Source organism: Mustela nivalis (genome assembly GCF_964662115.1).
Source record: "Mustela nivalis genome assembly, chromosome: 11".
Lineage (NCBI taxonomy): Eukaryota > Metazoa > Chordata > Mammalia > Carnivora > Mustelidae > Mustela > Mustela nivalis.
This window is the reverse complement of record NC_139030.1, coordinates 82,262,818-82,406,996: the sequence shown is the minus strand read 5'-3', so window position 1 is coordinate 82,406,996 and position 144,179 is coordinate 82,262,818. Positions and strand designations below refer to the sequence as shown.

At 41.7% G+C, this 144,179-nt stretch overlaps 1 protein-coding gene across 3 annotated transcripts; it reads left to right on the top strand.

The window, feature by feature from the left end:
- The first annotated feature begins 48,099 nt into the window (after positions 1–48,099).
- Positions 48,100–117,068, top strand: ACSL3 (acyl-CoA synthetase long chain family member 3). Of its 3 annotated transcripts, none has more exons than XM_082690413.1 (16): positions 48,306–48,582; positions 71,432–71,460; positions 85,893–86,309; positions 95,110–95,287; positions 96,566–96,675; positions 97,531–97,669; positions 99,578–99,728; positions 101,623–101,746; positions 102,198–102,269; positions 103,784–103,923; positions 105,941–106,113; positions 107,720–107,794; positions 108,990–109,181; positions 110,591–110,705; positions 112,352–112,509; positions 115,536–117,068. In XM_082690413.1, exons 3-16 carry the CDS (start codon positions 85,932–85,934, stop codon positions 115,691–115,693), a joined length of 2,163 nt encoding a protein of 720 aa, XP_082546539.1. In that variant the 5' UTR covers positions 48,306–48,582; positions 71,432–71,460; positions 85,893–85,931; the 3' UTR covers positions 115,694–117,068. The 3 variants fall into 3 exon arrangements, with proteins under 3 accessions (XP_082546540.1, XP_082546539.1, XP_082546538.1); XM_082690412.1 differs by having other exon boundaries at positions 71,432–71,489; XM_082690414.1 differs by lacking the exon at positions 71,432–71,460 and having other exon boundaries at positions 48,100–48,582.
- The last annotated feature ends 27,111 nt before the right edge of the window (positions 117,069–144,179 follow it).

Genomic DNA, 144,179 nt, shown 5'->3' with positions numbered 1-144,179 from the left:
GCAGAGGCTTTAACCCGCTGAGCCGCCCAGGCGCCCCACTTGATCTTTGATATGCACCAAGTGTTGTATTTTCCTTTCTGGGCTTTGTGTAATATGAAAATTCCAGGCACTCCTTGGCCTTGTAATGACAAACTACCTGGATTACCTCGATAATGACACTAGAGAGACTTCCTTTCACGGCGCCCAAGTTTTCAGTCTAAGAAGGAGGTCCCGACCACTTTCTCCCGTCTGCACCATAAACGACCGTGAAAACATCAGCTTTGCCATTTAGGAAAATTGCCTAGGGACAAGAAGGTGTGGTGTTCCACTGCCAAAACACCCACGGTGAGGCATGAGTTACACCATCAGATGTGAGAACTGCTCTGGGGAAGGATATCTTTGCCGCACTGGCACTGCCATCCTTGACACATAGACATGAAGAAACATCAGGGAAAGGCAGTGTAGATACTGAACCAGATAGCTCAGAAGTGGCTCCAGGCTGCCCAAGAGCAGATGTTCATTCTTTTGTCATTCAATAAATATTTACTGAGTGCAGCCTCTATGCTTGATGCTCTCCGGGGTGTGAGAGCAGTGGGGGTAATCGGCTTGGGTGCTGGCCGAGGATCCCACAGGCCCTGGGCTCCTTGCTGTGCTTGTCGTCCTGGACCCACGGGCAGGGGCATAAGGAGCTGAGCTGGAAATCGAGAGCCTTGCTCCTGCAGTGTTGGGTAATCAGGCTCTGGGGAGCCTCTGGAAACTCCGCAGGGGAATCTCAGCTTTGAAATCTGCTTTTAATGTGTCAAAGGCCTTGGTTTTTTCTGGTTGGGAAAATTTTAACAAAAACGTATTAAAATAAGAACCCGACTGATAAGCAGTTCCTTTACCTAATGGGAAGCTGAGGACCCAGGCTTCAGAGATCATTTTCAAGAATGCTTCATCTCGTTAGAATGGATTCCTGTGACTGCTGCTAAGTTTTCTGAAAGCTCAGCAAGGAACTGCAGATGGCTCAAGTTAATGCTACCTTGAATGTATAAGACAGTCATCATCGTTCCCCTGAGCTCCTTTCTCCCCCAAAACAGTCTTGCCCAAAGCTTATCTTCTTGGGCTCCAGGAGGCAAACGCTCCCACTGAAGTCTTTCTTCCTTTTGAACTTAGTGCCATCTGCCTTCTGCCTTCTGCAAAGAATTGTCCAAATACTGCTTTTAAAAGGAATTATTTGAAAGTTCTAAAAGCTAGCAATTTTTGGCCTTGTTAAAATACACACACACGGTGCCTGGGTGGCTCAGTGGGTTAAGCCTCTGCCTTTGGCTCAGGTCATGATCTCAAGGTCCGGGATCAAGCCCTGCATTGGGCTCTCTGCTCAGTGGAGAGCCTGCTTCCCTCTCTCTCTCTGCCTGCCTCTCTGCCTACTTGTGATCTCTCTGTCAAGTAAATAAATAAAACCCTAAGGAAAAAAAAAAAAAAACCACACACACACAGACACAGAACTCTAAACTCTAGTGGTTTGGTGACTAACTCTCTGCCTATTTATCTCTGCCATTTATTTGCTTTAAAAATAATCGTAATTCTTAAAGACAAGTAGGCTTAGGTTAGAAACAGGATGATTGATGACTTAATTTAATTCTAGTGACTAAAACACTGGAAACTTTTTCTGAGTGGCACTTGGACAGAAATGCAATTCCTCCTTTTCTTTTCTATTATTCCAATTTTCTAAACAATATGCAAAAAATGGGGTGGATTGATATTCTATTGGGTCCCCTGAAAATCCCAACCTGTCTACTGCCCAGCCAGTTCTTTAGAGTTGCTCCCCTAGGAGGTGACTCAACATGGTGTCGGGGGATTTAGTGTTCCATCTGCTTCATCTGTACTGAGTCACCAGGAGCTTTGGGATCCCCAGCAAGCCTGGGGGTGTAGGTTGGGCCAGGGTGTAGCCCATTGGACCAAAGTGCTCCGTCACTTCATGTAACTGCTCCTTTCAGAACTGACCTACCACTTGGTTGAAGAACATGGCAGCAGGAAGGCACTTGATTCCATAGTGGGAATCTCTCAGAGGGGCGCCACTGTGTCCAGTCCCAATCCCTATCCAAGAGCCTCTGATGTGCTGAGGGATTTGGATGTTGGGCAGCACGGGTCCATGTCCTCACAGAGCCTGCTGGCCTTCATTCTAGAGTCAAGGGCTTGCAAAAGCCTTTCATATTCAAATGTAGACAAGCAATGTAAAGGAAACCCTGTTACTGTGTTCTGGAAATAAAAGCTCTGCATACCCTTCTGAAGTTATTGGCAAATTGTTGTCCGTGGAAAAGTGTTTTTCTACCACACAGTTCAGGCTTTCCCTTTTCTAAACTCAGATAATCATACTGCTGTACATCCAGTGATCTAAGAATTAATTTATTAAGATGTGACTTCATTTTATTGCCTGACATGAGAATGTAATTTTGGAAATCATATCATTATATCAAATGATTGCATTCTTTTTATTTTTTTAAAGATTTTATTTATTTATTTGACAGAGAGAGATCACAAGCAGGCAGTGAGGCAGTCAGAGAGAGAGGAGGAAGCAGGCTCCCCGGTGAGCAGAGAGCCCGATGCCGGACTCGATCCCAAGACCCTGAGATCATGACCTGAGCCGAAGGCAGTGGCTTAACCCACTGAGCCACCCAGGCGCCCAGATGATTGCATTCTTAATAGGGAGGACATTTTTTTTCAGGTCTTACAGGTTATTACCTGTGTGCCATTTTGTGATTACTTTCTTGAGGTGGTTGTCATGTTAATAAAGAGAAACTAGTTATTTTCATTATTCAAGAAAGGCTTAAGAAATTTATTTAAGAGGCACCTGGATGCCTCAGTCAGTGAAGCATCTACCTTAGGCTCACTTCATGATCCCAGGGTCCTGGGATCGAGCCCTGCATTGAGCTCCCTGCTCAGCAGGGTGTCTGCTTCTCCCTCTCCCTCTGCTGCTCCCCCCTGGCTTCTGCTCTCTCTCTCCCTCACTCTCTTTCCCTCTCAAATAAGTAAATAAAAAAAAAAAGAAGTTTATTTAAGGGGAAATAACAAATATTTTCTTAAATGTTGTATCTTTAACAGTATAACGAGCTGGTTAGAAAGGATCTAACCTAGAAATTTGGACTTGTACTGTTTTCTTAGATCCGCTGAGAGTTGTGTGTGTATCTGTGTGTCTGTGTGTATTGCGTGGGGGGGTGGGGAGAATTATGAGAGAGGTGCACAGAGGAGGTTAAGTACAATTCAGTGCTCAGGCAGTCAACTCCAGTAGGATGAAATAAAGTCTCCTTAGACTTATCTGCATGATTCTGACCCTTAACTCATGCAGCTGGCTGATCTTGCCTGACATGCCTTTTATCTTTCTGAAAGAAGGTAAATCACATAGACAAACAATCGTTGTACCCTTGCTATGCGAAAGCCATGTACTAAGTAAGCTCTTGACAAAGAAATATGAGGCGTAGCCTTTGCCCTCTTAAAGCTTTTGATCCAACTGGAGTGAAGTTAAACACCATTAAAGACTGTAATGATGATAAGGCCCCGATCAGTTAGGGGGATGGGAGTGAGGTTTATCCAAAGATAACCTCAAACCTGTCCCCTCCAGAACTCCTCCTAGGGCTTCCTAAATGCCCTCAAATGAATGGTAATAAAATAGCTAGTCAGTTTCAATGCCTTTTCTTACCAGCGCAAGCTCTTGCCATAAGTACTGCTTGGGGTGTAGAAGCCCAAGCGAGGATTCCCTCACCTGAATCCTTACCCTCGACTGCAAGGTTGGACACATGGGGCCAATTCAGGGTCTGTATCCCAACCAGCTGCAGGAAAAGGACTTGGACCCGAGAGTCCACAGGGATGGCTTACTTCAAAGTCAAGGGACAGGAAGAGTTTTGCTCACCACTCTAGCTCCAAGGCCAGGCAAGAACAGGTGCTCAACAGCTGACTGGGTGAGTGAATAATGGAAGAGTACATCATGAACTGATAGAGTCTTTCGTGCTCTTCATCAAGGACAGCATGGCATTCTTGTTTCTTAGGCCAAACATAAATGATTAGACATATATTCTTGCTGCACTTAAATCACAGCCACTAGAAAATTCACTTCAATTTTAGTAAACATCTTCCCCTTAAGCCATAAAAAAGTCTTCCTTTTAAAAATAGATTTTTCTAGAACCTTAGGAGGTTAATGTACTTAATGCAGATTAACCAAGGAGACAGAACAAAGATTAGGTTTGGATAAACATTATTTTCTTTTACCTAAGAAAACAATTAAGTATTTCCAATGGAGTGTTTGTAATCTAGAATACAAAGTACTAAGATTTTAAATGCAACTAGGGAAATGTAAACTACTAAGAAATTTTGCGGTGTTATGCAAATGTTAAGATACAAGTCCTGGGAAATACTTTCGTAAATTTTTCATTTAATTATTTTTATTCTGAGAACTGCCCAACTGTCAGTTATCTTTGCTGTGTATCAGAATGCAATCAATTGATTTCTTGAAACTGCTCTTTAGAAATAATGACAAGAAATCAGTCATCAGCGTGCCATGCCTCACTATTTATTTCACTCATGCATGACTACCATTTTTACGGAAAGACCTAGAAAGAGAAATTCAGTTTTGCATTAATACTCATCAGCCTACTTTTTCTTACATTTCCGGTCTGTTTTCTAAAATAAAATATGATTTCTTAAGACTATAGAAAGAATTATCCTAACTATAAAAATGCAGATAAGTGGAATAAAAGTTAAATTATTCTATCCCCAAAGGCAATCACTGGTAAGACTTTGATATGTGCTTTCCTTCTAGTCTTTTTTCCAAGCATAACAAAAATCATGCTTTTTAAAAATAACATAGTGCTTTTTTCTTTTTTTAAGATTTTCTGTATTTGTGAAAGAGAGCACAAGCAGGGGGAAGGAGAAGCAGGTTCCCTGCTGAGCAAAGAGCTGGTTGTAGGACTTGATCCCAGGACAGTGGGATCATGACCTGAGGCAAAGGGAGTCGCTTAACTGACTGACAGAGCCACCAGGGCGTCCCAACATAATATCTTTTTCATTTGAAAATTTTCTGGGTCAATTTTGTCTGGAATAGATGCATCACCCTAAATTATTCTGCAATACTCAGATTATGGGCAATATTTTGACCTTTGAGATGAAGGTAGGCAGGAAAATGTTTTAGACACAGTAACATGAAAAAATATAAGAGCAAAATTAATGTTGATTTTCCTTAATCTAAGAGTGGTGGATTTTTCTCAGACCCTGTAGTATAGTTTGGATAAAGCAGAATGAATAAATTAAAAATGACAATAGGGTCTTTGTCCTAGAGCTTCTTTTCTTTCCCGCAATAACATTAGGGTACAAGTGAGTTTTGATACGAAGGTTGATTTTATATATTTAGTTTTCTGGCACTTACAATGGGTTTTTTAAAAATATAAAAGATGTTATTGGGGTGCCTGGGTGAGTCAGTCTGTGCAGCCTGTGACTCGATCTCAGGGTCATGAGTTTGACCATGTTGGGTGTGGAGAATTTTTTCCTATTTAAGAAAAAATTTTAAAAAGGAAAAAAATAGGTTATTACTATTAAAATTCTTTTGAATTTGTTTTTATTGTATCCCAACCTTGTGGATTAGACAATTTACTGAGTGGCTGAAGAGGAATGACAAGTTTTGGCATTCCAAGTTAGTGTCTTTGAAGACAGAGAGTCCTAGAGAGACACACCAAAATATAACTCATGGGTCATCGTCCACGTTAACTGTGGAGATGCCCTCCGCAGCTAGTGGTCTGACGCCATCCATGCCTCTCACCAGCTAGGAGCTGTGACAGCATGCAGTGCCGGCTTCTCATCGTCCCTGTGATGGAGATGGATTAGAATCCGTTGAAAGAGCCAAGATTGTATTAATATTTCGAAATCTGTGAAATATAACTCTTCGGGAAGTGCGGAAGGAAGCAGAACTCAGAGCTGTTGTTGCCTTAAAGCACTATCAGCGGGTGGATCTGTTCCCTGTGTCATGCCCTTGTCTGCCTTCCAGGTCACAGCAGCAGACATGTGGGTGACAGTGTGCGGGGGCTGAGGATCCTCGCGGGGCTCTTCTGAGGGATTCCGTGCACACAGCCCAGGTGTCACAATGGAGGCTGAATGCCACCTTCGTTGGAGCTCGGGGACAGGTGCTCCTTGCAAATAGCTCATCAATTCATTCACACCCAGCACATCTCCTGTGTTTTTGGTTGTGACATTTACTGCCATTTTGATAAATCCAAGTGCCAAGTGATTTCCTAACAGAATAAACAAGGGCACAATCAGGGCAGTTTGCTACAACAAGCTGTTTTGGAAGAATAATGTGTTATATATCTGCATAATTTAAAATATGGCCCCGGGGCGGAGTGTGTGGGGGGGAAGGTTTCCAGGTGGCTCAGTCATTAAGCATCTGCCTTCAGCTCAGGTCAGGATCCCAGGATTCTGGGATGGAGCCTCTCATCAGATGCCCTGCTCAGCGGGAAGCCTGCTTCTCCCACTCCCTCGGCTGCTCTGCTGCTTGTGTTCCCTCTCTCGCTGTGTCTCTCTCTGTCAAATAAATAAATACAATCTTTAAAATATAAAAATAAAAAAATAAAATAAAATACACTCCCAGGGGTGCCTGGGAGTCAGTCAGTTAAGCATTTGCCTTCAGCTCAGGTCATAACCCCGAGTCCCAGGATGGAACCAGGTGTTGGGCTCCCGGCTCAGTGAAGAGTCTGCTTCTCCTTCCCTCTCTGCCCCTCATCTCACTGGAGTCTGCTTCTTCCTCTGCTCCTTACTCCACCTGTGAGTTCTCTCAAAATAAATAAAAATAAAAAATAAATAAATGAATTAAAATCAAATATGGTCCCAAGATTAAAATGTAGTGGTGAATTGGGGCTCCTGGCTGGCTCAGTCGACGATCTCATGGTCCTGAGTTCAAGCCCCATGTTGGGTATAGAGCTTACATTAAAAATAATAATAATAATAATAAAAAATAGTAGTCAGTCACTTGGGTTGCTCAGTTGGTTGAGCGATGACTGCCTTCAGCTCAGGTCATGATCCTGGAGTCCCGGGATTGAGTCCTGCACTGGCCTCCCTGCTCAGCAGGCGGTTTCCTTCTCCCTCTGACCTTCCCCCTCTCATGCTCACTCTTTTATTCTCTCTCTCTCAAATAAAAAAAAAAAAAAAATAGCAGTGAATGTGCATGTCGGCTAAACAAATGACATCAAGTTAATATCCTCAGCCAAGAAATTCAGTGACAAATATATGGGCACTTGACTCTTCTAAACCTTCAGCACAGCCCCTCCCCTTTAGTGAGAGCTTTTTATCAATTTTGTGTAAACCTTTCATCATTTCTTTATGTACAGAAGAAAAGGAGACATTTTTATTTTCCCACTTTCCTTCTCAAAGTAATATATAATAATAAATAATAATAATATATATAATAAGTTCAAAATATATGATATATTGAATAATAATAATGTATAATAATACAGCACTTTGGTCTTTTATTCCATCCACATGGAACCCTCAGTATAAGGAGAATATCCTTGTTCTTTGTTAAAAACAGCTTTATCGAGATGGAATTCACATACCACACAATTCACCCATTTGAAGTGTACAATTCAATGGCTCTTAGTATAGTCACAATGTTGTGCATCCATCACTACAACCAATTTTTTTTATTTTTTATTTTTTATTTATTTATTTGACAGAAAGAGAGATCACAAGTAGGCAGAGAGGCAGGCAGAGAGAGAGAGGAGGAAGCAGGCTCCCCGGTGAGCAGAGAGCCCGATGCGGGACTCGATCCCAGGACCCTGAGATCATGACCTGAGCCGAAGGCAGCGGCTTAACCCACTGAGCCACCCAGGCGCCCCACTACAACCAATTTTTATAACATTTTTATTACTCCCCACAAAGAGATCTTACACTCCTTAGCTGATACTCACCAAACTTCCCACGCATCCCCTTACCAAAGGCAACCATTCACCTATTTTCTGTCTCTCTCTCTTCTGGGCATTTCCTACAAATGGAATCATAGAATACGTGGTTCTTTGTGACTGGCTTCTTCCTTGTAACATGAGGTTTTCAAGGTTCATCCATGTTGTACCATTGTTCTTTTTGTTTTTTTTTTAAAGATTTTATTTATTTATTTGACAGATAGAGATCACAAGTAGGCAGAGAGGCAGGTAGAGAGAGGGAGGAAGCAGGCTCCCTGCTGAGCAGAGAGCCCGATGCGGGGCTCGATCCCAGGACCCCGAGACCATGACCTGAGCTGAAAGCAGAGGCTTTAACCCACTGAGCCACCCAGGCGGCCCATACCATTGTTCTTTTTTAGAGCTGCATAGTATTCTCTTGTGCAGACATACCATTATTTGTGACATCATTCCCCTACCAGAAGCATGGGTTCTCCCAGTCTTTGCTTTTTCAAGCAATGCTACAGCCAGTAGCCTCAAATATATGTCACTTCCTAAGTCTGCTGGCACTTACGTATGACACGTTCTCAGAAGTGGGAATTCTGGAGCGGATAGTAAATCCAACTGTAATTTTGTTAAATATTGCTAACTTACTCTACCACACTCCCACCAGCAATGTCTGAGAAGCTAATCCCTCATCGCCTTACCAGCAGAGCAGGCTGTCAAACTTGTGAGTTTTTGCCAGTTTGGTGGGTTTAAAAAAAAAAAAGTTCATCTCTGTACGGTTTTTATTCACATCGTTCTTACCATGGTTAAGACTGATATCCATATATGTTGACAGCTCTTATGATTTCCTCATTAAACTGGATTCTTTTGGCTTCATCAGAGGGATGACTAGAGTGGCTTCCTACAAAGGTTTGCTTTTCACATATTTTGTATTTTGCCACAAGGATCTGGTCATTTTAGTACTCATGGTTATCATAAAGATACATATATTTTAAGCCTAAGTAATTATCTTTAAAATAGACATATCAAGAAGACTGTAATTTATTTCCAAATTAGTTTGCTTTTTTTTTTTAGATTAACTGAATAAGAAATTATCTTTCACTAGCGATGGTTATTTTGGTGAGCAACATGACTGTCCTTATCGTGAAACTGGAAGTCACATGAAATAAAGACAAAACATCTATTTATAACCAATTGAATTACTTCATTCTATGTTAGATGCCCATCACCAGCCCCATTTGGAATTTCTCTGAAAAAAATAGAGTCTAGTATTTCCTGAGGGGAAGAAAAGCTGTTTCTTTGAATAGTCTCCCCTTTTCGTTAGACATTTTACCAATTGAATTTTTCCATTTAGAACTAAGGTTTCTTTAAAGGGCAAGAAAAGGTATACATGTTTTCATTCGTTTAACATGTAATATACCGGAGTTCTGAGACCTGTGTACAAGTTTATGTATTTTTTTCCTTTAAAATTTAAATTCAATTTAATTAACATATAGTATATTATTAGCTTCAGGGGTAGAATTTAGTGATTCATCAGTTGCATGTGACACCCAGTGCTCATTACTTCAAGTGCCCTCCTTAATGCCCGTCACCCAGTTACCCCATCCCCCCACCCCCCTCCCCATCCCCCACTCCTCCAGCAACCCTCTGTTTGTGTCCTAGAGTTAAGAGTCAGGGCTCCTGGGTGGCTCAGTTGGTTCAGCATCTGCCTTTGGCTCTGGTCATGATCCCAGAGTCCGGGGACTGAGACCGGCATCAGGCTCCCTGCTCAGTGGGGAACCGGCTTCTCCCTCTGCCTGCCGCTCCCCCTGCTTGTGCTCTCTTTCTCACTCACTTTGGCTCTCAAAGAAATAAAATCTTTTTAAAAAAGTCTTTTATGATTTGCCTTCCTCCCTGTTTTTGTCTTATTTGATTTTTCCTTCCCTTTCCTTATGTTCACCTGTTTTGTTTCTTAAATTCCGCATATGAGTGAGATCATCTGGTATTTGTCTTTCCCTGACTTATTTTGCTTAGCAGGACACCCTCTAGTTCCATCCACATCATCGGCAGTGGGCCATTGATCTCTTAAAGACCACTGTCGGCTTGAGGTCTAACCAGCATATCCGCCTGAGGGACGTCTGTGCGGGTGACCCTAGATCTCCTGAGAGGAGCAGTGATGAAAGTAGGATTGACGGCCAGGCCCTCAGGGCTCTGACATGAACCGCTCTCAAAGCAAAAGCAGGAGCAAGCCTGCCTGAACTTGTAAGTGGGCCGGCCTGGTGCTTCCGGAAGACCAGGCATGAGACAGGAGCACCTCAGTTGTCAGGTGTCAGAGCTTGGAACCATGATGAATTGCTAGCAGGGGCCAGGAATCCTCTTGACGGTGCTAATGGTGGAATGGTAGCTCCCCAGCATCCTTGGCAGGAAGAAGTATAAACTGAAGGTCTGACCCTCTTGTGGAAGGCTGAAGAGGAAGCTGGAATTCTCTGAGAGGCCACAGCATTTATTATCAGGCCATGACCGCAGTAGCCACAATAATAATACAGCTGTTTCTACTTATTCATGGTGCTTCTACAAAGTCACTGTAAACTTTGTGTTAGCAAATCCTGAACCACTACACTCAGGTGTGATATGTGGTTATATTCCTATGAGCTTCTGGTAAGATTTCTTTCAACCAATCAGTATGCGACTGGTTTTACGCATGAGCTCACAGTCCAGAGCTCCATGCCTGATTGAACCACATCTAACACAGGGGTCCTCTCCGTGTTAGGGACCCTCAGGAGCTCTTCAGCACCACACTCGGTGGCCATTTAAGCAAAATCAATAACAAAAGCCCAAAACTTCAAACGAGGTGGCACTAAATGGACCACGGAAAGAACACTTGTTTCCAGTCTGAGAGCTGAAACAAGAAAGCAGAGTGTCCCCTGGTCTGAGCTCAGCTGACAACGTGTGCAAAGAGTGACTCTGAATTTTTGGCTGCCTGTCCACGAGTAGGTCAAACACGGCAAATATTGACTGGGGGGGTTAGAGTAAATTTTAGCAAGTAGGGAACCTGTGAATACTGAGGAGTAAGTGTAATTGTCATCACTGATGAAAAAAAGATGTCCTCTCTCCACGTGAGGAACACAACCCACCACAGAAGCAAGGAGAGTGGCCCGAGGGACATTGTGGGGCTTTGTGGGGCCAACCTACACTCTCTGGCCAGATTCTGTGGCCCCACTAGCCAGGTCATGGGATTTCATTGGGCCTCAGTTTCCTTATCAGCGAAATAGACATAATTCCTGACCTAAGTACATTTGAGAGAATGTTCTGAAGTTAAACTGTAGGAAGCCTTTAAAGAAGTCAGAATAAACCAGAAAGAAAACAAGCCCAAGGGCCTCCAGTGGTTATTTCTGTGTGAGAATAGTAAAGGCAATTTTTTATTTCCTTCTTTGTACCTCTTCGAATTATTTCACGCTGCTTTCTATCCAGCATGGGTGTTGCTAATCCCAACACAGCTTGAAAAGGGAAAAGCGCCCATGAGAGTGACGTTAATTCACAGGAAACTGTTCCGAAGAAGGACTGTGACACATAAGAAGGTGTTTGTTTTCCATGAAATAAATTGATACACGCACTGGGTTCCTAAACCGAATTCCTACCTGCTCGGCCATGCACGGAAAAACAAGTCCCACCTGTTTTGGGTGGTTCATCTCTTTGTCAGAGCCTTTGAGTCAGACCCGCTTTTATAACATTTCAGAAAGGCTCCTACACCAAGCCGACCACTGGCTTGCCTGCTTCCTGGGGCTGCCAGCACCGCCCTTGACTTCATCTGGACCGAAAGAAAAACAAAGAGGGCGGAAGGCTGAGGTCCTCTCCCTGGCCTCACCACTGGGGAGAAAGGGAACGCAGCAGGGCCGTATACAGTGGGAGTCTGCAGCTAGGGGTACCCATGACTTAGCAATACAGTTTGTAAAACATCTTTCTTTCGGTTCCAGGAACTAACTCAAGTCACTGTTTCGGAAGCTCGTGTTCCTCTTGGCACTGTTGAACAAAGAACAGGTTTGTCTCACTCAGAAGTTCACTGCCTCCCATAAACAGTCTTCTACACCCTTCTCCCTGTCCTTTCCACCAGACCCAGGATGCTCTGCATTTTCTGGTCCAAATGGTCCGCGTTTCAATCACTGCCATGTTTTGTGATAGAGGTCATTGGCTCTCCTAAAAATGATCCTGAAATAGATTAGAGAACAAAGCCTAAGCCCTTCAGCTCCTGCCCCTGCCCAGAGTTTACATAAAACACAAACCTGCTTGATACATTTTATCTATTCCTGGACAATTAGGTGTCCTCCAAAATTCAGCACAAGCATCCCTGTTTGCAGATTTAAAGGCATTTTAGAGATGCCAGTGTGGAAACCGAAAACAAAAAACAAACAAAACACCTTGCAGAAATAAAAATGATTGCAATGGTTACTATCTAAAAAGAAGAAATATAATTGGTGTCTACCGAAATGAACATTGTTTTAACATTAATTCTGTTTACATAACTAATGCACGGTGTTAGGCGGATTTAGAACATTAACTAAGTATGTCGCCTACAAAAATCCGTACAGATTTCACATAAAAGTCTGCAGTTTCACAATAAACCTTCAAAAGGGCACTTGAAAGGAACCCAGAAATGCTATAGCCTCTTCGGTGAAAGAGTAGAGAGCAGCAGGAGTTTGAGGTAATTAACATGCTGGATGGAAACTTTTTGTACCTCTACAAGTTACTTAAAACAATCTGAATGAGATGTGCTTTTGTTTAAGCCATTCACAGTTTTGCATCAGGATTGATTACAAAGACGTCACTTCCTATAATTTGTTTTATATAAAAAGAAATCCATGATTATACTGCTCTTTGAGAATCACTAGAAAGTATTACAGGAGGGAGGCGGTTAATCCTAATGCGAAAGAAGGAAAGTTGGTTGTGACATTTGTAAGAATATTCTTGGAGGCGGGGCGCCTGGGTGGCTCAGTGGGTTAAAGCCTCTGCCTTCAGCTCAGGTCATGATCCCAGGGTCCTGGGATCGAGCCCCGCATAGGACTCTCTGCTCAGCAGGGAGCCTGCTTCCTCCTGTCTCTCTCTGTCTCTCTGCCTACTTGTGATCTCTGTCTGTCAAATAAAAAAAAAAAAAAAAAAAAAAGAATATTCTTGGAGGGAAACAGTCTGGAACATGACAAAATTGAGGATGATGGCCCTGGAGGAAACCGGTCTCTCTTTCTCTCTTTTTTTAAGATTTTATTTCCTTATTTGACAGAGATCACAGAGAGGCAGGCAGAGAGAGAAGGGGAAACAGGCTCCCCACTGAGCAGAAAGCCTGATGAGGGGCTCGATCCCAGGACCCCAAGGTCAGGACCTGAGCCAAAGGCAGAGGCTTAACCCACTGAGCCACCCAGGCACCCCTGTAACCAGTCTCTTTTGACCTCTCTATTATTTCACATAAAAAGTCCTATTTGAATATATTTCATATAACCTAGGTACAATGCAGACATCTGAGAAGAGTCTTGATTACTGAATTCTTAGACTGTTGGAATTCTATGAACAAGGGAAATCAAGAGAGAGATAAACAAGTGAAAATTAAGTAAATCCTGGGCCATCAGACAGTTTTGGTCTCAAGGAACATTCAAATAAATACACAGGCAAAGTATCTTTGTTGACAGGGATAAAACACGCCTTTCTTTCAAAGCATGGGATGTAAGTGGATGTCAAGAAGAGGTAAAGGGAGGTAGAATCTTGGGTTGGCCAAGCTCAGAGGGACCCCTGACATCAACCCACCAGCCTTGTCATCTTAAAGTTGGAGACACTGAAGCCCCCAAGAACTTACATGTCTTGCCCAGCTGAGCCTTTTTTTGCCCATGCCTCAGTTCTCTTGAAATAAAACACACTAAAGAACCCAGCATTTCATAGGCTGCCTCTTGACTAGAAGGTAGAACAGAAGGAAGGGAAAAAGGGTGAAGGGGAGATCCTGGTTCAAGGAGGAAGCCATTCTTCTTGTGGCTCAGCTCAAAGCCCCCTAAGTACATTTTTCTTCAATTACAGGCTGCCTCTTCCTCTGCCTTCTTACTCCTTGTTATATCATGTGCTGATATCATTAGTTACAGAGGTTCTGTTACCAACTAAAAATGAAATGAACATGAGGATAGAATGTAAGAAAATGAGGATGCCTGGGTGCCTCAGGTGGATAAGCGCCTGCCCTTGGCTCTGGTGGTGATCCCAGCGTCCTGGGATTGAGTTCTGCACTAGGCTCCCTGATCCGTGGGGAGCCTGCTTCTGCCTCTGCCCCTCCCTCTCCCCCTGCTCATGCTCTCTCTGACAAATAAATAAAATCTTAGAAAAAAAAAAAAAAAAGAAAGAAAAGGTGGATAGAAAGTATTAAAAAAAAAAGAAGGTAGTAAAATGTTACAGACAGCACATGATTATCCATATTGAAAAAGCATACATTGGCTGTTTAAATTTTAATTTTAATGAACCCATTGTCTTAACAAAAAAAAAAGATCTTTATGAGGGTCCATAAATGCTAACCTAATCAAATATGCTCCATGACCTGAATGTCCCTAGTATTATCTGGCAGGAGGATGAATGCCTACAAGCCTGAAAGAATGATTTAGGAGTCTTGGATTTAGTCTCTAATTTGTTGCATGACCCTGGGCAAGTCACTACAATTGTGTTGTAGCTTCTCAGTCCATAAAAAGGATAGTAAAATTACCCACCAAGGTAACCTCAAAGAAGTGTTGATGCCGATGATTGATGTTGATGCTGAAGATGGCGTACACACCTGAGATTAAAGGCCGGGCATAAAAATGTGAAGTCGTTGCTGTTGTAATCACTGGTACTGTTCCTGCCCCACAAGCAGTGTTAGCCCCTTAGCTGCCACTCAACACCAGCTCCCTCCAGAGCGCCCCCCAAGTTGCAGGATGGCTTTCACACGTGCTCCCGGCCACAGCTTGTCTCAGACTTTTCATTCATCCATTGGTTCATTCCCCTAGGCACTCATTTATTTTTAAAGATTTTTAATTTATTTATCTGACAGACTGAGAGAGAAAGAGAGCACTCAAGCAGGGGGAGTAGCAGAAGGCGAGGGAGAAGCAGACTCCCCGCTAAGCAGAGAGCTTGACCCAATGTGGGGCTCGATCCCAGGACTCTGGGATCATGACCTGAGCCAGCTTAACTGAACCCTGCAGGTGCCCCTAGATACTCATTTGTTTATCTAACAAGCACTTTCTGAGTCCCTGGGATGCTGTATGTAGATACAGTTTTGAATAACACAACCCTCCTTATAGGTCTTATATTTTAATGACAACTGAATTTCATCTCATACCTCGTCTCTTCCTTCTCCTGGACCCTATTTGCTTGTCTCCTGTTGCAGACAGGGACCTTGAGGTGACAAAGCTCCCGTACAAACAGTGCGTACAATCCTTAATCATGACAGATTCGACCTCCTAAATGACTTTCTGTGTTAGGCACTAGGTTAAATGCTTGTTTTTCATATCTCATTTAGTCATAAGCAACAAGGCAGGTACGATTACTAACACTTCTTGGCAGATGAAGAAACTGAGGCATAGGAGGTTTAAATCAGCTTGATGAAGTTCTGAGACTAGTATGTGATTGTACTGGTATTTTGGGGTTTAAAACCAGAATTACCCGACAGTGTGTTGCCTCTTTATCTCGAGGAAGTTTTACTGAACTACCTGTTTTGTATTTAACTTACAGCCCCTCTCTACCCCACCCCTTCCTCCCTGACTCTGTAAGATGGATTGTCACCATGGAGACTGCACCAGACCAAGATGTGAGCAAGAGGCTTGGTGCTTTCCCAGGAAGCATTCTTCTCCTTCTCTCCTGGGTTGAGGACTTTGCTCCTGGGTTAAGCCTCTTTTTTTTTAAGATTTTATTTATTTATTTGACAGAGAGAGAGAGAGAGAGAGCACAAGAAGGGGGAGCAGCAGGCAGAGGAAGATGGAGAAGCAGGCTCCTTGCTGAGCAGGGAGCCCGATACAAGGCTGGATCCCAGGACGCCGGGATCATGACCTGATCTGAAGGCAGATGCTTAATGGACTGAGCCCCCCAAGTGCCCCTGGGTTAAGCCTCTTAGGCGTGGCTCCCTCTTCCCTTAGTAGAGACTTTCTCAGGGGGAGGCCCCCCCACCCTTTATTCACATGGACCTCTGGTGGGCAGTTCTAGTCCCGGATACCACTGCCCTGTCCTGAATTAGGACAATATGCTGGCAATTCCAAGAATTAGGCAATACATAGGAATTTGAAGGATCCAGGTTTTTATTAATTCTAATAAGGATATCAGCAAAACACCTTCATGATTGCTGAGGTGAAAAAACCCTAGATCACATAGCATGCTTCTCTTCTCTGGTTGTAACCAATGGATGCATGAATGCAATTGCTGGGCTAGAGAAATGATGCCGTGCGCCTTGCCATAGCTAGTTGCCAAAGTAGCAGTTCGCTTGTGTTAAGGCTGCACCAATTTATACGACCTCCTCTTTCTAGTAGCACTAGAATAGGAGGGTTATGGAGAGCTGCATATTGAGTGGGAGAAGAAAACCTGTGTTAAGGGGCAGGCTTCCTGTTCAGGCTAGCTCACTGTCCCAACGCAGAGGACTGAGATCCAGGGACGAGCTTCCTGGTATCATAAATGAATGTTGCTATGGTATACGGTCTTCGCAGATTCATAAAAAGCCACGGATAACTCAAAATCTAAAAGGCATAAAGAGTGAAACCAGGGCACCTGGGTGGCTCCGTCGGTTAACCTGCCTTCAGCTTAGGTCGTGATCCCAGGGTCCTGGAATCGAGTCCTATATCGGGCTTCTTGCTCAGGCCGGAGTCTGCTTCTCCCCCTGACCATCTCCCCTGCTTGTGTGTTCTCTCACTCTCAAATCAATAATTAAAATCTTAAAAAAAAAAACAAACAAGCAACCCTCAAGGCTTTTAGAAAATAGAGTAAAATGGAAAATAGGTGTTTTATGAAACCTTTGTACATCTGTGGATATATGCACTGGGTTGCACACATCTTTTTCTGTGGGTTATGGTTCAAACGTTTGCAAGTCACCACTGATATCTTTGGTAAAGCCCCAGAATAGGAAAGAAGTTTGTATTATAAAATCATTCTCTTGTTTCCAAAATGACCCTGGGCACACTTTGGCGGCTGCTGATCTTTTTTTCTTTTCTCCCTTTTTTTTCCCCTCCTTCTTTTAACAAGTATTAACAAGTTTTAACAAGTATCAATCGCTAATGTTCTATAGTGCGTTAACAGACTTATGCCTTCTTTCCTAAGAAGATGGTTTCCTTTGGAAATCTCATTCTTATTTTCTTCTATTGTTTTATATTTTAAAAGAAAACTACAAGTTTTAACTGAAAGAGGTAAGTGATATAAATGAAGGGAGGGAATGTACCATACCCTTGAAGGCCAACACCAATTAGCTTTGCAAGTTTATTGCAGACTAGATTTTCATTCCCTCATACATATTCCCTTTTTAGTTTTTTGTATTCAGACCTTTTGCCAATACTTAACTATTATGTTTAAAATTTCCAAGATATCCTCTCCAATCTTTCTGAGGATGTTAATTTTTATAACAGAATTTTATAACAGAACTTCTTGAGGTATTTATTCTATTTTTATTCAATTTGGTATCTTTTTATGGAAGTGTTTCTTCCTAAAAACTTGATGATACTTGGTTTCTGTTGATCTTGTACTGAAATTTTCTGGCCACCTACCAGTCATATCTCATGTTCTGGGGAGCCATGAGAGTGGATTGGAGAAACCATATTGGAGATTCCACTTCACCCCCGCATTCATCACCCTCGGTGTTTGTGGCTCCTCACATCCATTGCCTCTGAGCAAGGAGCTCTTCTGGGATTGCTTCCAACATTAAACTTTGTTTCCTTTGTTCATTAATCCATAGTGCTGACCCTTAGGGCCATTTGTCGGTGATTCTTCAACTTTTGTGGTTTATTGAGGATACTCTTGTTTTCCAACGTTTTGTTATAATTTATTGCTGATATTGATCAGGCTTAAAGTTTGCTTCAAAACACAAAGTATGACACCAAGGATGTCTCCTGATCCAGTCTTTTAACTGTGCTTTTTTTTTTTTTTAAGGTTTTACTTATTTGACAGAGAGATATCACAAGTAGGCAGAGAGGCAGGCAGAGAGAGAGAGAGGAAGGGGAACAGACTCCCCACTGAGAAGAGAGCCGGTGCCGGTTCCGATGCCAGGCTCAGTCCCAGGACCCTGAGATCATGACCTGAGCTGAAGGCAGAGGCTTAACCCATTGAGCCACCCAGGTGCCCCTTAACTGTGCTTTTGGTGTTTGATATTATTTCTCATATCTTGAATCATTACACTTGCCTAAGATGGATAAATGGTATTTCCATTATCAGTCTTCTTATTTTAGCAAAGCAATATAGTTTTTATTTTATTTTATTTTTTTTAAATAAACATATAATGTATTTTTATCCCCAAGGGTACAGGTCTGTGAATTGCCAGGTTTACACACTTCACAGCACTCACCATAGCACATACCCTCCCCAAGTCTATAATCCCACCCCCCTCTCCCAACCTCCCCCCACCCTCAGTTTGTTTTGTGAGATTAAGCGTCACTTATGGTTTGTCTCCCTCCCAATCCCATCTTGTTTCATTGATTCTTCTCCTACCCACTTAACCCCCCATGTTGCATCTCTACTTCCTCATATCAGGGAGATCATATGATAGTTGTCTTTCTCTGATGACTTATTTCGCTCAATAAAGGTTTTTTGGGTACTCTCCTTTAAGCAAAGCAGTTTAAGTTTTTTGCTTAGAAAAAGTAAGAGGAAGGAGTCCCAAGCATATAGAATGATGTTCTTTTTATGGAATTACTTGCATTATTAATATAGGCTGGATCACAGTTAACACTTTATATATATAATTAATGCTTAATATACACGCGCGTGTGTGTGTGTGTGAATCCCTTTGTTCTTCGTTAGGTAATTTCTATTTCACCACGTAAAGTACTGAATTTCAAATTTAGCACATTGGTTTTATCTATGTGATCAATTTTCATGTCCTTTTATTTTCTACAGGATTATCATGGCAGACATTTTTAACCACATCTTCACCAGATTTGCCTTCTATACCTCAGTAGAAACAAACAAGAAAAACAGCTGTATAAACAGGGTCAAAAGCCGTAAAAGCCGGTCTTCTGAAAGTTCCCGTTCCTTGAAGTGGGACTTGCCGCCTTCATCTATCTCTGCCGTCTCTGGCAACTTTGCTTAATTGTGCAATTTACAATCTATAGATCTCACAAGTTCAAGTGCGGAAGAGCCTTTTAGCCAGGTTACCCTGGGAAAGACCAAATCTCTGATACAATGAACACTGACCTAGAACCTGACAAAACCTGTGTGGGTAGAAGACCTTTCCCCTTAGGATCGGATCAACACTTGCACACGTCCCACAACTAAACAGAAAATGCTCTCCATGGCAAAGCCCATCAGAAACCAGTTTCCAGAGGCTTGATTTCAAGAAGTCGGAGACGACAAGGAGACCAGAGAAACCATCAAGAAATCACCACAGTAAAAGAAAAAAAAAACAAACAAAAAACAAACAAACAAACAAAAAGAAATCACCACAGTGACTACATAGAGATCATTAGAGGGATTTGGGGACATTTGCCTTCATTTGGTCTGGCATGGGAGAGAAATGGGTCCTGCTTTTCTCTGCAGCCTTACGTAACAGTCACTTTTTCGGGATGAATGGAGCTCATGGTGGTTCTTACCTCATTCTCTTCTAGCTAAAATTATGACTCATTTTAGATATGTAATTGCCTTACTCTTTCATTTTTCAGTGGAGCTAAAGGGAGGGAAAAGTAGGGAGGGCAGGTCCTTAAGGGAAGCCCGAAAGATTGGATGGAAGATACTAATGCTGGCAAAGAAATATAGGCTTCTGCCTGCTTGGGTTTCTGGACTTAATTCTTGGCTTGGAATCTTGCCTCCTTTCTCTCTTGGCTTGAAAGTCACCTTCTCCAAGCGGACTGCCCTGCACGCACCCCACCCAGGCTAACCTGCACGCACCCCACCCAGGCTAAACCTCTCCGAAATTTTCGCTCCTTATCTTTTCTTTTTTTTTTAAAGATTTTATTTATTTATTTGTCAGAGAGAGAGCGCTAGCGAGCGCGAGCACAGGCAGACAGAGTGGAAGGCAGAGTCAGAGGGAGAAGCAGGCTCCCTGCGGAGCAAGGAGCCCGATGTGGGACTTGATCCCAGGACGCTGGGATCATGACCTGAGCCGAAGGCAGCTGCTTAACCAACTGAGCCACCCAGGTGTCCCAACCTTATCTTTTTTTATACATTCACGTGTATATACTAGACCTTAAGGTCACAAAGGCAGTCTTTGTTTTGCTAATGAACCATACTGCAGTGAGATTAGAGTGCCTCTTTTGACAAAGGAGAGAATGACTTGTTGCCCTGTCATCTAAACTGACATTTTGGTGAGATGCTTGGACCTGCAGCTGACTCATGCGGGAAAGTGAAGCATCCAGCAGAATATTCTTTTCATCCTGTCTTCCTTGAGTTTCCATTTTCACTTGCCTACTCCTCTCCCCAGCTTCAGCCTCAAAGCACTGAATATGACCTTTGGTATTTTGCTGAAGGACTTCCGTCTTTCTATTATCTGTCTAAATATCTCCCTAACCCAACATTGGTTTTCTTTGTAAAATACAATAAGAACTCAGTTATAAACCCCCTTGGGTAAATTGGTTACACTTTGCCTGAATTGGAAATGAAATATTAATGACAAGTGAGTTCAGACACATACTGGTATTCCCACAGGAAGTCATCTCCTGGGAGATCAAACTTGTGACTGAATCATTTCAAGAAAAGTAATGTTTTGACTACAAAAAGTAATTGAGAAAGAGAAAAGTTGTAACTTTGCTTTATAACAAAAAAGCCCAATTATCATTCAAAATGAATTTGTTACCCTGATAATCTAATGTTATCAACTGAAGCATCTTTTCACCAAAGTTTAAATTGAGGGGAGGAGTGTCTGGGTGATGAAGGAGCAGGAGGCTGGCTGAGGACAAAGCAAAAGCGCCTGGCATTTCAGGTGACTCAGTTGTTAGGCATCTGCCTTTGGCTCCGGTCAGGATCCCGGGGTCCTGGGATGAATTCCCGCATCATTGCATCAGGCTCCCTCCTGGGCAGAGAGTCTGCTTCTCTCTCTCCCACTCCCCCTGCTTGTGTTCCCTCTCTTTCTGTCTCTCTCTCTCTGTCAAATAAATAACCTCTTTAAAAAAAAAAAATGAGGGGAAATAAAAATTGTGTAATGCAGTTTTACTTGAAGAATTAACTAAACGTACAAATTTAACAAGAGAGCATTTAGGGGTACTTGCCTGGTTCAGTCCGTGGAATGCATGACTCTTGAATCTACGGATTGTGAGCTTGAGCCCCACGTTGGTATAGAGATTGCATAAAAATAAAATCTAAAAAAGAAAAAGCATTTAACATTTTTAAAAATTTACTCCAAATACTGGAAAATATTAACAATGTAACAACTTACAGAATAATAGATATAGGAGACCAGAGGGAAAATTGATTAAAACTATTAAATAAACTGATTTTTTACTTAATGATGCTACTATATAGTTACATGAGTTTGTTCCATTAATGTATCACATTAATAAAATTTAATGTATCCTTTATACTTTTAACTCATTGTGATTAGAAATACATTAGCGCTACTTTTTAAAAGATTAATATACAGTTTTATCCTACAGGAAGAAGGTTCTAGAAGTTTCTATGCAAAAGGGCTAAGAGTTTAAATAAATCGCTTTAAAGAATTAAGACATGGGGGCGCCTGGGTGGCTCAGTGGGTTAAGCCGCTGCCTTCGGCTCGGGTCTTGATCTCAGACTTCTGGGATGGAGCCCCGCATCGGGCTCTCTGCTCAGCAGGGAGCCTGCTTCCCCCTCCTCTCTCTGCCTGCCTCTCTGCCTACTTGTGATCTCTGTCAAATAAATAAATAAAATTTAAAAAAAAAAAGAAATAAGATATGAAGTGGTTGCCTTTTTAAAGTTTGTCTTAGCAAAAACTTCAAACTTAAAAACATTTAGTTGAAATAGTAAAAAACATTAAGGAGGGAGAAATATTAAGGTATTTAAATATAAATATGGCATATATCATGTCTTTATTAGAGTTAAAAAGAAACAAATAGAAGTATACTAATTTAGGTTAGTAACTTATTTATCTTTGGACACGTTTATGTGTGTTTAAAGGTTAACTGCCTTCTATTGTAGTCTGGCCATAAATACAGACAGGACAGAGGTGTTGAAACAAACATAGCCATTTGGTCATTTATGGATCTAACATGATAATAGCTGCAGAGTATCCAGCATCCGCTGAGATCATAGCATTGTATTACTTGCTATTGTATAACCTGCTCTATCATGTTCAAGGTTCAGCTAGGGTCACATCTCCCTTTAATCAATGGGGCCCTATTTGCTGGCTTGTGCAAGGAGTCCACTTTCTCCCTTGGGGTCCTCTCTCGAGAAGACCAACAGGTTCCACAGCCCTGCTGGACCGGTCCTGCTTCCAAACATCTTGCCTACAGAATCTGAAGAATACGATTAGTCCACTGATGGCTCTCACATTTTTTGTGGTTGTTGCTTCTACGAATGCCCCTGGTTTATGCATATATATGTTCAGCTGTAGTTCCCAAAGCACATCTTTCTTGCCAGGACTAGCCATTCATTCTGCTGGAAAAGCTCTTTTTTTTGTTTAAAATGGAAAGTTTATTTGCTCAGTACACCAAATAGGATGCAAGCACTGTCATGACAAGTACACAGAAATATGCAGATCGACAGAAAACAGTCACTTAAATGAAGGGAAACCTTTTAAAATGTTATGACAACATACTCCCAAGAATCTTTTCTTCAGTTAATTTAACTATACATTTTCAATCAAATAAAGGGTAATGGATTAAGTGGAAGTTAGCTTGTGAATTTTTCTTAAAAATAAAACTCCAACTCTACCAATACATGCCAGTTAAACACTATAACTAAAATTTCCAAGTAAGTGCCAAGGCAATGAAGAAGTTAGTTACCTTTTTTGCTTGAACAGTCCAGAGGAAAATGGTTACTACAAATACAGCAGGCAAACTGTTAAGACTGACCGATCTAGAACATAGTGTCGTACTAAATTTCAGTCTCAAATTGTGCTAAATGTTTATCATTAGTATGGCACATTTTGGTCCATGATAATGTTTAATGCCAAGACTTTTCCAAAACCCTGATACTGGGCTTAGGAGTCTAGGCAACTTTGCCCTTTCCTTCTTGGCAGATTCCCCTTGCATACCATTCCAGTCCCTCAGGGAGATAAGAACCCCCCCAAAGTAGGAACTGTGAGCCTCTCCATGTTTCCAAAAGCTGCCAGGTTTTCATGGACATTGACCCACCTTCTCCTCAAGATACCATGGAGTACAGGAGAAACATACTTCGGTAGGCCAAAAACAAAACAACTTCAAACAAAAATGAAAAAGCAATGCTTCCTTAAATGAAGAAAATAAGCTCTGGATTGATTTACTACTACCATCTAGGATGAGAGGGAACCAACATTACTTGAATGGCCATCTCTTTAGGTAAATTTAAATTCGGTACTGAGCGGTGAAACAAGATACAAAGCACCCCAGAGGAGTTCAAGACCAGTTTATCACTGTACACTTTCCTGTACACCATTACTTTCTTCCAAGCTTGTGGGTCTATTATCTGTATCTCGGGATGAAGGAACGTTTTAATATTACTCATTAACTCATGAACAAAGAATGGGGCTACCTTTATGGCTTTAAAATGTATATTTCATGGTACATACAGCCAAGAAATAGCTCTTAACTTTCCATTTCTCATAATTTAACTTCCTGTGTTTTTGAAATCCTTATTCAACTTCAAAGGCTCTCTTGGAAGAAAATTATGAATCAAATCTAAGTGATCTTATGAAAATTCCGTAAGAAATAATATGAATTTGTTGCAGATAGTTTACAATTTGATTATTTCCCTCATGCTCTGTAAACCTTGGTAGTTTGATCATAATCAGATGTAAATTTAATATCTGAATCAAATAAAATCAAATAAACCAAAAAACCTCTTTAGTTTTCTTCCCACTGAATATGAAGTTTTTAGATCCTGCATCTTCATGGTAGGAGCTTTTAAATATATTTTCCTAAAAAAACATGTCTGGTTTTTATTTTTCCTCCTAATATTTATGCTTGTACTCTATAATCGTCAGAGCTGGAAGTTATTTTCTTCTGTAGCTTTTGACTTAAAATCTTCTTTATGGGAACAAAGACATTCTGTTTCTAGTCATTTATGGAATCTCCTTTTGGGTTTCCAGAATTAAACAGTTGTTTGAAACGTACATATTGCTTTTATGTACATGTCTCTAGATTTCAATGTAGTATAAAACACTGGGAAATACCACAAGTGTAGTTCCGAATACTTTATATACAATTTCTAGTGATTTGTTAAGTATTTATTAAGTAATGAACCAGTCAGACTAAGAAATTTCCATAGGATTTTGCAGGAAACCCTCTTCGAATAGAACTTGTGTCTCTGGCAACTTAGTCTACCTTAACCAAGCTCTTTCAAAATGGGGTGTCCTCAGACGTTGACTTCAGTTGGATTTTCTGTTGGAGTCAGCACATAAGTACCATGTCATCCAGCATGGAGGGAAGAAGTTTTTTTTAAAAAATATTTTATTTATTTATTTGATAGAAGTAACATGTAGGCAGAGCAGCAGGCAGAGAGAGAAGGGGAAGCAGACTCCCTGCTGAGCAGAGAGCCCGATGCGGGGCTCGATCCCAGGACCCTGGGATCGTGACCTGAGCCCAAGGCAGAGGCTTTAACCCACCGAGCCACCCAGGTGCCCTGGAAAGAAGGTTCTTTGTATTCTTTAGAAGTTTTTGTAAGTGACAGAAGAACACCTCTAACTAATTTCAACAATGAAAAGGATTTATTGACTCACATTAAAAGTCTTAAGATACATAATATTCAGACAAGGTTTGAGCTGACAATTCAAACAATGTCACCGGAAGGAAATCATCTTCCCGTTGGTTCTCCAGGGCGTCCCACTCCCCCCACCCCAGGAGCTCCAGGTGGCAACATGGAGGCAGCATTGTAAGATCTCACCTCTTCACGCCTTCCAGGGTAGCTAGCTCCTTAGTAAGCTGTCAAATGCACAATCTTTGACCAAAATCATGCAACATGTCCACCCCCGAACCACTCTCTGCAGCCAAGGGTTTGAAATATGTGCACAGTCTTAAATGACCCCTCTCCTTCCCAGGGATGAGACTGATCCCTGGGGTAGGGCTGAAATCCCTGATGGTAGGAGATGGGCTAATGGATGTAGAAGTGGCAATCATCAGATGCAAGTGATGCCCTTCCTCTCCACTCTTCTTTCCCAAAGCCTTTTAGTAGGAGACACATAGATGTAGAAAAAAGCTCCCCATAACATGACAGCCTATTTGACTGCTTTTCAATGGGGAGTCATCCAGGGTAGCTTGCTCTCTCCAGCCATTTCCATAGGGCAAAAAAAGATGTCTGTGCTCTTTCTTGTTGATGTATTTTATTCAGCCAACAGTTCATTACTTTATTCATTCCTTTGCTCATCCAGTATATATTTATGTGCCAGATACTGTGCTTTTCCACCCTCTCTTCTATTAGGACAGAAGGAAGGTGCTGGGCCTAGTTGGAGGAGCTGAGCCCATGTACGTAGGATGCTTAGAGGTTATGGGAGCAGAGAAGAAAACTGTGAGAAAATTTTCTTGCTCATATGAAAGCTGCTAAGTTCTGCTTAATGGGCTTATAACTCTACTCACCCTTATCTAGAAATGCCTGGGGGTTTTCAAGGTTGTTAGCTATTCAAAGATAATCCTTGGGAAGCCCCAATTTTCAAACTAAGGGTCTTTCCATGGTACTTTAAAATTCTTTTCTAGATAACAATGTAACCACTGTCGTTTATTGGAACACCTAGCAGACAGTGTGTTATTTATGTTCCTTACCTTATTTTATTAAGTCTTTGCAACAAACCTCCAAGGTAGGAATTACGATTTTACCCATGAAAAAATGAAATCATAGAAAGGCCAACTAAGTTTCTCAAGATATAAAGTGACAGAACCAGTATGTAAACCCAGATCTGTCCAATGCCAAAGCCATGCTTATTCCAAGGGCTTCTCTCTTCCATAGGTACACCCTGTTAGCAAACATCAAGTCTTATTTTCATTCTTAGGTCACATTTAACGCCATTCATCATATCAGTGTCTATTCAGTTCAATTTGTAAGTTATTCTGAAACTGATATCGGGACCTGGAATGGGTCTACAGTGCCATGTGATGGAACTGTGTTTTACTGGGGGCCTGGGAGTAGAACTTGGGTTGACCTGATCCCCAGCCCAGAGTTCTTTTCTGGATCCCATGAAAGAATGAATGACATAGACCCTTCCTGAGTCCACATTACAGTTGGGGAACAAGATTCATAGAAGACATCTCTATCCTTGGTCATCAAAGCAAATTATACAAACACAGTTGAATGTCAAATGCAATGCGGTCAACCGTGAGAACTACAGGAGTAGTCGAACTACTGGAGTGCAGGCTCTTCCAACCATTCCTTTTTCTTTTTACCATTGTTGGGAGAAATCTTTTTTAGCCCTGCTTCATTATTCCACATGGAGGAACTCCCATCAGAGTAATGGGCCTGCATTAGAAATGAGTTTTCTAATCGGTGAATGACACGGATCCCACGATAAATGGTGCGTGTTCCTTCATGGGGTAAAAATAATCTATTTCAAATCTGCCAGGGTGCAAAGCACCGAAGATCGACGCTCTTCCCTCTTCCCCTGCCCGGTCAGAGCAAGGCAGTGATTCGGAAGGAGTGGATCTGCTCAGGGGCTCGACTCCACAGTTCACACGTGGTATGCGTACAGATCATTAGCCAGCTCTGCTGGATTTTGGCTGCAGGTATAAGTCCATATTCTGCAATCAGCTGCCACTTTCCCCTTCAACCCTTAGTCTCCCATGTCTCATTTCCCAGATGCTTCAGAATTCCGTAAGGAAAGAAAGAGGTGTTTTTATTTACTGACCTCTTAAAATTCCCCAGATACAAAGCGTCCATAACCTTCTTTACTTAAAATTCAGCAACCCCCGTGGCTTACTACCGCGTCAAAGAAACTCAGCGTAAAACATCTTCATTAATATTGCAATTTGCATTGTAAGTGCTCAGCAATGATTTATCGAGATGTCCTTTTTAAAACATGTGACTGCTTTTCCGAGGGCCCTTGGCAGTTTATGACTGCGGGATAGAAGTGCTTGGCAGCCTACATCACTGCCCTCCACCCCTGATGACTTCAGCCACAGCCAAGGTGGATCAAACCCTACCACCTCAGGCAGGTACCCTGTGTCATTCATTTTGTGCCCCACAGCCCTCTCCCAGGCCGGGAGGCTGCTCACCCAGCCGGCAAGTACAGCCTGCGATGGTCGGGGAGTCCGTGCCCACAGGGGCAACCCTCAGGCAAGGAAGGAGCCAAACCTATGAAGAAATGCTCCGGATGTCCGTCCTTTAGGTGGCCAGTCCTTTTCTTTACTTTTTAAAGAAGATTTTATTTATTTATTTGAGAGAGAGACAGAGAGAGAGAGAGAGAAAGCAGGTGTGGTAGGAGTGGGGTAGGATGAGAGGCAAAAGGAGAGGGAGGAGAAGCAGACTCCCCACCGAGCAGGGAGCCCAATACAAGGCTCAGATCCCAGGACCTGGGGTCTGAAGGCAGGTGCTAAACTGAATGAGCCGCCCAGCACCCCTGCGTGGGTAATGCCGGGAGGCATTTACAATACTGCTCAACAAGTCCAGGGGGAACTGATCCCTTTTATCCCACAGAAGTCTACTCTCTTACTGGCATTTCCTCCTTTCCTGTCTCTGTCCTTCACTCCTGCTTCCAGGGATCGCCTCTCAATCAAACTACCTGCCCTCAAACCCTGCTTCTGTCTTCGGAGAGACCCAAACCAAGGTAATGACAAAGGACGATACACTTTATCTAGAAGGAGCAGACTCCTCCTTCCCGGTGGTAGGTGATCCCATCCGAACCCATGCCCATACACAACACATGTTACACCCACACCTCCCCACATGTGTGCACATGCATATACACAGACACACATATGCTCACACAGACACACAATCAAGCACGTGCACACACACACACGTACACATAGATACATATACACTGTCACGCACATATGTCAGGCTTCTGGTTATGGCCTCTGACCAGGTTTCACTGTCACCGCCTAAGGGCATAAAGACAGACCACGTCCGCATCAAAGCCAGGTCCCTGACTGCTGGCCTTTTCTCACCGCCTGGGCTTTCCCAGCTATATTCTGAACTCGTCTCGTTTACTAAACTCAAAAGCTGGTTCAAGTGCAAGACATCTCCTCACCCAGTGAGACAATGTTAAGGTCTTTGTTGAGCTGAATTACAAATACCATTCCAAGTTCTCCGTTGGCTTACCCCAACCTTGAGCCGTGAAACAATCCTTTCTGATGCTTACTGCTATCCTTTTTGTGTTTTAGCCATTTGCTTTATTTCTGCATCCTGGCCTGTTAAGTTTTTCCTGGATCACCTTCCCTCACCATTCTTTTGTTTGGGATATTGCTATTGAATTCTCTTTGGGTTTTTGGAGGAATATGTACATATTTTTCCCCATTTAGGTTCCAGAAATATTCCTTGAGGTGCTGGATGAGACAATCCCTTTGGAAGCAGCTTCCTACACAGCTTTTCCTCTCTCACCGAAGCCACGGCCTGGAATCTGGCTCCTTTTTTATTCCCACGGTTGCCTCGTTTCCTCAGAGTCTGAGTACTCGGGGCCCTGTCTCAGGCTGAGTTCCCCCAGAAGCAGACATTGAGATTATCACACGGTAAATTTTCTTAGGTAACGTCCTTGAGATCAACACCTGGGTTTGTGGGGAGGGAATGGGCAAGCGGGCAGAGGGAGAAGGTGGGTTGTCCTGACGTGGAGAAAGCTCTTCAGAGTCCTCCGGAGTTGAGCCGGCCCTGATTATCTCCTTGTGGGCCGGTCACTGGGTGCTGGCTGCTCTGGAGGAGATAGTCCCTGGGCTTTGACTCAGTCCAGCCAATTTCTAAAGACGGCTGACAGCTGAGGGCTGTGGGCTGCCAACATTCCCAGCAGCTGAGGAAACAAATCCCTCATCCCTGAGGGAGTGGGGGAGGGATCTGGGGAGCAGAGCGCATCCCCCACAATCCCTCCTTCTTCACCAGCCATCTTGCAAGTCCTCGGCCCTAGCCTCTGTATACAGCTTTTCCAGGTGAAAATCAAAGACTCAGCTACATCTTAAAAAACAAGCAACCCCCCTCCAAAACAAAAACCCTACAAAAATTGTGACACAAGGTGGTCCTATTCGCTGACAAAACAAGAATTGAAACATCAAACCATTTTTGTTTGGGGTAAATGAAACATAAGTCTATGTTCCAAAATATATTCCTGAAACCTAAGGCATTCTTTTCCAGATACCCTAAACTTTGTGAGTTCCACAGGAAATAGAAACTTTTTTTCCCCCAAAATGAACCTTGAAGCAATTGGAAAAAAAAAGAGGACTTTCCTTTTGAACCTATGCTAAAAGTTAAGCAGGCCCACAGGCACTGTGAACCAAACTTAAGAGTTCATAGTTTGAAAAGATTGTAACAACAGATGTCTTAAAGTATGTGGTGAGTTTCTTAAGTAACTAAGGGAATACTCTGCAGGATCCCAGTTAGAAACTTATACAAACCCCCCCCCCCGAACTTAAAAATACATTTGTATATCTTATAACTTAAAATACATTAACATGTCCTTAGGACACTATAAACTTACAAGAAGACCGGAGTGCAAGCCCATTTGGAGGTATGAACAACTCAATAGTAAGTCATTGTTAAGGGTTGAGTTGTGTAACTTCCCCAACTCCCCAAAGAAAATATACTGATGTCCTAACCCCCAGTACCTCAGGGTGTGACTTTCGTTGGAGATCAAATCTTTCCAGAGGTAGTCAAGTAAAAATGAGATCATCAGGGTGGGCTGTAATCCAACATGTCTGGTGTTCTCATAAAAAGGACAGTTAGGGTCATAGAGAAAAAAAGACATAGAGGGATATTGAAGTGAAGATGCAAGGAGAATGCCATCTACAAGCCAAGGAATGCCCAAGGCCACCAGAAGCTAGGACAGAAGATCCCAAACAGCCCTTGAGAGAACCAACTATGCTGACCCCTTGGTTTTGGACTTCTAGTCTCCGGAACTGAGAGATAATGAATTTCTGTTGTTTCTGCTGTATAGTTGGTGGTACCATGTTACTGTGGCCCCAGAAAACCAACACAGCTACTCCAACAGCACCTTCTCCCTTCAGCACATGTTTCCTTCTTCCAAGAGCATCACATAAGTCTAATTGGCTATCTTCCCCAAAAATGCTTATGAATCTGTTGGTGGTCAGGGTCAGTCCAATCCTTGTAAATTTTATGCCCCTTACAGATTCAAATTCAGCATTACTTCCTCTGTTCCTTAGTGCATGTTATTAATATTGCTGCTATTACTTTTCAAGTCTCAGTGATTGAAACTGTTAAGTCTCCTTCTTTTGTTTGTTTGACAGAGAGAGAGAAATAGTGAGGAGAGAGAGTACAAGCAGGGGGAGTGGAAGAGGAAAAGCAGGTTTCCCGCTGAGCAGGGAGCCCAATGCAGGTCTCCATCCCAGGACCCTGGAACTGTGACCCAAGCCGAAGGCAGATGGTTAATGACTGAGCCACCCAGACACCCTGTTAAGTCTCTTGAAACAAAATAATTAACTTTATGTATTGAAGAAGTCATAAACCAGAAAGACAACAACCATAGAACCAGCACTCAGCCTATCTTGACATGCCATAGTGGATCAACCTGGGGCCACTGTAGATTAATTAGCAGTGAGGGTCACAGCCAGGGACCAGCTTCTAGCCTCTTTTGAGCCATATATGTACATAGGGTATTTTGTTAGGTTATTAAATTATTTTCATTTAATATCTATTTTTCAGCTGAAAGGTCTCACATTTATTACTGAATGAACCTACTGTTGGAGAGGCATAGTGACAGAGAAAAATAATTTCCCTGATAAAACATGTTTAGAGGTCAGGTAGAAGGGATGTTTACAGAGTGATAGGATAGGAACATATGATCTTCATGCAGCTTAAATATGTGTGCCAATTAGGTGCATCATCTCATGATGTGTGATGCCTTAGAGACCGAGCTTGGTTCTTCTCTAGAGCCTCCTCTTGGAGTCGTACCTGATTCTGTTATCAGTTTTCATCTGAATCCACTGGGAATGGGATGATTCTGCTTTTGTTTCTTGGCCATGAATTGCTTGATTCTGAGTCTTGTGAGAAGACGTGGCAAGGAACAATCAGCCACACACAGCAGGATGGCAGTGAAAAGGAGAAAGGGCCTTTATTCTTTTCAATGTATTTTTAAAATCAGATAATTATCCTTGGCTTGTGTGACACAGACTCCTTCAAATAATACCGAAACACTACAACACTTCATGTAGGTAATCTTTGGACCATTGGCTTGATTTCATTATTTGAACTTTTTTCACTCATTGGAAGAGATACTTAAATCCTGATTAAACCACAGTGAGATACCACTTCACAACTACTAGGATAGCTATAATTTAAAAAAAAAAAAGATAAATGGCAAGTGTTGGTGAGGCAATGGAGAAACTGGAATCCTTGTACATTGCTGGTGCTGTGAAAAAGTTTGGTGATTCCTCAGAAAAGTTTAACATAAAATTATTAAAGACCCAGGAGTTTCGGTCCTAAGTATCTATCCCAAAGAACTGGAATCAAGGATTCAAAGAGATACTTGTGCACCAATGTTCATAGCAGCATCATTCACAATATCCACAAGTTGGAAGCAACCCCTGTGTCCATCAATTGATGAATGGATGAACAAAACCCTCTATTTGAACACGGAATGTTACTCAACCATGAAAAGGAATGATGTTCTGATGCATGCTATGACATGGATTAACCTTGAAAGCATTGTACTAACTGAAATGAGCCACACACAACAAAGGGCACATATATGATCCCACTTACATGAAATAATCTAGAATAAGCAAATTTATAGGTTCAAAAAGTAGATTTGAGGTTGCCAAGGGCTGGGGGGTAGACAAGAATGGGAGTTGCTTGATGGGTACAGAGTTTCTATTTGGAGTGATAGAAAAGTTCTGGAAATGGATGGTTCTGGTGGTTCTACAACACTGTGCATGTAATTAGACCACTGAATTGCACACGTAACAGTGGCAAATCTTATGGTGTCTGTATTTTACTACAGTAAAATAAAAAGAAAAATCTGTTTTATAATTATTCTATTTTTTTCACATGGAACCTGGGACATGAAACAAGGAGCTCTACCCGTTCGATGATCTCGTGTCATCTTCATCTTCACACAGCGTTATGACATAAAAATTATTATCTCCATTTGACAATTAAGGAAAGTAAGGCTCAGGGGGTTAGTCATGGTCAATAGCTACTAACTGACAGAGCTGGGCTGGGATTCAAGTCTTAGTCCTTCCCTGGAGCTAAACAAACAATACACGGATTCTCTTATCTGTGGTCTACCAAGATAACCCAGACACCGACATCCATTCTTTCTTACAGCAGATCCAGGATAGCAGGCAAAAGGGCCTATGGGTCCCGTAAAGGAGAATTTCCTGGTTTTGAAGAGAAACTAAGTAGGGTTTTCTCCAGTCCAGCTGATTATTTGTGAAGGTAATTTGTGCCTTGAAAATGTCAATGGAATGATTCATGTATTTGCAACCAGAAGTGAGCAAAAATTACCTGTTAACACATGGGAGGACAGAAGTGAGTAAAATGATGTCATAGTACTAAGCTGGGTGCAGTGTTGAGGCTGCAGCGTTTCAGCATTTTTTAAAAAAGCTTTTAAGTAATCTCTACACCCAACATGGGACTTGAACTCACAACCCCGAGACCAAGAGTTGTATGCTCTACTGACTGAGCCAGTCAGGTACCCCAAAGCCTTTTCTTATCTTCAGCCCCAATCTATAGCTTTAGCAGTGAAGAGGTGGAGTGGGGAGGAGATGGGGTAGTTTTCTTAAAGAAAATTACAAATGGTTATCAAGAAGGGAATATGCCCTTCCTGGGGAGCAGCATCCTTACTGCAACTTCCATGTCTAGTCCTTTCCCCTTGGTCTTCTTTTTGACTCCTCTTCATCTATCGGACTTTTAAATGGTGGTGATACCTGGGATTCTGTTCTTCCCACTTCCCTTTTCATATTATACACCCTTTTGACGCATTCAGAAACATGGTTTCACTACCCCCAGTCCCTGATGATATCTCCATTTCCAGTCCTGACAACTCTTAGACTCATTATACAACTCCAACTGGATGTCCCCAACTGTATCCATCATCTTCTTCTGGAACCTTCATTTCTGTTGGAATGACAGCATCCACCAGCCAGTCACCCAAGTTAGAAACCTGGGAACTCTCTTGGACACTCCCCTTTTCTTCTCTCTTCTTCTCCCTTTCTTCTAGTTTTTCTGTCTCATTCCCTATCTTCTTTATCCCATTGTGCTTTGCTTAATTCCTCCTTATCAAAACCTACCCGGACCAGTTGTCTTTCTGCCCCCAGGCTTACTCCTCTGCAATCTGTTCTCCAGAAAGTAGACAAACAAAACCACATTTGGTCATAATTTTCTTCTGCCTTAAAGTTTTCAGTGGCTAATGATTGTTTGCAAGATAATTTTCAAACATCCAGGCTTGACATGGGTGACAAGTTCATTTGTGTTTTTTACTGCCTTGTTTCAGGCCAGTTTGCTACATACTCCCTGAGCTGTGGTCATCCTGGCCAGTTTATAATTCCAAAATTGCATCATGGCCCAACTTGCCTTTGTGCTTTGACACGTACTGTTCTCTCCACACAGAATGTCCACGTACCCCCCTCACCCTTCACCTCTCTGCTGAACCCGTCTAAGTCCTTAGGGAAATAGTTTGCATATCTTCTTTTAGAAGCACGTCCTGATGGCTGTGTGCTGATTTTGAAGCTTCTCCTTCATAGCCTTCTTTTATCAGCCTTATCAGTAGGGTACAGAACTCTAATCCTTATCATGCTGTCTTAGTACTGATTTTCTTGGATAGCACCATCCTGAGGCTCCTTATTATAGGTAGGAACTGGGTCAAGCAATTTGATACATAAAAGGAATGAAAGACATGTTGAATGAAAGCTCCTCGCCAGGAAAATTACTCTTTCTCGGTCCAAATCATAGAGGGTTAGTAGGCAATCCTTCTGGGCATTAACAGCAGTGCCCTAAGAGCTCCTTGAGACTTGGAAAGAAAAGATGAATTGGTTGAGAACCCCAAATCAGAGCATATTAGACAGACATTAGAGACATTAAAAAGAGAGTAATGATAATGAAACTAGATTACTCTGTGGGACTACTTGTCAGGGAAACTAGGAGACATTCCTTGTTTTTGCTTTCCAGCAATGTTTTTCCCTTTGTACCTTGGTGTGTCTTTTGGGACACCAACCCCTCTCCACCAACTCAATCCCTGTGGTTTAGATGGGGCTGATCCCAGGCTTCCACACCATGGGTAGACACATGCCCTCAGCCTGTCCAGTCAGAGCATTCCATTTCTTTTCCCTGGCGTATTGGTTCAGATCAGTGACACTTAACACCTGGATCTTCCCCGGAGCCAAACTGAGATTTTCTGTATTTAGTGAGGTTACTTCATGCCAATATAAGGAAGAATTATAAACCTGCAGTGGCTGGTTACCAGTGTGGTCTCCATGAGGGAAAAGACTTGAGAATGAAGCCCAGGCAAAAGGAGGAAGAGCTGCAAAGCAGAAAAGCAAATTGATAATGTTTGAGTGCCAAATCCAACTTTGTGTGAAGCCAAGCCTGTTTTGTTTTGTTTCTCATGATAAAATAAATTCTCCTTTTTGGAAAGGGTAATTCCATTTGGTTCTCTGTCGCTTTCAACCTGAAAAGGCTTTATTAGTACTGACATCAGGATGGTTAGCAAATAGAGAGAGAAAAAAGTGAGTAGACAGGCCCCTGGTTCTGTGGTCCTAGGACAAGAATGTGTTTCCTTCCACCCAAATCATTCCACCCAGTGACCCTTGGGGCTTAAGGTCATTGACCCTCTGGGCATGTAGCAGAAGAAAGAATACCCATGAGGGAGGGGTGGGTTTCAAACTATGGCCCACTTAGATGGGGCATATCTAGTCCCCATCCCATTCTCACTCACCAAAAAATGTTTCAAAATTGACTTTGTCTTATATTAATTTTAATTACTAATACATTCTTCTTATAGAAATGGAAATATTAGAGAAAAGGCAAAAAGTCCCCTGACTTTGACTTGACCCTTCCCCTTCAGAGGCTACCTTTATTCAGCGTGCGTTCTTTTGCATGTTGGCTATATGGGGGATAGTGACTGTGATTACATAGGGTCTGCCCACATCTGCACTAAAGGTTAAGTTCCAACTTCAGAAACACGTCCCTTCTCACCTAATCCGAGGTATCTCTGAAATTGAACCTTCTATGTGCTCAGCAATCTTCTCCAAAAGGTCACTATTGATGGTGCGCCTGGGTGGCTTAGCCGGTTAAGCATCCGACTCTTGATTTTAGCTCAGGTCCTGATCTCAGGGTTATGGGATCGTGCCCCACATTGGGCCTGAGTCAGGCCCTGCTGCTCAGTGCAGTCTACTTGTCCCTCTCCCTCTGCTCCTCCAGACTGCCCTCCCTGTCCCCCCTTGACTGTATGTGCGCTCTCTCTCAAATAATAAAATCTTAAAAAAAAAAAAAAAAGAAGGTGAAAAAGGGAATGAAAGTGAAAAGGTGAAAATGGGAACAAAACTATAGCTTTTCTGTTTCCTCCCCCCACTCACTTTTTAAAAGCTATGTAACTAATATACAAACATGGGTTTCATGTAAAAGATTAAAAAACACAGAAATAGAAGGAACAAAAGTTGAAAATCTGCCCTTGTCCCACAATCTCCTCATTCCATTCCCTCCCCTCATTATGTGGTATACGTTCCCAGTCCTTTTCTCTGCATTTTCATTATGTGTCTTACAAAACAGCAATATATTTTAGAAACTTTTCCATGTCTGTCATAAGATTAAAGGATTAAGTGATGACAAAAACAGAGACTATGCCTGCAGGTAACGAGATACAGGCTAGGCAAGTTTCAAAGGGCGAGGAGGGGCAGGAAATCTTCATACACAAGCCTGAATAGGGAGGGTTGAGCTGCCAGGGTGTTGAGAGTTTTTGTGGGACAAAGCACTCAGTGGGCCATGTCACACTCACTTCCCAGGTTTTCCACCCTGCAGCTCAAATCCTGTGGCTGGGGAGGATGGCTGTGGTAGTGCCATCGGGGTATTTATTTTAAAAATTAAAGGGATATGTACATTAAAACACTGATTCAATACACAAATGCTATCTTTCCATCTCAACTTTTTGATTTAGAGAGTAGTCCATGGAAATTTCACACCATTCATCCAGTTAACCAGGATAGAGGAGAGAGTGATTCAGGTAGATCTGTCTAAAAGGAAACACTGCTTTCCTCTTCTTTTTTGCTGTGTTGACTCAGAAACCTGAGCTGGCCTGACCTAGTGCAGGAAGAAAAGGAAGCCCTGGAAATAGGATTCCTGCTGTATAGAGATGGGGAGATAGAAGGTATGCAGACTCCTGGTAAAGGCTGAACGACTCTGTTGACTAAAGATACAACCTCAGTTTCACCACAGGAACAAGCTACCTTCTTAAGCTTCAATACATTTCATTTTAAAGTCCTCCTATCATTTTCTTGTTTGTATACTAGGGCGTCTGAGTTGTGAATGAACCCAAACTAACTTACACAAACACACACACACGTACACGCACACACATAGAGACTCATTTTACCAGCCAAAACAGTGGTGGGCAGGAGCTGACCTCAAAACCCACCAGATTTGGGGTTTCTCAACCCCATCTCTTCCCTAAGCTGTGTTGGCCTCATGGCTTCTGAGAGAGACTCGACGGAGACTTGGTAAACTCTAGGCACAACCCATCCCAATTCAGCCTCTTTCCCCGGATAAAGATGGAAAAAAAAATGCTAGGGATGGACTCTGATTGGGCCTCCCTGTATCACGTGACTGCTCTTGAGCCAATACCTATGGCTTGAGCGACAGGTTGTTCTGATTGGCAGGTTGGGTTTTGTAGTCCGACTGTGGCCAGTGTAGGGAAGGCTTAGTGACAAGCCCTGTGGCCAGAAACACAGTGGGATGGAGCCCTTTCCCAACGGGAGGTGGTGGCTTTTATTAGAAAGGAAGGGCTGCTGGGAAGAGGAGATGACAAATGTTTGTGCTAGGGGTAATCTTTTGTTAATATCTAGCTAGAATTTTACTGCGATCCTATAGATTAAAATAGAGCATTGACATTTTATGTATGGAGGTCTTTAACCCCTGTAAGAGTATGCTTGTCACATCATTACCTAAATATCCCAAAGTATTGAGGGAAACTATTCTTTTTCAGAGTTGCTTTGATAGTGGCAATAAGAAGAACTACATTGGATGGAGCCCTGGCTGGCTCAGTCAGTAGAGCTTATGACTCTTGTGACTTGCCCTCATGAGTTCAAGTCCCACATTGGGCATAGAGATTAATAAAAAAATAATATTTAATGTTATTTAAAAAGTGGCTATATTAGGATAGCTTATCAAATGCAAAAAATTCTCCCTAATTGTCCATGTGGTGGTTCACTTCTTTCTGCTCTCGCCAGAAGTAGCTGATTGAAAAGTGGGTAAATGACAATTCGTAATTTTTGTAGTTAAAACACAGGTGTGGTAGATCACATTGAGTTTCTTAAATTAACAACACTGGTATAAAATGAGGTTGGGAAACATGTTCTGACATTGTGGGTGTTTGCTAGCATCACTCAGGCCCGTGCCGGCATGGGAATCAGGAAGGCTGTCTTTAAGAAAGCTCTGGGTCACTTTTGGAGAAACATGGTTCTTTCAAACATCCCCCTTAATGCAGCTCAGGGGGTTTGGGAACTCTTGCTTTTTGGATGAATAGCAAACGACCATGATAAATTTCAGGTCTGTCCTTCCATTTTCTTTATGTCAGCTCTTCCTTCATCTGTGGAAAGCTCCATTATGTCCCTGTTTAGAGGGCCAAAGCACTAGAAATCAGAGATGCTCCATCTGTTCTCCGGGCCAATGGTTTTCTTCTTTTGGTGCCCAGCTCAGTGGCAAGTGTTATCTACAACTGGTGGTGGATAAGTTGATGCCAGTGGTGAATCAGTGCTTCTCAAACTCACAGAATCTTGTTAAAGAGGGATCTTGTTAAAATGCAGATTCAGATTCAGTAGGTCTGGGGAGGAGCCAGAGAGTCTGCATTGCTACGAAACTCCCAGATGTTGTTGGTATTGCCAGCCCATGGAAACACACTTTAAATAACAAGGTCTTAAGGTCACAGGTAGGCTTTTCTAAATAAATTAGGTACACTCACTATACTTTTAGTTAACTTTTGCTACGTTCACAAATTATATCAGTTTAAGAAATAAGCTTTAAGGCAAGGTGTGATATTATAATCAATACTAGAGTCTGGTGGCTTAGAAATTACATAGAAAGATAAATATATCAGATAAAATAGAAATGTAACATAAAATACAAAACATATAAAATGTTTTCAGATTTGTTTATGGAGCCTAGAAATGTATACAAGATCATTAGGGATCTGGTGTGAACAGGAATAAACTAGCAAAGTGCAAATAAACAATCATCAAGTGTAGTTTTTCTTTTTTTAAGTCAGATGTATGGCATTGCCTACTGGACTAAAACTCTATTATAATAAGACAAATACAAATAATAAAGGTTTTCAAGTCAAGATCTGAAAGAGCAAAGAAGAAACACTAAAATGATTTCTCTGTTTTGATTTCAATTGTAGCTCTCAATTCTGTCTGCCTGGTGTTTCTGCCTTGAAGAGAATGAAAGAGGGACGCCTGGGTGGTTCAGTTGGTTAAGCATCTGACCCTTGATTTTGGTTCAGGTCATGATTTCAGGGTCGTGAGACTGAGTCTGGAATTGGGCTCTATGCTTGGTGTGGTGACTGCTTGAGATTCTTTTTTTTTTTTTTTTAAAGATTTTATTTATTTATTTGACAGACAGAGATCACAAGTAGGCAGAGAGGCAGGCAGAGAGAGAAGGGGAAGCAGGCTCCCTGCCAAGCAGAGAACCTGATGTGGGGCTCAATCCCAGGACCCTGAGATTATAACCTGGGCCAAAGGCAGAGGCTTAACGCGCTGAGCCACGCAGGTGCCCCACTGCTTGAGATTTTATCTCTCTCCCTCTCCCTCTGTCCACCCTCCCTTCTCTCTCTCTCTCTCGCTCTCAGTAAATATATAAGTAAAATCTTGAAAAAAGATAGAATGAATGAGAAGAAGAAAGGCAAGAAAAATGGAGAGGAGAGAAATAAGAGAGAGAAGGGGCATTTCAGATTGACTTCTACCATTTTGAAAATGGGGTAATTAAATTAAAAAACAGGTTCTGGAGTAGGCATTGCTGTGTCTTGCACATCAGCATTCTCTTCCCCGTGTGAGGTAAGTTCACTCCAAGTTCTTCCTGACTTTAAGACTACGTGCTGCCGACCACTGGTGGCCCCACACTTAGCCCTGGGGATGGACCCAGACTAACTCAAGCAAGAATATTTTATCTCCCTATACACAGAGCTGTTTTTGAGGTAATGATAGCAGACTAGTCTTATCACAGCCAATACAATGTGAGATGTTCCCAGGATTTCTGGAGAAGGTAGTTGGTTTTTGTTGGGCTTAATTTGGCAATTTGAGAAAGGGTAGTTTAGAGCTAGTGAAGTCAACCCATGAAGGAAGACAGCCCAGAGGGGCAGGAAAACTGAAGAGCCTGATGACAACTGAGTCTGGATGAAGCTGCAAGAAAAGGAAACTCTAGGGGTTTCAATGACAGGACTGAATCAATGCCTTTTTAAATTTAAATTAGCTTGAGTTGAAGTATCTGGCCCACTGAAAATGAAAATGATCTTAATTGGCTGGGGTGTTCTTGGAAGCACATGAATATCATTCTTTATGTTTCTTCTCCCACTGGGCCCAACATGGTGTTTTTGCACACAGTAGGTGCTTACTAATGAATGACTATCACAGAAGCCTTTCTTGGTGGGAAGTTGAGACCTGGTTGTCTAGTCCTAGTCTTTGCAATAAAGAATGTATGACTCTGCACAAATCGCTTAACCTTTTTGGACGCTGTGTTCTCATTTGAGATATGAACGATTTGGACCAGGTCATCTACTCTTGGCTGATAGTGTATCAGTTCCCACCAATGTAATAGACTGGATGATACATCCTGTGTCGGTTTTTATTGGTACAGGGACCTATAATGTTTGGTCAGTGCTTTTGCCATGCTGTTAAATATTTTAAATATCTGTCCTGTCAGTTGATTAATTTAGCAAACACTGGATGTCTCCTCCCTGTCAGGCACTGGGCTAGGTCCTGGAATACAGTGGAGAGTGAAACAGACATGGTGTATTGTTTTCATACATCTAACCCTCCAGAGCTCTGCTGATCAATACAGTAGCCACTAACCATATGTGGCTATTGAGCAGCTGAAAGGTGGCTAAACCAAATTGAGGTCAACTCTAAGTATAAAATGAACACCCGGTTTAAAAGAGCACCCCCTGGGTGCCTGGGTGGCGGTTAAAGCAGTTAAGCAACTGCTTTCGGCTCAGGTCATGATCCTGGAGTCCCGGGATCGAGTCCCACATTGGGCTCCTTGCTTGGCGGGGAGTCTGCTCTCCTGCTGACCTCTCTACTCTCATGCTCTCTCTCTCTCTCTCTCAAATAAATAAATAAATAAAATCTTTAAAAAAAATAAAAGAGCACCCCCTAAAAGTATTTCATTAATAATTTTTTATATTGATTATAAGATGAAATGGTGATATGGTGGGACAGATTGAGTTATATAAAGTCTGTTGCTAAAATTAATTTGGCTGTTTTCTTGGTACTTTTTAAGTGTGGTTACCAGAAAATATAAAATCACATATGTGACTTCCATTAGATCTCCAGTGGAAGGCACTAGTTAGAGTAGAAGACCAGTGACTCTCAATTTTTCATGTGTCTGTGAATCTCCTGAAAAATCTTGTTAAAATGAAGATTTAACAAGAAAAATCTTGTTAAAATGAACATCTGGTTCTAGTCCGTCCAGGCTGGGGCTTGAGATTTTGCATTTCTTATGAGCTCCTTGCCTTTGCATACAGCACCCTTGGGGCAGACTGGAAGGGAGTAAAAGGCTTATGAAATGGTCAATCAAATGTGGATTGAAATGTAGGAAAAAAATGCATAGGTATGAATTCATGAAGGAAAGAATGAAACCTAAGATAAATGCAAGCTGTCACAAGCGAAATAATGGAAGTAAATGTAGTGTGAAGCTAGTCTATCCATCAAACTGCTAAGAAATAGTTTGAATTTTTGTGAGAAATTTAAAGGTACTGTAAACTAGCATTGTGTACAGAGCCCTCCAAACTTTTGCATGCGTGTATGGTATTCAATAGTCGAATTCAACATGTATTTACCGAGCTAACGTGGCTAGCGTGGTTGGTTCTATCTACCAACACATTGGGTAGATTTTGGGGATTGAAAGCTGAAGATGTGCTTCTTCTCAAACACCTCATCATGGAGTCAGAGAAAGAGGAAGACACAACTGGCCATACTTTGAACCAAGAGGCACTAAGCTGCTGGTGGTGCTCTTGGTCTCTTTTCGTCTTTACTAGTAGCCGCACTCTGATTTCCCTGTGGAGAATCTCCATCCGTCTCCCCATCACACTACTTCAGTGCTTCTGAGGTGTGGATTGGTGAACTCCACTCCAGGATCCCAGGGTGGGACAAGTCAGGGGGGTTAGGCCAGAGCAGAGTGTTCCGGGCACGCAGCTTGGGCAGGGAGGGACACCTAGTACCTCGAGAGGAAATGAGATTTTTTGCGAAGAGGCTGAATTTTCAGTGGGCCGGGAGTCTGCAGGGTCTCCAGCCATCTTGCTGCCCCAGGGTCCTCAAACAGGGGTGCCACCCAAGCCGACTTGCCAAATCGAGAGTCAAACTTGCTCTTTCTGATTTCTTTTGAGCTCCTTATCAAGCTGTCCCTGAGGGCAGATTAAACTCCCTTTAATTTTGTAGGCCAATAAATTCCATTTGCGTAAGCAAGTTTAATTTCCATTTCCTATTCTTTAGAATCCAAAGAGGCCTACCTGACAAACCAATGGCACACACAAAACACAGAAAATGGGACAGGTAATTTCGCTTGGGAGCCTCACAGAACACTTGACATTTAAGTTAAATACCTTAAATGACAAAGCAAGATCTAATGAACCTTTAGATGATAGGACTGTGTTCTATGTTATATTTATTGACTCTGCAAACTGGACAGGATTTCTAAAACGGCCAGGTCAAGTCCGCGGGATATAAGAATGTATTCCTAGTCTCTGGTAGAAGAGCTCTACCAGAGTGCTGGTAGATAGGAAGATTATTTTTCTGCCAAAAATATCAGGTATTTCCTCATTAGGGCCTAGGTGTCACCTCCCAAGTGTTGTCTTCCTGATCTCTCCATCCAAAACTGTCTCTCTTCCTCTTTTCTTCCAGTTATCCTACAAAGGTCTGAAGAGCACCTTTGACTCTGCAATTATCTTGTTTACATATATAAAATGGAACAGAGATTCAAGAGAATTGATAGATTACGGAAAAAGCTTAATAAAGATAATATAAAAGACTATCTAGGGTGCATGGGTGGCTCATTTGGTTGAGAGACTGCCTTCAGCGTGGGTCATGATCCTGGGGTCCTGGGATGGAGTCCCGCATCTGGCTCCTTGCTCAGTAGGTCTGCTTCCCCCTCTGACTCTCCGCTCTCTCATGTTCTCTCCCTCTTTCTCTCATTCTCTCTCTCAAATAAAAAGATAAACTGTTTAAAAAATATATTTAAAACTATCTATGCAAAGACACCCATGCAGAGCAGCAGTCAAGCCCAAGAATGTATTTGAAGAGACTTTTAGACATATACAAATGTGTAGCTAATAAATGTTAACTGCTTTAACTAGAAACTATCATTAATCAAAATGAGCTAGGAATGAGAAAGTATGTGTTGTTACTTTATTTTTTTTATAAGCTCCTGCATTCTTTTTTTTTTTTTTTCAAGATTTTATTTATTTGACAGACAGAGATCACAAGTAGGCAGAGGGGCAGGCAGAGAGAGAGGGGAAAGCAGGCTTCCCGCTAAGCAGAGAGCCCGATGCGTGGCTCTGTCCCAGGACCCTGGGATCATGACCTGAGCCAAAGGCAGAGGCTTTAACCCACTGAGCCACCCAGGCGCCCCTGTGTTGTTCCTTTAAAAGGCTAATTAATTTTAGCCTATTTTAATGGATTCTGGTGAGTTAGGGCTGGAGATTGATTCTTTCAGTGTATTTTACAATTGTCAGGCCCTCATTAAAGTTTAGGTATTATGTTTTGTCCCCCAAATGATGAAGAATGGATAAGAACAATAAAAATGATAAAAGGGATAGAGATAGGGCGTTTGGGAAAGAAAAGAAAAGAAAAGAAAAGATTGTTCAGTCTCGAAAATAAAAAGTAAGAGGACTTTAACTTATCTCATGAATATGAAGCACAAGGAAAGTGGTAGGTTCTTAATCATTAAAGTGAAACAAAATTAAATTAGTTTACATTGAAGAAAGAATGTGCTGATAGTGGTGATGAAATCCAGTGTCGCTGAGGACACAGACATTAAAAATCTTAATCCTTAGAGATCTCTACAGTCTAGAGTGGGTTTGAGGGTATCCCACTGTGATATCTGACCCTGTAGTTACCACGCACATTCCTCCCACATCTGATATCGGTGTTGCAAAGAAGGGCTTCCTTTGCAAAGACAGGACTATAAGACCTCCTAGAATTCTCCTGATTCTTTCCTTGAAATTCAGTAACTGGAAAATTCCTTGAAATACATTCCAGTTTTTTTTTTTTTTTTTTTTTTTAGCAAAAGGATAAGTGGCAGACAATTGATTGCCCACCTGTAGTAGCTGCTATTGGTGCCCTGAACATATCATATCATTCATATGTATGCAGTGTATGCAAATGAGAATCTCCACCCCAGGGCTTTCTTCCTACCAGTGGGTAGGGCAGTTACTGGACTATACTGGGGCTGATACAAAGTCTGTGTATGGATATGCTAGTCTTGCCCACTGAGTCTTGGCAGCACCACAATCTGAGGGCTCAGAGACTGTCTAATTTGCTATGGTGGGATCTTACATAATACGGTTCTGCCATCAAGGGACTCATCTTATGGCAGAGTAGCAATGACAAGCCTGTGACTACAGGAGCCATGGGTCCTGGCATGATACTTCATTCTCCATAAGTACATAAGTACCGATAAAACGTTTTCTTTTTTTAAAGGAAAATTTACACTAAATGTGGGTCTTGATTCATGACTCTGAGATCAAAAGTTGGTGCTCTACCCACTGAACTAGCCAAGTACCCTCTGCCTGATGAAACTCTTTTTTTTTTTTTTTTTTTTTAAATCTTATTTACTTATTTGAGAGAGAGACAGTGAGAGAGAGCATGAGCGAGGAGAAGGTCAGAGGGAGAAGCAGACTCCCCGTGGAGCTGGGAGCCTGATGCAGGACTCGATCCCAGGACTCTGGGATCATGACCTGAGCCAAAGGCAGTCGTCCAACCAACTGAGCCACCCAGGCGTCCCTGCCTGATGAAACTCTTAAAGGCCTCTTAAAGGTGGTGCTGAAGAGCCAACTTGAGGTTGACCCTCTTTTGGGGTGGGGCCCTGTCCTTTAAAATGCCCTTCATATAGCTTGAACCAGGGGACAGAGAATGCCATGTGTCCAGTTGCTATAGTATCCACTCCCAGCCCTGGCAGAGGATGTCTGAGTGAGCTAAGTTTATCAGGCCATTTCATTTGTCAGTGATTGGTTTAGGAGAAGTGGGCTGAGTGTGTCTTGGAAAGATGGAGTTCCACAATAAACACATACTAACATGTAGGAGAAGCTACCGTTCCTTTCTGGCTTTGGAAATATTGTGTGAACATAAAGCTCGGAACCATGGCAGCCATCTTGTAACCAAGAAGGTAGAGACTGTAGACGCTGAGCATGGCAGGATTAAGAGACAGAATGAGTAGGTTCTCGATAACACCAGTGAGCCTTTGAAGCAACCCTGGAATTGCCTTCCTCCGGACATTTTAAGTGAGATAACAGACGGTTTTATTGTTTGAGCACTTTTAGTCAGAGATGGGTACTTTCAGGTGCTATCTGCAGCAGATACTGCTGATAGGGCTTTCTTTCCCACACTTATTCCTTCCCATGGCTGTTTCCATGTTGACAGTGTCTGCTTTCCTATAGAAAGGCCCAAACTGCCAACACTTTCCCAGGGTCCCTTCCAGCTAGAATGTGAACATGTGACCCAATTCCGACCAATAGGACTTCAGGATCAGTCTGAGTCATCTGAGAAAGGATTTCCTCCTTAATAAGAAGTGGCGTTAGGAAAGATGCCCCTAGTTTTTGGCTAGATGCTGTTGTGTCTTCATGTGACACCTGAAACTGCGTCTGCCACCTGTGACCAAGATGGCTTAAGGATGAAGCCGATATACTGAGAGGGAAAGATGGTAAAAGCTCAGATCCTCAGTCACATGGCAGAGTCTCTGGACCCATCTTAGACTTGACCTGTCTCTTGAGTTATCTCTATGTGAGGCCAATAATCGTCATAGTTTTTTGTTGAGTGTTTTGCTCCTTCAGGTCAGAACCATTTTGCCTCAAACATAGAGTATCCTCTGCTACCTCAGCTCCCCCAACTCCTTCTCAATCCCCAGAAATGAAAGAACAAAAGGGTTTCTGTTAAACTTCTGAACATTGGCGGGCCCTGGTTTTACATTATAATGATTACGGAAAATGTTAGTAGTAGTTTGCCATGTGGTCACAGACTATTTCTGTGGCCCTTCACATAAAACAGATCATTAAGTGTTCTGGAGAATTACAAAGACATCTCCCTGAATGCCCCTGCAATTTGGAGAAATAACAAAATTATAAAAGGTACTGTTGGATGTTTTCATTTCATTGGCCGTTATAGTTCTGAACTGAGTTCTTCCAAAAAGAGGGAAAGTGAAGCCAAATTCCATAACTCTCAAAAGCTCTAAATAAAAATAAAAACATACTGAAAACTTTGCTAAAAGAAAAGCAATTGTATATTTATTATTTTGTTTGAAAAGCAAAACTTCTAGAGACTAGAAAAATTACATTTGTTTAGCTTAAGCTAACAAGGTGAGAATTTAAAATTTTAATTCCAAAAATATTTTAAAAAATATGTCATATATATGTATGTATATACACACATATTTTATAATATAAGAAAGAGATAATGAAGAAAGATGTGAAGATGTTGCTAGAATTCTATTAGTCTGCTTCGTACTTATTGATGGAAAAAACATTTAATACTGGTTTTCCTAAGATCTATACATATACATATGTATTTATATTTACTTTCCTCACTTGGAAATTACTTCTTTTCCTAGAGGCTTTTCTGGTTTTGGAACTACCATTTCTCTTTTTTAAAAAGATTTTATTTATTTATTTGACAGAGAGAGAGATCACAAGCAGGCAGAGAGGCAGGCAGAGAGGGGGGTGGGAAAGAAGGCTTCCCGCTGAGCAGGGAGCCGGATTCGGGGCTGGATCCCAGGACCCTGGGATCATGACCTGAGCTGAGGCAGACACTTAACCGACTGAGCCTCCCGGGCACCCTGGAACTACCGTTTGTACTGTACTTCCCTCTGCATGCAGAAAAATGGTGGTCTTTTATTTTATTTTTTTTAAAGATTTTTATTTATTTATTTGACAGATCACAAGTAGTCAGAGGGGCAGACAGAGAGAGAGAAGAGGAAGCAGGCTCCCTGTTGAGCAGAGAGCCCTATGCAATTTGGGGCTCGATCCCAGGACCCTGAGACCATGACCTGAGCAGAAGGTAGAGGCTTTAACCCACTGAGCCACCCAGACGCCCCATTGTTGATCTTTTTAGATAATTCTGCATTCTATTAGTCTTCAGGGTTTATCCTTTGATAGCATCTTTATAGATTAGCAGCAGCTGAATACATTTTGTAGTGGAGGAACAGGTTGCCTGAATCAGGTATCCATTCCTTTAGGTAGCTAAATTGGCCTGGGGCCCAAAGTGAGTGAGCTTTCTTTGCTCTGTGCACCATCACTCCACCCTAGTTCAAGTTCAGACGCCTTCACTGATTTTAGAAATACTCTTGGGAAGTGCGCCCTTGCTTTTAGCCTGAGGCTGGCTCAGAAACGTCACCTTTCACCCACTTAAAGAAGTTTTGCATGGCAGGGAGATTTACTATTCAAGTAGCTATTTCTAGCTCCTTCACTGCTTAAAAAAAAGAAAACCAAAACCCTCCAAATCAGTTTTATTTCCTGTGGTATCAAATCTGACTTAATGTTATAATTTTGTTAACAGACCAACTAAATATTTCGTTAGGTTAAAAAAAAGGAAAAAGCCCAACCCTCCTACCACTAGGGTAATGAAAGTCATCTTTTTTATAGAGCACTGCTGTCGTTGTTTTAGTCATTTGTGTTTTGGTTTGCATTTGTTTGCTTGTGGGGAGGTCGTGTACCCGCACCCAGGTCTTCTTTCCTTTAGTGGTGTTTAAAATGAGATAAATTTTTTAAAAATACAGTAACACTTCTAAATTCAGAAGTAGAATGTCCAAAAACAGTAGTTTGGAGTAAACTTTAGCCTTATGACAATAAATACCAATCTTGTATAGATAGCGCATGCATTTACAGAAGATGGGTTATTTGCTGGGTTAAGTGAAGTCAAAGCAAGAAAAGTAATAGAGGAATCTGCTTTGAATCTTGGGGAGTCCCTCTCGCTTCAGATATTTCCGAAAATCATTTTATTTTACAAAATTTGTCAACAATGTGTGCAAGAACAGGATAAATGATCCAGTTAAGAATGAAAATGATATGCGTATCATTTCATGATCTACGTTCAGATTTAAACATCACAGCAGTAACTGCGTTTCTAGTTATTTTTCGAGGGGAGGGGCGGTCTTCCCCCAGGAGAGACAGCCCCCTCGCAGACCCTCCCCGAGCCGCCGGCCCTCCGCCCACGTCGCGGCCGCCGAGCCCGCCTCCCCTCCCCCCAGCCGCCACGGTGCGATCCCTCCCGCCGGCCGGGTCCCCACCCCGCGGCCGGTGGCGGCTGGGTCCCGTCCGCGGCGGCTCCGCGAACGACCCGTAGTAACCCCGTCCCGCCCCTGGCCGACCGCGCCGCGCTCCCCCGCCGGAATTCGATAGGCCCAGCCCCGCACGCGCCACCGCCCGCGGGCCAATGGGCGGCGGCCTCTCTGCATATGCAACGAGCGCCGGCCGGGGGTGCGCGTCCCGGGCGGTTCGGCTCAACAGACGCTGGTCTGCCGGCGCCGGCCTGCGACGCTGGGATTGTGGCCCCGGCCGGGGCTGGGACGAGGCGGCGGCGGCGGCAGCGGCCGGGACAGCAGACGGTGGCCCCCTTACAGTGCGGCTGCGCCAGGGTCCCCAGGAGGCGGCACGGGGCGTGAATGCTCTGCGGGCGCAGCCAGGCCTGCGTGGGCCCGAGGCTGGAGGAACCGGGGCTCCGGCGTCGCGGTGAGTGTGGCGCCCGTTGTGGGAGCGGCGGGGGCTGGTCGGCGGCGCGGCCTCAGCGGGCGGCCGGGCTGAGCCCGAGGGCGGCGCGGGGTTGGGGCCCGGATGTGGCCGCGGAGCCAGGCCCCGGGGCTGTGCGCCGCGGGGGTTGCGTGGCGGCCCGCGGCGTGTGTGTGCGCGCGTGTGTGCGTGTGTGTGTGTGTGTGGAAAAGCCGGGCAGGGTGGGAGGCGCCGCCGTGGGTCTGGGAAGCTGGTGACGTGGGGCCTGGGCCGAAGGGCCCACGTGAGCGGGGGGAACGGCAGCCGGTGACTGCGCGGTCCGGGGGAGGAAGGGTGCCCCGCGTCCCTCCCGGCGCTGTGGGGGCGGCCGGCATGGGGGGCTGGCGTCTTTCTTCGGGTGGGTGTTGACGCGTTCCTGCGAGGAAACTGAGCCCTGCGGTTCCGGGAGACCCTGCTGGAGGGGCCGGCGCGGGGGGTGTGTGTGTGGCCGCCGACTGTGGGGAGGGATTGGATCGATGAGCCGGGGCGACCTTGGTATTGGTTGTGGCCGCGATGGGTGCTGGTGGGGCTAGGATTGGCTGGTGGTTGGGGTTGAGAGTTGCAGGTTTACTTCTCCCCAAGTGCGGTTTAATACATCAGTAACAGAATGTGTCGCGCCGAGGTGGTGCTCGCGCTCTCAGCAGTCCTGCGGGGGAGGGACGATGAGGCCCGCTTCCGAGGTGAGCATCCCGAGGCAGACATGTAACTGGTTTATCCAGTCTGCGTTTAGAAAATGTGCTCTAAACTATTGCATATATGACCCCTCAAAAATAGAAAGGTAGAGCAACATCTTTAGAGTCCTATGGATGCTAGAGGAGGAATAGGCCTGTGTGAAAGCGATCGCCGCTGCATACAGTGACAAATAGTTGACATTTTATTGAGGCTTTATTACACGCCAGGCACCGTACTAAGTGCTTTATGCACAGTACCTTCACACAGGTAACAGCCCTCTGGGGTAATGCTTATTCCCATTTTACAGCTGGAGAAACTGCAGTTTGGACGCATTAACTTGCCCCAGATCCCAGCATGTTCAGAGAAGCTGGGATTCAGACCGGCCTGTGTTAAAACCCAGAGCTCTTGCATCTAACCACTTGTGTTATGCTGCCTCTCCTTGGTGGTTGGCTGAATAGTTGCCACCGTGAAATTTTTTTTGCGGGTGGGGGGGAGGGGTGGGCCAGGAGAGCTGTAGTTTGATGACCTTGATTCCTGATTATCACAACCTTTTTTGTTTCTCCAGATTAGTCCTGGGAGGTTGTTGTTGTTTCTTAGATAAGTCCTGAAGGTTGTTGCCCTGTTGTCTGAAAGTGTATTAGAAGGTTATTGAAGGGAAGAGGTGTTACGAGATGGTAGTCATTTGCACACTTTATTCTTTTGTTTTCTGGCATCTTCCTCTGCGGTTCTTACCTTGGGGATGACTAAGACTGCTGTAGTCACTGTGGCATGTTCTTTAGACTTTTCAAGCTATTTGTCAAGGTGACAAATCACCTCGTGCGGTCAAGTCTCTGTTACTGGATTTGTTAAGATATTTCAACAGGATTTAAAGCTGAAATACTCTGAGTCTAAAATGCCCTTCTTGAAGAAGGAAGAAGGAAGGTTTGAAAGAAATGAAAGATGGGTAAATTATGAGCGGAAAATCATGTATCTGGTGGGAGTGTGTGTCAGATCTTAAAGCCTCAGGATCTTGTGCTTCCCTGCTGTCTGGTTCTGCTTAAATGACTATTTCCATTCCTCATTCAATTAATTGCTCAGCCAGAGCCTTTCACTCATGTTGTATTTTAGGTCCTATGTAAGGCTGGGAATATAGTGCTGTACAGAACTGATGTGATCCTTACTTTCATGTAGGAAACAGATAAGAAGCAAATCATCATACAGATAAATACTTAATTACAAATTATGAGAAGTGCAATGAAGAAGTGTGTGAATGAAGATTTTAGTGAGGATTATGATTTAGATGGAAAGTAGGGAGTTTTTTAAATAGATATGGTGAGGTTTTACAATCTTGCATTCTGAGTCTCTAATTAAATGTGCCTAATGCAAGAGTTTGAGAACTTTTGAACACTGATGTTCTTTTCATTTCACCGTGCCTGATCCTACTCAGAATACCACTCCAGCTCATGTTACATGGAAAATGAGATCGGGAGCTTTTTGAAGCAGTCAATCTGCCTTACAGCCTAACTGTTCTGTAGTACTTAAATTTTCCCCTCCCAACGTGAATATTTGGGAACCAAGAATCTTTATCTAAACTTTGGACTTGATAGGAGTTGGATGTTTTCAGGAAAGCCAGACCAAAAAGGTGACAGGTTTTCCTAACTTGAGATAAGTAGCATCATGATTATCAGAAGTATCCAGGGTAGTTATATTTGACTTAAAATTCTCACCTCTTAGGAGACAAAATGATTATGTGTTTTGGGAAATACAAACTGTTAAGTACACGAATATTTCAGTTGAATGTGTATTAAGCCAGTACAAATAATTCATTATAGTACATATACTGAAATGCCGTCTGCATGCAAAACACTGCTAGGTGTACCATGTGGAATAAGTAAAAAGGTGAATTTGACAAAGTCCGTTTTCAAGGAGATTTAAATTTAATGAATAGTAATGCTCAGATTTAAGTCACGTCTCTCCCCCCAACCTTTTCAAAGTACTCATGTTAGCCCATTTGATCCTTTTAAAAGCCTTGTATCACCAGGAGAAATACTGAGAAAAAGGAAATTTGGTAAAATTGCCAGACATGGTGATTAATAGTTGGGAGAAGCTGTACAGTGATTACTAGTTTACTGTCTTGGAGCCATCATACAGAGGTGATGTAGACTCCTGGGCTTGGGTGAGATTGTCTGTAGAGAGGCTAGAATGAGAACAGGTGGAGGCCTGGGCTGGAGCTGGGTAGAGGAGGCTGAGCTTGGCAAGTGAGATGGAAGGAGTGGCTGGGGAACCTGGCTCAGGTGGGAGCCATAGCTGGAGTGGTATCCCTGCAGCCAGTGGGGGAGCTAAGAGGGAAATTGAGTAATGTCCTGTGGATTTAGCGACTCCGAGGTCATGAGTGCCCTTTTGCAGGTGATGTTGATGGGTGGGAAGCAGAAGCAAGTAGAAGGTGAAGAAAATGGAGATAGCAAGAACAGGAAACTTTCTAGAGTTTTGATTTTTTTATCATTTAAGTTTAAATTCTGATGGGAAGGTGTTCATTGAAAGGGAGAGGTTGAATACAGATGAGAAAATTGTTTGCTTATTTTTGCAAAGTTCCTGAGAAGATGGAAGGGGGTGGGATCCAAATGAGGCCTGAGCCTTAGCCAGGAGGAGGGACACCTTTTCTGTAGTAACCCAAGACAGGCTCGTAACTGATCTGACACTAGTCAGTACTTTATCCTGGAGGCTTGGCAATTTTCCAAAAATTACCAAGAACTGTTAAATTCAAAAAAACGAGCTCAATTTTAGCTGACCCGATAGGTTCTTTATAAAACCTCACTATAGAAGCTTTGTGTGAAATTGATTTAATGTGTGATTTAATTTTGATTTCATCCACCTTAATGGGGTATGTACTTCAGTCTGACTTGTGATTATTGTTTTCTCCTGAAAAAGGAGACATTATAAACATTGTCCTGTGATTTCTTCTACATGCTCTTTTTAGTTTCATAAGAAACAGTTTTTAGACTACTTCTTTTCCCCTGACATTTTAAATGACTTGATTTTTTTCATTTAAAATTTAGCTTCTTGGGCACCTGGGTGGCTCAATTAATTGCCTGCCTGGTCCAAGGGTCCTGGTGTTGAACCTCGAACATGGCTCCCTCCTTTGGGGAGGAGGGGGAGCTGCTTCTTTCTCTTGCTCTGCTATTCTACCTTGCTTGTGCTCTCCCTCTCCCTGTGTCAAATAAAATCTTTTAAATAAAAGTTTAGCTTTTGTTTTCACTGGGATATGTTTTACATACATACTTGTAATTCCTACTCTGAGGGATAAAGTATGAATTGGTAGATGATTCAGAGGGTTCAACTGATCTGCTAATTCTTAAATAGAACTGAAGATAGCTAAATAACCTTTTGGATAAACCACCTCAGTTACAGGTTTCTACTTGCCCTTGTTGTATTTGTTATATGTAGGGAGACTGCTTTATTCATTCATATATTTATTTAATGCCTGTCTTGCAAGACACTGGGAATTTGAAAATGATTGATAGTCTCTGTTCTCAGCTCTTCTTGGTTGATGGAAGGAAGTTGTATGAACATTATATGGTGTAGGCAAGGAAGGTGTAAGGACAGAAGTATTGCAGTGTGGTATAACCAGTACAGACAGCAGGAAGGAAGAAGGGGAGACTTTGCAGTGGCAGTAATAGTGACCTGAGTCTTTTTCTCTTCTTTTCTTTTTACCTTTTATTTTTTATTTTTTTTTAAGATTTTTATTTATTTATTTGACAGAGAGAGAGATCTCAAGTAGGTAGAGAGGCAGGCAGAGAGAGAGAGGGAAGCAGGCTCCCCACTGAGCAGAGAGCCTGATGTGGGGCTCCATCCCAGGACCCTGAGATTATGACCTGACCCGAAGGCAGAGGCTTTAACCCACTGAGCCACCCAGGCGCCCTGATAACGTGGTTGATGAATTGGGCTGAGGGGAACAAGGGAGCCAGGGAATAGAAAGTTTGTCTTGAATTTGGTCCAGGTGTGTATGTCTACAAATATGTACATATTGGAGATATTATAATATCAAAGAATATTAGAAAAATAAAAAGCTTATCTTGCTATCCTAACATTGCTCAAGAGGTGAAAAGCTGTCCATTTTTCTGTTTGTCATGGTCAGCCTTTTTGTCCCCTACTTAACTTAGAAAGTAACCACAATTAACACTTTCCTGCTACAAAGCTTTGTTTTTCCTCTTCTAGACGATTGGTCTTTGGAATAAGGCTAATAGCCAAGTAGTAGTCCTAAAATTTCCTCTGTCAGGCACTGTACTTCCTCTGGTCAGGCACTATTCCTACTTTCTTCTCACTTATAATAGATACGGATTTTTCTTCTTTTTTTAATCACTCTTACTTCACAGATAAGGAAATTGAGGCACAGAGAACCTAAAGTGACTAGTCTGTGTGTGTGCTCCATCTCCTCTGAAGCAGTTCGGTTCCAGAGTCCATCCATGTTCTTATAGCCCGGGCACTGTACCTCCTGTCTGGGGTGACAGGCTTGCAGTTCTTACTGACCTCTGAAGACAAAATTTATTAGAAAAGGAGCTGTGATGACATTTAGGGACAGTGTTAATCTGTTTTAATTACACATAGTTTATTCCTCCCCCCCCCCCCCAATCCTGTTCTTACAGAGCGGGACATAAATAAAGAGTAACAACCTAAATTGAGGGAATTTAACTGGAATTTTCTTGTACTTGAATGTGAATCCTACTTCAGCATTCCTTCAGGGATCATTATAATTGCCCTTTTGGAATTTTCTGGATTGGGAATATAAAGCAATTTGGGATGCTATAATCTGATACATTTTCTTCCTTTCCTTCTGTTAAAAAGACATGCTTTCTGTATGTCTGAAAAGTATTTCATAATATTTAATCCAGTTAAACCCACTCCCTTCCCCCAAATCCTCCAGTTAACCACTAATCTGAGTTTGGTGATCTGAATTTTATTATTTGTAGGCATTTCTCTACAGTTTTATTATCCCCAAGCAGTGTATAATACTGTTCTATGTGTTTTAAAATTTCAAGTACGTAGTATTGTATGATTGTGCAACAACTTTTTTCACTTGTTATCACTTAATCGTGGTTTTATCAGTTGAGTTTCATCAGAGTGTGTATGTACATGTCTGTTTAGCTCATTTATTTTCACTGTGATAGGGTGTGACATTTTAGGACTACAATGCATTTTGTTTCCTCTTCGCTCTCTTGGTAGACCTTTGGGTTGCTGCTGTGCTGCTTTTTTGTTGTTGTTGTTGTTGTTGTTTTGTTCTTATGAATACTAGCATGAGTATTCTTAAACACCATTCCTTCTCTAATTCCATTTTTGACACTGTAGTCCTCCCGTACTCCTTTTTCTTCTGTATATCCTATCTCTGAGTCCCTTTAATCTTGTCATTATTTGACTTAAGGTATTACTTGGCTCATAGTTGTAGTACAAAACCACAGTGGCTGCTTTTCCTCTAAAGTTCTTTTTAGTAACTTTTCTTTTAATTAATTTTGTTTGACTTTCTTCATATTTATTTATTTATTTATTTATTTATTGTTCTTAGGCAATTTTTTAGATAGATGCCTAGTATCTTCTCATTTTAAATTCCGTAAGTGACTGTAGGGATAATTCACGTGTGCTTCCTCTTGGGAAGTTTTTGTCAATCTATTTTTTATTTGGCCAGTTCTGTATTTAATGCTATTTTAATAATTTTTCTCTAAAATGTGTCTTTTTCATTGTAATTTGGTGAGTAGGAACATGGACTTTGGAGAAGATTGCTTGGATTTGGGGTTCCTGGGTGGCTCAGTTGGTTAAGTGGCTGCCTCAGGCTCAGGTCATGATCCTAGGGTCCTGAGATTGAGTTGAGTCCTGCACAGGGCTCCCTTCTCTGTGGGGAGTCTGCTTCTCCCCTCTGCCCTTCCCCCTTGCTTGTGATTTCTCTCTCACTTTGTGTCTTCTAAAATAAAAATTAAAAAAAGAAAAAAAGATTGCTTGGATTTGAGTCCTGGATTTACTTCTGGATAGCTGTGTGACCTTGGGCAACTTGTTTAGCATCACTGTGACTCAGCTTCTTCTATAAAATACAGATCATAATGGAATGTACCTGTCGATTGTTATAAGGGTTTATATGGGGTAAGTGCCTGCATGGAGTCAACGATCAATAAATATTAACCATTCTAATTTTATTTAGAGTATGCAGTATATTCTAAGTCTATCCACCTTTTATTATTGCCTTCCTTCTCTTCTGAAACAGCATTATTATCTTTTCATATACAAATATACTTCAAAGAAATGTCTAATGTATTGTAAGGCCTTATTAATGGAGATTGGGAAGAGATATTATAAATCCTAGAAAATTGGGTAACATCAGTAATTTAGGATTTATCTTGTGCTTTAATTTTCTGGTATTTATAAAGCACATTGAAAGTAGGTTGACATGGTGTACTTCTCATTCAAGTAATTTAAGAGTCTCCTCTTGTTTTTAATACCTTTTGTAATATGATCTTAATAATGATTCAGATAGCATTTCTAAATACACTCATTATCCTGTATCATCAACTCTATGCTGTTGAGTGGAGGAGTCCTGTGTATAAAACTTTCTGTGTAAATTTGATCTGGTTTCTTAACCTTTCTAACCCTTTTCATTTCAGTTTCTTTAACATAAATATTTTAATTCTCACCTTACGAAGTTATGAGCACTGAGGGAGATACAGATGGTAGTTTAGGGTACACAGGTGACCTCCTGTGTTGGTTGCTTGCCTTATTTCTCTGCCTCCTGTCTTTTTTCTTTCTTTTTTTCCCCAGTTTTCTTTGTCTTTCCTTTCTTCCTCCCTTTCTCTATATTTTAATTGAAAAATCACATATTTAATGTATACAGTTTGAGCTTATACATGTATACACCTGTACAACCATCACCATAATCAAGGTAGTTTACATGTTTATCACTGCCAAAAGGTTCCTTGTGCCTCTTTGTTGTTGTTGTTGTTTTGTTTTGTTTGTTTTTTCTGTCCTTCAGAAGCAGTTTATTGGTAAACATAACAGGGTTATTCTGAATCCAGTGTGTGAGGGAGCCCATCATATGATAGGACTGTACATCATTTAAAAAAAAAGATTTTAGTTGTTAGAGAGCACACACTTGGGGGCAGAGTGAGAGAGAGTGCAAGAGCAGAGGAAGAGGGTAAAGCAGACTTGACCCTGAGATCATGACCTGAGTTGAAGAAGCTTAACTGACTGAGCCACCCACCTGTACCAAAAGTGTACATCATTTAAGGGGGAGTAGGAAATAATAATTTCTTAAGGACAAGAATGTTCAGTCTATAGGAGAATACAGACAAGATGTGGTTCATGTAGAGTGAGCAATACAGAGGCTAGAATGGTCATGTTTGCCCTGAGTAACCAGGAAAGGTCTTTTGCTTAGCGAAAGAAGACATGAGTTGGATTTGAAGAAAGAGTTGTGTTTGAGGATGGTATTCAAATGGGATGTCGCAGGCAGTTGGGGAAGAACGGGACTGACAGATAGAATTGAGGCGTTAGCTGGTTTAGGGGGGCTAGGGATGCTTTGAGAATGAATCATATCCCAGAGGGCAAGCAAAGAGCAGAGGCATGGAGAACAGAGATAGGTAAGAACTTAGATGATCTCATTTATTCATTGTATCCTTCAATTCAGAAAGTAGTTGCTGAATGCATGGAAGGTTCTAGGAGTAGGAATGGAGATTGAGCAGCCAGAAAGTGAGAAGAAACACGTGGGCTCTGAGTTGTTAAAGTTGTTTCCAGTTGTGCCACCATGATGACTGTTATGCCTGGCATTGTGGCATTTTCCACACCATTAGCTTTTCTGGAGTTTGGATTTCCTTGCCTGTAATCCTTTCTTGCTCAGTAGTGTTATGATCTGCTTTTTTGTTATCTATGCCATATTTCTCTCTTTGGTTTCTCTGAAACTTCATTAGCTTTGTGCATTTTCCTCTCTGAGTTTATTTTGTGTTTACTCCTTGGAATTCACTGGGGTATTTGCATGAGTTTTATTAGATACTAGCTACACTGACTGATGAAATAGTTAACCTTTTGAAAATTATTTTCTATATTGATTTTGTAGATATGTAACAGCTCATGTTTCTGCATTGATGTTTCTGGGTTGTAAAATATTCACTGTTATTTTGGCCAACATTATAAAAAGTTCTTCAGCCACAGAAGTTTATTTTTACTCACTTTACTTTCATCAGGATTGCAGTAATCCTCATTCTAGATCTTGACCTTGGGGATTTTTTTTTTTTTAAATATATTTCCCCTGGTGATTTTTTTTTTTTTTAAAGATTTTATTTATGAATTTGACAGAGATCACAAGTAGGCAGAGAGGCAGGCAGAGAGAGGAGGAAGCAGGCTCCATGCTGAGCAGAGAGCCCGATGTGGGGTTCAATCCCAGGACCCTGGGATCATGACCTGAGCTGAAGGCAGAGGCTTTAACCCACTGTGCCACCCAGGTGCCCCAATCTTGAGTTTTTTAGTGTAACAGTAAAACAACCAGAAATTCCTCTTTTTCCATTCGAGACTGACTTGATCTCCGTACTTGATCTCTGGACTTCTTTCTAAGTTGAAATATGGAGTTTATTTTAATTCCATAGGAGACCAGAATGAACTAAAATTAATTAATCTTAGAACTGTAGATGATGACATTTTAATGTAAACAAGATTGACATTATTGAAATTATACCACATGGACCATAATATATTGGTCATTATTACTATTTTTTACATATCCACGGTTAATATTTTCCTAAGTGCTTTTGCCTTTGTATTGTAACTTTCCATTTGCTAGTGTGCTAGAGTCTAAGAATTTGTATTCATCATTTGCCCTGAAACTAGGCCTGTCTTTGTGGACTGATGCTTATTTTGACAGCATAGCACTCTTCTTAGAAATTTAGTGTTTAGTTTGTGTATCACTTTCCTGAGGTATAAAATGAATACCTGTTTATTTGGTACCATCTCAAGGTGGGAAGGTTGTGGGAGATAGTAGCTGACTGGAAGTGGGGTGTGAGGTCAGAGAAGGAGCTCATGAGACCCCAGGTGTAAGGAAGGAGATTGGTGTGGTAGAGAGGAGTGACGAAGGGCTTGAGGTTTGTGACCACAGTGTTACTTAAATCCCCAAATCTAGTTCTGCCTCATTTTAGTTTTGTGACCACAGCAAATTCTTAACCTCTGAGTTTCAGTTTCTTTCGGATCAGGGTGAGGTCTGCCTTGCAGGGTACCTGTGCTCCAGATGTGTATATATCCCATCTCTGCGGTGCAGTGAAGAAATGTTAGAAACTTTTTCTTTATAGTAATTTCTACATTTTATGCATGATTCATAGGGTTTATGATATGCTAGGACCAAAGTACATATACACAATATTAAAGGTACATGTGTTTGGAATGCCAGTAATTTTTACCAAAAGGAGCTTGTTGTGATCTTTGAAGTTTAGTGAGTGGGCTCCTTGATAAAAAAAAAACTAGGCCCTATTCGGAGGCTTATTAGTTTGGGGGCAACTTTGGGGATGAGTTGAGTTTGGGATGAGTTTGAAGAGCTTGGGTTAGTTGGCTCCGGGAAATGGATTGAAGGTTATTGGATTTAAGGAGCATGTCTCTGCAAGTTCATTTGAAAAATGGGGGACATCGAAGCCTCTGCCTTCACTTCAGCTCAGGTCATGATCCCAGAGTCCTGGGATAGAGCCCCGCATCGGGCTCTCTGCTCAGCAGGAGCCTGCTTCCCCCTCTACCTCTCTGCTTGCCTCTCTGCCTACCTGTGATCTCTCTCTCAAATAAATAAATAAAATCGTTAAAAAAAATGGGGACATAGTAAAGCTGGCATGTGTAATGTTTGAGTTAGTTTGTAAAAGTATTTTTTTAAAAAAAATATTTATTTATTTGACAGATAGAGATCACAAGTAGGCAGAGAGGCAGGCAGAGAGAGAGGAGGAAGCACGCTCCCTGCTGAGCAGAGAGCCTGATGCGGGGCTTGAGGCCAGGACCCTGGGATCATGACCTGAGCCAAAGGCAGAGGCTTTAACATGGAGCCACCCAGGCACCCCAGTTTGTAAAAGTCTTAAACTGTATATTTTTTTACATGATATCGTGTATCAGAATATTATATGGTAGAAATTCTGATGGTATATAACCCAGAAACATGAGTCAGTATTAGGGAATTGCTCTTGATGCATGGGTAGTTTGCTTACAGATAACTGAGAGCTGACTCTATGCATGTTTAAGTTAATAATGTTTATGTTGTGTGATGTCGGCAGATAGGCACGTTACCTGTAGGTGATTAATTATAGCTTTGTGTTTCTTGTTACTGATTTCAAATAGGCTTCATGAGATAATAAAGGTGTTTGTTACCTTGTTAGATGTGTTTCTTTTGGGCTCTTTAAGGGGCAGTTGCTGTGTTTAAGTATCCCTCCACTAGAAAAGAGAGCTCTATGAAGACAAGTGTATTTGTGTATTACTTACTGATGTACACCCAGTGCATCGCACTGAATGAATCAGTCTGCGTATCCCTGCACAGTAAAGGACACGAGATAGTGTTTATTAAATTGAATTGAAAGATTTGAACCTAACACCAAACAAAAAATTTTGGAAGGCCAACAACACCTTGACACAAAATGACCAGTCTGTGCTCAGGAGTTCTGAAAGAGTAGGTTTACTGTTGATAAAATATGCATTTGAATAGCTAGCTGGCTGAGTAATAATGTACAGATTATAATTTAGAAATTTCCTGGTAAGGAAGATAAGAAAGTGTGCTAGATTTGTCTCAGGCCAACCTGAGTTCTTGAACTTTGATATGGTAACTTCTTGTTGCCTTTCCTTTTTTTTTTTTTTTTTTTTTAATCCAAAGGTCTTTACTTGAGAGAGAGTGTGCATGCATGTGCACAAGTAGGAGGGCAGAGGGGAAGGGAGAGGGAGAAGCAGTCTCTCCATTGAGTAGGGAGCTTGATGTGCTTGATCCCAAGACCCTGAGATCATGGCCTTGAGCCAAAGGCAGATACCTAACCGACTGAGCCACCCAGATACCCATGCTTGTTGCCTTCTTAAAAGCCTTTGACACTCCTCTGACAGTGTCCTCATCAACCTTCATTGCCTGCCTTTGGTTTCTAGGACACTGTTCTTGCTTTCTTTACCTTTCTAACTGGCTTTTATAGTGTCTGTCCTTAATATTTTTACAAGTGAATGTACACTGTATTTGAGGCATTCCATGGTTTCCACTCTAAATAGGGATAGGGTCAGTGATGACTCTCAAAATCTACATCTGCTGCTCTGTTGGTAGCCCCAGTCCTGTATTTCTGACGGTATCTTGAATCTCTCCTCTAGTCATTCCCACACACTGAACATCCAGCCCGATCCTCATGCACTCTCCTATGTATCTGCTCTTCCTCATATATTCCTTGTGTCTATTGCAAGTCTCCTACCATTCTAGAAATGTTGAATACTAATTTTTAAAGCTTAATCTTCACATCTCCCCATATCCTATTGTCTTGCTTCTTCTGTAACTACTGCCCTAAACTCTGGACTTCATGCTTCACTTGAGCTATTTTAATGTCTACATACCTGGAATCCTTTTCTGGTTTCTTTTCAGTGATAACCCAAAGTAATCATTATGAAAAAACAAATTTGGTGAGCTGCTTTGCTTAAAATGCGATCTCATTCTCTCTGCTCTGTGTTTCTATTTTTCATTTTCACTTCTAACTTCCTCCTGTTTTCCTGTACTGCATCTGTTAAGCTATTTAGTTTTCTCCTTGTGTGTTTACTCATGCCTCTGTATTGACAGGAATGGAGTGCTAGCACAGAGAGGTTGACACAGCTCTGTGGCACTGAGGAGGACCTCCCCTAGAGGCTTCAACTGAATCTTGAAGGACAAGTTTACATTGGCAGTCTTCAGCTTCTTTTAATTCTTTCAGATTGTTTTAATTGAGTGCCAGTTCTAAGTTCTGTAGAGAATATTACTGTATCAGCATGTCCATATTTTTGATACAGGCCTCCTAGGTCATAGGCTGCTGGGTCCCTATTGATGTCATGTTTGCAGTGGTCCACTGGGGTGGAGATGCGATCCAGGGGCATCATAGAGTTCCAGCAGAACCCGTGCTTCTCTATCTGAAAGTGGCAGGCCAGGCAATAGGGTGTGACAGGCCACCATGACAGCACTGGAGATTATTTTATAGTCAAAAAAAATGCTTAGGAACAAATCACTTTTGGGATGTGGGAGCTGTGGAAGAGAGGAATTGCCAGGTTATTCGCTTCACAGATCTGCTCCTCATCTTTCTAAGATTTAAATTCACCCATTGGCTCAGTTCCGAGTTTTCTTTAATGCTGCTTAACTTAATAATCTTTTAACCACTGATCTGAAATGCCACTATGGTCCAATACAAAAATCCCGTGACAGTTTTCTGGTTTTAAAATTCTATACCAGAACAGTTAGTGTTATTTTTGACATCTAATAGGGTAAGTATGCATTAAGTATTGTTGTTTTCAAGTTTTATTAGCAAATCTTAAAATGTTTTCCTCTAGATAAACTTCGGAATTACTATCAAGTGATCACACAAAACAAGTAATAAAGTCCTATGAGGATTTTGACTTGGATTGTATTTGGTTTGTAGATGAATTTTGGCAGAATTATAATCTTTTCTACTCAGGAACTAGTCTGTCTTTTAATTTAGTGTCTGTCAGTAGCATTTTATACATATGTACATTCATAATTACATATGTATGTTCATTGCTTTTTTAAAAGACTTTAACTAATCTCTGTACCCAGTGTGGGGCTCAAACACATAACCCAGAGATCAAGAGTTGCATGTTCTTCTGACTGAGCCAGCCAGGCATCTCTACATACATACGTTTAAGCAAGATGTTGTGTGTATTAAGTATTTTAAAGTTGCTTTTACTATTGTGACTAAGATCTTCTCTGTTCTCATTTTTTAAAAGAGGAGGGGCAGAGGGGGAAAGGGAGAGAGAGAATCCCAAGTAGGCTCTACACCCAGCACAACACAGCTCCATCTCACAACACCAAGATCTTGACCTGAGCTGAAATGAAGAGTTGGACACCCAACCGACTGAGCCATACTTTTTTTTTTCTTTTTTCTTTTTTAATATAAACTAGTCCTAGCTTGGGGCTTGAACTCATGACCCCCAAGATCAAGAGTTTCATTTCTATGGACTGAGCCAGCCAGGCACTCCCGTCTTCATTTTTTAACTGATTACTACAGGTGTATAGAAGAACTATTGATTTTTATTATTTACCTGGTATCTAGATATCTTTAGTGAATTCTGTCTCTGGTTGCATAGCTTTCAATGATTCTTTTGGATTTCTTGTCAGATTGGCAATCATATGCAAATAATGAAGATTCTGTTTCTCCTTTTCCAGTATTCATACTGTTTATTTTTCTCCCGCAGTGTTCTCTAAAAGAAATGCAGTGAGAGGAACAAATAATGAGCCGTGTATATAACTTTAAATTTCTAGTAGACATATTAAATAAAGTGAAAAGAAACAAGTAACTTGATTATATTTTATTTAATCCAGCATAGGGTAGTACCCCCTTATCTGCAGTTTCTTTCTGTAGTTTTGGTTACCCTCAGTCAATTGTGGTCCAGAAGCAAATGCTCCCCTTTTCCTGTCCCTTTCTTAAAAGGTCAGCAGGAGCCTAAGGCTGCCACACAACATCCACTCCTTCACCTCTCTTCATCTAATCCCCTAGGCATTTTATTGTCTCTTATCACAAGAAGGGGGAGTATAGTACAGTAAAATGTTCTGAGAAAGAGAGTACATTCATATAACTTTTTTATTAAGCTTTTTATTTTAATTGCAGGATAGTTGACCTTTTATTACAGTATCTTGTTAAAATTGTTCTATTACTGCTGTTTAAAAACAAAATCCATCCAGGTAAATTTGAAGACCTAATGGATTTTATTAAATGATCATGACTTGGCCAGCATCCCATCTAGCAAGTAGAGGGGGAGATCCAAGGAGTCGTAGAAAGAAGTGGAAGAGGGTGTGGTGAGAAAGTTATGCACAATAGAAGACGATTGTTCTCTTGAAAATCACCTTCCCTTATGGGGATGGCAGGGAGTCTTACGCAGAGTACTCTTTCTTTGGGGTGTGTGTGGAGAATGCCCCAATGACATACCTCATTGATGGGGCTCAGAAAATTCCTGACTGACCCATTAAGACTACATTTCTTGAGGTCGAAACTGCAAGATTAGGTATTAAGTCTATGTACAGTGATTTGGCTTAAGTTGATGCCATTTCAGGCTTGTATTTTTCTTTTTAACATTGTTAATCTCTTCCTGTGCCTAATTTATAAATAAAACTTTATCATAGGTATGTATGTATAGAAGAAAACATAGTGTCTGTGGGTTTCAGCACTATCTGTGGTTACAGGCATCTGCTCGGGGTCTTGGAATGTATCCCCCCCCAAAAAAGGGGGGGGACTACTTGTGTCCAAGATACTGTTTCAACATACAATCAACATAAAAATTATTGCGATGTTTTATATTTTTTTCCATACTAAGGCTTTATAATTCTATGTATATTTTATATTTAGAGCACAGTTTGGACATACTTCCAAGTAAGTGTTCAGTAGCTACATGTGGCTAATGGTCATAAGGGCTAGAGCCTTCTTAACAAAATCCAGTAATGATGGTTACAGCTGGCCTTCCTGCCTTTAATCGAAATTACCTTTTGTAATTGGTGTTTGTTTCTGATATATATTACTTTAATCGTAAAATACTTTTCGTATTTGGTATTGGTTTCTGATATATTAAGTTAAAGAAGTTTTCTTTTGTGTGTATGACATTCCTTTTAAAGTTGGTAATTGTGGGGCTTCTGGGTGGCTCAGTGGGTTAAACCTCTGCCTTTGGCTCCCGGTCATGATCTCAGGGTCCTGGGATCCTGCCTGCAATCAGGCCCTCTTCTCAGCTGGGAGCCTACTCCCTCTCTCTGTCTGCCTGCTTCTCTGCTTACTTGTTATCTCTGTCTGTCAAATAAATAAATAAAATCTTTTAAAAATTTTTGATAATTGGGGGCACCTGGGTGGCTCAGGGGGTTAAAGCCTCTGCCTTCGGCTCAGGTCATGATCCCAGGGTCCTGGGATCGAGCCCTGCATCGGGCTGTCCACTCTGCAGAGAGCCTACTTCCTCCTCTCTCTCTCTCTCTCTCTCTCTGCCTACTTCCGATCTCTGTCTGTCAAATAAATAAATTAAAAAAAAATTTTTGATAATTGATACTTTCCTTTTATACTTTTTTATTTATTTAAACATACACATTATTATTACTATTATTGTTTAAAGATTTTACTTATTTACTTGAGAGAGAGTGAGCACGAGAGGGGAGAGGGTCAGAGGGAGAAGCAGACTTCCTGCTGAGCAGGGAGCCCGATGTGGGACTCGGATCTGGGGCCTCCAGGATCATGGCTCGAGCTGAAGGCAGTTGCTTAACCAACTGAGCCACCCTGGAGCTCTGGATATATATATTTTTTTAAATGCATACACTGACATGATCACACCTTTCCCTCCCAGTTAAACTGCTAATAAGAGAATGATAACAGAATCCTGGGCATAATACAAAAATATATTTGGTCTTCGTCCCCACTAGTGGCACGGAGCTCCTGACCAAGTGATAGGAGTCTTCTGTTATTCATAAATATATCCTTTGATCACATCCGGAGTTTATGTTAATGAACAGCTTAGGATGGGGTTCTCTAGATAGCTTCAGGATGGGGCTGGTCACCTGAAGGATCCAGCCATTAGGTTAAAGACCCTAAAGTGGCAGTATATAAAATCAGTGTGCAGAAATCAGTTGTATTTCTATACACCACCACCAAGACAGAAGAAAGAGAAATTGAGTCAGTCCTATTTACATTTGTACCAAAAACCATAAGATATGTAGGAATAAATCTAACCAAAGAGGCAAAGAATCTGTACTCCGAAAACTGTAGAACACTTAATGAAAGAAATGAAGAAGACACAAGGAAATGGAAAAACATTCCATGCTCATGGATTGGAAGAACAAATATTGTGAAAATGTCTATGCTACCTAGAGCAGTCTACATATTTAATGTAATCCCTATCAAAATACCATCAACTTTTTTCACAGAAGTGGAACAAATAATCCTAAAATTTGTATTGAACCAGAAAAGACCTTGAATAGCCTGAGGAATATTGAAAAAGAAAATCAAAGCTGGTGGCATCACAGTTTTGGACTTCAGGCTCTGTTAGAAAGCTGTAATAATCAAGGCAGTATGGTACTGGCACAAAAACAGACACATAGATCAGTGGAACAGAATAGAGAGAGCCCAGAAATGGACCCTCAACTCTATATGGTCAGCTAATCTTTGACAAAGCGGAAAAAAAGTCAAATGGAAAAAAGACTGTCTCTTCAAATGGTGTTGGGAATATTGGACAGACACATGCAGAAGAATGAAACTGGACCCTTTTCCTTAAACTGCACACAAAAATAGACTCAAAATATATGAATCACAGACTTGTACCCCTGAAACAAATAATACATTATATATTAATAAAATGTTTAAAAAAACTTATAGACCCACCCATCAACCTCCTATGAGGAGTGAGGGGGCTGGAGATAAAAACTCATGAACGGCGAAGTTCGTTGAGCTTCCGTGTTGGTGACTTGGGCCAGGTGCTGGGACAGTGGCACACCTGGAGAGGGTTTGGAAGTTTTTGCTGTGTCTCCTACTCTCTGTATCCCTTGCCCTATGCATATCTTCCCTTGGGCTGTCGTGAGTTGTATTCTTTATAATAAACCGATAAATGTAAGTAATGGGTGTTCCTGAGTTGTGTGAGCCATTCTTGCAAATTATTGAATTTGGGGAGGAGATTGTGGGAATCCCTCGTTTGTAACCAGCTGGTGACTCATGACTAGCAAGTGGGGAATAGTCTTGCGGGACTAAGCCCCTAACCCCTTAACCTGTAGGATCTATCTCTTGTAAAATAATACAGAAGTGTAGGGCAGTTCTAGTTTTAATAAAATAGTCTTTAAAAATACTGTCATTGTGTGCACGTGGTGGAGGACTTTTTAAGGTAGTCTCATCAGAGTATGTTTGCAAAATATGAATTTCCTGAGTCTTTACATCTCTGAGTATTTTCTTATTCTACTTGGCAGTTCATCAGGAATTTAGCTAGAAGTAGAATTCTAGTTTAAAATTCATTTCCCTCAAAACTTTGAAGGCATTCTTGATAGCCTTCCTGGGTTGCAGACATCTGAGGCCAGTATGATTCTTACTCCTTCATAGGAAGGGAGACTGTACATCCAGGTTTGTCTGGGACACTTTCAAATTACATCTCATAGCACCTGCTTTCACTCTGTAAAGTATCCTTATGTATTGATCAGTTATACAATTTACTTATTTGTAGGTGAGCTAGTTTTGTTTTTGTTTTGTTTTGAAGCTTTTGGGATATTCTTAAACTAAGTGCTCTGAGAATTCACAAAGCTGTGTCTAGAGGTAAGTTATTTTGGCCCCCACTCATCTGCTTAGCACTCTGCAGGCCCTTTCAGTCTGACGACTAGCGTCCATCAGCTGTGGGATATTTTATTGCCGAGTGTTTCAGTAATTTCTGCCTCTTCATTCTCTTTGTTCGTTCTTTCTAGAACTCCTTTTAGTGGAACTTGTTCTCTTGGTCTTTTGGATTAATTCAGCACCTTGACAAAGGACTTCCACTACTTAGATTTTGATCTTAAAGTTTCTAATTAAGTTTTTCTTTCCAGCTTATCTCTTTAACTCAGGCAAAAGACCTTGCACAGAACATCGCACAAAACATCTCTTGATGGGAACCGAAACTGCCCCTCTCAAGCAATAAGGACTGTCCTGAGCCAGCAAGACCTACCTGTGTGGTTGATCCCAAGACAATGATCCACCTGACCTTGACTGCCCACCTGCCTATAAGCACTGACCTTTGTCGCACATTTTCCTATATAAACCTGGAAGTATTTTCAGCACTTTGGAGGCAGTCTTTAAAACATCAGCCTGCTGTCTCTTGGTGTGGGCTTTCTGAAATATATTTTCTTTCTTATTTCCTTACCACTTGTCTCTCTGCCTTTGGTGAGTGGCTGAGCCTGGACTGTTGGAACCCTCAGAGCCCCAGACTCCCTATAGCCCTCTGCCCCCCAGGTACAACCTTCTAAAAATCTTTTTTGATTTGTTTTCTACTTCTTTGATTTTGCTTTCCTTTCTGGGAAAATACTCCGAGCCTTTTTTTCTTAATATATCTGTTGACTTTTAAATTTAATATCAGGTGCTCTTCTTAATTTTAACAAGAGCTTTTTCTTTTCTTTTTTTTTTTTTTTAAGATTTTATTTATTTGATAGCTCATAAGTAGGCGGAGGCAGGCAGAGAGAGGAGGAAGCAGCTCCCCATTGAGCAGAGAGCCCGATGTGGGGCTCGATCCCAGGACCCTGGGATCATGACCCGAGCCACAGGCAGAGGCTTTAACCCCCTGAGCCACCCAGGCACCTCCAAGAGTTTTTTTTATTATATTTAATCCTGTATGGTGCCCCAGTTTTGTTTCATCAATTTAATAGCCTCTCCTCTCTTTTGGAAGATGGGTCACATGTATTTAAAGTATTCTTTCTATTTCCTGCATCGACTGTTTCCATCGAGTTCCCCCCACTTCAGTTTTCATCTCTGTCTTTCATTGTGATGGGTTTTTTTGTCAAATGTCTGGTGATCCAGAACTTCATATTCTCTCTGGATTTTTGATTCTGATTTTTCTGTTTCTAGTCCCCGCCGCCTCCATCAATAAATTCCCCACACTGGTGTGAGATTTAACAGTATGAGGGGTGGCTATTCTGCATACAAATCTGGATGGCTCTTTAGAGAGTTGGGTAATATCTAAACCACTTAGCACTTAGTATGGCATAGAGGGCAGTGCCAGTGAGCTCTTGCCTTTGCTTCCTCTCAGAGCTGCTCTAACACTGCAGATTTGGTGGCTTAGCACCACAGAAATTGATTATCCTACAGTTAAAAGAGGCCAGAAGTTTCTGGGCTGAAATCAGGCGTCGGCAGAGTGTTGCCCCTTCCAGAGAAGAACCTGTTCTTGCCTCTTCAGTTGCTGGGCCTGCTGCATTCTGTGGCCTGGGTCCAGACTTCGAGGCCAGCATGTTACAGCTCTGCTCTGTCCTCCCATTGCCCTCTCGGAGTGTCAGATCTGCCTTTCTTCCAGGGATACTTGTGGTGGCATTTAGGGACCAGCTGAATCGCATACTGCGCTCTCCTCCCCAGATCCTTAATTCAGACACATCTACAAAGATCTTTTCTCAAGAAAAGTAGCTTTTGCTGGTTCCAGGGTTTAGGGCCTGATGCCTCTGGGGTCATCTGTCAGCCTGCTTTCAGGTACTTACGAGTTCTCCAGTGCTTCTGTGCTTTCGCAGATGCTATTTTAATTGCCTGTAGTTTCCTCTCTTGTGTCCTTTGCCAAAAATCTGTGGATCCACTCAGTTCTTAGTTAAATAAATCAGTTCTTAGTCAGCCTTCCTTGGCCTTCTTACAGAAGACCTCATTTGCCTGTTTCCTTAATACAGCCTGTCTCCTTATCCAGTAGTTTTTGTCATCTCAGTACTTGGTCCTGGGAGCTTTTTGAGGCCTATGGACACATTTCCAGAGTGGATAGCATTGGGTATGGAGCCGAGTAGGCATTCATTCACTAACTAGTTGTTGAGGAGATTCAACATTTATTAAGGGCCAGTTAAATACTAGGACCTTTCGTGTTAATTAACAAAATAAAATATGCACATGTGCCAGAATTTCTCCAGGGCAAATTTTTTTTAGGAGGCGTTTTCTAGGTTGTAGGAATTTACATCCTTAGCTTTGCTGGATGCTGCCAAATTGCTCTCCAAAGTGGCTGCATTTCCCCCAACAAAGCCAAGAGCACTCTTGTTTCCTATATCCTTGCCAATACTTGTGATGTTTTTTTCTTTCCTTTTTTTTTTTTTTTTTAATTTTATTTATTTGACAGAGATAGAGCACAAGTAGACAGAGTGGCAGGCAGAGGGAAGAGGGAGAAGCAGCCTCTCCACTGAGCAGGGAGCCTGATGTGGGGCTCGATCCCAGGACCCTGGGATCATGACCTGAGCTGGAGGCAGCCGCCCAATCAACTGAGTCACCCAGGTGCCCCGTTTATTCTAATAAAAAAATTTGATGGGGGAAATGATAATGTTTCCATTTGTGTTTAATAGTGAGACAATTTCATAGTTAATGGGCGTTTAGGTTTTTTCCCCATGGACATATGTAGCCTATTTTTTCTACTGAGTTGTATTTTATTTATAGAAATTCAACAAATATTCTGGATATGAATTATATATATATATATATATAGATAGATATATCTATCTATCTATATATATATATAGTCATCCCTATTTATGAGGAAACTGGCATATGAAATAGCAGGTAAATTTGTAAGATTTCCCCCTACCTGGATGGATAGATGGATAAATGGATGAATGAATGAATGAATTTGTTTAGAAGACTCTAAACAAATGAGAAAGACTGGGGGGTTTAGACCCAGGGTTATCTGGATTTAAGGCCTACTCCTTTTTTTTTTTTAAAGTATATTTGGCTGCCTTGACAGGGAATAAGGAAGTTAATTATGAGTAGTGATATGCTAAATTTTGTCGAAATACTTAACTGTTAAGTCCAGTTACAGACCCTGTGAGTTTGGGCTGATGTTAAATTATTTTTTTTTAAGCCTGTAATGACTGCAAACCTTCCTGCTTCACAAGCAATTTAAAAAATCGTTGAGGGGCACCTGGGTGGCTCAAATGGTTGTCTGCCTTTGGCTCAGGTCATGATCTCCAGGTCCTGGGATCCAGCCCCAGGACAGGCCCCCAGCTCAGCAGGGGAGTCTGCTTCTCTCTCTCCCCCAGCCTCTCCCCATGCTTGTACTCTCTCTGTCTCTGTTTCTCTCTCTCTGTCAAATGAATGAATAAACTTAAAAAAAAAATGGAGATAAGTGGATAAAAGTGTTGTATACACAGTGAAATACTGTTTATAAATCTTAGTAATTATTCTTCTTGACCACTACCATTATGAGAGAAGAAACTCAATATGTGCCTTCAAAATTTTGGTTGTACCTTTTTTTTTTCTTAATAGACTTTATTTTTTAGAGAAGTTCCAAGTTTAAAGCAAAATTGAGCAGAAGGCAGGGAGATTCCTATATACCTCTGATCTAAAGTATGCACAGCCTCCCCATTATCAATAATCCCACGCCAGAATGGTACATATATTACAGTCAGTGCACCTATATTGATAACACCATTATCACTTGGAGTCCTTATTTTACCTGAGGGCTCACTCTGTGTGTTGTACATTCCATGGGTTTGGACAAATACATAATGACGGTTTTACCACCCCCAAAATCCTCTGTACTCTGCCTGTTATCCCATTTTCCTTCTTAACTCTTGGCAGCCTTTTACTGTCCTCAATAGCTTTTCCTTTTCCAGAATGTTACAGAGTTGGAATAAAAAAGTATATGTACCCTCTTCGTGTTGATTTCATTCCTTTAGTAATGCACATTTAAGTTTCTTCCATGTCTTTCGTGGCTTGATAGCACATTTCTTTTTGTGCTGAATAATATTGCATTGTCTGGATGGACCACAGTTTATGCATTCACCTATTGAAGGCCATCTTAGTTACTTCCAAGTTTTGGCAATTATGAATAAAGCCAATATAAATATTTTTATGTAGGTTTTTTTTTTTAAATTAAAAATAAGCTTTTAGCTCATTTGGGTAAATACCAGGGGGACTCCGTTCATCCAGGAGGCTGGATCATAATGTAAAGAATAGATTTAGTTTTCTAGGAAACTGTCAAACTTGTTTTCTAAAGTGGCCATGTAGTTTGCATTCCTACCAGCAATTAATGAGTTCCTCTTGTGCTGTATTCTTGCCAGTATTTGGTGGTACCAGTATTTTCAGATTTTGGCTATTCTAATAGGTGTGTAGGGATACATAATAAGATTTTTTTTGATGAAAGGTTAATGATAAAATGTCATTTGCTAGTGTGATAGATGATGTTTTTAAAAAAAGCAGAAAATTTTCTGAGATTTTGGAAGTAAAAGTATCTCCAGGAAAAGGTTGATAATTTGGCTCTGATGGATTAGACTACAAGTAGTAATGTTTGTCTTTTTTTGTTTTGACAGGTAGTGAATCAAAGGCATGTATTTTGAAGGTACTAGCACCTCTTACCATTGTCAGCTGGTAAAAAGTTAATTTTTTAACTACAGAATACTCCTATTAAGCATAAACTGTTTTAAGTTAAAACCGAGTGTGTCTAAACTGTCAAATTTTTTTTTAATTCTTCCCACTTTGTGATTATAGAATTATGAAAGTTAGGAGAAGATAGCTTTTAAACTAATTTTAATTGAATACAAATGCATTGGAACATTAAGCCATGTTATTCAACAATATCACTGATCTTTTCTCAAATTTTTAAGTATCTGAGCGTTTCTGAACTCAGTAATCGATTTTGTGTTTAGCACTAATTAGAGTGGTATTGCCATTTCAGAATGTGCTGGTCATTTTAAATTTGTGTTAGTGTTATTTGAAATTCCTAACTGAACATCTTAACCAAGTTGTAGGTTCCAGGCCTGGGAAACAGCAGTGGGTTTTTTGTTAACCTACAGCAAGTTCTGCATATTACTCATGGTGTGGTGGGCTAGAATATGGCAGGTTGTATTCTTTCCAGAACTGTTACAGGAAATAATCCATGTTGATAAAATGCTTTGAGACTATAAAAGCAAGCAATAAGCATTTTTATCAATTAGAATCATGAGTGTTGACGTTTATCTTCTGTTTCATTTCAGAATTTTTGTCCCTCCCCCCATCTTTGCCCACATTGGTCAAATTGAGTAACCTTTGTTTTCTATGGATTTTTTAAAAGAATGCAAGTAAATATTATATTTATTATTAAAAACTAAACAGTTTAGGAGTCTGTAAGTAAAAGGGTAACTTCTCTGTTCCCATGATTCTTCTATGAGGGGACCAGCCCTTACCAGTTTGGAGTTTGTCTTTCTAGTCCTTTTTATGTGCAAATCTGAGTTGACCATCTTGTAATGAAGTAGGTGTGATGGAAAGAGAAGATTCCTTGTCTGTTGATGTGCCTTCACTTTATTTTAGACATTTCTTTGCCTACATTTTCTTGAATTGTATATTTAGCCACATGAAGCATGCTTTGAAGTCACTAAGTGAATACATTGGAACACAGTAGATTCTCTACAAATTTCTTTTGGTGCTTCTTTGGGTTTTGGAAACTCCAGACTTGGAATTTCTAGCTAAGAATGGCCCAGCAGAGTTTAGATTTACAAAGTAATTGAAATTGCAAAGGTAATTTACCGTGTAGAGGGACCTGGCTGGCTTAGTTGGTAGAGCGTGTGACTCTCAATCTCAGGTTTGTGAGTTCAAGCTCCACGTTGGGCATGGAGCCTACCTAAAAAAAAAAAGTACTGTGTATCAAATAATGGGTATTAAATAGTAAGGCATTTTTATAGATGATTGCAGTCAGTTTTTTCTTTCATAGAGGCTCGGCTGGATTGGGGTAGACAGGGAAGTGGTTTTGGAGTTTTCGTACATCTACTTAGGGGACGAGGAAGTGGTGAGTGGTTCCTGGGGAAAAAGTGCTATGGCAAAGTGACAGAAGTAACTTTATCTCTCATTAGTTTGTCTAGACTTGATCAGGTACCCCAAAAAGTTCGGAAAGGACATTTGTCGCTTTATATAGATTAATATATTGGGAAGTAAAGGGAATGTAACAGAGGATTTGAGGAACTCAGTATCTTTTGTATTCTAAAACTTAGAACTGCATGGTGTTCCATGTGGGGAACTGTGCGTATTCAGAAGGCCTGTGACTTCAGAAATGATGGAAAAATTGAACGGATGTGCATGTGAACATGTCCTTTTGTGATGGTCATAGTGTAGTATTTTGGGCTCCTTAAAAAATCTAGAGAAGCAGATTTTGATTACAAAGTTTTGTTTTAACGCTGTTGGCATTAGTCAACTGTAAAAGGGTCTGTAGAATTTGAAGAAGAACATTAACAAATAGAGTTGTACATGAATGAATGTAAACCCATTACCATAGGTATTGTCTAGTGTCTTAACTGTTAGAGATGCACAGTAAGTCATTATTCTTATTTTTTTCTTGATGTTCAGTTATATTGGTTTAAAGTGTATTTTGTTCATGATTCTGGTAGTTTATATTTAAATATTTCCTGGAGTAGACAAGTTCTGATGGCCTTCAGGACTTCACTCACCTTTATCCAGTGTTGCACATTCAGGTGGTAGCAGAAGGGGTTATCGGTGCATATACCCATGCAGTAGAGATAAATTATTCAGAATATTGTTCATTCCCATGTGAAAGTGATCTAGATTTGAAGGAGATGAGGACAGCAGCAGGTTTGCTGGTGTTTTTTCTTTTCTTTTTTTTTGGCTTAACTCAAAACGATTTCCTTGAGTAAGGTCAGATAGTTCTCATAGCTGTTGAAGCTAGAAGATTCCTTTTTCTTGTGCCTTCTATTTTTAAAACACAATCTAGGTTTTTGAACATTTACAGAAAAGCTGCAAGAGGCCAGAAAGCTGGGTGCACTGGAGACTGGAGGAGAGACGGGAAGACCGTGTCTTCATAGCTCTTGTTCCGGAAAAGCTATATTAATAGTAAAATAGTTGATGGGAACAAGAAAATTTCTGTAAAGAGTTAAGGAAAAATAGAATAAGATTATATGAATAAAGTGAAAAACAGCAAAAGACTAAGTATTCACTAAGGAAGTATTGCATGTTTAAACCTTATTCTTAACTATTTGAGGTTTAGATAATATAGATAATGAAGTTGATACAAGGTTGGTTGTGATGCAGGTTATTTATCCTATAATTATATGTTTCTACAATGTACTTAACAGTTCTTGTGTTTTATATTATTAAGTTTTTTTTTTTGTTTTTGTTTTTTTTTTTAAACAGGGGAGAGAGAAAGGTAAGGGAGGGGCACAAGGGGAAAGCGAGAATCTTAAGCAAGCTCATGCCCAGCCTGATGGGAGCTTGATCTCACAACCCTGAGATTATGATACCTGAGCTGAAATCAAGACGTGGAAGCTTAACTGACAGAGCCATCTGGGCCTCACCTTACTTTGTTCTTAACAGTATGCCAAGATAGAGAGAAAGGGCTTTTGGGCTGGGGAGGGTTGAGGAAAAAATAAGGAAATAGCTAAGGAATCTTACTGAATAATTTATAAATTCTTTAAATTAAGTATAGATATAGATTGGATAGATTTAGATGGTGTAGCCTAAAGTTATTCTGAAAATCTTAATTTTGACATGTTAATCCCTTTACATTCTCAAAGACTGAATTTACCTGAACTGTCTCTTCAAAAGTGTTCTTTCTTATTTTAAGCATGTTACTTTTGCTGACATATTTCATATGTTTGCAATTATTTAGCCTCTGGCCTTTGAATTTTCTTTAATTTCATTTTCTGTTTTTAAAGTAGGGAAGAAAATAGTTAAGTTCAAAAGTGAAGTTGTTAATTGAGCCATCAACCAATCTACTCTCCTAGGTTTAGTTTCATGTAATACTAAATAAAGTACTTACCTGGATTGAGTTCAAGTTACTAATAAGACCTTCAAGTACCAACCATCTAGGCTGATGTCATTATATAATCGAATAGTTCATGTTCTGAAATATTTATATAGGTGGCTCTCATGAACATTTTGGAGATAATTGGAATAAGTAAGGAATTAGTACTACGGAGGGTTAAATGGTCCTATTCAGTATTGTTACAATATAGTTAGGGCATTTACTTCTTGGCTGGATAGGACACACTGATGAATTTGTCAAAATAGTGCTATGAAGTAGGGCTCCTAAGGTTTAGTTTTTCTGCCCAACCATTTGAATAGTATAATGATGACTGAAAATACCATTCCCCTCATTTCCCTTCAATGTATTAACCTTAAACAAAATTCTAGGATAAAAAGCTGCACTTCTATATAGAGGATTCCATGTCACTTCTTTTGGATATAATAAGGGGAGTTACGTGGTTTGGAAAGTGAGTAGAAAGAATAGTAATAGGTTTTGCCTTAGATGAGGAAGGTGAAGCAACATGAGCCCATGCATGTGGTGTGAGTTTTCTGGGTAGGGGGTGTTTGGGGATCTACCACATGATAGGATTGATGAATGGACAACAGAACCACTTCTGACTCCCCTGTGTGTTGCTGGGTCTTGGCATGAGGTTATTAGCAGTAGATGAGACTATAAAACCCCTGAGAGTTAGGGAAGTCTTTTGAGGATCAACTCTTTTTTAAGGGTATGGAGGTCTGGTAAATTGAGTTGGTTAAACAGAGTTGGTCCTGAATTACATCACACATTGCGTTCTTTACCTTTAGGTGTTGGGTAGGATCCACAAAGTGGGATCCAGTAGTTCTGTGTCATAAAATCCCAGGATATTTAAAGTTTAGTATGGAGTACTAGCTGTGAGAAAAAAGTATTCTTCATAAATGTTTTCCTAAACAAAAATAAATTTGTCATCATCTAACTGAAGCTCATGGAGAGAAATCCTCAAAGTTTCCTAGTGAACTAGAGATGCTAAATGGAATCACACCAATTCCAAATGCAAGATGTGCTAAGTATCCTTATTCTCTTTACTTATTATTATTCTGTAAGGAATTTTATGGGTGGATCTATGATTTTGGGTTCTTCTAACCTTTAGAATATTAAATGCCTGAAACGGTAATGGCAACCCGCAGCTGAGGCTGGAGTGCTTCCTGTGAAGCAGACACACCACCCTTCTTCACACGTGCTAGCTGCTGAGTACTCCTTGTGGTCTTTACACTCTTCACATTTACCGGTGAGGACATTGAGGCTTAGAAAATCAATTGACCTAAGGTGACGTTTAGTAAGTAGTAGAACTAAGTGTCAGACTCCATCTGTTTGGCTCCATGGCCTAGGGTCTCAGTGAGCATACATTTGACTTAAGTATCTTCAGAATCAGTGAGAGTATAAATAATCATGATGAAAGAAAAATACTGGTATTGGTATACATAGTTTGGCATAAGTGAATTTAAAGTGCTACCAACACATGCATTGTATTTTGTAGTTTATGTAGAGTGTGTTCACCTGCTTTCTTTGTTCCCAAAGGGAGTTTTGTGAGGCTTATTATTACCATCTCCCCAGTTCTACAGTGAACTTGAAGCTCTGGAATGTTATGTCCCTGTTACATAATGAGTAAGTGGGGAGGGCCAACATCAAACCAAGAGCTTATTGTCTAAAAGGAACAAGTCTATTGAACGTTTTTATATGCAAATTAGTATTGCAGGTGATAGATAGTACCTTCAGTAGATTATATAAAGTATGTAAATTAAACTCTGTAAGTAAAATTGCTTTGAAATTACACATAACCAGAACTTTGTACCTAAACCAACTATACTAATAACTAGCACTTATATTGCCTTTGCATTTTCCAGAGTCCTTTATTTTTTTCTGCATTCCATTTTTATCTTCACTTTAAATTTTGCAGATTAGATAAATGATGACAGACATGGGAAAAATAAGGCACAGAAAAGTTATTTCATAAACAAAAGATCAAAATTAACTAGTGGTAGAATCCGGGCTGTAAATTGTTTGCCTGTTCCATGAGATGGTTAATTGTGGGGTGACAGGTTTGCCTAAAACTTCCTGGTTTTAGTACTGGAAGGTCCTGTGTTTTGGGAAACCCCAAAGTCTGGGGCAACTCAGAGTGGTTGTCATCCTAATTAATTGTCACACTTCGTGGTAGACTGGGGATGGGATTAGGGTTGCCAGATACAACAGAAGGCAGTCAGTTAAATCTGAATTTCAGATAAAAACCAAATAATTTTTTTACTACATGTTCCAGATACTGCCTGGGATATATGTACACTAAAATCTGTTGATTGTTTATTTGAAATTCAAGTTTAACTGGGTATCTTCTGTTTTTATTTGTTAAGCCTGACTGCCCCAAATAAGAGTGAAGGGACATTCTGGTGTGTAAAAAGATTGAGCTGCTTTTTTGTGTAGACCTTAGACTTTATACATTTATCTGCATAAATAAGTGTACCATCTAGCAGTACTTGGCTCTTGTTCTTACATGGCTAGAGATGCAAGAGGTCAGGATGAATATATGAAAACATACCTTGCTCAGTGCATTAAAACGTGTGTGGGTCTCTGTGTTGGTTTGCTTGAAGTAGTTCTGAACTTGACAGGAAATTTAACCCAGGTATTAGCCCTTCTGTCTTTGTTGGATCAGTCCATCAAACCCTGGCATATTCTCACAGACCATCCATATTGTCTTTCGACTGTATGTTAAAAAGTATTTTTGCTGTTGTTAAGATAGTGTATTCACATGATTCAAAATGAATTGATTGGAAAATGTTAGAATTTTGGAAATGGACCTTAGAAAACTTCCTGTTGTTTGTTTGTTTTGTTTTAAAGCATGGCAATTCTTGACTACCTACCTCCCCCCGCCCCCATCAAAGGAGACGAGTGTTTTGTATAGACGACAGGGCTAGAACTGGGTTCCTCTGCTCATTTACTTCTTCAATATTTGATGATTGCCAGTACTCCCAAGATTGATCTGGGAGTGCTTGGCATCAGTACAGTTTAGTCTTAAAATAGGTTTACTTGAATTCCAGCATCATTAATGATAAGAAAATTAACAATTTATTGACTTAGACAAGGTCTCGTAGTAACTGGCGGCAGCCCCAAGACTAGTATATGTGTGTATTTATGCATGTGTTTTTGTGTGTGCATGTTTCAAACCCCTTTTCTGAAAAAGGAGGGAGGGAAACAAGCCATAAGTGACTCCTAAGGATACAGAACAAACAGGGTTGATGGAGGGTTGTGGGTGGGAGATGGCCTAGGTGGGTGATGGGCATTGAGGACATTGGTTGTGATGAGTGCTGGCTGTTTGTTGTATGTAAGTGATGAATCTACTCCAGAAACCTGTATGGTAACAAACAAAAAAAAAAAAAAAAAAAAAAAATTTAGGGTTCCCCCCCCAAGCCTGTTTTGTATCAAGCTAAGAAACATACAGATTCCCTTGCTTAATTTCTGTTTCCTATTTGATTTAATTCAACACTCAACAGTTTTTAATTTTTTTTAAATTTTAATTTTTTTTTTTTAAGATTTGTTTGAAAGATTGATTTATTTGGCAGAGGGGGAGGGAGAAGCAGACTCCCCGTGGAGCAGGGAGCCTGGTGTAGGTGCTAGATTTTAGGACTCTCAGATCATGACCTGAGCTGAAGGTAGCTGCTTAACCGACTGAACACCCAGACATCCCTCAATACTTCTCTAAAAGATGTCCTACTCCAGTCTGCCTTTGCTACCCGTTCCTCCATCATTACAACCTGGACCTCTCCGTGAATACTAACTGTATGCCACCTTCTGCATACCAATTTCAAGCATTCTTCTCAAACCATTACCTCCTGTGGATCCATTTTACTCACTCTTAGTACCTCAACATCTGCAGTTCTGTCACCACACATGATCTGATTGCATCATTGATCCTATCTCCTTTTCACAAACCTTTCCTTCCTTATGGGGCCATCCTTCTTTCCTCAACTTAAATCTCCCTGATCAGTCATGGAAATAGTCTTCGTTCCCTTGTTTTCCTCCCTTACCCCATGTTTTGTTCGGTACTTGCCTGGTAAAACTCTCTCCTTGGTTTATTAACCACTTCTCTGCCTGGTTCCCATTTGTGCTCCATCAGTTGAACTTGGCTGGGAAGCACACAACTTGATCTTCCTTTACATCTAGGACTCCACCTTCAGGTGGGCCTTTGGAGCTGTCAAGTGATTCTACTGTCTCCTTCCCTGTTTTCCTGTTCTCCTAGATGACTGCTTAATACTTTCTTTCTACTTAATTTTCTAATACCTTCCTTTCTTCCTCTCTCAGTCCGCGATTTTTCTTCCGATTACCCTGAGAAAATAGAAGCACTCAGAAAAGAATCTTCTAATGCCTCTTGGTACCACCCACATGCATCTGTGTCCCTGTTCCTGTGCACAGCCATCCTCTTCACTTGGGTGCTGCGTGTCACCCTCACTTCTGTATAATCTTTTTCTTTCCTCTACTGGGTTATAGCCATCAGTATGCAGACAAGCTGTAACTATCTCCCCCCGCCAACAAAGATTTTATTTATTTACTTATTTGACAGAGTGTGGGGGAGCACAAGCAGGGGAAGCAGGAGAGGGAGAGGGAGAAGCAGAGTTCCGGCTGAGCAGGGAGCCCGATGCAGGGCTTGATCCCAGCACCCTGGGATCATGACCTGAGCTGAAGGCGGACTTCACTGACTGAGCCACACAGGCGCCCCACTGTCTTTTATCTTGAAAACCAAAGAATCTGCTTTGTCCTGTCCTAGTATCCATTTCTCTGTTCTTCTGTAGAGTGCTCTTCCCCTTTCCTAAGCACATTCCAATTGGGCTTTGATCCTTATCATAGCTATTTTCGAGGTCAGCAGTGACCCTCACACTTTTTTTTTTTTTTATTGTATTAAAGTACATGTAACAGAATTTGCCAGTGTAATCATCTTTCAGTGTACAGTTCATGGCATTGTTGTGGACCATCACCATCATCCATCTGCAGAACTTTCTTGCTCTTCCAAACTCTATACACATTAAACACATCTTGCCAGCCCTCCTTCCCCTCAGTCCCTGGCAATCCAGTCCAGTTTCTTTATGCATCTCTTGTAAGTGGAATTATGTATTATTTGTCCTTTTGTGTCTGCTTTATTTTATTTAGTGTCATGTTTTCAAGATTCATGCATGTTGTAGCATGTATCAGAACTATTAGAACTTCATTCCTTTTTAAGGTTAAGTAATAGTCCATTGTGTGTCTTTATCAACATTTTGTTCACATGTTCACCTGCCAGTGGACATTTGGGTTGCTTCCACCTTTTGGCTGTTGTGAATAACTTCGCTATGAAGCTGGGTGTACGAATACCTATTTGAGCCCCTGCTTTTAATTCCTTTGGAAATAACACCCAGAAGTGCATTTGCTTGGATCATACGGTAATCCGTTTTTAATTTTTAATTTTTTGATGAACTTCCATATTGTTTTCAGTAGCTGCTGCACCATGCCGCATTCCCAACAGCAGAATTTTAAGTGTTCCAGTTTCTCTACCTCCGCATCCTTGCCAGGACTGTTATTTTGTTTGTTTGTTGTTTTTGTTAGTAGCCATCCTGATGAGTGTGTAGTCTCCTCTACTGAGGCTTTTTTTTTTTTTTTTTTTAAAGATTTTATTTATTTGACAGAGAGAGATCACAAGTAGGCAGAGAGGCAGGCAGAGAGAGAGGAGGAAGCAGGCACCCTGCCGAGCAGAGAGCCCGATGTGGGACTCGATCCCAGGACCCTGAGATCATGACCTGAGCCGAAGGCAGCGGCTTAACCCACTGAGCCACCCAGGTGCCCCTCTACTGAGGCTTTGATTCACATTTTAGACCTCATCTTTGCTGACTTGTTAGGTAATGTGTACAGCTGATCAGTGTCCTCCTCCTTTTACTCTACCCGTCTGGTTTTCTTGTGGACACTGACCCTTTTTGTCATGCCCCAGGCCTCTCAATTTTGATCTGCCCCAGAACCTGCTCTCTGTACTTCCCACTCCCTTAGGCATGCCAGCCACTCTCATGGCCAAAAATACTATCACTGTCTGAGTTGCTTTCAACAAAACTGAACTGTGCTTCGCTCAGACCTGTTCCTCCTGCAGTCTTCTTTCGTTAGTTAGTGATGCAGCTCAGTGGTGTTTCATTATCTCAGGCCAAACACCTCGCACCCCCCTTTCTTTCTTACTCTTCCTAGGGCTGTACCTTCAGTACAGAGTCAGATTAGGGTCCCTTCTCACTGCTTCATCTTCATTCTGGTCTACATCTTGGTCATCTCACATCTGTTCCCTGCAAAGGCTCCCAGTTGGTCTCCTTGGTCCTGCAGCAGCCAGAGTTGGCCTTTTGATGGTAACAGGTGATTTCACTCAGGTCAATACAGTCTCGTAGTGGTCCCAGGCCCTTTGGGATCTGGCCCCACTCTTCTACAATGCCCTCTTTGTCCTCCTCGTCGTCCTCTTTCCCTGTCCCCCATCCTTCCTGGGCTCAGCCTGGAATTTCGCTTCTCCCGGATACCCATGTGGCTCTTTCTCCTTGTCTGCTCCTAACACCTGTTATGTATTTTTTCCCTGAATCTTGTTTTCCTTTTGATTTTCACTTTGTTTCGCCAGACAAATGTTAACTCTTCAAAATTTATGTAAAAGAATAAATCTGTAAGAATTGATAAGAAAATTTTGAAGAACATGTGTAGTGGGAGTCTTACTAGATACTAAAAATAGAAGTTCTCAAACAGTGTACATAAAATTTACGTGGTTGCTGTTTAAAAAATTAGTCTGCTATTTAGAGTTTTTCAATTTATAGGTATTGGGGAGGGAAGGAAGAGGGGACAGGATGTTTGAAGAGTCTTCTATTTAAATACAAAGGTAATTCTGGTATAATTGGTCTTGTGGATCACAGTTGAGAAGCACTGCTGTCAATCTACTGTATTTGGAGGCATGGCAAAGCAGTAGACAGGTCCAACCAAGGTACAGAATTGTGTCTAGAAACAGATCCAGTTCTGAACAAGGACTTACGTTGAAGATGACATTTTGGTTAATCGAGAAAAGGGTGGTTTATTTAATAAGCAGTTCAGGTAGTTCATCTGGAAGAAAAAAGCTTTCTTCCTTAGGCAGTATAGGAAAATAAATTCCATAGTGATTAAAGATCTAAATGATGGGGGCGCTTGGGTGGCTCAGTGGGTTAAAGCCTCTGCCTTCGGCTCAGGTCATGATCCCAGGATCCTGGGATCAAGCCCTGCATTGGGGGCGCTTGGGTGGCTCAGTGGGTTAAAGCCTCTGCCTTCGGCTCAGGTCATGATCCCAGGATCCTGGGATCAAGCCCTGCATTGGGCTCTCTGCTCAGCGGAGCCTGCTTCTCCCTCTCTCTCTGCCTGCTTGTGATCTTTCTCTCTGTGCCAAATAAAAAAAAAAAAAAACAAAACAAAAAACTAAATGATGCAAATACTAGAAAAAATACAGGAGACCATTAGTGTAACCCTGGTATGGATGAGGCCGTCTTAACATGAACTGTAAACCTAGAAGTCGCGAAGGAAGTGATGAACAGATTTAATTGTTCAGGTTTGCTTTCTGAAAGCTGACACTGTAAGATGGGCAACATAATAGAGCACCATGACTATTTCTTAGTTCTGTAGATTTTCCACAACCGCTTCAGCTAATAGGATGCAGTTGGCCAGAGGTTTGTTCTGTACTCTGTTTTAGAAAAAGGTGAAGTCTTCTCAGAGGCTTTTGGAACAATGAAATGTCTTCATTGCATGTGGCTGGTACCTGCAGGCTGCATCTGATGTTTCTGAACCCTTTGTCCTTGTCCCAACCCTTGGCATTCACAGCACTGCCTTCTCCAGGTTCAACTTTTATTGGTCTTGCCACCGGGATTTTCATGCTCAGTCTGGGCTTTGGTTTTCTTCCAAAGTTTTCTGTTCTTGAACTTGATTTTGGAGATTTTTTTTTTTTAAAGATTTTATTTGTCAGAGAGAGAGAGAGCACGCGAGCACAGGCAGACAGAGTGGCAGGCAGAGGGAGAGGGAAAAGCACGCTCCCTGCCGAGCAAGGAGCCCGATGTGGGACTCGATCCCAGGACGCTGGGATCATGACCTGAGCCGAAGGCAGCTGCTTAACCAACTCAGCCACCCAGGCGTCCCAGATTTTGGAGATTTCTTATATTCTCATCCTTCATCTGAGTATGGCTCTAAAATTTGTGCTTCTGGCTCTGGTCCCTCTTAATCTTCACAGTTTATATATTTGGATGACTCATCGGCATCTCAGACTTCTCATTTTCAAGACTTGTATTCATCTCCTTTCCACCGGCCATCCCACTGCTGATGCATTTCTGTCTCTGTTGAAGGCACCCAAACCATTTTTGCCTTCTTTCACAGCAACTCCTCTGTTCGTGGCTTTATTCTCCAGGGTTCAGATAACAGAAACCACGGCACTGTATTTAAAGATTTCAGTTACTGGGAGGATTGGAGGAGCAGCAGCTGCTGCCACCCGCTGGGCAATCAGGAGCTGGAAATCCCAGCTGTTGACTTCCGTCACACACTTTAGCCCCCTTAGTCCTAGGAGTAAAGGATTATCTCAACTTTTCTCTTACCTGATTGCCTCCATCCCAGGACCCCTGGGATTCATGACCTGAACCGAAGGCAAATGCTTAACCAGCTGGACTTTTAATTTTTTAAGCATGATTTCCTTTAGTTCTTTGAACATGTTTTTCATAGCTGCTTTGATGTCTTGTGCACGTCTGACATTTGGGCCCTCTAAAGGACAATTTCTGTTGCCTGCTTTCTCTTCCTGTGTTTGGATCTTCCCTGTTTATTTGCATGCCTCTTAATTTTTTGTTGTAAACTGCACATTTAAGATCTTTTATAGCATTTCTGAATGCTGAGTGCTCCCTCCCCATTTCCCTGGCTTGTTGTGTTGCTTGCTTGTCTTTTTAGTGACTTGACTGGCATTTTAGGCGCCCCCCGCCCTACCAGTGTGCATCCTTTGATGTTGCTCCTCAGTGAGCACTGCCTTGGGAACACTGAAGGTTTCCTTGAAGGGCCCTCTTTAGGGGATGGCAGCCGTTTTTTTTTTTTAAGATTTTATTTATTTATTTGACAGAGAGAGATCACAAGTGGGCAGAGAGGCAGGCAGAGAGAGAGAGGAAGGGAAGCAGTCTCCCCACTGAGCAGAGAGCCCGATGTGGGACTCCATCCCAGGACCCGGAGATCATGACCTGAGCCACCCAGGTGCCCTGGCAGCCGGTTTTAGTAGCACTCTTGAACCATCTCTTTCTCTGATCTTGTTAATCTGCTAAGTCTGTCTCTGTTGGTTCACACCCAGCAATTATTCTCCACTGATAGCTAGCTGATTGCATTATTGTGTTAAACAGAGCCTTGGGCCATAAATTGCCCCATGGTGTGATTCAGTTAAATGGCCTTTGTAGGGGTTATTTGAGGCCAGTCTTGGTGGCCCTGACTCTGGAAGAGCTCTTCTTCAATTCTCTTCTCCCTGATTCTGTTAAACTTCTGTTTGGTCTACTCTTCCTTGTTGCTATCCTGGAACCACCAGCCTCATCTTAATTGCTCATCACCAAAGTCTCCATTGTTTTCTGTAGTGCCATGAAGCTTGAGCTTCCCTGTTCTCTGTTCTAACTGAAGTCAGTCCACTTAGGGATTGCTGAGAGGCTCTCTGTGCTTATGGCCTGCTTCAGCCTGTGTAGAACCTGTGTGCCGTTGTTCCAAAGCCAGGGGCATGGACATCAGCTTGTCTTTTTCTGTGAGTGGGGCCCTGGCCTGCACTGTTGCCTCTGGTCTTCTCTGTGTGGAGCTTCTCTCTCTCTGCAGTTAGTCCCTGCCTCAGCTTCTCATAACCTAACAGGTGCCTGGTATTATTCTTGGCCTGCTGTGTCTGCAGTAGAGAGCTTCCTCATGTTTCCTCACATTTTTTGGCCACATGTGAATTTAATAGAACTTCTCCACTATGGAGTTGGGGGTAGGAGATGAGAATACTAGAAATCATAACCCTGGATTTGGAGCTGGATGGAATAATTAGCAGGGTATATATATATATATTTTGTAAATGATATTATGTACCTACCACACAGAGGCTGTTTCCTCTGCCTGGAGTGCTCAGTTTTCCCCCAGAAAGGCACATGGCCCACTGTCCCTCTTTTTGGTAGTCTCTGCTCAGATAGCCCTGGCTGGAGAGACTCCTGTGGACCACCCTTGTACTACTAGCCTCTCTGGCCTCGCCCATTCACTTTGTTTCCCTTTCCTGGGTTCACTTCTCCTCTGAGGATTTACCATCACTGGGTGTGCCTTTATATGTACGTTTGTGCGTCTTCCTCCCCCAGTGAATTTTAGGCTCCCAGAGGGAAGGGACAGAGACTGTTGTTCACTGTTGTAGTTCCTGTACTTAGAGTAGGATGTAACACATAGGAGATTGTCAGTAAATCTGATGAATGCAAAGTAAAAATGGTCAGAGTTTACTGCATTCTTGCTTCACAAGTTTAGCCTGCCAAACTGAAAAATACCACTTTGGGAAGTGAATTCTATGTTTTTTGCCAGCACCAGTTGCTTGTTGCCACCTAGAGCAAGAGCGTGGAGCCCACTGGGAAAGAATGCAGTAATTATTGAGCAGGTAGCCAGGGCCATGAGGAAGGAGAATGGTGTGTCTGCAAAGCACTTGCCATCCCTGAGGGATGAGCAGGAAATTAGTACATTTTTGGCCTTGATTCTCGTCTTCTGGCTTGCTCTCTTCTCACCCCTCCAAGTGTTGTGGACACTTGGAGTTAGGTTGGAAAAATCACCTGTTTACAGAATGATGTAGAAACTTCTCTGTGGTAATTTCCATTGCTGATAGTTGTAAGAGACTCACCCAGCCATATTGGGAGTGGACTGGACTTTGCTGGAGGCCAGTACCAGCTGCTGCTTGATTGGGGAAAAATATATCATTTGCATATCTAAAATGAAGATTTTTTTCTTTACAGTTATTTTAAAATGATTTTGAACTAATACCTTTTTTTCCCCCTTCCTTCTAGATTCTGGAAATCCGTTAATTCCACTTTTTTTGAGCACTTATGAATAACCACGTGTCTTCAAAACCATCTACCATGAAGCTAAAACAGACCATCAATCCCATTCTTCTGTATTTCATACATTTTCTGATGTCACTTTATACTGTTTTAACATACATCCCATATTATCTTTTGTTTGAGACAAGACAAGAAAAAGCAAACAAAATTAAAGCAAAACCTGTAAATTCAAAACCTGAGTCTGCATACAGATCAATTAACAGTTTGGATGGTTTGGCTTCAGTATTATACCCTGGATGTGATACACTAGATAAAGTTTTTATGTATGCAAAAAACAAATTTAAGGACAAAAGACTCTTGGGAACACGTGAAATTTTAAATGAGGAAGATGAAGTACAACCAAATGGAAAAATTTTTAAAAAGGTAAGGTGATATTTCATTGCCTTTGTCTTTCTGAGTGAAAGGTTCTCTCAGAAGTGGTGGCAAGGGACAGGACAGCCTGCTGCCGTCCCATGTGGCTGATGTGGCAGGAAAAGCAGTCTGCCAGGGTGGGCAGAGGACCGTGTTCTGATCTCCTGTACTCTCCCGCATGGATTTGTTCTGAATTTTCAGACTGGCCAGAATGCCCACTGAGCCTAAATGTCGACCACAGCTTGAATAGACTGTCTTGAGCAGTTTTGGGTCTGAAACTTTATTCCCTGTTGGTACTACAAGCACTTGTGTGTGCTTGAGATGGTTCTGGGTTTTTCTGGTTTTATTTATTTTTTAAAAAAGATTAATTTGACCGAGATCACAGGAGGCAGAGAGGCAGGCAGAAAGAAAGAGAGAGAGAGAGAGAGAGAGAAGGAGGAAGCAGGCTCCCTGCTGAGCAGAGAGCCTGATATGGGGCTCTATCCCAGGACCCTAGGATCATGACCGGAGCCAAAGGTGGAGGCTAACCCACTGAGCCACCCAGGCGCCCTGTTTTTTCTGGTTTTAATGTAGGTTCCATTGGGTGCTTAATGTGTTGGTGCTTCGGTAGTGGCAGCTGCATGGTTTTTTAAGGATTTCTCTTCACCAGTATAGATAGTAGCACCTGCCATTGTTGGTTTGAAACGGGGTAAGATACCCTTAGAGGCAGTATAACATAGGGGTTAAGAACCTGAATTCCAGATCCAGACTATGGGTTTGGATCTCAGCTTTGCCACCTACTGGCTGTGTGACTTTGAAAAAAGTTACTTATTTAACAAATTTGTGTCAGTTTCTTTATCTGTCATATGAAGATGATGATTAATGCTGATATTTATTAGCATTTCTTATGAGCCAGGCAGTTTTAAGTTCTTTATATGTACCAGCTTATTTAAGACTTAAAGTAGCCCAATGAGTTCGTGTTACTGTTGTTTGAGGATGATGGCCACAGAGGCACTGACGTTCCAGCTAGAAGCAGTAAAGCCAGGACTGGAACCTAGGTTGTCTTGCTCCACACTCCTTAGCAAATGCCAGCTCTCAGAGTTGTTGAGAGGATAAACTGAATGTATGTATACATCACACACACACACACGTGTAAGTAGAACAGTTGTGGTATCTAGTGTAAATGCTCTAGTTTTATTACATTAGCATTATCTTGGGAATTGGGTGGTCAGAATTATGAGTGACTTCAGAGACATATGGGGGTAATGCAGCACTGTGAAGGATAGTGAGTAGAGAAATGGCACGGAAATGCTGTTTTTTGTTTTTTTTTTTTAAAGATTTTTTAAATTTATTTGACAGAAATCACAAGTAGGCAGAGAGGCAGGCAGGCAGAGAGAGAGGGGGAAGCAAGCTCCTTGCCCAGCAAAGAGCCCGATGCGGGGCTCCATCCCAGGACTCCATCCCAGGACTCCGGGATCATGACCTGAGCTGAAGGCAGAGGCTTTAACCCACTGAGCCACCCAGGTGCCTGGAAATACTGTTTTTGAATATGGAGTCATGACTCTGAAGATAAATTTTTTAAAGAGACAGATGATCAGTAGTTACCTTTGCTTGATTGATAATTTAGTCAGATTATAGGTTTATTATGTATGTAGGTGAAGTTGTTTTTCCTTTTTCCAACTATATCCTGACGCCAGCTGCCTTTTTTCTGTTAGTCATGAAGGAACGCTCAGGTATCGGAGGAAAGTTCAAATAGTCACACCAGGAATGAAATACTTACAATTTCTCCTGTGACTGCAAGGCCAGGGGGATGGTATTTAACAATTTGGTATTGAACGGTGGTATTTAACAATAATGGGCCCTATTGGCCCATTAAACTGGCACTTACTCCTACAAATTCCGGAGTATTTTTCTTTCAAACACGGAGATGGCAAGCAAGTTAACGCTAGTTAATGCCAGTAACTCCTAGAAATTTAAAGCATTATTCTAGCTCCAGACAGCAAAATCTGTAAGTGTCCATCCCCTTTAAATAAAACGATCTTGTATCTTGTTTTGCCTTAAATTGTGCTTGTTTATCTCACTTTGCCTGTCACATTAACAGTGCCACTTTGCAGTCTCAAAAGTGGCTTGGAGAAATGGTATAGTCCCTTGACTTTTTATTTATTTATGTATTTTTTTATTGGTCCCTTGATTTTTAAGGTATATTCTCTATTTCTTGTGCTGAGTTAGTTTTGCCTCATTTAAATGATTTTTTTTTTTTTTTTTCTGTTAAGGTCTGTCTGGAGATTTAATAGCACATTTCTTGAAATTGGAAGTTATGTAGTTAAGCATGTTTGTTTCCTTTTGTCTAACCTATAGATTATAACTTGTAAAACATTATGTCTTAATGGTGTTTGAGTTTTTGTCATATTGAGTTGCTATTTTTTTAGGGTATACCATTCTTGATTTTGTCTTTGAGAGATCTGGTAGTTAGAAAAGGTACCAAGAACACTACGCTTTTTGAGTTGCTGAAGTTTTCTACTTGTATGCCTCCTCTTTTAAAACATTCCTTTTTGTTTCTTGGTCTAATCCTATTTGAATCAAAAGATTGGGTTCCCTTGTTTTTAATCTGGGCATATGTAACAGAAGTTCTCTGTTAGCAGGAGGTCTAATTTTTCCCCATATTACAGGCATTTTATGGGACTGGCACTATTTTTCAGTCCTCATTCAGCACTTAGAGCAACAAACTAAGCTTCCAAGTATGTGAAAAGGAGATCAGTATGGTGAATAGGAAATTCCTTCTTAATTCAGTTTATCAGTGTAATTAGGACAATAAAATCTAGAGCTTTCACAGTTGTTCTTTAAATGTGGCCAGATAACACAGTGTACACAAGGAGAGTATTTTTCCCTGTTGTGTGTTTGTGTATGTGGCCTTTTCCTTCCTGTCATGCCCATGGTGGCTTTGTAGTCATCGTTTATTCAACATATTTGAACTCAAATGGGGAAGTTAGAAGCTGAAAAAAACCCCTTTATAAAATCAGCAGCCTTTTTTGTCTACAGGATCTCACTCGCAGATCTTTCTGCCATTGACATTTGCCTTCAAATTGGGATTTGTGCTTCATCAGACTCTTTGAGGAAGTCTTTATATAACCTCTAATATAAAAAGTGTTATTTTTCCTGTTTGAAATTAGGCTTATTGGGAAAGTAAAATTTTTTAGGTTTCCTGTATAGTGAATGAAATAAATGGTTTCTGTTAGACTTACTCAAGAAGAGAGTGACTTGAGTTTCTCTCGGTCTGTGTTGCAATGGTGTTGTGGTTTGCAAACTGAATGCTGAGTACTTCAGCTGGGTGTTATAAACAAGCTAGGCTTCCCCCCTTTTGGTTTCTTGTTTATATACTGTATTCGGCAGAAGCAGCATCTGCTTTGATAGAGTAAAAAGGGAACTTTCACAACTGTTGCTTAAGTAGATAGTAAGAGTGGTGTTGCCTAGGCTGGTGTGGTTTCTGCTGTGCTTACCGCCTGGCGCGCAAGCGTGTTTCCTATGAATGTATCGTCATTAATAGTTCACATACTGGAAGATAATCTTAAATTGGGAAAGCCCGCTTGAATGTATCGTCATTAATAGTTCACATACTGGAAGATAATCTTAAATTGGGAAAGCCCGCTAGTGGTGTAGCAATATCTACAAGTTTCCTTTCTTCCTGTTTTGGGGGCTGAGCTTAGGGATTAACCCCAGAAGGTATCTGATATGGTTGAATCAAAGATTCCTGGACATTTATTTCAATTAAATGAATGCTGAAGCTTTATTTTCATCTTCTCCTATAAGTCTGTTTTGAGCTCGCAAGGGAAGATAAGCAGAAGAAAAGACAGTGGTGATTCTGCTGTAAATACACCTACCATAGTGTAGCTCTCACCTTCACTAAGACCGGTCTGTGGACCGGTGGGGCACAGAGAGGCAGGAAAGCAGAGGCTGCCATGTTCTTGAGGCTTGGCAAGCTTTTTCTTGTTTCCTTCGGCTTTATGAAAATACAGCAGAGCTTAGCACCTGGAATGTGTGTCAGCAGCTCCTGATGGCAGCCTTCCCAGCTGCGAATGCATTGTACCAAGGTCCTTGGAAATAAAGAACAGTGAAGGATTGGTGTCCAGAGATCTTTAAAATACATGTAGCTGAAATAGAACAAGGTTGCAAAGAGTAAAAATAAGTTTACAGTGAAATGGAAAGGAGCACAAGGCTGGTTCTAACATTTAGTAACTACCAGAAACACTTAGAATTCTTTTTCTTACATATTTTACACACATGACAGGGAAGAAAATAGTAAGGATTATATAATCACAGTGCTTAGAGAAGATTTCATTGTGACATTTCTTGTAAATTGACCCAGAACGATAACAGAAGTACTCATTTCTGTTCAGGGCCTACTTTTGTGTTGGTTCTTGCTCCGGAGTCCTCTATTTTTTAAAATCTATTTGTTTGTGTATATGATACTTTCTGACTGGTTAGGACATTTACATTTTAATTTATGTGAAAACCAGTGGTCAGTCTCTTGGCCAGGGCTGGTGTTTTCATTATTATAGTACTGTCCCCAGCCAAAAGTTTGGTTCCTTTCCATACGTGTTCCTCTCCTAGTCAGCCTCTGTTTGTTAAAGACCCTACCATGTACTAAATGTTTGTTTTGTTTTGAAAACCGGAAGTTGGAGTTTTTTCCCCCTTAGAGCCCCCCTTCCCTTTTTACCAGGTCTTCTACTTCCACTCTTGCCCCCACAATAATGCACTCACAAACAGCAGTTGAATGGGTCTTAGGGTGTTAATCAGGGCACCTTCCTCACCTGCCCGGTAACATCTCTTCTCCTTTCTGTGGAGCAGTTGGAGCGTTGTGGTTTAGTGCTTAGATACTGGAATGAGTCTGCCTTGATTCCTGTTCTTGTCCTGTCACTTACTTAGGTGGTCAGTGACATTTTTGTTATCTTTGAGCAAGTTCTGCCGACTCTCTTGATGCCTCAGTATTCTCATTTGTCGAATAGGGATACTAAGGGTAACCCTGGCTTAGGAGTTTCTGTGAGAGTTGCTGCAGTATGCTTGCTAGCCCAGAGTGAACATTGGCAAAGCTTAGCCACCCTCCTCCTCCTCATGATCACCACCAACCATCCAGACTTGCTGAAGATTTTCACCTCTTGGCTCCCTCACGGTGAACTGTAATAATCTTCATTAACATAGAGAAAGGTTCCATGAAGCTGGGGGCACTTGGTTGAAGACAGCAGGGAAGTGTGTAACTGGAAGTATTTCTATTCTGAGTGGCTCCAAGAAAAGAAAGGCCTCGTTTTTGCACTGTTTAATACCTCAGCTACCTGAAAACTTGATCGTTATTAATTCTCATTCTTCAGGTTCCTGAATGGTGAAATATTTGTTTGCTTTCATTTTACAGAATGTTCTTTATGTTATCTCGGTTTTATTTTTATAGTTTATCTTCTGAGGTAAGAGGCCCTCATCATTAGCATCATCAAAGCATCTAAATTCATCTGTTCCTGAACAAAGTAAATGATTAAGTTCCTCTGGGGCACTGGTGGGTGGAGTGGTAACATTGATGTTTAGCCATGTGATTGTCACACCTGTCCTAGACTAAAAATACAAGCAATTAAATATGAGACAGGGAAGTGATCAATCATAGGGCCAGTCTTAACTCTCCCCCTACCTCTGCAAATGAGGAATCTGCTCAGGGGTGCCATGGTTGGTCATCATTTCCAATAGCCACTCGAGTCATTCCCTTGCCTCACTCAGAGTTGGAAAAATTGAACATACTTGTGTCTCATGAGCAAGAATATTTAAGAGGTAGTAGGCAAGGGATGTGTGCAGTGGAATGGAGACCAGAAAAGAAGTAGTTCTAGAGGTTAAAAGATTAAATGGATACGTTTTTTTTTTTTTTTTTTAAGAGCAGTCTTTTAAAAAAAAAGAGGCTCCTGGAGGAAAAAGGGGTCAGAAGACTCTCTCAGGGCCCAAAGTGAATTGAAATGGTGTTTAATTACACTGTTCATTCCATGTGTATAGCAAATAATTACTGAGTGCTGATTTTATGCTAGGTGCTTTGTTCTCGGCACTAGGGAGACAGTAATGAATAGGACATAGAAGTTACTCTTCTCATGGGTCTTATATTTGTATGGGAGGAAGAGAGACAGTAATAAGTTAACAGATGAAATAACTAGTATGAAGACATAAAGATGATTGGAGATTAGGGATAGCCTCTCTTGGTAGGTTATGGCTAAGTGGATGCCCACAGCAGGGGAGTCAACTTTGCGAGTCAACTCTGGGTAATGAACCTTCCATACTGTGGGACAAGGTGTGTGCCCACTGGCTCTAAAACAGGAATAAACCCAGTTGGGTGAGGCACTTGAGGTACAAAGTTGAAGAAAGTATTGAAATCCTGAGAGTGAGTACTTCTCTAAATTTTGTGCCCGTGGTACCTCTCTTACCTCATTCTAGTTCCTGCCTTGGCCCAACCTGTTTGAAGGACAGAAAGGACAAAGTTGTATTTACAGGAAGTCATGAGTTAGGGGTGGTAAGTCTGGGGAAGAGGATTTGATGGGAGCACAGAGACACTGACATGGCTAGGTCTGTTAGGGCTTTGTAGGCCAGCACAAGGTTTTTGAACTTGAGTGTGGAAGTAGAGGTGTCTGGAGATAGAAATTTGGGAAGTGCTTTGAAGTAAAGTTCTTCTAAGTTTGGCTTTTGTTAGGGACACTTCAACCATTATAATACCATAAGGGGGGGACTGTGAAGCATAGGAGTACAGATGTGTGTAGGTTATTGAACGTGGAGCTAAGAAGATAAGGGCATTTCTGTTGAATTTCTAATTTCTCAGTGATGTTTGAGACAGTATTATCACCTTATCACCTGGACTGGGGGTAGAGGATATTTGAGTAGAGAGAAGGTTTCAAGTAGCCATTTCAGAGGGTGAGAAAATGAGTAGATCAGGGAGTCCTTATTGGATTCCTGGGTGGTGAGATCTATGATCTTGGATAGAATGAGGTTGGGTGTTCTTCAGCCGTATGGACAGGGAATAAATAAATGAGTTTAATCTTAGGTTTAAGCTAACCATGGGGGATAGAGTTAGAATTGGGATTTTTTTTCCAGCAAAAGTAAAAATTAGGGGATAGGAAGAGGCCTTGAAATGTAATCCTTATGGGAAAGATCACTACTAGGAGATTCAGTGGTTTGAAGAATTAAGTGAAATTCCCTTTAGTTACATTTGAATTAAACTCGTGATTTGATTTCTTTCTTTTTTTAATATTTTATTTATTCATTGGACAGAGATCACAAGTTCACAGAGAGGCAGGCAGAGAGAGAGGAGGAAGCAAGCTCCCTGCTGAGCAGAGAGCCCGATGCGGGGCTCGATCCCAGGACCCTGGGATCATGACCCAAGCCGAAGGCAGAAGCTTAACCCTCTGAGCCACCCAGGTGCCCTGTGATTTGATTTCTTTGTCAGTGGTGGCCCTATCATATGGGTTTAAAGATTTGGATTATGTAGATAATACCTTCCAGAGTATATACATTCTCTGAAACTTACAAAGCTCATCATTTAGGTTGTAGAATCTTAAGAGGTAGCTCATGCTGATCTTTGGAGTATAAAATTCTTAATTATAATCCAGTTCATGCACATTTTGGTCAAGTTCTCATCTGTCTTCTCACCCTCACAGAGCTTCTTTTGAAGTTACTGGAGCTTCCCGTGCTGAGCATTTCATGGGGGTGCAGAGCAGGGTGAGAGTTTGGTACTTGTGAATTTAAATAAATACTTTAAATCCAGTTGCCTTATCCATCAAAGACAGACTTTATTCCCTAAGTCCATTATGGAATAGGACACTAGAGGGCAGTATATATCCTCTCTGCCTGCTCTTCCCCCCCCCCCCCCCCCCCCCCCCCGCCTCTGCCACAATTTTATCCAATCTCTTATTTGTAGAGCTCTCTGAAATGTTGGATGCTTTTTTGGAAATGAATTTGGTTAAGGTATATGAGACATATGAATGAAACAGCCATGTTTGGAAATTATATATATATATAGAGAGAGAGAGCGAGCGCACGAGCGAGAGCGCCTGAGGAGCTTTTAATGCAGTCTGTATGTAATTGGGGATTTATGGTCTCAGTTGGAGAAAATCTTACAAGAAAAGTAAGCTAGCCAGTTTTTAAAGAGGATTATAACTAATGAACACTTAATGTTACCTTTACTTATGATAAGCACAAATGAAATCTTGAAAGCCCAGTGGTGTCAGTGGGCATTTAAGGCTTCAACAGAAAGACTTTGAATATTGAAACTAGTCCTGGAGGCTGCATAAACAGAGACTTGTTTAGAGTTCAGTACAGAAGAGAACCATTCACATTGAACAGCCATAAATATGTCTGTTATCTTGGGTCTAGCCAGTTTCTGTTCATAAATCATATTGATATTGAAATCTGGGAATTCATAAGTAGGGGGGAAAGTAAATTTTTGGTATCAATACTTGGTACTAGGCTAAATTTTAAGCTAACATCTAAATTGTTTAAATGATGTATAAATGAATTATTGATATATAAGCTTTTGACAAAAAAGCTAACCTTTAAAATTCTATCAAACTCTGAAGACCCCCCCCCCCACAATAAAAGATTTAGCATAAGATTGGTCATAGGAAATATAAAAACAAAACTAATTTTCAGAAGTTTTTAATTTGAAATTTACTTTCTAGCTTTGTGTTAGAAAAAATAGTTAAGTGACATGCAAACATAACTGGTTTGTCATTAAATTTGGAACAAATCTTGGCTTCTTCCTAGGAAGTAATATTTTGGTTATATTAAAAGGTATTTGTATGTTTTGTGTTTATTTTATCAGGTTATTCTTGGAAACTATAATTGGCTGTCCTATGAAGATGTCTTCATTAGAGCTTTTAATTTTGGAAATGGTTTACAGATGTTGGGTCAGAAACCAAAGACCAACATCGCCATCTTCTGTGAAACCAGAGCCGAATGGATGATTGCTGCGCAGGCGTGCTTTATGTATAATTTTCAGCGTACGTGGGCTTTCTGATCTGTGTGGGAGAGAGGATGTTGTTATAAATATTTCACTATCTAGAAATTAAAATTCTGAAGTTAATTGCCACCTTGCATCTAATCAGGGGACCGTTCTGTTACAACTTCTAGGTCTACTTTGGAACAAATTGTGTAGTTCGTGTAGGCCTGTTAATAGGGGCCGTGGGGCCTTGCTGACCAGGCCTGTGGGTCCTTGATTATGCTGCTGGTTCTCTCAGGAATCCTCTTGTGAAGTTAGTGTCACTTTGTCCCCTCTTCTCTTGGTAGTAGCAGTTGACCTCTAAAACTGCACTACTCGGAGCCATGAGCCAGGTGAAATGACTGGGGATTTTTTATACCGTGGTTTAAGTGGCAGTCCAGATGCCCCCAGACTTTGAGGTAGTTCTGGAGTTTAGTTCACAGATCTTGGTGCCATAATGGGATGTTAATTATGGACCTTGCCTTACCTTTCCGATGGAACAGAAGAGCTATTTTTATCAGATTTCTTGCTGTAAAGGTCTCCACTGGTTTTTTAAACTGACAAACCGTTTTGTTTTCATAGGCTTGGGTTTATAGCTTGCATTTTTTGAGAAGCTTCAAAATAATTACCTCTTAAAGTCACTTTAAGTCTGACTTCTGTGAGCTAGGCAGCAAGTAAATAAAAGTCCACATGATGATGATTAAATTTCAGTATGACTAAGAATGTTTCTCTCAAGTTTTCTACTAGAATAAGCAGTACTGCCACCTCTTGATGTTACTTTCTTAACCCATAACACCTTCAACCTGATACTCAGTACATTATCTTTATCTACATTATTATTCTTTTTCATATTTTAGCACTGAGTATTTAACAACTAAGGCTTGACATTTTAGGAGTCAGAAATAATTCTTTCCATTGTGGCATCCTCTCAGAGTAATGTCTGTAGGTGAAATAAAACGTAAAATTTTTGTTTTAAAATGTTGGAAATCTTGAAGGAAGTAGATGAGGGTAAGTGAGTGGGCATAATATTTATTAGTATATTGAAATAATTTAGCTAATCATAGCACAGTTACATAATAAAAGATATTGGAAATCTTGAAGGAAGTAAGAAAGGGTGAGTGGACATATTTATTAGCATATTGAAATAATTTAGCTAATAGCACAGTTACATAATAAACTGTGGATCTGACAATTTAGTGTTCAGTATACCATTAGAATTCCTGACTACTTCCAGAGACTTCACATGTAGCACTTTCATGAAATGTGCAAATACATGACTTTGCCATTCTTTTCCCTGTAGTTGTTACCTTGTATGCTACTCTAGGAGGCCCAGCTATTGTTCATGGATTAAACGAAACAGAAGTGACCAATATCATTACCAGTAAAGAACTCTTGCAAACAAAGTTGAAGGTGAGGATTGTGGTTACTTTATAACTGTCCAGCACTTAAGCATTCTCATTGTCATGAGCTCTAATACTGATACTTTTATGATCTTTAAAATCCTGAATATTTTTGTAAACTTTTAGGAATACCTTACTTTCTCCTTGCCTTTAGAAAAGAAAAAGCAGATTTCATACATATTTATGTATAAGTAGTACAGAGTTACAGATCATTAACATGGTATCCAAGGTGAAGGAGTTACCTTTTTTCTTTATTACGCTCATTTGTTTTCTAGTCTGTTTTCAGTAAATTTATAATTTTCAAGGGTTGTTTCTAAAGTAATCATTTATTTCTGAAGCATTGAGTAATTATGAATTTTTAGGATTTTTTAAAGGGAAGAAAGAGACTTCTGTGATAAACTGTTGGAGAAAGAAGTTTTGAAAGTGCCTAGATGACTTCCAGTAAAAACAGTAATATCTGCTGGGTTTTTTAATACCCAGATTTGTGAGTTCCCTCCCCCCTTCCCACATATCTTTATGAGCCTCATAAAAACCTAGGACTTGTGGTTACTCTGTATTTCAGGAGGCCTATGTTTATATGCCTATTTTGTAAGGAAGTGACATTGCTGATTAAGATTTTACCTAAGAACAGGGGCATACACAGTAAATCTAATGCTATAAAATAGCTGTTGGAAATGTCAGACCAGTTTCTCCATTGAAAAGAGTGCTGTTCATACCAGCGTACCCCCTAACCTTTTTTTTGAAGGCGAGAAATTAGTAATTCACAGATTAAGGTAAACTACTTTTCTTGTGTCCTAGACTGTTTGCTAAGTTGTTTCCTGAGGAACAGCAGCGACGAGCATACTAAGTGCTTATGTTTTTCCAGGATATAGTTTCGTTAGTCCCACGCCTGCGGCACATCATCACTGTGGATGGTAAGCCACCAACGTGGTCCGAGTTTCCCAAGGGCGTCATTGTTCACACTATGGCTGCGGTGCAGGCTCTGGGAGCCAAGGCCAGCACAGGTATGGCGCACCTTCCCAGTTCTTTTGGTCATTTTGCAGTGACCGTGTTCTCTGGAGTGGTTCCAGATCCTGAAGTCCGATCAGGAACAAATAATTTTCTAGACCCATCACTTGGGGGAAGTAAGGTCACTCTAGCTATACTTTTCTCTCCTTTCAAAGTAGTGTTTAAGGAAGAATACACACATTAGTTTGTTGTTCTAAAGGGAGAACATTATACAGGTTTCCCGTTTCTCTTTTGAGATAGTTTTCAGTGGTTTGAAGTTAGTTTTCTAAACAGTGCCATTAAACTAGTCCTATGTGGATCCTCTGTAATTATGTACAGATAGCTGGAGTGGCTAGACCTGGATCCCCTCCTTCGTTCCCTGCTCCAACTCTGCCTTTTTCCAGAGGGAGCATCTTTTTATAATGTGCCTGAACATTAGGCATGGTGATGCTGGAAGTTCCTACTCTCAGATAAGTCTCAAAGTGTTAGAAAGCGTATGGGTATCAAGGAATATCCTAAAAGCTGCTGGGATGCTGGGACGATATTTCCTTTATAGTTGGAAACTCAAACTCAGTGATAAATTAGATGTAAGCACTCAGCTTGGGAATGGGGTTTTGCTGACATTACCATTGGACATTTAAGTGCTAGGGGACATTCAGACACGGATATTTAGTGGGGAGTGGCATGTACTCTGGAGGTAAGTTTGGAGTTAGAGATTTAGAAGCTAGAAGTTGGGTTATAAGTATAGAAGGTGAGGTCACCCACAGAAAGCCATGTCTCCAAAGGCAACTGAGGGTGGGTCAGAGGAAGGAGGGAGGGGCGCAGTGTGTCATGAGGGCGCATGAAGGAGCCTCTCTTGGAGGCAGGCGTCGGCGGCAGGAGCAGGTGCCCTGGAGGAGCGGATGACACAGGCATTGCGGGAGGCCCACCCCAGAGCAGTTGCTAGGAGGTGGTGGGGAATTGCGTGGGATGGAGGAGTGAACGGCCGGCTAGAAGTAAGGACTGGAATGAAGATAACGCGGTGTCATGAAATAGATCTGTGCCTGTAGGAAAGGAAGGTTCACTCAGCAATACGTTTAAAATTGTTTCTGCCACTTATTTAAGAAGTCCACACTTAGAGGCGGTCTAAGATTAATTCAGGGGGTGCCACCCATGACCCGCTTCGCTTTGCCTTCCTGCTGTGTCACCTCCAGGATGTGGGCTGCTGCCCTTAGGTTTGTGCAGGTGGAGGACACTGTCTTTGAATCCAGGATTCAGACTGTAGCCAAGTCCACTTCACCACCATGAGGCGGAGAACAGTTGTTAACAAGTGTCTGGGTACCCTAGCCCAACCACACTTCCTTCATGGTGAAATTGTTGGAATAGCCATTTGTTTCCCTGTTGCCTATCTTCCCCAAGTTAGGCAGCCAAAGTGACCCTTGTCGCTGGTGATGACAAGCCCCTGTTCAAAACAACATTGCTTTCTACTCCAGGTAAAATCCAAAGTCTTTAGCGTGGCCTTGAAGGCTTTGCCAGATACGGTCCTGGTTCCTACGTCAAAGCCTTTGCTCTCACTTATTTACTATTTGAGACAGTCTCCCAGTTCTAGGGTTTCCATGGCTCCCTTCCTCACTGTATCCAGGTCTTCACTAAAACACCAACGTGCCAGAAAAGCATTTCTTGACTTTTCCATCTAAATACTTCTACTGTCATCTCCCCTTGTCTTTATTTTTCTTCCTGTCTCCTACTACATTATAGATTTATGGTTTGTTTATCTCAGTAGAATATACGTGTCTTATGTGTGGGAACTTCATCTGTTTCGTTGACCTCTGAATGAATATAATTCATGGTTGTCAAATTGAGTTATTAAACATGATTATGAAAAAAATGGGTGTTATGACTGCATTTCTCAGAAGTGTTTTTTTTTTTTTTTTTCTCCAATGCAGAAAACAAACCTCTTAGCAAACCAGGGCCCTTAGATATTGCAGTAATCATGTATACAAGTGGATCCACAGGACTTCCGAAGGGAGTCATGATCTCCCACAGTAACATTATTGCTGGTATAACTGGGATGGCAGAAAGGATTCCACGACTGGGGTATGTCACACGGTCGATGCATATGAAGTCGTCCCTTGTTGATGCTGGTTGTTACAGTAACGTGGTTTGTGCCATTTAGTGGTATGTGGCTAAATTAGTCTTTCGGAGTCTGTTGGCAGTAAGCAGTTTTTCAAAAAAAAAAATCAGAGGGACTTTAAAATTAATTACAAAATAGTTACTGTTGTAAGGTTTAATATATAGTTTTATATATCATTATATAATGTATATATCATTTATATATCAATACTTTTTTACTTCAAAAGTGTAAACTTGATCTGACTTAAATTCCTTAATTTAAATAATCAGTTGATAGTATTGCTGCTAGTCTTTTTTTTTTTTTTTTTAAAGGATTTTATTTATTTATTCGACACACAGAGGGAGGGAGAGAAAAACAGCACGCACAAGCAGGGGGAATGGCAGGCAGGAGAGAAGCAGACTCCCTGCTGAGCAGGGAGCCCATCATGGGACTCAATCCTAGAACCCTGGGATCATGACCTGAGCTGAAGGCAGACGTTTAACTGACTGAGCCACCCAGGCTCCCCTGTAGTCATTTTTATACCTAAACATGTTATAATTCAGGTGAACAAATAACTTCATCTATTCCAGTATTTATCGAGCTTTATTCATTCTCTTATTTTTAAGGCCAATTCCCGCAGCCACGGTGGCAGGGTAGGCATACTGTAGGGAAGAGACTGAGGGGGAAGCCAGATGGGATCATGACAGGTAGTAGAGGAGTCCGTATTGATGACTGATATGGTGTGGTGGGAGTGCTGGGGTATTTCTTTTTTCTTTTTTCTTTTTTTTTTTTTTTTAAGATTTTATTTATTTGACAGAGATCACAAGAAGGCAGAGAGGCAGGCAGAGAGAGAAAGGAGGAAGAAGCAGGCTCTCTGCCAAGCAGAGAGCCCGATGCGGGACTTGATCCCAGGACACTGAGATCATGACCTGAGCTAAAGGCAGAGGCTTAACCCACTGAGCCACCCAGGCCCCCTCTGATGCCCTTAAGAACAGAAATTATACTCACAGGTTACTGTGGAACTTAATTTAGGGATGGAGAGATTTCTCTTATGAATGGATAAGTTTTCAGAAAAAATTAAAAGCAGTAGTTTCTTGGGTTAGTCTTTGCCCTTCATATTTTTTGGGGTGGGGGCAGTTCTTGAAATACATACAGACATACACATTTTCTTACATACAGTATAATTATTTCTAAGTAACTTTCCAAACAGGAATCTTTGTTGTAAAATTTGTGGCCAGCAGTTTTGGATTCTGTTGGAACTTTTTATTTGGGAGCCCCCCCCCCCCCCAGCTTTATTTTGTTTTTTTATTTTAAAGATTTTTTATTTATTTGACAGACAGAGATCACAGGTGGGCAGAGAGGCAGGCAGAAAGAGGAGGAAGCAGGCTCCCTGCTGAGCAGGGAGCCCAATGCGGGGCTCGATCCTAGGACCCTGAGATCATGACCTGAGCCGAAGGCAGAGGCTTTAACCCACTGAGCCACCCAGGCACTCAGCCCCTCTACCTTTTAAAGACCACTTCTCTTTGGATGATTTCCTCTGTTCTGTAGAAGAACCCTTCATGTTTTGGCCCCTCAGCTCCTGTTTCTTCTGTCTTCTGCATGTTGTTCCTATAACACTTGTAATTAGTGAGCGTCTTCAAGTGGCCCTGGAGACGGACTCTTCCTTCATGTCTGCCTCCTGGGCTTTAGGTTGAACTGTACTTGTCACCACCTCTCCCCCCAGCATCTGTCTGTCTCCCCCTCCATCCCCCATACATGCATGTGCACGTGTGCTCTCTCGATCTCCCTCCCTCTCTCCATGTGGGTGGGCTCGCTTTGCAGTATCTTCCAGCAGAGATCACTCCTGACAGTTGCTTTTACATCTCCCTTTTCTTTTAGAGAGGAAGACGTTTATATTGGATATCTGCCTCTGGCCCATGTTTTAGAATTAAGTGCTGAGCTTGTCTGCCTTTCTCACGGATGCCGCATTGGCTACTCTTCACCACAGACTTTAGCAGATCAGGTAAGTTAAATGTCTGTGACTTCAGATACTAAGAAAATTATAATTTTTTTTTAAAGATTTTATTTATTTATTTGACAGAGAGAGATCACAAGTAGGCAGAGAGGCAGGCAGAGAGAGAGGGAGGGAAGCAGACCCCCTGCTGAGCAGAGAGCCCGATGCGGGACTTGATCCCAGGACCCTGAGATCATGACCTGAGCCGAAGGCAGCAGCTTAACCTATTGAGCCACCCAGGCGCCCAGAAAATTATAATTTTTTAACACATTTTTCTATATTCGTATGACAACATATTGTAAGGATGGCAGTTAATCATTTAAAATAATTATTTTTAATTTTTTTTTGTTTTTACAATAAGTAAATAATGATGAATTTATAATACACTTTTTGGTCTAAGAATTCCAACAAATTTCTGAGATAAGGAATAGTTTATATGGATCACTTTTTCTCTCTCTAGTCCTCAAAAATAAAAAAAGGAAGCAAAGGGGATACAACCATGTTGAAACCAACACTGATGGCAGCTGTTCCGGTAAGAATTGACCATTAATTAATGTTGAGTACTAAAGATGTGTCATCTGCTACAGAACCTAAATGCTAGGCTAAAAGATAACTGTTGACAAGGTGGTTAATGTAGAATTGATTCCTTATTGATTATATTGCCTTAATGCTCTATTGGATTCATTGTCTTTATTTTTTTTCTTTTTTAGCTTTATCGATTTTTAAAATTGACTGAATGTGGTTTCAGCTTCCCTATGACACCATCGGGTTCTTTCCCTAAGTCGCTTCTTACTCAGATCATTTTCATGATATGTTTGATATTAGTAGAAACCTGAAGCCCGGCAGGAGGTAGGGTGGAAGGTTTGATAACACTTCCTCCTCCTCTAAACAAATTGTGCCATTACCTCCTGAGTCCTCAGGAACAGTCTGGCCTAGTCACCAAAAAAAGTGACAAGAGAATTTAGTGTGCCTCTGAATTACCTGAGAAGCACTGTGTAGCCTAATGAACCTGGCATGGGCAGGGGCCTGGTTGAGTAGAAGTGAGATGGTAACAATTTTCTGTCTCCTGAATTTTAATGTGACTTATGTGACATTATGACTCCTGATTTTGTTTGAAAGTGTTGGGCATCGTTACTTAGGTACTGGAGTACCTGAGTACTCTAGTCCAAGCAGAGTTACATAGTTACTCCAAATATAAAAGACCAATAGTTTGATAGTTTCTGTGGGTGTATAGTTTCCTTAGTGTAGTATTTTACTTTTTAGTTCATGTAAACTTTTAGTTCATGTAAAATTAAATTCAATTTAAAATTATAGAGGGAAAACCATTTCAAGTTATAGGGCTCACAAGCAAAATGCACTGCAGAGAAGGGAACATTTCTGAGTTGTAGCATTAAAAGACAACCAACCAACCAAAATAACCCTGTGGTCCTTTTGTGAGCAAAGAATGTGGCTCTCTGTATTTTTATAGGGTTTTGATAATTTTAAAGATTTTATTTACTTATTTGGCAAAGAGATTACAAGTAGACCTAGAGGCAGGCAGAGAGAGGGCAAAGCAGGCTCCCTGCCGAGCAGAGAGCCCAATGCGGGGCTCAATCCAGGACCCGGAGATAATGACCTAAGCTGAAGGCAGAGGCTTAACCCACTGAGCCACTCAGGCACCCCAGGTTATGAGAATTTAAAAACCATTTCATATAGTTGTTTATTTAATGGTTGCTCATTTATGTAGTAAGCTTAGTTTTCCAAAATAAATAAGATACGCAAAGCCATGTAAAAAATCAGTACTGATTGTGTTACTGACCTAAGGCTTTTATTTCTTTTTGTCTTCACCCCCATGAACATCTAGGTATATTTGTCCTTTGAAAAATTATTTTTACAGAAACCTCATTTTTAAACTAGTTGTGGCTCTATTTTAAAAATTTGTTCCTGATATAATATATCTTCTAAAATGCCTCAATACTGATAGAAATATTTATCTGATGTTAAGATATAATATGTAAGGCAGCTGATAACATTACTGACTTTATTAACTCATTTTTATACATCTAGGAAATCATGGATCGGATCTACAAAAACGTCATGAATAAAGTGAATGAAATGAGTAGTTTCCAACGTAATCTGTTTATTCTGGCATACAATTACAAAATGGAACAGATTTCCAAAGGCCATGGTACTCCACTGTGTGACAGGTCAGTGGACTCCTTCTCTCTTTGGTGTCACATAACCATTTTGTTCATATTACTAGACTAGGCAATTGATATAGTTATAAGAAATAATTTGGTTTTAGAAAGTCAAAGGGACTCTAAAAATTCATCTTGCATAAGAATATGAGCAATTAAAATAGATTGCAGTGTTGTTTGAAAAAATGTTTCACTTACAGTTTTATTATATTTAATAGTGTGCTTTTATTTTCTGTGGACACGTATGTAATTTTAGTTACTTTGAGAAATAGTGTTTGTTTTTAAATTAATTTCACTATGAATATAAAATGGCAACCAAATAGAAGTAAATGTTTTGCATTTAAACTGTTACACGATAGGTTTTACCACAGACTGTTATTTTTTGTTTTTGTAGTGCTGAGTGAGTATATTTAGTTATAAAATAATTTAGAAATTAAATAATAATGACTTTTTATTTGTTTTAATGGGAATTTTTAAAAAGATTTTATTTATTTGAGAGAGTGAGCACGAGACGGGGGAGGGTCAGAGGGAGAAGCAGACTCCCTGCTGAGCAGGGAGCCTGATGTGGGACTCAGGCCTGAGACTCCAGGATCATGACCTGAGCCTGAAGACAGTCATTTAATCAACTGAGCCACCCAGGTGCCCCTTTTTATGGCAGTACTAATGTAGTTTTTACATGCTCCACATTATTTGAAACTATATTTTTTTGACTTATTTTAATTAACTTCTGAGTGAGATATAAAAATGATTGCTACTTGGTCTTCTTTTTCAGAGTTATTTAAAAAAAACCCTGCACTTTCCCCTTTTTGATAAAGATTATTAATTAAGCATGGTGCCTGGATGGCTCAGTGGGTTAAAGCCTCTGCCTTCGGCTCAGGTCATGATCCCAGGGTCCTGGGATTGAGCCCAACTTTGGGCTTCTGCTCAGTGGGGAGCCTGCTTCCCTTTCTCTCTCTCTGCCTGCCCTTCTGCCTGCTTGTGATCTCTGTCTGTCAAATAAATAAATAAAATATTTTTAAAAAAAGATGATTAATAGGGAGTCTTTATTAGTGTATTTTCAGAAACATTTTTTTCCTTTTTTTTCAGAAACATTTTAATTAGATGTTTGAATTGTTTTCCTTTTTTAATTTAGCAGACATTCTAAAACAATAAACACTTCAGAAACCAGTGAAATTTTAAAGAGATTGTACAAATATGTATCCATTTCTTTTTCAAAAAATACTTAGAGTGTGGGTGCATGCAGAGGGAGGGGTAAAGAAGGAGGGAGAATGAGAATCTAAGCAGACTCCACTCTGAGTGCTGAGCCTGATATGGGGCCGAGTTCACGATCTCATGCCTTTGAGATCATGACCTGAGTCAAAACCAAGAGTCAGATGCTTAACTGACTGAGCCACGCAGGTGCCCCCAATACGTACACATTCCCAAAGAAGTAAGCAAAAGCAAAAAAAATGCTTTGCTTTTAATGCTAAATTTTATGAAGATACAACAGGATTATTCAGTATTAATATGTGTATTTTTAAAAAGTTTTTATTTATTAGAGAGCCAGATAGTGACAGAGATAGCGAGAGAGAGCACAAGTTGGGGGAGAGGGAAAAGCAGGCTCCTGCTAAGCAGTGAGCCTGACATGGGGCTCGATCCCATGACCCTGGGATCATGACCTGAGCCAAAGGCAGACGCTTAACTAACTGACCATCCAGGCGCCCCTTAATATGTGTATTATTATATAATATAAAACTAATTGCTCTGGCCATAAACATGAGTTTGTCATTACTGTATAAAATTAAACCTAACAATTTTGAATTCAAATATTAACTCGAAAAGTTAAGAGAAAATGCTACTTTCTTTACTTGGCCAAACTTAAAAAAAAAAGTTAAGGTTTAAGTAGTGGGTGAGAGAATCTCTTGAATTGGCTTGTAGCCTTGGGTGAGCCTGACTCTCAGAAGCTCACATTTCAGAATTGGGAGATTAGTCTGAATGACTTGGAGAATGCCATTCAGCTTCAAATTCTCTGATATTTTTTTTTAAGGTTTATTTTCCGAAAAGTCCGAGGCTTGCTAGGCGGAAATATTCGGCTTCTGTTATGTGGAGGTGCTCCACTCTCTGCAACCACACAGCGATTCATGAATATCTGTTTCTGCTGTCCCGTTGGTCAGGGATATGGACTGACTGAATCTTGCGGTGCGGGAACAATTACAGAAGGTTGGTGTTCTTCAAAGTGGTGTGTCCAACAAGAGGCTGGGGTGCACCTCCAGGCATTTTTTGGTAATAGGTTTTTTCTGCAGTATGAAGGATAAAAGTGGTTAAGGTATTTGTGTAGCAGAATGATGGTAAATTCTAAGTACTGTGATTATTGATAATGTTTAGAATGTATTGGATACATCTAGTAGTCAATAATTGATAGTTTCATGTTATATTATAATATGTTATATTAAAAGCTACTTAGAGTTCTGAAAAAGTTTTAGTAACAAGCATTGGCTGTATTATATACATTTATTTTATTTCAGTTATTAAGTGTCTTTTTGTGAAGAAAAATAAACATGTTTTGTACAGTTGTTGAGGTATGTGTATTAAAGCTCAAACTCGGAAGTGGTTTATGGGGGTGGTCTGTGTAATGAGAGGAAAACCAGATTTAGTTTTAAAGAATATAATTTCTAGGGTTTATCATGGTGACATGATTGACGAGGCAATCCATTACCCAAGTGGTTTCCAGTTGAATCCTGGAGTGCCTCATGTGTCCCTTTTATTGAGGAAAGTTATTTTGCTTCTCAGTACTTGGAAGAGCTACTTTATATTTTCTAGATACTGATAGATATTAAACTTCCTAATTGATCATTTTCCTTGTTTACCTTGAATGTTTCTGTGTACGTTTCTTATGTCAGGTTTATCGTACACTACTTATGTATTTTCCTTTTTTCTATATTTTGGAAGCTATTTCTAAGTTTTGTTTTGCAGGAAATAAAAGTCTTAATTACGTGCTTCTCTGGTTCCTTCTGAGGATCCTTATGGCTTCTGTTTTTAAAATTTGTGTTGAATGTGATTAATCAGTTACAGCTTATGTTGTAAATAAAACAACCTATAAGTTATTAAATAATCAACCTTTTCTTTCTGATACTTGAATGATCTTTGAAGAGGAAACATGATGAAATAGTAATTCACAGTAGTGGTGTGTGCTTTTCCCAGATCCTTGAAAGTTAATCTCCAACTTGGTCTTCTGAATTCCCACCTATGAGTTTAAATAGGATGATAGCCTAGGCTGCTGTCCAGGAGGCTTTAGAGGTCTCCCTCTGAAATAGTGATAGACGGGAGAAGGTTGGAGAGGCTGCATGTACCGCGAAGCCTTCTGGTCTGACAAGAAAGTGGAGTGGGTGTACACCATTGGGACCCATCATCCTTGAGGATAGGGTCTCCAGACTCATGAGCCAGGCAGCTTCATGGAGTGAAGGGGGCCTTGAGGTAAGAAGATCCGTGATGGGAGTAAGGCAGGCAAGTAGGGGAGCTGGAGCAGGCATGACCCGTCTTACGGGGACCCCAGTTGTTGCTGTGCTGGAGATGCGGGCCCTGTTGTTCCTGGAGGGCCCACACTTCTGTGTAAAATGGCTTGAGTTTTAAATGTCAGTATAACCAAGTCAGAATAAAAAGAAACCCTGTGTGGGCCCCATAGCTTGTGGTTCACCAGTTTGTGACTCCTGCTTTTAAAGATTCTCTGGGGATGTCAGAGCGTTGGGATAAGTCATCATCTTTGGTAGAAAAATGAAGCTGTTTAGTCACCACTGTAATCAAATACCTTTTTTCATTTGTATCTTAGTGTGGGACTACAATACTGGCAGAGTGGGAGCACCATTAGTTTGCTGTGAAATCAAATTAAAGAACTGGGAGGAAGGTAATAACATTTTAAAAAAATTTATTTTTCATTTATTTTCAGCATAACAGTATTCATTATTTTTTTTTAATTTTTATTTTTTCAGTATTCATTATTTTTGCACCACACCCAGTGCTTCATGCAATCCGTGCCCTCTATAATACCCACCACCTGGTACCCTGACCTCCTACCCCCCCGCAGATCATTAATCTGTATAATATTTAACCTTAAAGTTAGAACTATGCTTTATTTTCTTTAGGATATAAATCACCCACAAGTGCTTGTTTTCTGTCTAATAGAATTCTTTTATCTAGAGCTATACTTGGATTTACTTTTTTCAAGAAGGATTCTGAAAAGTTATAATTGCTTTTATTTTGCTTATTTTATTACATGAATGCAAGGCAGAATTATGGCAAAAACTTGAAATCTGCTAAACGATGTCAGTAAATTAGGAATGATCATAAGTTTATTTTGTAGAAGCAAAAATCATAAAATTTAATCTCTGAAACAGGATTTTTCATATTTTTTCTTTTCCCTGATGATTTCAATCTATAATCATCAGAAGGAAATTTTTACTATGATTTCATAAAATCTGTTGTTTTGCCATTTAAATACTAATCACTTTTTTAAAAATTGCATTTGATTCTGTCAGTGCTTATAGATTATTAGTGATTGGTTTCACTTTTCCTTTATACAAAATAAATATTCTGAAGGTTTGATGCCATTTTTCATTTCTCTTTTAGCAGAATTAGTGAAAATGGTTGACAAATTTAAACTTGGAGTCATTCTGAATTTTATAAAGCATAAATCTCTTAAATATAGTGTAATTTGGTTTTACAGTGTTGTGTTTTACTGAATACATGATTTAGTACTTTTATCAGGTATATAAGAATCTCCACAGAGTCTCTAAAGGAGTTTACCTTGTAGTACACATAATTATTTTATACCACAGGTGTTGGATTTTTTTAGTGTAATGTTTGCTTGGAATAGTAGCTTAAAAGTGTCAGTGCTTATGTGTAAGCAACTGAAATGTTGCGCCTAGTTTTACGTTAATGAGTTTTGTTCATTTATACTGTCTGCCTCCTTTCCTTTTGGGAAACTCTAATTGGATTAAAATCAGATGTTCCTATATAGAAACTAACAGTTTCTAATTTTCACATGATGTATATAGAAATAAAAATTTAGAATTAACTCTTAATTATTTTGTGTTTATTAGGTGGATACTTTAATACTGATAAACCACACCCCAGGGGGGAAATTCTTATTGGTGGCCAAAATGTGACACTAGGATACTACAAAAATGAAGCAAAAACGAAAGCTGATTTCTTTGAAGATGAAAATGGACAGAGGTGGCTCTGTACTGGAGATATTGGGGAGTTTGACCCTGATGGTTGTTTAAAGATTATTGGTGAGCCAACTAATATATATATATAATATATATATATATATATTTAATATATAAAAATATATGTATATATACCCCCCCGACAATGGATGTTTCTGAAACAGTTTTGCAAAAGAGATAACTGTATATCTCTGAAATATAAAATAGAGACTGTGAAGAAATTTTAAGGCTTGACATTTTAGGATATCTCAATCTGTTCAATAGCAGTGATATTTTTAATTACTAGATAACCCTGAAGGAATCAAATTCTTAGTAGGGAATATTTATATTTTGTATTCTTTGGTATCTGAAGTTTATTGGACACGGCTCTCCTGTTGGAACCATGTCCTGGCCTTGCCTGTGAGATAAGGAAGGCCTGGCAGTTGGAGTACTAAGACCCATGGGGCAGAAAAGAGCTCCCTGCCTTCCCTCTTAACATTCTTTTTCTCAGTTAATAGTGTTTCTATCCTAGTCCTGCTACCTAGAAACCTGGGAGGAGCTGAGGCTCTTCAGTGAGCTCCCCATGTGTTACCCATGTTCTGCTGATTTACCAGGTGAAACATGCCTCAAGATCATTCTGTTCTGGCAGCAGCTCTTTCTGCCCACGGGTCCTGTCCCCGTGGTTTAATAAAACTACCATTTTCACCAGAAAAAAAAAAAAAAGAAAAAAATCACTCTTTTCTCTCTACCCTCTCACCATGACCATAGGTCAGGTCCACACCTTCTGTCACCCTGTTGCAAGTAATTTCTCTCTCTGGACATGCTTGTCCCCCTTAAATACACACTTGAGCCTTCAGCACTGATCTCACTGGGCCGCTTTGCTGCTAAAAAACTCTTAGTGGCAGCTAGGGGCTCGGTTCAGTGCCTCTGTTCTTTAGCCAGATTCACCTCTCCGACTCCCCCTCCAGCCCCTCCCTCCCCCCAAGTGCTGCGGAAGTTCAGGCTGACCTACCTATCTGTTGTTTACCAGGGCCAGTGCACTTGGCTACCTCCTTTCTTTCCTAGAGACTCTGCCCAGGCCTCACTTGGTGGGAATTCTTTCCAGATCAGCAGGTTGGACAGGCTTGACCCTTACCGTTACCATTCTGTGTTGAGGGGATATGTTTCTCTCCAGATAGCACATGAGCTTTCACATGTCACTGAGAACTCTTCTCCTTCCTGGTGTTACTATGTCATAGGGAACATACCTGTTCAGCAAAACATGCTCGAAGTCCTGGAGGGACTCTTGACCAGAAACTGATTTTCTTTTTTGAAAGAATTTATTTAATGGTATTGAAATTAGGGCCTAATTTACTGTGTACTTTTAATTTTGGTGTAACTATTATAATAAACTTAATTGATAGCAAATTACTTCGGGAATGGCCAATATTCATGTGTATTCAAGATATTTCTGTGCTCCCATGTGCCCCCTCCTGTGCCTTTGTCCTGCACAGATCGTAAGAAGGACCTTGTGAAACTGCAGGCTGGAGAATATGTTTCTCTTGGGAAAGTAGAAGCAGCCCTGAAGAACCTCTCCCTTATAGATAACATTTGTGCATATGCAAACAGGTAAGAAAGTAGAATTCTGTTACTTTTACTTCAAACCTTTTGTGTGTTTTTGGCATTTCCTTCCTAGATGAATCTTCTTCTTAAAACTATACTAAGAACTCTTCTTCCTTCGTATCTCTTGTCCCTGGGAGTGGCCTCTTCTCAGGAAAGCCAATAACTGATTCTGTCCTTGGGATGCTTACCCTCCTCATCATCCTCTCTCTCTGTTTTCTGTTTACATCTCACTGCGGTGTCCTGTGTGATCGGGAGGGGAAGAAAGTCCAGTGCTCCTTCTTGCTGTCCTGGCATCCCCAGCAACACGTCTTTCCGCACAGGGAAGCTTCCCAGAAACAGCCCAGGGCATAGAGGAGTAGAGAAGGAAGTTGGAGGATAGTCTTCAAGCTGGACCCTGCTCCACACCTACTACCTTGCACTAGACTTAAGCCTGCTTGGGACCCTCACCAAGGCTGGGAGGGGCTCTGCTTTAAGCTGTGTTAAGCTGTGGCTTAACTCCTATAATATCTAGTCCATAATGATACAAGGCAGCTGGGAAGTAGAGTTTAAAGTTAAAAATCTTGGAAATGTATTCCTGGGAAATGAGTTGGAAATTTAGATTGGCACTCTGGTAACATTTTTCCCTAATAGTATTTATGTGGTAATGTCTCCAGTGTTAATGATCAGCTACTCTGTGGCCAGTGTTAATGATCAGTTACTTTGTGCTGCTGCTTGCTGCAGCAGTTGACATAATAATTATTATGAAAAGATAAAATCTGGTATCAGAAGAACCAATTTTGAAACAGACTTTAAAGATTAACTACATTGTATTATAAATTATTCTGCCCTTCAATTAGCCAAGAGATGTTTTCTTCTGTGGTAGTACAGTTCTGGCTTTTACTTGTGTGATATTAACCAGACTACCCTTCTCTTCCTGATGCTGCTTGCCATTTCTTACTGCCATTGGCAGGTGTACCTACAGCTCTTTAATTAACAGTTCTTGTGATAACAAAAGAAAAAAGTAAATGTAACCACATTACTTTGATTTGCTGCCAAATTTCTTGAGATACAAATTTTTTTTTCTAACTTTTTTAAAGATTTTATTTGTTTGAGGGCAACAGAGTGCATGAACAGGGGAGGGGGAAATAGCGAGGGGGAGAGAATCCCAGGGAGACTCTTCACTGAATGTGGAGCCTGGCATGGGGCTTGGTCTCAACGCTGAACTCATCACCTGAGCTGAAATCAAGAGTCACATGCTTACTGGCTGAGCCACCCAGGCGCCCCTAGATATAATTTCTGTTTACATGAATTTTAATTTCTGTTTAACCTGTTAATGTGAATTACTGATTTTTTTTTAAGAGTTGAATTTTCTAATATTTGTAATTTTCTTTAAAAAAATGTATAAATGGAATATTCATAACACACATAGTTGAAATTTGTCATTAAATATCAGATGAAGGTTTATTTAGCAGGGAACTCTATCAGAGCCTTGAACATACTATGAATCATGCAGTAGAAGTGGCGTGAGGTGAGTGTGCTAAGTACCAAATAGGCGTCACGTATGTTCTTTAGTGCAGTCGTGGATCGATGACAACAGCGTTGGTGGAATCGTGACTGCAGCTCACGCCCTGTGCCGTTTAGATCCTTACCCCTTTGTCCTTTCTGTATTTCAGTTATCATTCTTACGTCATTGGGTTTGTTGTGCCAAACCAAAAGGAACTTACAGAACTCGCTCGAAAGAAGGGACTTCACGGGACTTGGGAGGAGCTGTGTAACAGCTGTGAAATGGAAAACGAGGTCCTCAAAGTGCTTTCTGAAGCTGCTATTTCAGGTGAGTGGCTGTGAAACAGACTGAGGACTGAGGCGGGAAGGGAAGAGAGTGCTCACGTTCGCTTGTGCTGCCGTCACACGGCTTAGGTGATGTCATTTCCTGCTCAGAAACCAACTGTGTTTTCCTGCAGCTAGATAGAAGAGCAGACTTCACAGGCCCTTCCAGAGCACTCACCTATCATGTGCTCCCATGACCCCCATGCACCAGTCCTTGTCCTTGTCCCTTTAGCTTTTGTCTTCTGGGTTCACTCTTTTTCTCCTCCTCTCAGCTGGGTCCTGGCCACCCGGGCCCATCCTCAACTGCCCAAGACTCTTTTCTGCATTTTCTACACTGTTAATGTGCTGGTAGTGGCTTTATGGATGTGTCCTATCCCCCCCCCCCCCCTTTGCGTGTGAGTTGGGGGAGCCTGCAGTCGGTCGCTCTGGTGCTTACTGAATAATGCTGCTGTGAACATTCGTGTACAAGGGGTTGTGCAGACGGGCTCCTTTCTCCTGGGTAGGTACTTCAGAGTGGAATTGCTAGGCCTTTGTCAACCTTGTTAAAGCTTTTAAGAAAGTCCTAGATTATTTTCCAGAATATTTTTTCCAAGTATTTTCCAAACTTATTTTCTAAAATTTTGGTATCATTTTATCATTCCCACTGGTGTTAGGTTCCAGTTTCCCCACATCCCTGAAACACCTGTTACTGTCATCCTTTGGATTCTACTCATCCTAGTGGGTATGCAGTAGGGTATCTCTTGGTTTTGATATATATTTTTCTGGTGGCTAATGATGTCGGGCATCCTTTCTTGTATTTATTACCCATTTTATGTCTTCTCTAGAGAAATGTCTATTCAGATCCTTTGCCCATTTTTAAAAAATGGGGTTGCTGTTTTATTACTGAGCTGTATAAGTTCTTTATGTATTCTAGACACACGAGGCCCTTTCCAGATACACAATTTGTAAACATTTTCGCCCATTTTGTGGGTTGTGTTTTTACTTTTTTGATGGTATCTTTTAAAGTACAACAGTTTTAATTTTGAAAAGGTAATTTTTTTTCTTTTGTTGTTTGTGCTTTTGGTGTCCTGAGAAATCATTCCTAATCTATCACAAAGATACACCCTATTTTTTATTCTAAGAGTTTTATAGTTTTAGCTGTTACATTTAGGTCCACGGTCTATTTGAGTTCATTTTAATGTGTGAAGAAGGGATCCAGCTTCATTCTTAGGCAAAATTTGTATCAGGTTTATACCTGAGAAACAGTTAGTAGTTATCTATAAAGAGACTCACTGTGAAGAATTGGCTTATATGCTCTTTGGGGGTTGACTTAGGCAAAGCTGGAAATCGGTAGGGCAGCTGTTTGGCAGCAGCTGGAAAGTCCAACCACAGGCAGAATTGGTTTTTGTTTGGGGACACCTCAGCTCTGCTCCTGCGGCCTTTTCAGTCCACCAAACCAGACCCGCTAAGATGATCAAGGATAGTTTGCCTCACATAAAGTAAACTGGTTGTAGACTTAATCATTTATGTACAATGTGTATTGTGTTAGAGTTCTGTTGACTAAGTGGGGACACTAGCCTAAGCCAGTAGATACATAAAACTGACTTTTCCAGTCTATCATTGCTCGTCTGCTTGGCACCCATGTACATCTCCTGAGAGCATAGTTGATTTCTAAGTAAGGACAGGAACAAAGACTCCCGCCTCATGCAGTAAAACTGCCCAGCACACAGCTGAAAATACATTAACTTTTTTTGCAGAAGAGGATGCACACCCCTTGAGCGGTTTTTGCTCTTATTCAGTGATACGTAGTTAGCTTATTAATACTTATTATGATAGGAGAATAAAAGGGAGGAAAATAAAAATATTTGCTTTAACATATATACAAACACAACAAAACAAGAACCATTCCATAAGTTCTGAGGTCCAGGCTTTGCTGCTTTTGCTCACAGTGGTTTTCCCTCTAGGAGAACTCTCCCGAAATAGCTTTAGTCTTTGAAGAAGAAAACCTTGTTATATCTATGTTTATAAGTTAGAGTTAATATATCTCTTTTGCTCCCAAGGTACTTACACCTTCAGTTTAGTGAGCAAGTGTGCCTGTGTGTATGGTGTGTATGGTGTGTGTGTGTGTGTGTGTGTGTGTGTGTGTGTGTAATCATGGCTAGATGTTCTTCTGTTTATCCTTGTTAGATTTTATACCTCTTGAGAACAGAAACTATTCTGTGTTTCTTAAAGAGTGTTTAAGAGTGTTTAGTAAAACGCTTTACACAGTAATTTTTTTCAATAAATGTTTGTTGAATGAATGCTGGAAAACCTCTCCCTTTCCTCCCCGTCTGCATCCCTCCCTCTCTCCGTCCCTCTCCCTGCGTCCAGCCCTCTGCTACTGAGACTCTGACTGGTGTCCAGCAGTATATAGAGACAGAGTAGTAAGCAAACATTCTGTCCTCATAGCTTATGCTGAATATGCTGATTTGATGACAAGATTCTCTTTAAACTTTATTACTTTTTGGTTTCTAAAGTGATCTCCTTATAATAAACTCAGAACGTAGGTGTGTGGCATTTGCTTTTCCTTAATCATGGATCTTAACCTCTAGAGCTGTACAGTTTAATAACTTGGTGTATAGTTGTCCTACACATCTGTGTGCATAACATTTATCTGCTATTAAAAAAATCCGAAAACTGCATTTTTTTAAGCCTAGCAATATATTGCAAATATCTTTATACACCCTACCATCTAGATCTTATTTTTAATGACTGAATTTTATTCCATTTTATGCCTGCATCATAAATTAATCTAACTTACTCTATTGATGGCCATGTAGATTTTTTAAACAAAAAATTTTGCTTTTATAATTCTCATACATATCTGTATGTATCTATTTACTTCTAGTGTTTTTGAGGGATGGCTTATTTAGAAGCAAGATTCATGGGGTGTTGTGCATTTTGATGGGCGCTCTAAGACTTTAGAAAAGTTACATTGTTTGCCAGGAATTTTAATTGCACGTTTTTTATGCCTCTGCATTTACATTTCCCCCCACCCTTCCACCATCTCAGCGAGTCTAGAAAAATTCGAAATTCCAGTAAAAATTCGTTTGAGCCCGGAACCGTGGACCCCCGAAACTGGTCTGGTGACAGATGCCTTCAAGCTGAAACGCAAAGAGCTTAAAACACATTACCAGGCGGACATTGAGCGAATGTATGGAAGAAAATAGTTCTTCTCTTTCAGCATCGTTTGCTGCAGGGAGCTCAGATCAAATAGGAAAATACTTGAAGTGCATGTCTCCAACTGTGAGGCAAACCCCATTCCTCGTAGTAAACCTAAGCTGTTACTTCTCCTGACGTCGCCTGTTCCTTCTGACGTCGCCGTTCTTACTGACGGGATTAGTAAAACATTAAGACAGCAAACTGGTGTCTGTCTCTTCTTTCTTCCCCCTTTCCAACTTACCACCTAGGACTGCACTTGTCAGCATGAGGACTTTGAATCATTTTGGGGAACAGTGATTTTAAAACCTCAAGTTTTTAAACATGATTTATATGTTCTGTATAATGTTCAGTTTGTAACTTTTTAAAGTTTGGATGTATAGAGGGATAAATAGGAAATATAAGAACTGGTTATTTGGGGGGCTTTTTTACTTACAGTATTTAAAAATGCAAAGGTATGGATGTGAAATTATGTAAATTCAAACGCTTATGAATCAAATCATTGTTGAATAAAAGATTTGTTGCTGTGTAATTATTGTCTTGTATGCATTTGAGAGAAATAAATATACCCATACTTATGTTTTAAGAAATTGAGACCTTGTGAATATATGCCTGACAGCATCTTCTATATATATTTATTTTTTATTAGGGAAAAAAATGGAAGTTTGATTGGTGCTGCATGAAACAAGATAGCACTAGGGGGTCATGTTTAATAGTAAAGAAGAAACGCAGCAAGTGTAGCACTGGTGGGTAATTAGTCTCCAGTGGCTTACCCTCAGAATAGTCAGGGTCTTCTAGTTAGCTTTGAAGCTAGGAAAATGTCCAGACCTTTTTAAGAGTTGGACGCAATTCCAAAAGTTAAATTTAAGAAGCAAAGGATAGAAAGGATAGAAAGCTATTCTTTATTACATCAACCATATGTACATTGAGTTGTTTATATTTATAGCACCTCAATCATGGAAAGCTACTCTGTCCACTCTGATGCTTTTAGTTTAGATGTGTAATCTATCACATTTCAAAATGAGGATTTTTCTCTTGATAGTTTGCACTGGTGTGTGTGTGTGTGAGAGAGAGAGTGTGTGTTGACAACTTATTAAAAAGGCACCTTATCCTTTCTATGAAACAGAACTTTTTTACACTAGAAAACAGAAACCTAGAGAATGTTTCTGATACTGGCATTCGTACTAAGATATATGAGAATTTAACTTTATACTGAGGTGAGTTAAGATTTAATTTGTAGGTTTTTATGTTACTGTGGAAGTTAAGATTCTAAAAACACTGCTTGTATGTACATGGTAAGTCTTCATATGTGTTGCTTGTCTTGTATTTGAGCATTATCAAGAGTACTGTTGCACCAATGAAGATGTGTTCAGATCAAGACTTCAAGACTTCAAAAAAAAAAAATAGGTACCATGTTTTCTTATGTCCTCTTGGTTATTTTTCAATTCTTAGTTCCTTTAGGCATCACAAGGCAAAAACAAAAGAAGTAGATCTGGGTAGGATAGTAGGAGTGCTGAGACCCAGGACTCTGTAGCTTTTGGTCATGTTGCACACACACCATATTTGGAGATACCGCATATGGTGCTCTGTTTCAAACTTTTCTTGTATTTGTTTATATTTGCATTATGTTTTGAGTGTGTTTTTCCTTGTCATGGTTTAAATTTATTCATAAAGTTTGGGAAAACTGCCAAGAAGTAAAACAATGAAAGGCATTAAACAGAGCTTCTCTGTCAGGATGTTGTGATCTGAAGATTAAGTTGGGGTGGGTGGAGAATTTGTTTCTGACGCTTTAGCTTTAGAATGTCTGCTTTCAAATGATTTTTGAGAAGTTGTATTTAGAAAAGAAGGTTCAGTGCTTCAAAGGGAGGGAGAGGACAAGGGAATCGGGACTTGAAAACCGTGTCAGATGAATATGCAGCTTATCACTGATTCTGGATACAAGTTGTTTCTATTCAGAAGCCTCTAACAGGACTGATTTAATTTGCATTTTGTTCCATTTTTCTCATTTTTTGGAATTCCTTTCAGTCCTAAAATCTCAGATGCCAGGTGTCAGATGTCACAGCAGAGTATGAAATTACATAAAGTAGCGTCCCCTTTCAAACAAGTTCCTCTGACCCACACCATCTTTAGTGACTTGAAAAATGAGACTTTTTCATCTGAACTTTTCGAAAAGAAACAATTGGTTTAACACTTGAAGACACTTGGGGAGGAAAACTTTGAAGAATGTCGAAGTCAGTTGCTAAATCTAATACATCTGAAAACAGACTATAGATCCTAAAAAGAATGATTCTGAAGAACTTGTTTTCTGGAAATGAGTTACATAAGACTTCTCAGCCTTGCCCATGACAGTAAGTCTGAGGGCTGATGGCGGCTACCTCCCCTTTTCTCTCGGCAGCCTTCCCCACCTCTCCTGCTGGGGATTTTTTAGCTTCAACTTTATTAGAAAGGTTTTTACCAACAGCAGAACAAAACTGTAAGTGGTCTCTGTTAAGTACTGCTTCGTTTTTTTTTTTTTTTAAGTAATGGATCTAATGCCATGTTCTCCAAAGCTTGCATTTTTTCAGCAATGTTTAAAGATTATCCTGGAATAATTTTTTTTTTTTTGCTGCTAAAATAAATTTTATAGTTTTTAAAGCAATTATTTCCTGTGATACAACTCTAAAATTTAAAATCTCTTGTCTGTGAGTTCATTCTTTTTGTAAGAGAATTATGTACATCTGTGATGTTTTAAAGGGGATCCACTTTTAACAGTGTACATACTGGACCACGCTGAAATGTAATGCGTCCTCTCTCTATGCTTAACAGTTGGTTATTCACTGGGAGCTCATTTTGGATGTATTCTTGGTTACTGCTGTTTTCTGCCTAAAGAAGTGTACATCATAAAGAAGCAATATAGCCACATGGTATGGACTATTTATTTGTAAATTGACATCAAGTTTGAAGAATAAAGATATGGAAAAAGTTTCTGATATTAAAACAATATTTTGTGTTTTTTTTCCCTCAAAAAAAAAAGTCTCTATAATATAAGGTCAAACTTAAACTGACATTCTTGAAATACTTGTTTTGAAAAAAGAGTTTAGGGGGGCGCCTGGGTGGCTCAGTGGGTTAAGGCCTCTGCCTTCGGCTCAGGTCATGATCCCAGGGTCCTGGGATTGAGCCCCGCATCGGGCTCTCTGCTCGGCAGGGAGCCTGCTTCCTCCTCTCTCTGATTCCCTCTCTGCCTACTTGTGATCTCTGTCTGTCAAGTAAATAAATAAAAAAAAAAATTAAAAAAAAAAAGAGTTTGGGGAATTTACTTTTCTGGCCTAGCCAATCCACTTGAAGGCAAATACTGTACTTTAGAAATTATGGTCTTAACCTACTTTGTTTCTGGATAGCATTCCTCTGATCTCCGTTTCTCTAACCCTTCCTGATGCCTCCTTTCTATTTTGGGTGTGCCTACACAGATTATCTGCTGTCAGCATTTAAAAATTAGTGCCGTTAAGATGTTTTCTACACATAAAATATTCACAAATTTTGGAATTAGAGATCCTACAATTTGTGGGAGAAATTAAAAGCAACATGGCGGCCATAAATCTGGGTTTTATTCCAACTTTTAATCCTGTAATTGTGAAAGAATTGTTGCCTGCTGTGATATCTCAGAACCGCCCCCCCCCACCTTCAAGACCACTTGATGTTTGTTTCTGACAAAAACAGATGTATGTACCTTGATAGCAACAACACTTCTATAAAAGCAGGTCACTGTACAGAATCCTGCAACTGTAAAAAAGCAGCTTTGTGTGTTGTGCATCAACTTAAATATTAATTGTGCCTCATTTCTGTCATTAATTGCTCAGATTGTTACTTTAAACTTTGGTAGCTTAATGTTTATACTACACTAAGTAACACCTATGATTTTAGGTGAGGCAGGTCTCTGTTGTCATGAAAAGATACAAGAACAGGCTACGTTTACATATATAGATAGCCTGATTTAAGTGATATCATCAATGTGACCCCCTCTCCCCAAAAAACAAAAACTTGCCTCTGATTCTAATCTACTTGCAAGCATGTAGACTCCAAGGTCACATCTGTTTGGAAATCAGCTCCAGCTCCAGTGCTTTAATAAGGGTCCATGGGCCCCTGAATGGGCATTCAATCACTTTCTTGATTAAATTAAAATGTTAACAAAATTATAACCACAAGGCATATATGTGTTGAACGTTAGATGCATTTTTCTAGTTTAGACTTTCTGGAACCCTTTTCATCAAACCTTTCCATTAGCATCCTTATTGAGTGATACTTTTGAATAGTGTTGACTTGGTGGGATTCATTCAGAAGCAACTTTTCCATTTGGTGATTCCTTGTCAATCCTGAGTTCTTTGTAAAGAGAAATCCTGTCGTGTGAGTTCTCTGTTACACAATAAGATGGGGCCTCTGATTAAAACTTTTTCTGCATGGATTACCTTGTAGAAATAGGGTCTCTCTCCAATACGAGTTTTTTGTTGCTGAAAGTTTTTCTGCATTCACAGATTTTCTCTTAAAATTTAAATTCAGTTTAGTCATATGTATTCATCACTTGCATGTAACACCCAGTGCTCATAATATCAAGTGTTCTCCTTAACCACCATCCGCTAATTACCCCATCCCCCCACCCAGCTCCCCTCCAGTTAGTTCCCTATACTCTCCTATGGTTTGCCTCCCACTCTGTTTTTAATCTTATTTTATTTTTCCTTCCTTTCCCCTATGTTCATCTGTTTTGTTTCTTAAATTCCTCACGAGTGAAATATATGGTATTTATCTTTTTTTGACTGACTTTGCTTATCATAATACCCTCTAGTTCCATCTGTGTCTTTACAAATGGCAAGGTCTCATTCTTTTTTTTTTTTTTTTTTAAAGATTTTATTTATTTGACAGAGATTACAAGCAGGCAGAGGGGAGGAGGAAGCAGGCTTCCCGCTGAGCAGAGAGCCCGATGCGGGGCTCAATTCGAGGACTCTTGAGATCATGACCTGAGCCGAAGGCAGCGGCTTAACCCACTGAGCCACCCAGGCGCCCCAGTTTCATTCTTTTTGATGGCTGAGTAATATTCATGTATGTGTGTGTACACGCATTGCATGCATATGTATATGTGTGTATATAGGCTATTGTTAATGTTTGCCATAAACATTGGAGTGCATGTACCCCTTTGGATTAGCATTTTTGTACCCTCTGGATAAATACCTAATAGTGCAATTGCTGGGTCATAGGGTAGTTCTATTTGTAACCTTTTGAGGAACCTCCATACTGTTCTCTAGAGTGGGCGTACCAGTTTGCATTCCCACCAGCAGTGTAAGAGGACTCCCGCCCTCTGCACATCCTTATCAATATTTGTTTACTGACTTGTTAATATTAGCCATTTTGACTAGTGTGAGATGGTATCTCATTGTGGTTTTGATTTGTATTTTCCTGATGCCAAGTGACGTGGAGCATTCCTCATGTGTCTGTTGGCTATCTGCATGTCGTCTTTGAAGAAATTGTCTGTTCATTTCTTCTGCCCATTTCCTGACTGGATTTTTTGGGGTGTTGAGTTTGATAAGTTCTTTATAGGTTATGGATACTAGCCCTCTATTAGGTATGTTATTTGCAAATATCTTCTCTCATTCCATAGGTTGTCTCTTAGTTTTGTTGATTGTTTCCTTTGCTGTGCAAAGCTTTTTATCCTGATGAAGTACCAATAGTTCATTTTTGCTTTTTGACCTCAGGACTTCTTTACAATCTGAAACAAATTACTGGCAAAATTCTTGAGGATCCTAGAAAGCTTTGATTTATGTGGCTTACATCTCGATATTTTTAAATCATGGACTTTTTCGTTCACAAGTGTTTGTGCTTCACCAGGAAATGTATAGAGTTTTAAAATCATTCACTTTGGGTTTCCTTAATGACCACAGTCATGTTAAGATAATCATTTTTAAGTGAGAGTATGGGTCCATGGGCTGGGGTGTAGGTATGTCCCTTGTCCCATCCCCGAGTCCAGCTTTCCACTGGAGGAAAAACATCGTAGCTTTTAGCAGAACACAGCTGTGAAAGTTTTGCTCTGTGATACTGCACAGTTCCACAGTCTCCATCAAAATAGGAATGAAAAACCCATTGCTATGTTGTCCAAATAATGTGATGCCAACAGCTTTCCAAATTCTGTTTGTAAAAGCCTATAGTTCCAATGCCCTTACACTTTGTCTACCCTCTCGGCCCTGTACTGGATGCTGTCTGACCTCAGAAGGGTTCTGTGTCTGAAATGGGAGGCAGACTGAAGGTCAGAATGAGATCAGAGGATGGCTTTAACTGGGGGCTGGGTGGGCGTCAGGGGAGGGGCGCTCAGGCTGGGTTGGACAAAGACTTTCACGGTGAAGTTGTTTATAGTAACTGTCGATTGGAAACACCCTACAAGCCCTAATATCTAAATAGCTAAATGTCATATAACATCCATTCGACTGATCATATGGGCAACAAGTGTTTACACAACTTCTTATATCATGAGGATTATTTCATATTATGAATGATTTGGGGGAAGAAAATTGGAATCAAAATGTAGAGGCACTTCAGGTCAAAATGTGTGTGTGTGTGTGTGTGTGTGTGTGTGTGTGTGTGTCCGTGTCCCAAGACCCTGGGATCATAACCTGAGTCAAAGGCAGATGCCTAATGACTGAGCCACCCAGGTGCCCCAACTTTTGATATTTAATCTCATTGTATTTATATTAGAGTGTTAGTTTCCTAGGGCTGCTGTCACAGAGTCCCCACAAGCTGGGTGACTGAAAACCGAAGAAATCTGTTCTCACTGTTCTGGAGTCTAGGTGTGTTGGCTTGGCCATGTTCCTTCTGAAGTCCATCAGAGAATTCTTTCCAGCCTCTTTCCAGCTGCTGGCGGCTTGCCATGATGTGTGGCAGTCTTGGGCCTACAGACCCATCGCCCCGGTCCTCCCCATGGCATTCTTCTCCCTGTGTCTTCACATCATCTTCCCTCTGTGCATCTGTGTGTTCAAATTTCCCCTTTACATAAGGACACAGTCGCATTACCCTGGTTGTCTGCAATAACCCTACTACCTCCAAGTAAGGTCCATTCTGAGATACTAGGAGTTAGGACAACGTATCTGTCTGGGGGTGGGGGTGGGGACACAATTCGACCCATAGCACCCCTTTTTTTTCTTTTTTTTGAAAGTGTTCTTCCAATTATACTTCTTTTTAAAAGATTTTATTTATGTGACAGAGATCACAAGTAGGCAGAGAGGGAGGCAAAGAGAGAGGGGGAAGCAAGCTCCCTGCTGAGCAGAGAGCCCGATGTGGGGCTCGATCCCAAGACCCTGAGATCATGACCCGAGTTGAAGGCAGAGGCTTAACCCACTGAGCCACCCAGGTGCCCCCCCCATTATGCATTTTGCTTATCAATTTTCTGTTTATTCCACCTTTATAATGTGATATTTAAGTATCTATCCCTGTCCTCTTGTAGTAAACATTTTTTTCTTTTGTGTTTCCTTCCCTTTTCTGTATATTTTAATTTTCATGTTATCAATCCTCGTGTTGACTGCCTCAGCACTCAATTGGAATTTTCCTATTTATGTGGCACTTTTGTCTCCATACAGCTCTTTAAAAAATTTTTTATGCATACTTGTTATTTTGTTTTAGATTTTAGATTTATTTGAGAGAGATCTTGAGATAGAGATCACAAGTGGGGGCCGAGGTAGAGGGAGAAGACGACTCCCTGCTGAGAAGGGATGCAGGGACTTGTTCTCAGGACCCTGGGGTCATGACCTGAGCTGAAGGCAGATGCTTAATCAACTGAGCCAACCAGGTGTCCTGTATTATAATGTATTTAATCATTCTTTCCTTCTGGGCTTTTAGGTTATTCCAGAGTTTACCACTACAATCAATGTGACAGCAAAGGGCCCTTACTAACACTTTTGGGCATAAGTGGAAACTCACATATAGGACAGTTCTTGAGTAGTGGAAGTGCTGGAGCAAGCCTTAGAAGTTTTGCAAGCAATCCAATTGTTATTTTGTATTGAGTGTATATATCCTGACTCCTGGGGTAAGTTTAAATTCCCCAGGACACGGAGGTTTTAGCAATTCCTTTCATTCCGCAGGTCTAGCGTAGGATGTCTTTCTTCTCTGAGATTCAGAACGTTTGCTCTGGGACCTTCTTCATCAGTTAGCCTTTGCCCAGGCTAAAATGCAGGCGGCCAGGAGAAAGACGGTGTGGGATGTGAGCTATTAGGATTTTTGGTCACATAGTTCTTCCCTCCCTCCCTCCCTTTTTTCCCTGATGATACATAATAATCTCATATGCCTTTTGAGTCACTTGGGACCTTGTTTTGTCCTCCCCTTCCCAGGAATACTCTAACAATGAGGGAAATAAAAACCTACACAGTATCATTAATCAAAAAGAGACGCGCTGGCGCTCGGTGGGGAGCCCCAAGGCAGCCTTGGCCGGGTGGATCTCGCCTCCTTCCTCCGCAGCATTTACAGGAAGCGGCAGGGACTGCGTGGAGATAATGGATGCTTCCGTGCCCCCCATTCTCCTTCTGTGAATCACCAGCCCTGGGATGCGGGCCGCGGTGCATGCTGACGTCTGCCAGCTCCGTCCCCGGCTTCCTGGCTTCCCAAAGTAGCGCAGACCCCGAGCCTTTCTCCTAGAGAGTCGTGGGAACCTGATGCAGCAGAATATGCTATTGTCACAGGTAGAAGAGGTTGACGCAGACTCACCGCAGCAGGACACCCACGATGCCCAGTCACCAGCACGCCCTTGATGTCATAAAACGCATTATGGCTATGGAAGAAAAAGATGAATTTTACATTGCAGTTTGAGGAACAAGAGTTTTATGCTGGGTCTCCCTTCCTTCTTCCCCAATCCTTCCTGTTCTTTCTTTTGCTTTAAAGATACAGAAAAATGGGGCGCCTGGGTGACTCAGTGGGTTCAGCCTCTGCCTTCAGCTCAGATCATGATCCCAGTGTCCTGGGACCGAGTCCCATGTGGGGCTCCCTGCTCAGTGGGGAGCCTGCTTTCCTCCCCTCTCCTCTGCCTGCCTCTCTGCCTGCTTGTGATCTCTCTCTCTCTATCAGATTTAAAAAAAAAAAAAAAAAAGATACAGAAAAATGATGTCAGTTTTATTGCAAAACCTTTTGAGAAACCAGGGTCTGTAAGACACTAATAATTCTCACGCTTGGGAGTTCCAGAGAAATAATAATTGTAACAGCTAACACTGAGACTTTGCCAAGGACGTTAGGTGTGTTGCCTCCCTCCGTCCCCGCGATGGTGCCCTAAAAATGGGTGTCCTCGTTCACTGCCCCATCCCTGCCCTGCTGACCCCTGATGCTCCCGGTATTCTGCCCACCTGCTCTGTCACCGGTGCCGCTGCGGGCCTGCGCTGGGGGCCGAGCATGGCACTGCCCACCTGCCGCGATGGCCAGCGAGACAGTGACCGCTCCGCCGCTGGCTCCGGGCGGGGCGCTTCGTCCGGGACGGGGTGGAAATGAACACGTTGGATACGTGCCGGCAGGAAGATCGCGGTACTCCGCGAAGGGATTTTTGTTAATTTTGGCTCAGAGTAGGCCACCCGGCCACCCGGTCATCCCGTTCCTGACGCGGCAGTCATTCCACTCAGTTACGTTCGCGGATGAACGTGACGACCACGTTTTCCCAGGCAGCGGTTTCCTTTCTCTTTTTTAAAAACAGCTTTATTGGGGTAGAGTTGATATACCGTAAGAGTCCCTTATTATTCCCTTATTATAAGTGTGTAATTTAATGATCTGTAGTGAATTTATAGAGTTGGGCCACCATCGCCACAATCTGGTTCGAGAACATTTCCTTGAAACCCCCCCCCCCCCCCAAGGTGCCTGATGCCCACTTAAAGTCACTCTGGGGGTTTCCTTTGCCCCCTCCTGCCCCTTGTTCTGGACTTTTAAATCATTTCCTAGGGAGGGAGGCAGAATTTGCACTGTGGCCCCCTGGTCTTTCTATGAGGATTCCAACAGATGCCACATAGATCAGTGTTGGAGATGCCCATGCGGGCGAGATGGTACTTGGACCTGAATCTATGCAGGTTCATGGGCCAAGGCATGCTGTCTTCTGGTCTGGGCCCTGCTAGGCTGTGTCCTGAGATCCTTGCTTTCCCCATTGGTCAGAATCCCACACATCTTTCAAGGCTGAGCTAAAACTCTACTCCTTTGCAACGTTTTCCCTCACCACCTGAACGCTCATTCCCACCTCTGGCTTCTGTCTTGTACTGTTTCTTTGACAATTTCTTCCCTTCCCATTTCTCTTTTCCTGGAAGTCTTATTAGCTAATACTAGATCCATGGATTAGTTTTATAGGTCTCTTATTTTTTCTATCATCGTTTTTATCTCTCGAGTGTGGGACCTGATTTTGGGTAGATTTTATTTTCCCAAACCTTATAATGAATATTCTGTTGGCAGTATTTTAAAATTTTTCAATAGCTCTCATTTTGATCTATGATTTTCTTTCTTTAGATAGCATCCTATTTCCGTTTTATGGGCACAGTTGCTAATGAGAGTTTTCATTTTTTTTGAGTTCTTGTCTGTAACCTAGTTTTTCTTTATATTAGTGGGAGTCATTAAAAAAATGGCTATTGAAAACAATCTCTATCCTGGAAGTTCATCCTGTGTCCATTCAGAGTGGAGCACAAGGCAATGAAAGACCCTGTATGTGGGCAAAAGCTTTCCATTGGAGGGGGTTGCCTCTGCAAGATTGAGGGCATCCTAAATGCCAGAAGGCAGAGATGTTTCCAGACCCCATATGATTTGCCTTGAGGAGCACTCTAGTGATTAGCCTGGGGCAGGGGGAGGGTGGGGCAGAGATTTCCAGGGAGCGCAGTGGGCAGAGCAGCTGTTCCTTGTACACGCCTTCACCTCACTATCTTGACATTCCTGCTGTGTCTGAGTCCTCAATCTCCCCAGAGGGTTTGGCTTTTTTCTGGAATGTACTCCCTTCCATGCAGATTCTAAAGTCGTGATTTCCTCCGATCTTTATTCTAACATCTCTCCATTCAGCCTCTGTCTCCCTGATGTTTGTTGACTTCACTTCAACAATAGCCGTTCATTTATTTTCCTTACTGTGGTGGGCTTATGTCCTGCAACATTTTCTTGCTACCATATTAATGAAGACCAAGGAGAGGGGGGCACCTTAAATGCACATATTCAACCCTCCATTGAGACTGGAATTCCTACCTTCGCTACTCGTTATTTAATTAAACTATTCAAATCAGGATAGTTTTCTGTTGATGGGACTAAATTCCAAAAAAAATGTAAAGCTAGATTATAATCTCGCATGGGGATGGGGTAGGGGTTGATTCTGTATTCCATAGAACCTGGCCCCAAACCTTTTATTCGGTATGTGCTCAATATATGTTTATCAATCAAGTCAGCTTTACCATGGAAGCCCATCGCGTTTTTATCTGTCCTCGCTAGCGTGATTTCTCATAGAATGGATTCGCACACATCTGGAGAGCCATTCGGACCTCCCTTTTATGGCCTTTTATATTTTTAGTCTTGACTATGCTCTTTGGCAGGATTTGGGAGTGATAAGAAAATAAGACTGAGTGCCCCCTGTGGAGAGACTCATACTCTGTCATTTGTCTTCAAAGTTGCAGTCCTTTTCGCTTACTTTCCTCCCAGGTGAGAGCATAACCGGGGCATCTAAGTATCCCCTTATCCCTTTTTCTTTTTGTGTTCACCAGGGGGACTAGGGTATTTCCTCTGGAAGTCCCAGAGTTCCCCAAGTTAGGGGCACCTTTCCCTCTTTCCCCATGGCTGCGAACAACCCCCTCTCCATACTCTGGTTTGCTCTGGACATTTTTCCCCTCAAAAAAAAAAAAAAAAATTAAATTAGTGCTTTCATCTCATCCAAATAAAAACCATCCAAGCGGAGCAGCGTGACATGGTCCTTAAATCCCGTAGGTCACATTTTTGGCAAATAGCTGCGTCCTGCGACTGTCATTCCCATGATGTCCGGCTTACTCATCATCCAATGCATGATATTTTCTTGTTCTGGAATGTTCCATCTCAATTAAAATTGGAGGGAAAAAAGTCGTCCTTTTACATTGTTAATAGAAAAAGAAAAAGTACATTGTGGAGACTTTTCTCATCAAGACTAGAGAAGAGAGAAATTGCCTGCCCTGCCCTCCCCCCCCGCCCCCCCCCCCCATCCCCAGGGGAGACACATGGACCAGAATGCAATCAGCTCAGGAGGAAAGCCGGAAGCAGTATTTCTTATTTGGAAAAATTCATTGCAATATCTTTCCTTTCTGTGCTTCAGGGACCAATATAACTACCCAATTAATTTACAACATCTATTCACACTTTTTGCCAAATAATTCTTAACAAAACCACAATTTAACACATTTGGAATGAGAGGATCTGGTAGAAAGGACATTGATTTGGGGGTCAAAGAAAGACTTGGCTCTGAATGGTAACTCAGCATGGTTTTCTGTCTAATTATTGTGCTAAATTACGGATAGCACCAAACTTAACATTTTAACCCTTTTTAAGTGTACCGTTCAGTGGCATTAAGCTCATTCACGACAAGCCACGGCCACCATTATCCATGTACAGAAATTTTGCATCTTCCCCGACTAAACTCTGTCCCCACTGAACACTAACTCCCCATTCCTGCCCCTCCCCAGGTCCTAGTAACTAACATCTCTTCTACTTTTTGTCCCTGTGAGTTGAATTTGCCTGTTCTCAGCACCTCATGTAAGTGGGACGGTACATACTCGTTGTTTTGTGTTTGTCTTATTTCACACAGAATCATGTCTTCAAGGTTCCACCCATGTTGTATATTGCATCAGAATTCTATTCCATTCTACAGTGGCTGGGCAGCTCAGTCAGTTACATGTATGCCTTTGGCTCAGGTTATGATCCCAGGGTCCTGGGATGGAGTCCCACATCGGGCTCCTTGCTCAGCGAGTGGGCAACCTGCTCTCCTTCTCCCTCTGCGGCTTCCCCAGCTTGTGCTCTCTCTTTCTGACAAATAAATAAAATCTTAAAAAAAAATTCTGTTCCCTTTAAGGCTGAATAATGATCATTTGTATGTTTATACCACATTTTGTTCATAGAGTCATCTCTTGATGAGTATTTGAGTCATTTCCCTTCTTATTGTGGGGAATAATGCTGTTTTGCACATCGATGTAGAAATACCTGTTTGAGTTCCTGCCTTCACTTCTTTTGGGTGCATTCCCAGCAGTGGACTTGCGGGATCATATGGCAATTCTGCATTTTGCTTTTTGAGGAATCATTGAACTGCTTTTCAGTCAGCATCCTTTTATGGAGAAGACTTAGGCTCAGAGAGGTTAAGTTACTAGTACACAGAGCTGGTCTCAGAAGAGAGTTAGTAATTTTGATGAAAAGGTATGTAATATGCCTCAATAGTGCTTTAAATAGGCTCTTAATGTTTATTCTCTTCCCTTCTCCTTCTGACGGTAATTCAGGTATTGGGGTTTAAAGCCTGAATTTACTTAAAATTCCACACTCTTTCATTTCTTTATTGATATCATGAAAACAATCCCCCTAATCTTGGCCAAAGGAGTCTCACACCTCAGAAGCACAAGCTCCTTTCTAACAATTCATGTGCTCATTTCAGGTTATTGTTCTTGGTCTATAATCTTTTCCAGACTTCGGTGGCTGCAGTTAGTGAATATTGTTTGGGGGTTCTTGAGAGAAATAGGACTGCTTTATAGAGGATGGTAATGTAGAGTTTTCACCAGTTAAGACGGATCTAACACCTTTTTCCCTCCCCAATCCCAAATACACAGAATAGAAGTAGTGAGATCCTACTGAACGCAGTCGGACTGAAAAGGACTAAAGCAAAGGTGTGTGAAGTCGAATTTAGAGGCCCCCTTGCCTTTCTTTGTCTCAGGCCTCGCCCCTTAGTGTCCACCTTCAGACCTTTCTTCTAAGGCCTTTCTCCTCTGCCCTTGCCCTTCAACACCTGTCTGTGGGTTGGTGTGATTGGAAACGAAGCTGTTGCCTCTCCCAGGAGCTTTTATACCTACAACCTCAGATGCCCGTGTTTCAGAACTCCCAAGGGCTGAGTTTTGGGAGCCGAAGGTGGGAGAGCCTCTCCTGATGTCACCGAACTCATGCATCGCAGGACATGGATCTTAGCGACTGATGCTACCCACCGTGTTTCCGGACACGGGGACTCGAACCGGATGAAGGTGCTGATTAACCAGCCATTTGGGAGTCATCAAGACCGTGAGTAGCCTTCAGTGTTGTCCTTGAGGGGCCACGTGGAAATTCATTTTTCTCCTGAAAAAGGTTGAGAACCATCTGGGCCAAAGACGGTCTGGGAAGTCAAAGGATGGGGAAGAGAAACGTCTGGCTTTGGGGCTGTGAAGAGACCAGTCAGTAGACGCATTTCACGCCCGCTGGGACCCAGTTGGCTGCCCGGAGGTGTAGTTCCCAGACTGTCCACAAGATGGTGCAGAAGGTCTGCTCACAGCCTGTCCTCGGGCGAGCTCGCAGCCTCTGCCAGAGTCCTGGGGAAATGATAAACCGGTTAGGTCAGCAGGAGGAAGCCTTCACCGAGGCAAAGATGCTTTTTGACATTTTAAGCATTCAGACTGAAATGTGATTAAAAATAGATTGGGTTCCTAATAAATTAAATGCAATTAGTCATTTCATTTAATTTGTACCAAAGCTTCTTGTCCAGTGCGTGGTCTAGGCAAGGGACCAGTGTCAGATAGGGAGAAGAGAAAGGAGGGCTGAGCCCGACCCTGTGTCAGGGATGCAACAAGGCACCCCCTGTTCCTAGACAATCTTGATGCTGAACTGGGGATCTGCTCATTCATCACTGTGGGCATTTACTCCAGACAGCACTTACCTGCGTACTGTGGGAACAGCAATAAAAAAAGAAAAAATCCCAGCCCTTAGACAGCTTGCTTCCTGTTGGGAGGATCAGATAACAAATCAGCTAAGGAAAATAAGTATCATGCCAGATGGTGATACACACTATGGAACAAATATGAAAACCTATAAGTGGAGATGGGGAGGGGCAGCTACAATTTTAAATAGTGTGGCCATGGGAGGTCTCTCTGAGAAGGTGACATGTCAGTAAGACCTAAAGGGTCTTGGGGCAAGTTATAGGGACTTGAGGGGAAGATCATTCTAGGCAGAGGGTACAGCAGAGGTCTTGACTGGCAGACTCCAGGAAGAGTAAGGAGGCCAGGGTGATGGGGAGAGTTGTAGGCTATGATGAGTCGCAGACACACTGTTGGGGTTGATTAGGGGATTTTGAAGCAGATGGATTATATAAAACCTTATCAAGACACTGTAAGAGCTTTGGCTTCCACCCTGGGATTGATAGGAAGGAGCCTTTGGGGGATTCCCAATAGAGAAGTGACATGATCTGGCTTACATTTTGAAAGGATCCCTCTGGCTTCTGTCCTGAGAAGGGGCCAGAGGTGGAAGCAGAGGGACCAGTGTGATGTTCAGGGTGAGAGATGGTTGTAGCTGAAGCCATCAGTGGTGACAGCAGCGGTCACATTTGGATAAATTTTGGGTCAACAGGATTTGATGGTAGATTGGCTGAGTGTTTGAGAGGAAGAGAGGCGTCAAGGACCACTGCAGCGTTACTCCCATGAGCCACTAGGCAGAGCTGGCCACTAGCAGAGATGCGTTAGGGGAGCAGGGGTTTTGAGGAAAGATCAGGAACTCCATTTCGGATATGGTGAGTCAGGGATGCTCTGGTGATGTCCAAGGGGAAATGCCCAAGTGCTGTTCGTGGGAGGGGGCCGGTGGGTCTGTTTGACAGTTAAGGGCATGGACCGGAGTCAGAATGAATCCAAGGACGAAGCGCAGGCACCCCCCTCCATTTAGAAGTCAGGGAGATGGGAAGTGACTGGAGGATGGATCCTGGAGGTTGGAGGAGACCCAGAGAGTGTAGTGTCCTAGAGACCAAGGAGGAAAAAGGCCAAGGAGGAGGGACATCAGCAGTGTCAAGTCCCGCTGCTGGGCCAGCACACAGCTCACATGCCCAACATTTCTCAAACTCTCTGCTGCAGAAGTTGGGGGTCGATAATCTTTTTCTGGTCGGGGTCCTCCTGTGCATTGCAGAATGCTTAACATCGCCCCTGGCGTCTACCACTAGATGCCTCCCTCCCAGCTGCGCCAACCAAAAATGTCTCCAGACGGTCCTACCCCGCTGATGAGAACCGCTGCTCACGGTCTGAAGAGCTCACATCCAGGGGAATAGGGATCTCTGCCAACCGAGGAGAGAAGAAAAAGCTTCTGGGCAATTTGACTTTAAAGCTTGAGTAGAGAGTAACCGAGGCAGGGTGGGCCCAGGCGACTCAGCCCAGGGAAAGTTCCTGATGCTTGATAAAACGCCTCCACGTAGAGACCAACATCTCCTTTTGGAGTCATGGAAACAGTTACGTATCGTTGTCACCATCTCTTGTTTTAGGCACAGGCGTGGTTTCCATGACATCTTTCTTCCCCACAAAGGAGGACGGGAGATTACAGGATTTTTTTCCTCTGAAGGATGATTTAGGGAGGTTTAGGCCTGACAAGGCCTAGTATACCATTTTAAAAACTGTGATTAAAAAAGAAAAACTACTCCTCCACCCTCCTTACCTCTTCCGCCTCCCCACACCTGGCATCTTTCCAAAATGATAAAAGAGAAGCTTGTCTTTTCCCCAGCTTCTAGATACAAGGTCAGATTGTTTTTTCCCTTGTTGGAATAAAAGACTAATTTATTGCTTTGCTTAAATCTGACTCAAAATCTCTCCTCTCCTACAATATACACGTACACAGAGTTGAAATACAGCACTCTCTCTCTCCTTTTATTAAGTAGTACTCCACGGGCTCATTAGGAATTTTCCTGAGCACCTATGGGAGTGATTGTTTTTCTGGACGTTTATTTTTTTTTAAAGATTTTATTTATTTATTTGACAGAGACACAGCGAGAGAGGGAACACAAGCAGGGAAGTGGGAGAGGGAGAAGCAGGCTTCCTGCTGAGCAGGTAGCCCCATGCAGGGCTCCATCCCAGGACTGTGGGATCATGACCTTAGACAAAGGCAGACACTTAACGACTGAGCCACCCAGGTGTCCCTGTTCTTCTGGACATTTAGCCACTATGTTCAGGGACAAACTCATGTTGCGTTTATAAGATTCTCAACAGGAAAAATGTTCAGCATGAGAACGAGTCATTGGATTCCATTTCGAGAGAGGAGAAGTCCAAACACAGCTCAAGGTAAAGGCCAGGGGCACCTGTTGTTTCTTGTATTGTTGGTTTTAGCCGTTCTGACAAGTATGAGGTGATACCTCATTGTAGTTTTGATCTGCATTTCCTGATGATGAGTGATGTTGAGCATTTTTTCATGAGTCTGTTGGCCATCTGTATGTGTTCCTTGGAAAAATGTCTATTCATGTTTTCTGCCCAATTTTTAATTAGATTAAGTATGTTTTGTTTGTTGAGTTCTGTAAGCTTTTTGTAGATACTGCATATTAACCCTTTATCAGATATGTCATTTGAAAATATTTTCTCCCATTCTGTCGGTTGCCTTTTAGTTTTGTCGATTGTTGGAATGGACTTTTTGCAGCAGAAGAGCAGGAAAACTCGTGGATAAGTAGTAGAAGAGACTGGCTATTGGTGTCACGTTATCTTCTTCGAACTTGCTGGGCAGGCTTCCCAATGGTGAATTACAAGGAGGACTGTTACTGAGGAGATGGCAGTCAGGTGAAAATTCCATAAAGCTGGGCATGGAGATGGCCCATTCCAGGGGTTCTCAAAGTTGGTCACCCATCACAGTCACCAGGGGGTGCTTCAATCAATAGGCCCACCTCTATACCTCTAGGTCAGTCCATATAGGGTAACCTCACAGCGTCTGTAATTTATAAATGTTTCCCAGGTAATTATGACCAGCCCTGGATTCCACATTGGGTTTTAGGAGTTATTTGCCTAATTTTCATAGAAACGAAGGGGTTCTAGGTCTTAGACAAGGATGAAGTTCTGGAACTTGGTGACCCTTGGTGACCATGACTTTCCGTTTTTTGTTTTGTTTTGTTTCTTTAAATCAACAAGTTTGTATCTAAATGAAGATGATAAGATGAGAATAGATGTACAACTGAGAACAATTATTTTTTTGGCTTTTTGTTTTAAGGGGACTTCTGTTGAGCACGTGGCAAACTTCCACCTTCTTCTTTTTCATTCTTCCACTTTGTCTGGGCCGTGAGCGCAGGGATCCAGCACTGTCTGTGCTTTGGTCCAGTGATTCTGTGTCAAAAACCCCAGGGGCCTAGGTCAGAACCAGTCACTGCAACTCTGCTGACCCAAGTGGTTAATATGCATTGATATGCATCTGTCCTTCACCGACAGTGATATGACTTCATGCCTTTTCTCTTTTGAGGTCAGTCAGCCTCAAAGAAAACACCCATCTCTCATATCATACCATTTAGAGCATCCTCGGTAGGCAAGGTGAGATAACTCCATTCACCAGGGATGGGAAAAGCCAAGAGTCACGGTCACTGCCACTCCATTTCTTTTTCATTGACGATTGTGCAAACTTTGTTAAATCCCACTCTTCTTGGAGGATGTGCCTTGACTGCCTTGTGTCTGCCTTGTCTCTCCTTAAGGCAATATACTGGAACCAATCTGAGAGATCCTTCTCCATTGGCAGTAGAAAGAACGAGACTGATGGAGAAACACCCTTCAAAGATCTTACTTTACTTTAGAACTGTAAACACATAATGGCGTGCGATATAAATAGTTTATTTATTCATTTATTTGGGAGGGAGAGATAGTGAGAGAGAAAGCATGAGCAGTGGGGAGAGGGAGAAGCAGGTTCCCCGCTGAGCAGGGAAACCGGCCCGGGGCTTGATTCCAAGACCCCGGGATCACGACCTGAGCCAAAGACAGATGCTCAACTGACTGAGCCACCCCGGTGCCCCAGTGATATGTGATATTTAAAGGAGTGTGTCCTATGTAGGGCCTTAGAGCCTCCTGTGAGATCCTAACTAGCCTCTGTCAAAGAGCCATCTTCTAAGCTTGAACGTAGAAATCTGTATGTATGGCCATCTTTTTATTATTTTTTTCATTTATTTATTTTCAGCATAACAGTATCATTATTTTTTCACCACACCCAGTGCTCCATGCAATCCGTGCCCTCTATAATACCCACCACCTGGTACCCCGACCTCCCACCCCCCCGCCACTTCAAACCCCTCAGATTGTTTTTCAGAGTACGCATGGCCATCTTATTTATAGTTTCCTCTGTAAGCAGACATCCCTTCTTCTCTCCCTGCGTGGTGTAATGATGGCAAAATGTTTCTACTATATAAAAGAAAGAGGGTCAGATAAAGAGACATTCTCAGAGAATAATAAAAATAGTGCCATTAGCGCTTCTTAGGAACTAGATACTACACTAAACCGTATGCATGCTTTATCTCATTTAATTCCCAAACACTCATGAGGTAGGTACTATCACTACTCCCATTTTACAGATGAGTACAACTGAGGCTTAGATGGGGTTGCAAAGCTTCACTGAGCCCGGTGAGGGGCAAAGTGAGGCAAAAACCAGATCTGCTGGACTCTAAATTTGTATCAGCAAAACATCTTTGCAACACTGCCCTCTCGGAGGTTTTTCCTTGAGCATGGCAGTGAAGGGCGTGGGTCCACAGGCAGCCAGGCCCTGTGATTCCCACACATCGTACCAAGAGCACCGGTGTGCAGGTGAAGACGGCTGAGGGCACACGGTGGCTGTCGGGCTGGTAGGGGCTGTGGGGATGGAGGGAGAATGCGAGAAGGTAAAAGCCTTATTCCTCTCGCTCAGCCATGTCTTCCATATGTCCATTAAGAGACTGTCAAAGAACAACATGATCTAATCTCATCACCGCAGGAAATCCAGTTCGAGATGAACTCCAGAAGACCCACCAATGTTATTGTCATCACCATGGAGGGCTTTAGCCCGTTAGGTAACATCAAGCCCCTGACATGTAGCGGATTTCTTAATTAGCAGCTAGAGAAGTGAAGAGAGCTCCTCACCCCACATTGTCCTAATGGCCAATCCGGTTGCTCTCAGGGCAGACGCTGTCTATTCTGAAAACCTCACACTGCGGCCAGCGCTTTCATGATCACCCAGGAAACTTCCAAACATCTTTAAAAGATGTGACTTTCCTGTAAGATTTATTTCCACTAATGAGACCCAAGGGCAAGGTGACCTTGCCTCTCTTCTCTGGCGCTCCATTTCTATCCTTCGCCGTCTGCTGTTTATACCGGCACAAGGGCTGTCTTCACCTAGCCCCTGCTTCGCTGAGATGACTTCTTGAATTTTAAACACTTTATTTTTACTTCTCTCAGAGAAGCAGTGATAATTCAGGCCCCAGATGATGGGACTCGATGTGACTCTGCAAGGCGCCCCCCCCACTTCCCCTGCCGCCGCACCCCATCAGGGTCTGTCCTGCAGCGGACATGCTGCTCTCGGCTCCCAGGGACACCTGCTGCCTCTCTGGCTTGGGAGGTCTGGGCGGGTGGAATCAAGATGAACTGGTCTGGTGTCTGCCCTCGGGGAGCTTACCACCCAGCAGGGAGCAAAAGCGTATCCATGAGCACCAAACCAGGAAGAGTGGAGGGATGTCTTAAGAATGCTTTTCGCTAAAATGCTGCAGAAATCAAGAGGAGGAGAAAGTACTCCCACAGAAGCCATGTCCCTCAGATGCATTCTAGAAACCTGTCCCTCAGCACCGCCATTGGCCCTGAAGACCTGACTGGAATTCTTTGCTATGAGTGACGGTTTGTTGAAAACCGAGTCATTTGACTTAACCTCGGGCACGTGTCAGTTTCCCTTTTCCTTCACTCAGCTCATTTCTCCTCTGCTTTTGCTGGGCGCCCCTAAAGGTCGCCCCGTTGTCTGAGTCAGGGGGCAACAAGGCCAGGTGGAATCAGGCCACTGGGGGGCTGTATCTAAAGGGCCTGGAAGAAAGAGCCCCCAGCTTGCCCGGGATGCTGAGTGTGCTGTCTGCGCGGGACTCGTGCTTAGCTTGGATGGAGACTTGGAGCTCTCCAGAGGGTTTTAGATCTGCCGCCTAATTTCTAAACCCCAGATGTCGATGCCAGGACTGTTCTATGTCGGTTATGCCTGCTTGTGGGGCGGGAGGGTCTTTCTCCTCACGGCATCGTCATCCTTGTTCATCTAAAGTCTTTAAGACCTACTCTCAGCTGGCCTGCACATCCCTTCCTGTATTGCTTGCTCCCCCCTCTGTTTTAAAAATGTTTTTTTACAAGATTTTATTTATTTATTTGAGAGAGTGGCAGGCAGAGGGAGAGGGAGAAGCAGGTTCCCCACGAGCAGGGAGCCGGGCATGGGACTCAATCCCAGGACCCTGAGATCATGACTTGAACCCAAGGCAGATGCTTAACCCACTGAGCCACCCAGACTGAGTCATCCTCCTGCCCCATTTAATTCGTTTCTCTCAATATCACATCTGTAAGCTTTAACCACGTCGTGTGTGTCATTAGCTTGTTCTTTTCACTGAAGCGTGGTGTTCTATTTTACGAATATTTCACCATTTATCTATTCATTCTAGAGTTCGTGGGCATGTAAGTTGTTGACAGTTTGGACCCATTCTACCTGGAGCTGCTGCGAAGGCTCCTTTGGTGGACATGGACATTCTGGGGTGTGTGCTTAGCCATAGCTCCTAGGGTACACACACACCTGTTGCTTTTGTAGGCTTGCCACATGTTTTCCCAAAGCGATTGTGCAAATTTACACACCCACCTGGGGGGCGGTGAGAGAATTCCAGTTGCCTCTTATTTTGACCAACACTAAGTACGGTGGCATTTTCAACTGTAGCCATTCTGGTGGTTACATAGTAAGGTTTCCCTGTGCTTTAACCCACATTTCTCTGACGACCGATGAATCTGAGCACTCTTCCGTGTAATTTGTTGGCCATTCTGACATCCTTCGTGGCATGAACTGGCATGCCTTTGACCTGCTTTGTGATTGTTCACTCCTTTTTGAGTTGTAAGAGTTTTTTCTGAAATATATATTTTGGATGTGAATGTCCTGTTGCTTTTTAAAAAAAATCCCAGATCACCAGAAGCCTCCCAGACACGGCCCGTGACTTTTGCCTCGTCTTGCACCATTCATCCTCTCTCTTTGCTCTCTGTCCCTTCCGTTTCTCCCCCACATTTCCCTAACCTCAGGCCCTTCGCCTCCACTATTCTCTCTGATTCATTCTACTACTGATGGACATGTAGGTTCTTTTCCTCAACAACCAGTTTCTCCTTCTCTTGTTACGCAGCCAACTGGTACTTACCCTGGCAGTGTCAGCTTGAACTTTATTTCCCCTTAGAGACACCGAGTGAAATCTTTCTGTTAAATGTTCTTGTCCCACCTGTACGTCATCTTCGTACTATTTATTGCAAGTTTCAACGATTATTCGGAAGATTCTTTGGAGGATCTGCCGCGTCAGTTCCACCAGAAACTTCCGGGGCGTTAGGACAGAAACTGTTTTGCTCCCTATTGAATCCTCCCCACCCAACACAGGGCTTGAAGTATAGAAGTTGCTCAACATATACTTTTGAGAACATGCAAGCGTGATAACATGAACAAAGCAATATGTGAGCTCAGCTCTGTCTGCTTCCACAGTCTGAGTTATCTCTGTTACCAAGAAGGCTGCATTGTTGCTGGAAACTGCGCAGGGAGAAAAGTCTCTAGAATTATGTATGGATCAGAAGCCTCTTTGATCCCAAATGCAAGCTCCCGTGCACAGCGATTACGGTGCTACTAGCAGACCTAGGGCCTGGGAGAATGGTAAAGTGGAGGGAGTGAGAATAAGAGTAAGGTATTGTGGTTGGAGTAAGACTATAAGGGCAGGGTAAAGGAGAGACAGGAGAGGGAGAGAGGAGGAAACTATCCTAGGTGGATAGAGCATTGCAGAAGCCACTTTAGATACTACCCATGTGTCTCGTGAGCATGAGGTCTGTCTCATGGCAGAGGGGAAGAGGGAAATCACAGGATGGTCAGTTGCACTTAGAAATATACATGATGCCAAATTTGCTGAATAAGGGCTTGGGAATGCCAAGGTATTTTAAGGACTTTAAGACTATCTCAGGTAGTGATGAGTCTTTGGGAATTAAAATATAGCCCAGGACTGTTTCCAGCCAGATGGCCCTTGGAGTCTTGTGGTACTTTAAAATTTGAGAAGGGTGTTTCCTAGGGGAGTGACAACGTCCCCATAGCAGTGCCCAGCGCCCTGCTTTGGTGTAGTGCCATTGGGCTGTTGGACACCTAGACTGGAACAGCATGTTTTGAGCAGAGATTGGACCCCACGGCCCTGGGAATTTCCAGTCCCTGTGAGTGACCAGTGGAACAGATTGTGCATCGGAAACTAGACTCATGGATCGTACCTCTGGAGGATGCACTGACTGCTACTGTTCTGATCTGGGTAGATGCTCTGCTAATCTGCAAATATATGTGTTAAGAATGCTTTCAGCCATTCAGATAGTTTTAAAAAAATGAAGCAATAGCAAGTGCACAGTGACATTCATGTGGAAGGGCTTTGAACACTTTCTGGTGTTAACATATTGTCTTTTCTACCCAAAAAGTTTGGAAGCCATCTCAGCTTGTTGAACTTAAAGAATGGCTAGGGCTCCAGATGTGCCTTTGGATGTTGGGCAGATGAGGAGATGGTGCTCCCAGGAGAGGCAGTGGCTGGGCTCACGTCTGGTTGCTGCTGGTGGAAAAACTACCCGGGACATGAGGACACACTCTTACCGGAAGAAAGGAATCTTCTCTCAGTTTCATTTGCAAAAGGGGGTTGCTTTCATCTTTCACTAAACAGATTAGAAATAAAAGTGGCAAGGAAAGAGATTCAGAAGGCAGGGGGTACAAAACCCCCCAACAAACAAAAGAAAACAAGAGAAGCTAATATAAGACAAATCCATCATCATTTCTTGAACATAGCATGTTTCTATTTCTGGTCCTCAAATATTAATTTAAGGAATTTTCAAAAGATTAAAAATAAACTTCTATGTTGTAAGATTAAGGAGAATTTCCCATATAAAATAAAATAAAAAAAGCTCAGATTAAAGAAAGCGACATTGCCAACCGGCTTTCTCCCACTGGCTATGACTTCGACCCCAGAGGCTCTGATGGAACAACTTCAGAAGACTCTCGTCTTTTCAAGTCCTGTTTCTGCAGTGAGGCCGAGGGCAACAGTGAAGCCAGAGGCCACCTGTTTGGCCGGTGGAGGACATGTCAGTCTCTTGCACTTGGTGTAATCATTTTGATTTTCACACGCGACCCACAGAACTGAGACGAGCCCCATATGCCTTACAGAGACAATTCCCATTTACAACACACCAACTGCGGTTTTCATCTCTTCCTGCTCTTGCTTTTTCTTTTAATCTTCGAAGGTAGCCTGGCCTGTTTGGAAACCTGACATCTGTGCTTTGAAGTCCGGGGGAGCGAAGGAGTCTCGGAGGCATGACAAGACATCTTTCCAGGGAATCAGGCTGTATTTTGACTCACACGAAGATTTTCAGATTTTGAAGCCTTGTTTATCTACTAGGGCTCCCATTTGAAAAGTTATAGTCAGTAGACATCTTCTGATCTCAAGAAGCACATATTGTAAGTTCTGGGTCACTCACCTTCCCACGGGGTCCTTAGTTTTCCCAGAACCTTTGTTGCTCTTAGCAAGCCTTAACAAAACCACTTCCTCTGGATGCCTGCCTCCGTCTCCTGCTCCTTACTGTCTTCTCGGCGGACCTTTCCTACGGCTTTCATATTAGTCGCTGTCTCTGCGGCTCGCCTCTCCCTCTACCTGCTCCCTTAATAACTTGACTTTGCCCCATGTCCTCGTGAGGGGGAAGAGCAGAGGTGGAGAAATGCTCATGTCAGTCATGAGTCTTGGGGGATTTCCAGTAGCTCTGAGAGCCTCATTCGAGGAGTTCTTTGCTTTTCCCTCTCTCAGCAAAGTGCTTTAAATAGCAGATGTTTCACAGAATTCCAGTTGCCAGCATGGGAGCCATTTCTGTGTGGCCGGGGAAGATCCCTCCCCACATAGCAATGACCTTCCCTTTGAAGCTAATGTGTGCCTCTCACTTTCTGCAACCTTGAACTTTCACTGTTGTTGATTTGACTGGCCAGCCTAGGGCTTCGTCATCCGAATATGAATGTGCACAAAGGTTCTGTGACTATCTCTGTCCCATGTAAGAGCAGTGGTATTGGTGTTGAGGAAAAGAGCCAAAGTTCTGGGGTCAACAGGGCCAGACTGCAGAGAAAATCGTGGATGACTCGCTGTGTGACCTTGAGCAAGGCAGTGAATGGGTCTGTGTCTCAGCTTCCACCTCTGCAAAATGGGTATAGTAACAAAGCCTACTCCTAGACCATTAAAAAGATTATAGGAGATAGTGCATATGAAGTGCATATGAAGAGCTTAAAATAGTTTGTGACACATTTTAAATGGTCGAAAGAGGTTAGCTGTAGTCAGAATAGAAGTAGAGGGAGATTTAATTCCATTTATAAAAATCAGTCAAGTCTGGAAACTCCCAGACTTGAAAGAGGTATACAGTTATGATTGCCAAATCTCATTCTTTTTTAAAAATTATTTTTATTGATGGGGCGCCTGGGTGGCTCAGTGGGTTAAGCCACTGCCTTCGGCTCAGGTCATGATCTCAGGGTCCTGGGATCGAGTCCCGCATCAGGCTCTCTGCTCCACAGGGAGCCTGCTTCCTCCTCTCTCTCTCTGCCTGCCTCTCTGCCTACTTGTGATCTCTCTCTGTCAAATAAAAAAATAAAATCTTTAAAAAAAATTATTTTTATTGAAATAAAAAGTATTATTTGCCCCAGGGGGACAGGTCTGTGGATCATCAGGCTTACACACTTCACAGCACTCACCATAGCACACACCCTCCGACGTCCATAACCAAACCACCCTCTCCCTGCTTCCCACCCCCCAGCAACCCTCAGTTTGTTTTGTGAGATTAAGAGTCGCTTATGGTTTGTCTCCCTCCTGATCTCAACTTGTTTCATTTTTTCCCTCCCTACCCCTCAAACCCCCACCCTGCCTATCAAATTCCTCATATCAGAGAGATCATATGATCATTGTCTTTCTCCGATTGACTTATTTCACTCAGAACAATACCCTCTAGTTCCATCCACATTGTTGCAAGTGGCAAGATTTCATTTCTTTTGATGGCTGTGTAGTATTCCTTTGTGTATATATACCACTTCTTCTTTATCCATTCATCTGTTGATGGACATCTAGGTTTTTTTCCATAGTTTGGCTGTTGTGGACATTGCTGCTATAAACATTTGGGTGCACGTGCCCCTTCGGATCACTATGGCCAAATCTCATTCTTGTCCTGCCAAGTACATGTCAGGCCCATAGCTCTGTCCTTCTTTCCTCTACCTGGGGCACATCCTAATTGAAAGGCAAGAACAGCCTCAACTAATAATGGTAACTTTATTTCTGAAGATAAAACAGAACTTTTGAGAGAATAATTGGTGCGTAATCTTAATTCAGGATCGTTTGAAGTTTATTCTCATATTCTGCGTGGGTTGTCACCATCATGTCATCACCATCACCGTCAACACCATCGTCACCATCATCACCATCATCACCACAACCACCATTGCCATCATGATCAACAATGACAAACCACCGCCACCACCACCACTCACTTGCCTTGGAAGAGCCTAGTTCACGCTCAGGATGAGATAATTTTTAATAAAGATAAGCAAAGAGGGGCGCCTGGGTGGCTCAGTGGGTTAAACCTCTGCCTTCGGCTCAGGTCATGATCCCAGGGTCCTGGGATCGAGCCCCACATCGGGCTCTCTGCTCAGCGGGGAGCCTGCTTCCCTTCCTTTCTCTCTGCCTGCCTCTCTGCCTACATGTGCTCTCTGTCAAGTAAATAAATAAAATTAAAAAAAAAAAAAAGATAAGCAAAGAAAGCACACAACCCTTGCCTTAGGATGTAGATATCCTCTTGTCTGATTCCACATCCCAATATTAGGGAAAAAAGTTACCTTGGGAACTTGAGCCACAAATAAGGTGAAGTCCTCTTCTCCAAACTTATGCCACTGCCTTACAGACCCTCCCCGTCTCTGGCTGGACTTCTCAGTACCTCCTCACTAGATCCCCTGCCTCCAGTCCTGCCCTGACAAGTTATCGTCAACATCACAGTTAGAGGAATTGTTTTAATATGCAAATTTGATCAGGCTGCTTTGTAACTTGAAACCCTTCCATTCCCCTAATTTCCTAGAGACACGGGTCCAAGGCTCTAAATAGAGAGTGTCCTTGCCCTAACTTGCCCTGACTTGCCCTGGCTTCTACATACGTACACAGTCTCGTCTCTTAGATTGCTGTTGAATGCAGTCTCCTGAACACACAAGTGATTTTTCATCTTCTCTTGTTTTAAGATGATCTTACTTTAGCCTCCTAAGCTCTTTCCTTTTTTTTTTTTTGACTGCATAGAGAATTACTATTTATCCCTTAAGAGCCAGCTCAAATGTCACCCTTTCCAAGAAGATTTCCTCCATATCTCCAGGGACAATTAAGGGTTTATTCCACTGCATTCCCACAATGCCTTGCTCCTATCCATATGAAAATGTTAAGGCACATAAACAAATTATTATAACACCGGGATTCCGAGGATAGCGGGATCTGTACTCTGCCCAACTTGCTATCTCCTGCAGAGGGCTGGGTATAAAGTTGATGTTTAATACTTATTGAAAGTGTAATAACATGTTATGTTATTTAAGATAAGCCCTAAGGACAAATGCCAAAAGTTTGTTTTTGTGATGAGAAAGTTATACTTTTTTCCTCCTGAGAATTCTTTTCCCATCTTCGGTGCGAAAGGGGTAGAGGGCAAAGCAGCTAAGCAGGCTATGAACGGCAGAGACAGGGAGGGAATTAGAAGAAATTTAAGTGTCGAAACTGATAATGGGAACTGAAAGGAAGAGAAAACAAAGTTATCCCTCTTTATATTCGGGTATCAGGTTCAGGGCCAGAGAGAAAAATTCCCATGGATTTCCAAAGAGCGAGTGGAGTTCAATCTCAGTCTGGCCCTGTGGCAGGGCAGTGTCCGTCTGTCCCTGCTTCCGCGGGAAGAGAGAACACGTGAGGTCTCCCTGTACAAAGTTCAGAAGGGACTCGGGCATCCACACTCCAGCTGTCTCCCCATTCTGTTTATTTTCCTTTTCATGCTCCCTCCCAGCACTTAGAAACCTTCCCTTTTAGGCTGTTCCACTGAAGACGGCTGGAAAACACAACCTTGGTGACACCAAGGTCCTTCGGGGCCCATTCAGCCTTCCATGACTCCCAATCCTAGAGCTAGAATTGACTTGTCTTCCATGGACGACTCATTTTGCCTGAGAACGAAGTGTCCAGGGTCTTGGCTGAGCTCAGTAGCCATTTGGAAATCTGCTGGCTTTTCTAGCGGAAGGACTGGGTCGCCATCCATGTGGGTCAAAGAGGATTAGCACTGTTGATCTGCCTAAAGTGGGGGCGTGAGTTTTGGTGATGAAACT

Bases quoted from the DNA above. Each gene is read 5' to 3' on its own strand.
- ACSL3 (XM_082690414.1), top strand. From the start codon at position 85,932: ATGAATAACCACGTGTCTTCAAAACCATCTACCATGAAGCTAAAACAG. The intron at 86,310-95,109 runs GTAAGGTGATAT...TTATTTTATCAG, and splicing joins ATGGAAAAATTTTTAAAAAG to GTTATTCTTGGAAACTATAA. The intron at 97,670-99,577 runs GTATGGCGCACC...TCTCCAATGCAG, and splicing joins GGGAGCCAAGGCCAGCACAG to AAAACAAACCTCTTAGCAAA.